This window comes from Buteo buteo, chromosome 19, assembly GCF_964188355.1.
Source record: "Buteo buteo chromosome 19, bButBut1.hap1.1, whole genome shotgun sequence".
NCBI classification, from domain to species: Eukaryota; Metazoa; Chordata; class Aves; order Accipitriformes; family Accipitridae; genus Buteo; species Buteo buteo.
The window spans coordinates 892,243-1,021,489 of record NC_134189.1 but is presented as its reverse complement, the minus strand read 5'-3'; the positions used below and the strand labels follow the sequence as shown (position 1 = coordinate 1,021,489).

The window sequence follows — 129,247 nt, the reverse complement described above, 5'->3', positions numbered from 1 at the left end:
GTGGAAGGAGGAATTGGACACATTTCTAAGCATCCTTGGGGGGAGGAAGCTGTGCAGGGGAGAAACGATGACCGTGTCAGTGCCATTTACCCATCCTATAAATGGAGGACGTGTCTGAAGTGTGGACCCAAAAATAAAATCAGCAGAAAATGACAGTTAAAACTGCAGAGAGTAATGTATCCTCCAAGCTGCCTGGCTTAGAGAAAAACAAATCACTGGTAGACCTGCTGTGGAGCAGAAGGCAATTTTGACATTTCTGATGCTTTCCACAAGTTTGTCAGTCGAGGCAAGCTGTGTTGCTGAGCAGGTCCTGCCAGGGAGCGCTCCGGGCTGGCCAAAATGACCAGACAGCCGACTCCTTCTCTTCCTTTCGGAAAGGAGGCAACGATCTCCAGGTGCTGTGCGGCGTCGGCCGTGCCTCATGTGCCAAGTCCCTCGCTGCTCTTGCATTAAAATGCCGGGATCCGGATGCTGTGGCGCTGAGACGGCACGTCGGGCTGTGTGGAAGCAGGAGGGGATGGACGGGAGTTTCCCCGTCAAAATTGCGCTACGGGCCGTACCTTAAAAAAAATGGCAGGCCATCAGGAGTCTGCTGGTTGAAAGGTGTCTGGGGTCCGAGAGAAACGGCTGAAGCCTCTGGCAGTTTGCCAGGCTTGCAGTGACACACACCGCGGAGTGAACGTCATGACTGTGTCCTCCTGCCTCAGTCGGGTAAGGCGGGGGTTTCTGTGGAGATGCGGATGTTTGGGTTGGAATGAGGAAGCTTTGCAGCTGCTTTGGGGGGACCCGTGCACGTACCCCTTGTTGGGAAGCCCCGGGAGCTCCCACCGCTGTGTGCCCAGGCGTGATGGTGGAACCCCACTGACACGTGGGAAAATTCACCTTCGGGAGGGGAGGCGGGAGTAGCCGTCGGCATCTGTGTGCAGGCAAGCCAAGGCGCCGGCATCAGTCAGCCCTCTCCCACTAGCTCCTAATGAAGAAGCTAATGGATCCCGAAGCGGTCTGGGGCCACAAAACGCTCGGCAAAGCTGACGCGAAGACCAGCCAAGCAGCGCCGGTGTTGCATGAGCTGGAGCAATGCTAGTGCAGGCGGAGAGCCGAGCTTCCCTGGAGGGGAGCGCCCACGCGGGGAGATCGGCGCTGTTTCGGGAAAATTCCCTCCTCCGAAGGCATCGGGGCAGAGATGGCAGCAACACCGCTTCCCTGACTGACACCACCGTGGGTTTCATCCCCTCGGCTAAAAAAGGGCAGCCAAGAAGAACGGGTGGGAAGACAACTGGAAGAAGAGATGGGCAGAGGCAGAGACCAAGACTAAGTCGCTGCCTGTGCTTGCCCAAGACGCTGCTCCCATCAGCAGGCAGGTGAGGAGATGTCCCGGCGGGAGCACAAGCTCTTCCCCTCGGCAGCGTGGGAGTGCTCCCGCGTTATTCTTGGGCAGCGGGAACGTGGTGCCGGCGTGGGACAGCAGAAAGGCTCTCGCAGGGCGTAGAGCTGACGCCCGTGAGCGGTGCTCGGCCAGCCGGCTGCTGGTTCTTTCCCCGGCATGGCATGGACTCCCGTGCTTCTGCCCTACGGCAGCTGCTTTACCGCCCAGCAAAGGGACGAGCCCCTCGGCGGTCAACGATGAGGCTTTGGGTGGGCTCAGTGGGCACCGGCACCCCGGGTTGCTCAGCCCAGCCCGCTGAAAGCCGCCACTGCCCGGAGACCCCCCAGGCCATGGCTGGAGGTGACACTGCTGAGGGTATTTTCCTACAGCAGGTTCCCCGGGGGGCTGGAGGGGAGGAGGAGGATGGGTGTGGAGAAGCATCCCTTGTCTCCCTGCTTTGCTCACGCTGTTCCTCTCCCCCCAAAACCTGCGGGAAGAGCGAGCTCTTCTTGCCTGCTTTTGCTTTTCCCCACAAGCTCGCTCTGCCAATATCGCTGCTGGCTTTAATCTGCTGTGAGAAAACACGCCGTTCCCCCACCACATGCTCTGTACATTGCTTTCTTTTCTTCCCCAATGCAGCAGGTTTTGCAGCAAGCCTGTTATCGCTCACCACGGGGCATCTCGGGCACACGGACCACGGCCCCCTCCCCGTTCCCGCTGCTCGCTCTGCTCTCCTCTCCTCTCTGCTCTCCTCTTTCCCTTTCCCCCTCTCTGATCCGGTTCCCATGGAGATCCCGAGGCATCGATGGTGCCATTCCGATGGTGCCATTCCTCCCCCCGCAGCCTGAGAGAGGGGGTCGGTGGGATGATTTTTGGCTTACCTGGGCTGAAGTTGCATCCAGTCCCAGAAGTCAAGCTGCAAGCTGCTGGAAGGTCCGTTCTGTTTCTCAGTCACTTGACTCCTTCACAAAAACAGGACATTGGCCTGTTGTCTCACTTTTTCCAGCTGCTTTGCAGCCTCTCCCCGTCAGACACAGAAGGGGATGCTGCCCAAAGCTCTGCCCAGTGGCAGTGCAGGTCACCGGGCCTTCACATCGTGCCATCGCCAGCAACGGTCCCTGCTGCAAAAGGGGGGGGGGGGGAAAGGCATTTGAGGTTGCACTTAAAAAGTCTGTTGAAAATTAGCACCAGCTGATTCTGGAAAGGCCAGATCTGGACATGGGGATGCACCACTGCCTGCTGCCGTGCTGAATTTACCTGCTGCACTGCAGCAGCCTGGAGTTTGCCTGTTTGCTGCCTTTTCTTTCCATATAACTGTGAGCGTGGCTTAATCACCTGATTTCTTGGTCCTTGCAGGAAAGGTGAGTCCTGGCCTCACTGCTCCAGCACATAAGCTAGGAGGAAGGCACGGCAGTTGCCTCCAGAAAGGTACCAGTGTGGTAGGTATCAAATCTCAAGGTGGGACTGCAAAGCAGTATGGCCCTGGCACATCAGGATTTTCTGTCCATGGGGCTTCAGGTGGGTATTGTCAGTTGATCTGCTGCCACGGGCAGATGATCCTGGATGGCAGCGCGCTGGCAGTGCCTTTGAGAACATGTCCTCCTCTTCTGGTTGTGCTGTTCTTCCTCAGTCACTCTCATCTCCTCTTCGTCTTCCTGTGCTGGGTCTCAAGTGGATGTTTATGTGCTGGGGAAGGGGATTAAGGGAGGTTTTTCTTCTCCTGAGACACAGCCTGCTTAGTATCCTTTTCATTGCCCTTCCTCTTCCATGTCCTAGAAGATACCAAGTGCAATGCAAATCAAAAAGGACATTCGTCTCCCATCCGCTCGCTGAGAGAGGTGGTGTGCTGTTGGAGCAGTCTCTTCATTCCGGTTGTATCGGATGCATTGAAATGATTCATTTTGACATTTTAGACATGAAATGTTATGATTTTTTAATGCAAAACATGGGCTTGGATGTTTTGTGTACTCGCCCCCCACACCCCGCCCCGAATGTCAGTACTGTGGATTTTCTGAAGGACATGTATTTGCCAAAATTCATCCCAGGGCTGCAGCCTTTTCTGTAAAACGTGAGTTCGGGTTTGTATGGTTTTGGTGTCTAAGTCATTATGCTTGTTACGAACCCCCTTCACTCATGTTTGGTTTTGGGGGTGAGAGCTGGCTCCAGGTGCCAAGGCTCTCGCATCCCGCTGCTCCACGCGGAGTGAGTGGCCATCCATCTCCCTGCTCAGCTAAGTGGAGACCGAACATTTAAAATACTCATAAATCACTGATCTCTGAACTGTTCAGAGATTAAATTCTATGAACAAAGACAACAGCTCTGTGAGGCTCGTCCCTAAGCTTCTGGTTTCTCCAGAAACATTCCAACAAGATAAACCACTCCCTAAAGGGATTGGTGTGAGGAACAACCCAGACTTGTCCTCCCAGGCAGATATTTTGGGTGCCTCTCGGTGCTGCTGTGTACCCTTCCTGCAGGGCGGTGAGATGGCGAAGAGGTGTTGCTCCCAGGTAGGAGGCAGAATGAGATACCCCATCCTTTTATCAGGCATTTTAGGACAGATTTCATTTTATCCATGCAGGATCTTTTGAGAGGGTTGAGGTAAATGTGAATCCCAATGGGTGTACTGGGCACCACTTCCAGCAGGGTAAAATTCAGAAAGGCCTGTGCTGGATTTGCTTCAGGAAATTCTTATCCATCTCCCAGACCTTGTCCCTGTCCCCCTCTGGTTTCACCCACGAGCGTCAGTCTCTTTTCAGTCATCAGCTGTTGATAAACCCAAACAACAGTCTCCTTTTTTCGATCCAGATGCTACCTGCCTTTAAAACCTGAGACTGGCACCCAGAGGTGCTCCTTCTGCTGGTGCAGAAACAGAGCCCATTCTTATTCCATTCCCATATTACATACGACATCTGTCAAAAATTACTTTTACTGTTTCTGCAACCACTGTGCTCATGCACCATTTATGTCCTGGGTTGCGACCCCCTCCGCCACCGCACCGACATGGCTTGTCCTGCTTACAGCTGGAGATCTCCGAGGGGGAGGATGGCATCCACGAGATGGACACAGCAAATCCTCAAAAACACAAGCAGCTGTAGCATTTGTGCTGAGAATCGATGTTAGAGCCCTGGCTGTTTCTCGTTTTGCAGCTGTTTCCTCAGCCTGATGCTGTAGGTTGCATTGGCAGAACGGAGCTATGGGTGATGACGGTGGCCTCTCTTATACCTGGGGCTGTGGCCGCTGTTGATGAACCGTCTATTGAAGCACCAAAAGCAGCTCCTGGAAGATGAGGCAGCCTCATTTCCTTTCTCCTTTCCCACTTGTCTCTTCTGGGGTCAATACTCCCTTTTTGGCTTATTCCCTCGGGCTCTTTGTCAAGCTCTTTGGGTTGTCTATAAATGTAGTGTCTTCATTAGCATTTAATCAGCAGGATGTGGGGCTGTCTCTGAGCAGCAGCCCACGAAGACGCCCTGCTTCAGACGGGAGGCACCTGTGGTCGGTCGTATCTGCTGGGGCGGCAAACGCTCATCGGAGCTTTGCACAGAGAGTGGATGTTCCTGGGGCGAAGATGATGACCTCAACCCAGCTCCTTTCTGCTGCCCATAAATCACATTAGAGTATATCAAAGCCCTGAACTGTCAGCGCTACCTAGATGTAAATACTGTAATTAGCCTAAGTAAAATTAACAGTTCGTCAGACTTCCTGTGTTGAATCTTTTTATTACAGGCTTTTTTTTTTTTCATCACAGATTTGATTTGCCGTAGACTTTATGTGACCCTGGATTATAAATCTCTGCCTTTCACACACTACCTGCCATCGTGAGCTGTTGCAGCAGCTAATTGGCAGCCGCTCAGAGGCTGATTTTGCTGAGGAGAAGGCGCTTTTCCTGGCCGCCCTGAAATCTGCTGGTCCCTTTCAAAAAAGGTTTGCCCGTGCAATGAGTGATGCTGGATCCATACCAAAGTCCTATGGGATCCAGGTGTGGAAGTGACCCTACACAGCTAAAGAAATGAGCCCGTGTCAAGGAGCGCATGGGGGGGAGAGGAAAGGGCTCGAGCCTTCCTCATCCCCAGCAAAGCCGAAGGCGGCAGTGTCAGGCAGCGATTGCAGAGATGATCTCTTCAGCCCACCATCCCCACCAGCGACTGCCATCACAGATGCCTCCACGTGAGGTGAGGCTGCTGATGGCAGCTGCCAAGGTAGGAGATTCAGAGAGGAGCCTGCACAAAGCTGTGCTGGCATCAGAAGTTAGTTATAACACAGTCAAAGCTTTCTAATGATCGCATCAGGCTGCAGAGTTCAAGTCATGTGAAATAATCCTTTTTTTTTTTCTTTTTCCCTATCAGAAAAGATGCCGTTGACCAAAATTACTCCAGTAATGGGGAAGCACTTGGCAAAGCCCAGCGCTGCGTTTTCCACTGCTCACCTCTCTGCAGCAAAAGCCAGCGGACAGTCTGCGCAGGCATTGCACCATGAGTTACAAGTGGCAGATTAAAAAAAACCAAAGGGGCTGTACTTTGAACACACAAAAAAATGAGCCTTTTCTCACACGTGTCTTTGCACAGAATTAGGAGACAAGCAATGTTATTGCTTTTGTCCCAGCGGAGCCTGGTACAGCGGGTTCGTCTCAGATGCTTTTCCTGCCTCTGCCTCTCAGCCTGTTCGGTGTGTTTCCACCAGCTCCACGCCTCCTGAAGGTGATTCAGAAAATGAAACGTGACAAAACAAAACTCATTTTAATAGCTTGTCTTGGCCTAGGCCAAGTAGGAATACAGCTGTGTTATTATCATGAGCTGGAATGCAAAGCTATTTACTTCATTAGCAGGAATGACAACAAAATAGCAGCCCATGGTGCTGGCAAGGGTAGAGCCAGAACTAAAATATTGCATACAAAATAGAAAAACTGGAATAAACTCCTTATTGTGGCTCTAAAATAATTTTTCTTGGACAAAATAGGCTCAGAAACTTCCAATGGCTTGTGACAGGCTCCTTGAAAAGCGGGTTTTTATCCAACGTCTGACTGTGCAAACCTCTGACAACCTGAGGAGATGCCTCCAGACGAGAGCCAGGGCTGAACACTGGCACTTCACTGACGAGTGAATGCTTAAAGGCTGGAGACTGAAGAAGGACAGAGCTAAAACTATTAACCAAAGAGGTTTTATACTGACTACAATTCTGGGACCAGCATTGAATTTGTGTTTCCATTCCCAGCCATTGACAAAGCAGACCTGAAGAGCTGCAGGGGGAGTAGAGTAAGAGTAGGCTGAATTCCTGATCACGGAACTAACATCACTAGGTTGGGTTTTGGTTTGTTTGGTTGGGTTTTTTTATTAAAAGGCTCTCCATACGATTTTGAGAAGTCTTTTCCCTGATTATGGATAACTTATTTCAAGGAGGAGATTCCATTCCCCAGCTGGACCTGGAGCAGCTCCCCCCAGCAACGTGGACGTGGAGGGCTCGCCTTGCCTTGAGAGAACAGTCCATCAGAAGTACAAAACATGAGGATAAAAAGCAGAAAGATCTGCAGTAAAACTGCTTATCTTTGAAAGAGGAACAGAGCGTCTATCTGGTTGTAACAATATGATGATGTCCTTCGGTCTGGTTCCAGATTTTCAGTCTATCTTGGACTATCTTTTGCTTCTTGAGCAGATCAAGCTGTCCCTAAATCCCCCATGAACATACCTGAAAGCAACATGTTGTGTACATCGACCATCTAAAATGTCGTCGTCTTCCTCCTCGGTCCACTGGAGAAATCTCTTAAAACAGCCCTTCCAACAGCCTTCCGAGCGCGTAACCCATCCCTTCACGGGATTTTGATTTTCTCTCCACGTGCTGGACACTCAGCCCACCCGCCCTGCTCCGCACCTCCCCGTTTCCCCAGCTCGCTTCCCACGCACTTGCAGACAGCGAGCACCCAAGATCTCCAACAGCTTCAGGGACCGGCACGGAGAGCATCCCAACGGGCACCGTGGTGTGCCAGGCTGTGCCACCAACCCTCCGGCACAGCGCGCCCGGGAAAATCGCTCGTTCTCGGGGCAGCAGGTCCTCCTGCCCCCATTCGAAACTGCTGTGAGCCAGGAACGTGGCTGCGCGTCCTTCCTCCAAGCCGCGTGTGTTCATGCCAACTTGAGGAGGAGATATAAAAGCTGCCAGAGCTGCCCTGGATTCCCTCTTTCCTCAAGTTATTTCCATCACCATTTTTCCCCACACCGCTGCTTCGGGTTCAGCTGCAGCATGAGCCCTGCACAGGTGTGAAGAAGGCAAGGTAATGTACGTCTCCTGGAAAGGACGAGCTTTGAGATATTTAGTTCATGGGCATGTTTGCATGCAGAATGGTGTTCAAAGGGACAGCAGGAAGAGAAATGCGGGCAACGAGCCCTGGGTCTGCCTTTTCGAAAAGGCTGCGTGCAGCAGGGAGAGCTGAAAACCTCAGCAACACCCGCGCGCTCTCGGTCTGACTCCGCAGCCTCTCCAGGGCGTCGGGCTCACCCTCTGCCTCCGCTTTCTCATCGGTGCGCCTGGGAAAGCAACGCGAACATCCATCGGTAACGCGGGGTTAGAAACGATTACTCAGAGTCTACAGCGCTCCGGATCGGAAAAGTGCAGCGCAAGCGCTTTTATTATTTAGGTGCTAAGCGTGCACAGTAATTATTCAGTGCTCACGTGTTTGGGTTGCTTTCTAAGTTTAGTTTTAAAAAAAAAAACACCACCACAAATGCGTTGTCGGTAACTATGTCTCGAAAAGACGAGCTAAAGTAGGGAAGTTTCTATAGTGAGTCATGGCGAGACCAGAATTAATTTATCGGTGACTTCCCATCCCCAGTTGTCTGTCCTGAGCAGCCGCTTCCCATCCCGCTGGATGCCCTCCGGGCAGCCGCCCACCACCCCTGGCAGCATCCAGCATCCCAGCGCACGGCCCCGGTCCTCACCTGCCTTCTGCGAGTCGCGGTGCGCAGGTCCCTCTGCACGCCTCTGCATGCGCATCTTTTTTCCTCCCCAAAAGTACTCCTTGAGGTATTTTTCACAGATTATCCAGAATGTGAGAGAGATTTACACTGGGGCTAAAATGTAAGCTCTTCCTTTAACAAGTCATACCGTTTGGATACAAGGAAAACCGAAAATCAATTTGCTTCCTCTCCTTCTGCTCACACACTGTTAGAAACACAGACTAAATTAATTGCAGGAACATTAGGCACCAGAGGGGTAGAGAAAAAAAAAACAACTCCAAATCCTTGTAGTACAACTATAACGGCGTTTCATGTTCTCTGGGGTTTTCACTTGCAGTGACGCTGAATCAAGGTTTTAGTCACACAGAATTTAATGCCAATTTTTATTCTGCTCATTTCATGCCAGGGACATGCGCTTGACCTCTGCAAAAAAACACTCTAAGGCCTCGAAGCATCAGTGCTCTTTGAGTCTCGGGTAGAAGCAGCGCCCCAAAATGATTTCTCTCTTTGGTTTGCTACAAAACAATGAGCTTTTTCTTTCTTCTCTCTGGCACTGGGTTAACAGATAGGCACTATCCATCTGTGCCAAGGTCCCAGCTCCTGGAGCGAGGTGATGAAATTGAAATCTCAGCTCCAGGAGCTGAGATTATTTCTTTTAATAAATTGGACTTGCAGCCTTTCATCGTACTGAGAGGAAATTTGAAAACATCACCCAGAAGTTGTCGGCTGGAGTCTGCAGAGATGCTGGAGCTCACACAAGCAGTGTGCTGTGCCGTGAGTCTCAACCGAGCCTTAACGACAAGGTTTACTTCTACAGGGGCTCCCTGGTTTATCGCTGGAGAAGAGCGTGGCAGGTCCGGCCTTTCACCAGCCCAAAAACCTGGCTGCCGGTGCGGGATTTTTGGCAGAGGTCGGTCTTACTGCCGGAGGTGCGGGAACCTCACGGCCCGACGCGGGGTTTGACATCGCCCTGGGGATGGTGGACTGCCCGCCGCCGACTTGCCAACGAGGGTGCTGGGGATCACCTCTGAGGGGGATTTGGAGGCCGCAGCAAATTGCGGAGCGTGGCGGGCTGCCGGCACGGGGGAGCGAGCCCCGAACGGGCCGCGCCGTGCTGGGGGGCTGATGCTGCAGCCTCTTTTGCAAGGGGCTGGTCACAGAATAGGGAGTCCTGTGTCGGAAGACCTGGCAATCTTCAAGAGCGCCTGCTTCGTGCCGCCCATCAGGAGCGCTACCGTCACTGCAACCTCTGCCTGTTCATTTCTGGGGGTGAATTTTTCAGGGTTGGTGACCACGATGGTGATGGGGGGAGCAAAACGCTCCGATAAAGCTCTCCAGGTGCCCGTGGGCAAAACGCCTGGCTCAGAAAATGAATCCACCAACATTTTAGGCAACCAAACATCTTAAAACACACAATGCCGAACGTTCTCAGTAGAAGATCTTCTCTATAGGATTATCTTCCTTTCGGAGCATGTCGGAGCCTGGACGTGTCAGTTCCCTGGGCCCCGTGGAGGTTTGCTGGGCAGAGCCGGCCTCAGGGCAGTCATTTTCTCAGCTCTGAGCGAGGAGCCTTGTCAGAAAAAAGCGCAGCAAGCAGTTAGCAAAGTCCTGATTACTTGTTTTGCCATCAGTATGTGCGCCTTCTTGCACAGAAAGATTTCCCAGCCATCGCTCAGGCATTGGCAACCCCCATACCATGCCAGTAAATGATTCAGGCTTTTCTATAATAAAGGAACTCACTTTAGATCCTGCTGCTTTAAACTATTCACTTCCTCTTGCTATCTTTCTTTTTTTTTTTCTTTCTATTTTTTTCCTTGAGCAAGTGAAAGTAATTTGCCCATTCTTGCAAGATCTGTTTTTCCTACTCCTTCCCCAGGACTGACACGCCACGCTGCTGGGACCGGGAGGTGACTAAGGGCTTTGCTACAGCACAAACACCAAGCAGAGAACTTTGCAAACTTGCGTGTCATATAGCGGGAAATGCTAAATATGATGAAACAAGTTTCAGGACTCGGCGTTTCAGCAGCCAATACCAATTACTCCCGGTCTGGGATGAATCACCCTGGAGCTGCTACAACCTCAGGCAGCTGCAGCGGAGCGGGCAGCTCTGCCGCCGCCAGAGCCCTCACACCACCTTCGCCGTGGCCTTTCCCATCTCCTGGTGAGGTTTTATCCAGCAGCAGCAGCGTGGGCACTCCAGAGCTGCAAGCGCTCTGCTCTCCCCGCAGCTCCAGCACGATGCTCAGAGCCTGTCTGGCATGGTGGGACATCGTCATGGACTTACTCGATGGCACCAGAAAAATAGGAGAGAGAATCTCTAGCTGGGAGTCTTACGGGGAGGGTCTCTGGACTAGCTCTGGGTCGCCCTGAGCTCGTGCAATTTTGTGACAGCAGTATCTGCCGCTGTTGGATACTACCGGTCTTGAAAGAGGCAGAGGGATTCAACAACCCTAAAAGCGATAAAATCCCAACTGGAGTAAAAAGGGCTGTGGTGTCAGCCTCACTCAGAAAAGCACCAAAACAAGGATCGCAGGGTAGGGGTGAGCTTGAGAGGCAGCTGAAAATGCCGTCGAGTTCTGCAACCTGTTCACATGCTGCCCACATCGCTGGCTGCCGGCCGGTGCTGGGGTTTAAAGTGTCCACGTGGTGTTTTGGAGGAGCTGAGCCTAGATATTTGCTCAGGGACTGGACTGCAGCATCCCAACTCATCCCCGCTTTGTCCTGATCGCATAAATGACCCCAAAACAACACACGTCTCCGGGCAGTAAGGGGCTGAACGCGCTCGTCGTTGAGGTCTCCCATCGGCAGCGTTCCGCAAATGATTTCCTTGCTTGGCACGTGCACTGCTAATCAGCGTGGATGGGAGATGTGTCCTCCACCGCTCTGCATGGCACCCTGTGGATCCCCAGGACTGTTCTGTGTCCCACCGTGCCGTGGAAGCTGGGATTTGTAACAGCCGCGGAGCCGGCCTCGTCCAGAGCCATTGCCGTCCACTCCTGGACATCCCGCTCACACCACTCCGGGACCTGCTTGTGGCTGCAGAAGCCAAACATCCGAGGGGCTGCTGCAGGGCGAGCTTGTGTCTCAGCCCAATTAAATGGCGGTTTGGGGTTGGGCCGGTAACAGTTTGAAACTGGGTCCTTCAGCAAATGTGGGCGACCAGAAGATGGTTCCGTTTATAGTTGGAGACAAGCTATTTATGAGAAGAAAGAAAAAAAACCTCAATGATGTGATTATTCATTGTTTTGTTCCGAATTCCATTGCTGCTCTTTCAACTCCCTAAGATGAAAATGGAGTAAAATAGGAATTTTTCAAACTGACTCCTTTTCTTTATAGTAGAGGATAAGGGCAATGCTGAGCCGAGATACTGAGCTCTGCCATGAGATCATGGGGGGGGTGTGGTAATTCCAGTATGGGATCCTGGACTGCAATAGTTCAACACTTTTCATAATTACAGTCCTCCAGATATCCCAAATCTCTGGGACCTCACAAAACGCCACACCCACTTATACCTTTTAAGTGCATATGTGTATATATATATATATATGGAAATGATGCTCTGACCTCGACTGATGGTGAGCAGGGGCTGGCTTTGGGGTGAGGTGACATCTAATCTGTATGCAGGCATTTTTCATGTGAAATGCTGTATTTAAGCTTATGCTTTTTCCCTGTTGTTTGTCCCTAAAGAGCCTTCAGACCCTTTGCTTAGGAGCAGGATGGTGTTGACCAAAAGCTAACCATGCAGCAATGGCCTGAGATGGTTTTTTTTTTCCTCTCTCGTTTTTTTTTTTTCCTTTCCTGGATGCTGAATAAAGCAGCTCTTTTGTGAACAGCAGTTGTTTACATTTTTCCTAACAAAAGTTGGGATTTCCTCTGATGTTAATAATCTTGTCACTAATGCGTACAGCCAGCCAGAGCGCTTGGAATAGCTTTTTAATAACGTCTGGGCCAACTTGAATGCCCTCGTCACTGGTAGGAACAGCCTCCCGAAACTCAACACAGTGCCACCAAAACAGGGAGGTGACTTTTCATCACCACCGTCTTCGGCGAGGGCAAACACCACGCATGGCTCCCTGCAAACCTCGGGCCAGGCCTGGACCACGTTTGCAGGTTTTCCAAGCACCCACCGTTACCCTTCGACTTGCTGACGCACGTCGGGGCCTCCGATGTTGGGGGGGTGATCGGCCGAAGCACCTCGGGCCAGTCCTAGTTATCCTGGGCATCCAGCCAGGTTTTCCACATTTGTATTTGTGCTGTCTAGTAAGTGAAGGCGACGTTTTCTCTCTGTTTGAGCATTTCTGTGCCATCTCAGTATTTCATTTCTTTTCTCCTTGAGGGGCAGCAATTGGACTTGGTCTCAAATCTGTGGCAAGGTAAGAAGACCGACAATTTTCCACGTTCCCATTTGCAGGTGGGGGTTATCCTGGGGAGGGGCACAGCCATCGTGGCCGGCTCCTGCCGGGTATTTGCTGGTGTAAATAGGGAAGAGACTTCCTTCAAGGAGCTGGTCTTGGCAGCCACCACCCCGCAGTAGAGCATCGTCCTATGGGATCGCAACTGGCGCTTGGAGGGTCGGCTGTGACCAAAAATGGTGAACAACAGAGACCCCTGTTTTTTGTCCCCAGCGTATCCTTCAGAAAAAGCTGCTTGGTAGTGTGACCTGCTGTGACTCCTTGCTCCCATCATGGCTCTGCCCCGTACCCAGGGAGGAGAGGAGCATCCCAGTGAGCAATCTGGCTCCCGGGGTGTTGGGTGCAAACCTGTCCCTCCATCCCTTGTCCCAGACCTCTTCCCACTGCTACACCGGGGGCTAGGTGAAAAAGAAAGGTTCTTTCCAGAGGGACTCAAGCAAACAGATTGCCAGTGGTTTGGTTCTGTCCATAAAACTGAAAGGTTTATCAAAACCTGCTGTTGAAGTACCTAGGAAGCCCTTTGCCATTTAAGCATCTTTATTTAAGAATGCCATTATGTTTTAGAAGACCAAATCCAAGAGCATCATGCCATGCTCTATAAGTAAAGATGTTAGGAACTCTAAAAAGAAAGTAGTTTGACTGTCCAGAATGAATGAGTGTTAGTAACCAAACTAAATGAAAACACAGCTAAAACCATAGTCCTTATTTTCTTTATTTGAAAGCATTCTGAGTAGAGTTCAGTTTTTCTCCCCAGTAATCTCTTGCTTTCACGTCTGTACATTTTCATTATTAGTCACCTGGTAGCTCTTATTAAACTACATGTTGAGAAATAAGATTTCCTTATTGATAATCTCAAACCTACAGAGCAAACCACAAGTTTCCAACCAAACAGCACCTGGATGTGAAAGCTTGAAATGCAACAAAGACAGAGATATTTCAATGCCTTTGAAAGCAAATGCCTCCCTAAAATATTACTATTAAATGCAGAAGTACGACCATTTGTCAAAGTTGAACACCTCTTTACCTCCTAAGACGTGCTGAAAAGAAGAAGGAGATGCTTTGGGGGGTGCCAGGGGACTGCTGCAGCCGGAGGGTCAGAGCAGCTGGAGGAACTCGCAGAAGGCAAGGAATAGAAGCTCTCTCTGCCAAAGAGAGGCAGAAACCCTGGTGAGGGACAAGCAGAGAAGGATGCAGATGCAAGTTGTGGTCCTTTGTTAAAAGTCATCGGATCAGAAGTGCTACAATCTGGCAGGCAAAAGCATTAACTCCTGAGCCGGGAGGAGCGAGTGCCGGGGTCTGAAGTGTCCCTCGGTGATGAACAAGCACCTGCAGGCGAGCAAAGGTGGGTGAAGTTACCACGTGCACGCTCTGAGGCTTCACCGTCATTGCTTCTCCTTTCTGCTTGTCCCCTAGCTGAGGTGGGAGCACCAAGAGGGGGATCCCCCCGGGCCGCCCGCAGGTCAATTGCCTTTCGGCTGCAGACCCTGAGGGGCTCCTGCCCGTCCCCCGAGAATCAGGGCAGGGGAGCTCCTGGGCAGCCCTGCCCCTCATCGTGAGCAATTTGGTGGGTTTTTGCATCCGAACCAGGGGGCGACGCAAAGATTTTTCTCTTTCTCTCTGATGTTCTCAGAGCACTGTGACAATGACAGAAAATGGATTTAAGATTGACAAAAAGCCTCGTTTAATCATTAAAAAATAAATGAATGCAACAGTGGACCACAAAGTTTTTCCTCGCAGTGTATCGCTTCCTTCTTGAATTCAAAACCACCTGCTAGCGATCTGAATTAAAATCACTGAAAATATAAAAGCTCCAGAAGCGTTTCTGATTGAAATAGGTGGACAACAAACAGATCATAAAGCTGCACACAGTCGCCATAGCGACAGGGCTTCCAAAAGGATGCAGGGGAGCCTCAGCCTCCGGGAGCATCACCAGCATCCACGCGAGCATCCCGAAACGGGGGTCAGGGTTGTCCTTCGCAGGGAGCCGTTCGGGGGGAACAGGCAGGAGGTTGTGCAAATGGGGTCCTCCCCGCCAGCCCCCTTGCCAAAAGAGTCAGTGGGGATTTTTGGATCTTGGGAAGGGACCTTCAGAAATGTGGCCTTAGGACAGCCACGGAGTTGTCTGGGCTTACCGCGGGCGCTGGGGATGGGAGGCGACCTCGGTCTCTTCGCCAGTCCAAATTTCTATTTGAGAGTGAGCCCTGAAGAACTTTAAAAAAAAAAAAAACATTAAAAACCCAACAGAGGCCAGAATGAGCCAGCTTGGCTCTACACAATCTTCCCTGTCATGCACTGATTAAAAAAAAAAGAGCATTGGACGTCCCTGACTCCAGCATGGGGCACAGTTCACAGAGGACTTCAGCTCATATCCTAGTAAGAAGATGAGTAAGGAAAAGTGTTGCTCTGCCACCCAATAAATAGAAAACACTATTGATAAATAATGTTAATAAAGTCAAAGTGCTTAATACTTTTATTATCAGTCTTCAGTGAATATATTGCTGCTGAGCAGGCAGCCAAGAAAGGGAATGAGATGCCAGCCTGGAAGAAAGAAGTGGTTAGAGAGCACCTGGATGAGGTAAATGTTTTCAATCCGATTGTGCAGGAGGAATTTCACCCAGCACTGACTGACATTACCTCAGAATAGTAGGTGGTTAATTTGGGCAATTTGTGACAGACACATCAGGGCACCCCAAGATTAAAAAAGGGCAAAGGAGTTCCTATCAACAGAAAAGGGGAGACGAGAGGAGCCAAGGGAATCACAGACCAGTCAGCTTAACTTTAACTGTCTGGAACAAATAGTCAATTTATTTGTAAACATCCCGGAGATGGCAATGAGATGAGAAGCAGCCAGCTTGGATTTGTCAAGAAGAAGCTGTACCAAACCAACCCACTTTCCTCCTAAAGCAGACTAGCAGCGGGCTTTGGGGCGAAAGAAGCTCCAGATGTGCCGCAGCTGGGATCCAGCCAGGTTTTGGCACGGTCTCACGCAACGTTCTCCTAAACCAGGCAGAGAAACTCACTGGGTGAAACTAGTAGAGGGCTAGTGGCAAAACCCTGCGCTATTCTGGTCTTTAGCAGTGATTCATTTTCAAAATGAAAGGCTGTACTGCGTGAGGGTGAGCCAGGATCCGGCCAGGGCACAGGCCCGTACACGGCTTTCATATAAATTATCTGCCTGAAAGAAGAAAGATTAGGTTTGTTAAACCTGCAGATGACCCAAAGCTGTGTCAGGCTGCAAGTAACACAGATAACTCTCCCTAAAAATAATATAAAAGAGGCTTTATGAAGTAAAATCAGACATTCAAATTTCGGGTATGCTTACTAATAGCATCTTGGAAAGACTGAATATACATATAGATGAGATCAGTCAAAATCCTTAGCTACATATCACCCTAAACCAGGAAATTGCTTTCTAGCAGAGCTCACCTCCTGATTTGTGCTGTCTCTGCAAAAGGGGAACCAGAGCATCTTTTATTTTACATTTTCATTTTTTATTTTTAAGGCCCCCATTTCGCCTCAGACGCGCTATAATTCACATCAGTGACAAAGAAATGTGAAAAGCCTTCACTGCGTTACCAGCAAGCCTGGAGCCTCCATGAATTGGGAATTCAAATACATTTTGACCCTTGCTGGGACTGGAGGTTGTGGGTTGAAAACAGGCCCAAATTAGAGTCGATCCTGTGAAAACTTTAATGGTCAAGCACTGATTAATATAACAGCATTTTGTAGTTTTAGATCAGAAGCCATGAGAGTAAGTAAAAAATTTACCCCAAGTTAGCTCCCCAATTCTTTTCCATTAAAAAGTTCACAGTATTTTAACAACTGCTGACAATACTGGAGGAGAAACTGGCACGAGGAAAATGTCCTCAGGAGAAAGCGTGCTGAGCAGGATACCAGGTATTTTTCTGGAAGTTGATTTCTGCTGACAGCATGTTATAGTCCCTTCACCTCCGCTGCAAGACTGGCATCTGCCTCACCGGCAAGGCTCCTCCCATACATGTCTGTATTTTATATTACCACTGAAGGCACGAGCAGGTAAAATGAAAAGTCACTTGCTGATGGGACTTTCCACCACAACTTGTGAGGGACCTGGGTGACAGATATGATCCAAAACACCAGGGTTCACCACTGGCCTGCCAGCCCTACAGCTTGAACCCGAGGCTGATTTAAGTGGAAATTATACGTACACAAATGATAACAATGTGGGAAACGTGGTTCTTTCGTATCGTCCGTTCCCCCAGAATAAACCACCGACATCACCTCTCTGCCTTGCACCAGGTGCCCCGTGCAGAGGAAGATGAGCTGGACTCGCGCGAAGGCTCTCACCAGGCTGCAGCCTGCGCTGGGACCGTGTCAGACTCCAGGCTGCGCGCCCGGAGGAAGCCTTCAGCGCTGTGCTCGGCACAACAAAGAAATACAGGCGTGAATTAAAACCCCCAAGGGAGGATGCAGATGAAATTACATTGTTTATTTTTACCTTTGTTTTAATGAACTGATTCTCTCACTTCTTGTTCTTCTGATTTTCTGTTGCTATGAATGGTTGAATGGGTGCGTTGGTGGGAAAAATACCCTTGGAGGACTACTAAAATTAAGTTGTAAAGGAATTAGGGTGGCAGTCTTCAGAGCTGAAAACAAGATTATTCAGAAGTAGCTGGGCTTACCCTAACCACCCCTTCTGCTTTAGCAGTGGAGAAAACTGGGCCATTTGTGAAATGGGGAACATACAGATAATAAATGTTTAAAAATAAGCTTAAGGTTTAAGGAAGATGTGTTAAAGGAAAGTTACTGCGGAGATGCCCATCAGGTTACTTCCCCAAACAGGGCTAAGAAAAGATTACTGCATGACCTGGGTCCTATGGCTTGGCAAATATCCAAAGACTGGACATCCCCCTTTGACGCAGGGGGCAATGTCTCCTTCAAAGGAGGATATATCCTTATATCCTTCGAAGACCTACGTTCTTCACCAGGGGGGTCACTGCATCTGCTGGAAAGTTCGCTCTGGTTTTAGCCTGAAATGACCGTGCCTCCTCCTTGAAATCTCCCTAGAAGAGATTCAATCTAAGTAATTCCTTCAGTGGCAACTTCACAAATCCCTTTGATAGATGGATATATAATCTGATGACCAACCATTTGAATCAATTTATTGATTTGATCTTAATCATGATCTTGGTGTGATCACTTCATTGGTCCGCCTTTAATTAGCTTAGTAAAAATAATGAATTAGTTTAGTGATATCCTTGCTCAGGTGTGCCTTCATCTGCTCACCCTTTTTAATCACCTCTGCAGGGAATATGCAAGGTAGGTCTACCCTATTGAATAGTCACTGAGGTCACAAACCTGAGGGCGGCAGTAAATTGGGGAGGGCATATGCAGGCAGCTCAGCTCTGCAGCTCTCCAGCCAACCCCTTGCGCACCCTGTGAATAAACTCATTTCCAAGCATGTTCGGACTCCAGCACCTCCCGAAGAGACCCTGTTGCACTGCTGAACGAGGGACGTGGAGGGCTTCATCTCAGGAGCAGTCAAACTTTTTGAGGACATCTTCCTCCATGCTGCACCACCAAGGAGGAGAGGACAGGGCATCCTGGGCCCCACGCTGGATGGTTCCTGCTCCCTTAGCCTTCACCTGCAAGCATGCGGAGCTCTAAGTCTTTTAAAGTCCTTACGGGAAGAGCTCCGACCGAAGTAAACTGAAAGAGAAGGTGAGGTTTTGAACTGTGAGGTTTTGAATAACACATTATTGGGATCAAAAGCATCCCATTCTGTTCTTTATTTTTTGCATTATCATAGTTCTTGGATACCAGGAGAGATCACGCCCCCCATGGGGTAGGTACCATACGAAGAGCAAGTCTCAGTGGACTCTTATGTGAGATGAATGGGTGGTGGAAGGAAAGCAGCAGCTCAAATCCCACAAAAAGGCTCTCTGTTGGGTATTTGCACCCAGGCAGTTAGAAATGCTGAGTGGAAGGGCTGAGACTTCATGCTTGGCACAGGATGGGAGTGAACAGAGAGAGCAGGAACTGGGCTGGCGCCCGTGGAGTAACCCACCTTCAAAGCACTTGCTCCCACTGCTCCCAACATCCAGGTTACTCTTCTTTCAGGACTGATGCTTTCAAATTCAGGTTAACTGCATACCCACAACAGAATCAGCAGCGAAAAAAGCACATATTACAGAGGCTGTCACACGGCGAGCAAGTAAGGGATGTGGCTTTCCTGACCACTCAGTTAGCTAATCTTGTTCTTTATGGATATTGCTATCTGCTAGCTTTGTGAGGAGGTCAGAATACATTGCCCGAACTGGCTTGAAAAATTATAAACAAGCACTTTTATTTTTTTATACTGGAGAAGCTGTTAGAGGCCTGGTTTGAAGCCAATTTAAGTCAATGGCAGGATTTAATTGGGCTTTGTTTCCAGGCTTGGCGGCAGCCTCTTTTAAAATCATTCCTCTGCTTATAATCAAGGCTTGTCCCCATCAGATTTTAATCACTTCTTCCTAGGTTAGACACCCGGACGGGTGGATGACGGTCACTGCAGCAGTCGCATACAGCTCGTGCGTTCCTGGTGTTCGAAGCCAGGCTGCTGCACTGTTTCCACTGCCAACTGTTTGCAAACGCAGGAGAGGAGCTGGGAACGAACAGAGCGATGCAGAGTCGGGGAGGGAGGGGTTTGGTGGCTGGGCTGGAGTTAGTCACCGCCGACTTCCATTTCCAGATCATGAGGAAGAACTCAAGCCATTTTAGGCATTTTCTTGGACTTCATCCTCGGCTTTTAATTGAAATACCCAGGAGGGACAGAGGAATTCCCGGGCCCCTTTTGCACCGATGTGGGATACTCGTGTGCAAGCACAGATGCACTTGCACTTTGTATTGTAGTGTAAGTCCACAGTCATTAGCCCTTGGCTTGGCTCCTCCGTGCGAGAACAGGGAATCTTCCACACGTGTCTCACCTTCAGGAAGCTGATGCACACCTCTGCAAATAGAGAGACGCTCAACTGCAGCGCAAATAATTTTTAAAGATTTTTTTTCTTGCAGGGGCTAAATATGCTGGGATGGCTTGAATATTCTAAACAAAACACATTTAATTTCTATACCCCCGGGTATAGAAATATACACAGTTATTTATACATATATATCTGCGGCAGTGCCACAGATAGGAAGACACGTGAACCAGCGAACTGCAAAATCGCAAGAGGCCTCGGGCACCTCCATTTCTTTTCAGCAGAAATTCAGATGCCTACATCTAGCAGAGCAAATGAGAAAAAAACACTCTGCACAGCTGCCAAGACAACCGGCACATCCAGCCACCAGACTTTTCACTACGCTACTCACTCCGGTGTTGGAAGTTTTGCATCTCCCCTTGTCCAGCAGCACTGTCCTTTTTGCCAGAGCGCTGTTTGGGATATCACCACCGAGATGTTCCAGGGGAGGCAGGCAGCAGGCACGCCGGGAGCTCGGCCGGGCAGAGTCCCCTCTCTCCGGTCCCAAACATGGGGCCGATGCTCACCACGCAGGGCGGCAGCAGCAGAAGCCGTGGGTTGTTGGTCTTGCAAGGATTTGTTGTGGGGTTGATGTTACGAGCCTTTTTTCTCCTGCTGAGACAACTGATTTTTCTCTGTCCAGGGGAGCTCAGTGCCTCGGCTGCCCACAGGAGCTTCTCCTGCAGCCTGGTGCTTGGTCCTGCAGCACGACCATGGCCAAGCCCCTTTGTACGGGATCCAAACGCCTGCACAAAACATTTACTCATCACATACACGACGGTGAAAGAACCAAGCTTTCTGTCATTTTGTGATGCCGATTGTGCAGCCCACAGTTTGCATTTTTCTTTCTTGAAGCCGGTTCTTAAATAGCAACAAATTTGCCGTCATAAATATTGACAAAAGAGGAGTAGCATCAACCTTGAAACTGTTGTTTTTCTGATCACCAAGAAAGTTCTCTCCATTCCCTCAAAAGTTACCTAAATGTTTCTCTAGCTCTAACAAAAGATAAACATGATATCATTGCTGCCAAAATACCATGCCAGCCACAACTTTCACTTCTCATTGCCGCCTGCTGGCATCTGGAAGTTTTTTAATGGCCGGTCCAGCCGTCTCAAAAGTTTTCAGCTTTACTTCCAGGTGGTTGCATCCTTATTGCGGTGCCTGGGCTGGACCAGGCAACCGGCCCTCCCCTGACATCCCACCAACAGGCTGTTTGTTCCACCTCCATGCATTTAGTCCGGGGTGCACCCTGGCATTCCTCTCCCATGCCTGGCCTGAGATCAAAGGGAAGGCGTCCGAGGTGGCAAAAGAGCTTGGAGTAAATACCACAAATCAGCTCATAAAGCAGCCCTGCTCTGCAGAAATGATCTTTCCAGGGCTTCAGGCAACGTGAGAGCACCAGGAGGGAAAGCGTGCTGCCGGGGACCACTACAGCTTCTGCCTTCTGGCTGCTCTCTTGGTGGCTTTTAATAGCGCAGCACCCGCAGGGGCTGATGCTCCCTCCTCGGAGGCTCGCGGGTCTCGTGTATGGGGTGGTCAGAGGATGCAAACAGAAAATCCAGGGCTGCCTGACGTTGGCGTCCCTTGCTAGAAGAGACCAAGAGAAAAACAAAAAAACTCACGGGCGTTGAAACGTGAGGGTTTGCAAGGGAACTTCTGGGAAGAGAAGTGATAAGCCCATATAAATTGGGAAAGTAAGGAACTGAGGATTAACCCTATTGTTCTACCCAGAGTCATCACGTTAGAATCAATTGGCTTTTGGTGTTTGTCATTAATGATTGACTTTTATCTGTGTGTAGAAGGAAAGTACTTGTGAAGGCATTGCCTTTTCTAGTATGGCAAAAAGCCAAGAAAGCACAAGATCTTTTTAGAGAAAAGCAGAAAATGAAAAAAAACAACCAGACCTATATTTCCTGTGAAAATTTTTTATTCCATGGCAACTGTAAAAACAGCTCAGATATTGTGTTGATTAAATATATTACCCCATGAACAACAGGGTCTCATTAACTCCGTCAGAAGGCCAACACCCTCTGTACTGAGAACTTCTCAATTCATTACATTTCTCTGCCACAGAGTAAATTCCTGCCTGACCCCATAGAAGTAATCACTTTAGATCTTGAAGCATGAAAACTCATACATCGGAAAAAAAACTGTTACTTTTTCCCTCTTTGCATTTTGATTGCAGACATCAAACAACACATTGCAGTTCAGCATATAGAAGAATGTTCTAGCACATAAAAAAATAATCTGAATTAAGGAACACTACGTGAAAAAACAGCAAAGGAAGGGGCGGTATAACAGAAATAATTGTATTTTGTTCTTTATAAGCATGTGTGGACAGTGGATTTGTATCTGTGGGACAATTCAGGAAAACAAATGAAAAGATAAGTTTTGGGTTTCAGCTCAGCAGATTTCAAAGCACGTTGTTTATAATTTCTGCAGTGCAATAAAGCTTATCAAGAACTTTCCCATTAGATACCAGAGTCAAAAGAAGTAAGAGGAATGTGAACAGTGTGCTTCCTCCGCGTCGGTACAATAACTAATTCTTTCAGCACAGATTTCCCGTGTTAGCTTGAGCTCTACCATACAGTGATCATTTTTAGCAAATCTTTGTAAATATAGTGCTGAGCTGATCGAGTTCAGAAATTTGCCATCCTTTCACCTTCCACAAGCTCAAAGCATGTGGCAAGTTCAAGGGCTCTTAATTAAAAATATTACGCTTTCACTCTAGAACCTCTTGCTTGTGTCCCCGTAATACTCTGGGATAAATCAACGGCTGATGTAAATGCATTAATTTCAGTGTAATTTTATTTAGAAGATACGAGTATTACATTTTTGTCTAATGATTCGGATGCACTTTCTGTAAGGGGGAGCAGCATCAACTCCCTGTTACAAAGGGGAGAGCTGAGCCTGGGAAGTGAAAGGCAGCGATGTGGCCAGCCCTCAGTAAAGCTGGGGGAGCGCGCAAGCCTCTCGCTCCTATTCCACATCTGTGCTTTCAACGTGAACCGGAATATGAAAACAATGCATGAAGATATATACATTTCAGAGCATGAGATTCAGCTCTAGATCACCAGACCTCAAAGTTGCAGTATTTCCTAGGCAGAGTGTACCTCTGCCCCTCTCTTAAACTGAGAGGTCAATTTTTGTCGTCTTTTTTCTATTTCGTTCTTGCAGAGGGAGACTGCATGGCATGTTTGTTAGGACTATAATGTTGCATTCGCTAATGAAATAAAGTGGGTTTTTTTGGAGAACTTCTTTTAAGCAAAACCATGTGTTCCAGGGAGGAAACATTCTTCTGGTAAACAGCTGAGCCCTTAACATTTAGCAACATAACTCTGTGTTTGCAGCTATTGAAAACTGTGTGACCGAGGAAGCCTGCGTTTCTGGGGCCGAGGACTGAAAACATTTTGCTTGCTGTCAGAAAGCCAGCCCTTTCTTTTATGTATACGCTAGATGCAAGAACCAGCTATTGGATGGTTATTTCTTATGGTTTTAATAAAATTTGTCTCGTATCAAAAAGCTGCTGGGTTTTAATGTTGACGCTGCACTGAGCAATGTTCTCTGCTCCGGCACAGCTGGCTCTTGCTTTCCAGAAATATAGCTGTGCCCTGGCATTACTTGCAAAAATTGCAGCCTTAAATCATTTCCTCACCCCTCTGACCTGTGCCAGGAAGGACCCTCCACACGCAGATCTCCCCGCTGGCATGGAGAAGGGGGTCATTCCTCCTTCCCTCCCCAGGAGCAGAGAGCCGCAGCGGCGGGAGGTGGCTGGGGAACAGCAGAAATTACCTGCCAGACACAAGCAGCAGCCCTGGAAAGCTCAGGAAAAGAGATAACACAACTGGAAACTGCAGCAGAAACAGGACTGAGAAGATGGGATGCCCTGTCCCCGGCTCCTGCCCCCCGTCCCACGAGCTCCCCTCTTTCGGAGACGCTTGTGTGGCCGCGGGGCTGCGGGGCAAGTCCTGCCGAAGGGGAGTGGGGAAGTTTTATTTCGTATAAGTGATTTCCCGAGCAGCGTTAGGGAGGGGAGGAGGTCGGTCGGGTGACTTTGAGATCACGCACCACTTCTCCGTCCAGCAGCTGGAAGGGGAAGGCCACGGCCACGGCTCCCCCCCATCCGAGGGAGACGATTATTCCTCTGCCTGCTCCTCTCGCTGAAGCTGGGATTCTGGGCATCACGTTGACCCTGGCAGTACAAGGGGATCTTATCTTGTTCCCTGTAGCCCTCAAAGCAGCTGGGCATGCTTACAAATTTCGGTAACTACCAGCTAAGGCCAAACGAGATCCCATGATAAAAGTTCAAGGCCCTGCATTCCTCTTCTTATTGCTTTCCTGAGCGGATTCTCATTTTAATCAGACTTATGGTACTTTCATCCAGTTATCTCCAAGTACATAATGACTGCTGTAATTACTGGCAATAATGAGCTAATTAATTCTTCTAGGTATTATTTTCAAGGGGTAAATACTACTATCCTTGCTGTAAGAATGGGGAAACTGAGGCAAGGAGGAGCAGTTGTTGGGAAAATAGGTTTGTTTTACTTTGAATAGTATAATCTTTTCCTGGTTTTATTTGTATAGGTTTATGTACTTTCTTCTTAGTATGCTTTGCGTTCTATTATTGCTTTCCAGTAACTTTGTATGGTATTGTTTTGGGAGACAGCATTTAGCAATAGTTGGTTGTGTTTATGCACTAAGGTTCATTTAAGAAAGCTCCAGTGTTTTTAGAAAAATTAACAGATGCTGAAGGGTTTTGTTTGTGTTGTTTATATATACTTTGGATTTATCTTAACCCTATTTTCCTGGATTTTCCTTTTTTTCCTCCTTCTCTGGTTTTAGATGATCTTCTTTTTCAGAAAAAAAAACCAGAAGTAGCATTCTTTTCTATTTATTTTCCATATATTTCAGCTTGCATTTAAGTCTTTAATATGGAAAGCTAACAATATAACTTTCTAATATGTAAACAACTAAGATATTTTACTGGTTTACTGGTTATGAAGCTTGTATGGTTTTACTAACAGATCGGTTAATTACTTATATCTGTAATTCATATTCAGAAGATGTTTCCCACAGTTCAGGTACGCTTCCCTGAACTCATTTGAGGGGTAGATAAACAGGTAGCCAGGGGAAGCTGCACCAAAAAAAAAGGACTTTGTTTGTTAGATTTTCCTGGTACTTAACAAAACTAACCGATCCATACAATACTCTCTGGAGTAGCAAATAACTACCCAGTTCTTTAACTTTTATCTCTCAGGCTGTGCTCCAGCAAGCACACATGTGCTCAGTTTTACTATGGCGAGTAGTACAGCACGATTTCAGTGGAACTATGTGCTATATAAAACTAAGCACACATGCAACTATTGGTAGGATCAAGTCTCTAGATAGGAACTAGTGTCATGAAACTCTTATTTGAAACATCTGCTTTGCTCCAAACTTGTTGTTTAGTAAGGGCCTGACTTTTAAAAGCATTTAGGTGTTTATGTGCACCTTGGTGTCTTTATAAAGCTGGCACTAATTCCTTATTGAACTATGGATTAAGGGCCTCTAGAGAGTCTGAAAACCTTATATAGACTTATTTCAGTCAACTTTTAATTCTAAGGAGACTTAAAAAAAAAAGAAGTTAAAATTAGTCTCAGCTGTGTTAAAAAAGCGCTTCACAAGCAAGGGAAACAGTCAATCTGACAAAATAAATAAATTGAGGTAATACAAGACTTCTACAACTGGAATATTTTGTGGAATGTAGTAGCAATAAGAGGCAAAAAACCTGTGAGAAGCATAACATTGTTTCTAAGGTGATGCTGTTAGGTTTGACGCTGTTAACCCCAACAGCTTTAGTTCTGAGACTTTCTGCTCTCCCAACTATTTTCCTATCGCTCATTTGTCCTTGCAAGGCTCCCTCCACCCTTCTTTTAAAACATACAGATTTGTGCGCTGCCTATGGCTCCAAGACTTTTCTGGAAGGCTAATACATGTACAGTCTTTAAGCACTTTTTGGAGCAGTTTGAGTGTAACCCTATTTGCATTTTCCCTTTTGTGCCAGGGGAGACAACAACCATCTCGCTGGAAATAAAGCCCAAACAAGGGAAGCTGAAGTGTGGGAGTATATGAGGGAGCCGGCAGATAACTGTTACAGGGCTGTGAATCTCCGCTCATGCCTCCTCTCATGGTTTGTGGTGTTTGTTCTGGTGTTTAGGCTAGGCTCTTCCCAAATACCTGCTTCGGTTCTTACACGCAGGATGGCAGAGAGCTCAGCCCTGAAGGTGGGTGGCGAGAGAAGACCTTGCAAATGTCCTGCTCGGCTTGAAAGAAACTGCTTTTTCCATTAAAAACATATGCAGGCCCGTGCTTCCCTTCCACCCCTATCCCATAACGGTGGACGTCCCAAAAGAGCCCAGAGACACCAGAGGGAAAAGCCGTGATGGGGTATTTCCTTGCTAATAAAGAGAGCTGACGAGCCCTTAAAGATTTGAGGAGAACCCTTGGCGGTGGGTCGGCGATCCTAAGCTCCGAAACGTCTCGGGGGCCATGGAGGCTGACGAAGGACGAGATGGAGGCGATCCATCCCTGCCCGGAGCCAGCCGTGCCCAGCCTCACCCAGCGGAGCGGGCGCGTGGCCGGCAGGCTGCCGTGCCTCCTTCCCCAGCACACTTGGGGTTTTGGGGTTATTTTTGGCATAAAGCGTGTGTTTTCTGGGTGCGTTTACTCTTCGGCATGGAGCGGGTTTTGGGGTTGTGTGGGGTTTTTTTGGTGGGCTTTATTATTTTTTGGAAAGCGGCCGCAGCTCTCGCCTCCCCCGGCCAAGCGGCCTGTCCCCCTCCATCTCCGACGCCCGCCGGGCCCCGGGATGCCGCTCCCCAGCCCCGCTTACTCCCAGCCCGGGCGCCGCGCCGCCCCGGGCTGCCATGTCTGTGGCGCAGCAAGGCCCGGGACCGGCGGGAGGAGCCCGGGGAACCGACAGCCGTGTGAGGGAGGGCGGCGGGGGGAGAGACCCGCGCGGCCCCCTCAGCCCACTGGGGCGGGCAGCGGGTACCGGGGAGCGCGGCGGGGCGGCGCGGCCGCCTCCCTTGGCCGCCCTGGGCCGCCGCCGGGCACTTTTCGGCCGACGGAAAAGACCGTGAGGGGAGGAGGAAGAAGGAGCAGCTTTTTTTTTTTTTTTTTTTTTTTTTTTAACAAAACCCCTTCGCCTTTAAGGGGCGGAGCCAGGGGAGTTTGCGGAAGAGCCCGGCGACAGGCGGGCGCTGATTGGGCGGGCGCCGTTCTCGTGACGGCGGCTGGGCGGTTCCGCTCGCCGTCCGGCAGCACGCCAGCCCCCCGCGTTCCATTGTGTGCGCCACCGCTGCCGGGTCCCCGCCCCCGGCCCCGGCCCCGCCCCCTTTTTTTTTCTCTTGGCTCATTTCCGGCCGCCGCCGCCGCCGCTCGCTTCCCTCCGAGGGACTCGGGAGAGTGAAGAAACAACAGCCGCCATTTTGTTTGTGTGTGAGCGACTGAGGGAGGGAGCGAGAGGCCGAGCCGGACGGGGCGAGCCAGGGGGAGGGCAGCGCAGAGAGACCCAGGGGCCCGGCCAGGGGACGGGGAGAGAAGCGAGGAGCCGAGACGCCCCCCCCCAACCCCCTCCCCCGCGCCAGCCTGCCCGTCCCCTCTCTCTCTCTCCTTTTCTCTCTTCTCCTTTCCCCCGACTTCTTTCTCTCCCCCGCTCCCCTCCGCCCCCGCTTCTGCCCGCTCCGCCACACACGCCCCAGCAGCGGCCGCAGCCGGGCCGCCGCCGAAGCGCCAGGCAGGGGCAGTAGGGAGCCTGCGCTCGGCCCCCGCGCTGCCTGCGCCGTCCCACCCCCCCACCCCCCCCCGCCGGGGAGCGCCGAGGACCCCCCCTCCCCCTCCCGGCCATTTAACCCACCCCGGGGCGAGTCCCCCGCCCTCCCCCGGCGCAATCTTCCTTCTGTTTTATTTTAAATTTTAAACACCCCCCCTCCCCTCCCCTCCTCCTCTTCTCGGAGGGGTCGCTGAGCGGCCTCCCCCTCCCCTCCCGACTACCAACCTCTTCGCTTCCTTCCCCACCCTCGCAGAGGCGAAGAGGGAGTCCCCGCCGCGCCCCAGCAGCGGCCGAGGGTTTTTTGTTTTTTTGTTTTTTTTTTTTTCCCTTCCTCGCTTTCCGTGCCCCGCGTAGCCCGTGGGTCCGCGGGAGCGGAGACGGGCAGCCCCCCCTCCCTGCCCGGCGCCAGCGCTCGCAACCATCCTCGGCCGCCCGGGAGGGGGGAAGGTAGGCAGAGAGGGGGGGAGGGGCCGGCTTCTTCCTCCTCCTCCTCCTCCTCCTGCCGCTGCTGTGGGATCGGCCCCTCTGCCTGCGCCGGAGAGGAGGGGGGGGGCAGCCCGCTACTGAGAGCGAGAGAAAGAGGAAGGGGAAAGAAGAGAAGAAGGCGGGGGGGGGAGCAGAGAGGGTGTTGAAACCCGCCCCCCCCACCTTCCCATCCCGCGATCGGTGCTGCCTCCATCAGGACAACAACCCCTCCTTCTTCCCTGCACAACAAGATGTGAAGCGGAGACTCCTGGGACTTATCCTCACCCTCCTCATCCTTACAGCTCCCCTTTCTGCAGCCATTAGCGACGGGCGAGGAAGAAGCGAGTGGAGCTGGGGACCCCGCGCACGCCTTGCCTCTCTCCCCGCCGCCTCCCCCCCAGCCCCGTCGCTGGCGGTGGGTATTTTTTTGCAGGGTGGTGTTGGAGGGGGAAGGAGCCGCTGCTAGAGGACGGTGATCTTTTTTTCTTTTTTCCTCCTCCTCTCCCCTCCTTCGCCCGCCTCCTTGTGGCGATGAGGAGGAGGAGGACGGCGCCGAGGAGGAAGAGGCTGATGGCGGCGGTGAGGAGGCAGCAGGAGGAGGAGACCCCCCGAAGGATGAAGATGATGATGGTGGCGGCGGCGAGGAAGCACCAGCAGCACAACAGCCGGGATTAATTTTACTAAAAAAAAAAAACCAACCAACCTTACCAGCCTCTTTTTTTTTTTTCCAATTTTTTTTTTTTTTTTTTTTTGGCGGGGGCTTTACCTGCTCTTCCCATCTTCGCCGAGCCCTTTCGCCTGGGGGAAGAGGCCTCTTCCCCCCCCCCCCCCCTCCCCAGCTCCCACCTTCTCCCTCCTTCTCCGCTGCCGCCCTCCCGGAGCCCGAGGGGCAGAAAAAGGGGAACTTGGCCCCCCTTCTCCGCCGGATCCTCCTCGCTCCCTCTCGGCGTTATTGTTGTTCTTCAGCTGACTCGGGGCCCGAAAAGAAGGTGAAGGTTTTGGGGTTCACCCGCGACCGTCTCTCTGCTCTGAGTGATTGTCTAAAAAAGAATTAAAAATGGCCGAGAATGTGGTGGAGCCGGGCCCGCCTTCAGCCAAGCGGCCTAAACTCTCCTCACCGGCGCTCTCCGTGTCCGCCAGCGACGGCACAGGTCAGTCCCGGGGGCCCGGGCCCTCCCCACCTCTCGGTGCCGCAATTACTGCCCTTTTCTCCCCTCTTCTGCCTAAATCTCCTCCTCCCTTTTGCTGCTGTTAACTCATGCCTGCCTTCGTCCTTTCTGTTTGCCTGTTTCTCCCATTTGCGCTCCGTTTGAACCTATTGGCGTTAATGGCTTAGGGAGGGTGTTTGGATGTTTCTACCCTCCTATTTTTTTGGAAGTGATGGAAAGCAAAGCTGTTCAGTTTATTGTGCTCTTGATCAGCTGCAGATAAGACTTAACAGTTTGTCATTTTCGTGTCTTTCACAATAGTAGTTATTACTGAGCTCCTTGCTAAACATGTACCTTTAATGCCAGTTGCAGACATACGAAATAGTGCTAAAGATGATGCTTTTGTACACTTTATTGTTGAATTACGTGTGTACGTCCACACACAACTGCGTCTTGTTTCTTATTTTATTTTGCATCTACAAGGGTTTTTTTACAGCTCGTTTAGAAACAAGATTTATTTCTCTGCTGTTTTTTTTTTCTTCTTGTGTGCAGTCTGCTTATTTGGTTTACTTTTTACAATCCTTCTTACTCTTCCTTGCAGAAGGATATCTAAAACCTGCTTTTCTGATTCACATAGACCATCGACTTTAGGAAAAAACCAGCTAAAACCAAACTTCAGATCCCAAGCTTTGGGTGTAAGGTTTATCGAGATTCTTATCTTCTTAAAAATGGAATGTTATTTCACCTTATTTGTGTTAAGAATCAATATGGAGTGTAGCTCATCTTGCATCTCCCATTTCTTTGCTGCGAGAGCAAAATGTCTGAATTTCCCCTGTAGAGTTAAGAGCTGCGAAGATAAAGGGGCTTCTCCGCAGTCCTGCCAAGGTCTTCGGTGATGCTGCGTAGGCAAGCTAGAGGTTGGAAATCTTAGGTGTCCCAATCCCTGGCAAATACGAACTGGTTGTACTGGGAGGGGGAGGGAGTAACAAAGGGCTGTTCAGCTTTTTAATGCTTCTTGTGAAGCAGATGAGTATTTGGTGTCATTTTGCTATGAAGAGTACTTGGTTACCTGTCCCACAGGAGTTTGTTTGAACTCTCTTCAGATCTTCTTAGCCTATGGGATATGGAGGAGGCTTCCTCCTGCCAGAGTCTGGTGAGTGGTGGCATTTCTGAAGGCACTGGTGGTCTTGTTCAATGCAGTTAACAGCTGGCAAGAAAGAGGAAGAGTTGGTTGCGTTTTTGTGGCTTTTTTTTTTTAAAAAAAGCTCCTCGTTTGACAGTAAACAGAAGGTTTTAGTAGCTGGTTTTTGGTTGAGCAGTGGATGTGATTCTACCTGGAATCATCTTCAAAATTTCGATTTTTGCCTTCTCTATTCTTGGTGAATGACATACTAGTTTTGAAAAGTTTGTAACTTTCCGAGCATATTAGATACAGGCAGTATTATGTTTTAAGTGGAGGACATGACTGTTCGTTCCTAATATCAACAGGTCTCTAGTAAGAGTAGAAGAGCATTGGAGAAGCTGCTCTTTAGCTAGAGCTAGTTGTTGGGGGGGTTTTGTGCTAGGCTTGGAAACCAGTACTTAATTCAGTAGTAACCATTTTTAATTTTTCTTGACAGTGGTTATCTTGCTTTGTTTAGAGACATGAAATAAAAATGTATTTTGTGAGAGAAGTCCTGATACTTGAAAAATATGAAAGTTAAAGACGTGATTCAGATGAATGCACATATCTAAGTCAAGCCATTTGTGATCAAATAAGGTTTGGATAATTTGTGAATGTATTTCAGTTTAACAGGTGCAGATTTTCACAGAATACTTAACCTATTTTAATTGTTAGCTTACTGGACAGCTTAATGAACTTTTTTACAGTTCTGGTGAAACACTAGGGATTGTTGGACAGTTTCAGTAGTGCACGAATGGGATAATTTTTCTCAAAGTGATTGAGATTGTCATCACCTGATAGTTATGCAGAGGTTTATAGTGGTGTGAACACTTTATGTATGCTACATGAAAACTACTAAAGGATTCTTCTGGATTTTTTTTTTTTGTTGACAACTTATTAGCTGGATTTGGGACATTTCCACTTTCTGTGGTTTTTAACATGATATCTGTTTCTCTAATTAAATAAAATTAAGCCTCTTAACCAATAAGTGTGTTTTGGGGGTTAAATTTTTTTCATTTGCTGCTTGAGAAACTGCGATTTTTTTGGTCCCACTTTCGCTGTTGTGGGAAACTGCTTTGAAGTTTACATTTTTTAACCTATCTGCTCCTTAAATTTGCTTTGAAATAGTGCAAGCAGCTTTCATTAAGTAACTTCCACTTATAGAATCTGTTGTACTGTCCCCACTCCTTAGTTAATTATAGAAAATAAATAACATGGTGCTTATGTACTTACCCAAGCACTCTTTTTAAAACTGTTAGATTCACAGCGTCATTAGAGAGAGGGAAGGAGAAAGGTGAGAAACTTGCACTGTTGATGAAACTTTTTCCAGCACATGTGCATAGTGGATCTTTCAGTGTGTTTCTTTTGCTGTTAACTTTTGGACTTATTTCTTACTCTGAAATACTGTTTTGGCTTGTTAGGTACCTAAAAACAATGACTCACCCTATTAACTAACTTGTTAACTTATTCCCAAACTTACAGATGTTAAGTGTATTTATATTGAAGACTTAAGTTGAGTCTCTAATTCATTCATGTTTCCACTGTAGACCTGGATGATACCGATGGAATGTACTAAACTTGAATGTTGGTGGCTTTCTTCTAAGAAGTTGGCAAAGATTGTCCTAGTATGCTTGCTTTATTGGCAGCAGCCAAATACAGCTGCATTTCCCACTGTTGCTGCAGTGCTGCATCTTCTGTCTTAAACGGTTTGTGTGTTCCCTGCTCAGAATTTGCTTTGCCATAGAACTTGCTGTATTAGTGGAGTTTTGAGTTGCTCTATTAATGCCAGTTCCTTCTTGAGGAGGTAAAAATGACATAGACTTACAGGGAAGCTGAAATGTTTGTAGCATGTTTTGTAATAGACGTTTTGAAGTAATTTAGGTGGTCTTGGTATTGTCAGTGTTGTGTAGTATATTAGAATTTTTGAATGGTCTCAGTTTTTTCTTGAATGTTGTATAGTTCTAGAGTAGTGTCAGGAGCAGGAATGTAACTGCCAGGGGTTTTTCTACAACCTTTTTTCTATTTAAATGTTACATTTGTTGCAAAGAAGAATGCTAGTTATATGCATCTCTTGTCCAGACATTAAGTTTTCTGAGGGCCAATACAACTCTACAGTGGGGTCACCTTTTGTTGGTACAGTATCCTCAGTATGGGATGCAATTGTGTGACACTGGATGCTAGCGCAGGTCCTCTGTACTAGCATGGTTACATTGACATAAGTACTTTGCCAGTGTAGCTGGTTTTGCTTACCTTTCCTTACTGGTAGAAACACTGTTTTGGTATGTTGCACCTAGTCTGACAAGACTTTCTTAAACATTGTATTAGTGAACTGGTGCACACTGGTCTATTTCCCCCCCTTCCCCACTATAACAGAATAATTTGAGTGTATCCTGAAGAGTTAGCTCCTTGAGTAAATGAGTGGAAGTCTTTAATTTTTAACTGGATGCCTTAAACCAGTGATTTTCTTTTTTGGGGGCGGGGGGGGGTGGCTTTTTATTTGTGAACTCACTTTTTCCTGCAGTAATGCAGGTGCATTGAAATTGCCACGTACAGATTTCTGTGTGGTATATTCAGGAAGGGAGAGTTTAATCATGTTTCACAACCCCTCCTTAGAAAGAACCTGTTCTCTGTGAACTAGGAAAGCTTTTTGGGCTCTGGGTTCCGAAATGCTGTTTTTCACCAAGGAATAAAAATGGAGTTTGCTCTCTGCTACAGCGTGGTTGTACGGTATCATGTCTTTGGGTTGCTAGATCCAAAAACAGGATTTTAAGTGCTTAGTGTTTCTGGCTTGCTGTAACATTGGAAGTCAGTTTTCTACAATTAGCTGACATGTGTATTATATCAGAGATCAGTGTACATGTTTGTGGTATGTGACTTAACATCCTTCAGTTTACTATATCCAAAAGTAGCATTTTTTTTCTGAGTAATAGCACATCTTCAATCTCCCTTTCAGTACCTATCTTTTGTAAAGTTTGTATGTTCCTTTTTTTTTAGGAACTGCTTCTGACCTTTAAAACTTTACTCTCCCTTACATCAAAGGTCTAAGACTTGTAATGAAACTTCTCGCCTGGACTACTGCAATTTTGACTGATACTCATCTTTCATTTGTTCAAAATGTATCAGGATGTTTCTTTGCTCGAAATGAATCATATTAATCTTGTCTCACTGCCTTTTCCAGAGGTATATGCAGGGTTTTCAATTCTGGTTACAGCCAGCGATGGTTTTTTTTCCTTGTGTTTGTATATACTCCTTTTAAAATTAAACACTTTTCACAAATCTGTTTTCTGGCTAATGTTTAAGACCGAGTTATTACATTTACCTTACAGCCATCAGTTAAATATTACCCCTTCTTGTTAGAGCCACATTTTTTTATTGCTGGTTTTTTTCCAAGTATTAGTTATGAGATGAGAGGCCTTAAAATATGGTTTGATGGGTGGCATATACTGTAAATCAAGTATTGCAGTGATGGATGCTTGTGTGGCAAAAATGGGCATCTTTGCCTTGTAGCTAAGTAGGTTCTTGAAGTAATTGCATTAGGAATAAAATTAAATTAAGAGAATTTAAGTCTGCAAGATTTTCTTTAAAAGTAAACAGATCATTCATATGGTGCTTAGTAACTTTTTAAGGAAAATCTTGTGGACTTTTGAACCTCCTAGAGTTCCAAACTGCTATGTCTCTGCTTTTTTTTTTTTGCCCCTTTCACCAAGTGGATTGTGTGTGTGTGTCTGATATAGGTATGTACTTTTTCTGAGCAGTGTTAGAAAGGTACCTAATTTTTAAAAAAAAGGAAGTAGCCACTACAACACAAGGACCGTACGTATAGTGATGTAAAACTGAATCTTGAGCACTGACAAATAAAAAAACCTTTGAGACTAGAAAACCAATCTAAAAATACAGATTCAGAAGTTTGATATTGCAGGGAAAACCTTTGTTGCTGAACTTGGGAATTTAAATTCTAAATTTAAAAGAAACTACTAATTTTTTGTATCTTGTCCCTCATGGTCCTAGAGCAGGGTTTGGATTTAGTCGAGAGGGTCCCTAGTTCAGGTTATTGGTCAGTTGTGTATTTGCAGAAAACCAAAGTTTATCTGGGAAAGGTCTAGTGGACTCTAGGGTTTAGTGTGTGTTTTTAGGGGATGTGGATTTCATATGGTACTAGGGATAAATGCTGAACTTCTACTGTAGGAATTGTGGTTTCTTGTACATTTTCAACTTTGAGAAAGTGACTTTATTTTTAGATTATAATTTTGTATGATTTAGTGTGTATTTCTTGCATCTTCTCTCTAGGTTGCTTGATTATCTCCAGTGTGTCACCTCAGTGTCTTGTTTAGCTGCTTTAGCAGGAGCAGCCTTTCAGTGCTTGTTCCAACAGAGTAATGATACTACTTTAACCTTTCTCATCACCCGAACTAGTGCCCCTTCTGAGAGGGCTTGGCCAGAAGTCATTTAGATTTATTGTTTGACAAATGGAGTAATTTTGCTTTTAGATTTCGGTGACAGATAAACAATGCACACCTGTCTCCAAGGATTTGGCTTTTCTGTCTTTACTTAAACTGTAGCAGCAGGCTGAAGTAAAATACATCTGTCTCTGCATATGGTTGTATGCACTGACAAAAAACTTCTGTGGTTGCATTGAATTTGTAGAACTTTAATTAGAACTTGAACTAGGGCAATTCACAGAAATTCTCCTCCTGAGCAGTCAGTGTCATACCTGACAACATGACTTTGTTCTCTTCCTAAATAGCAACAAGTTTCCTTAAAAAGGACTGGCATATGAATGTATTTAAAGTTCTCTTAAAAACTTGACGTGCTATATTCTTCTTCAAGCATGCATTTCTTCCAGAACTTTTTTAAGAAAATTGGAAAAAGGAGCATTGAATTCTGATTAACTCAAATCGTAGTAACTTGTGGTTTAGTTGACAGTCAGGTGTGTTTACAGGAACAGCAATGAGATGAAATCCAAACTAGGATTTTCATTAAAAAGTGCAAAGTAGGTACAGGACCTTCAAAAACATTGCTGGTTATTTTCTATTATGGGTGGTTGTGAGATTTTTTTTGTGAGAGAGATTTTTGTGTTTTTCCATTTGATGGTGCAAAACACCTCTGTACTGCATCTTTTGTTGCAGCTCCGTAAGAGATGTAAGTAGTTTTGAACCATATCTGTTTGCTTGCAGAATCATGTTTTACTATTTCTTGCTCTGTTGAACTCCCAAATAGAAGTGAATAGATAATGTCTTATACAACGTACTCTCACTGTATTAATGAACTCAAATAATCTCATTCTCAACTTTTTTTTTTAGAATTCTAATAAAAAATAAAACTCTGCCAAAATGCTGCTGTATGGCTTGCTCAGTACAAATTCTGCTGAAACTAAACTGCCTTTTACGTATTCCTGAATATAATTTCAGGAGCTATGGGGAATTAATTACTGGTTCAAGATAAAGAAGTCTGATCTGCTGACTTCTGGTTTTTGTTTACTTGTGTATTTTTTTGTACATAAATTCAGCATTGCTTTTTGGTTTTACTAAGGAGGAATGTTGAATGAACTCAAGTCAGTAATACTCAGAAAACTGATTTTTTGGTAATTGTATATGCAGATTGCATCATTTCAAAGTCGTGGTTGACAATGAAGTGAACTTTACTCTTTTATTGAAACTGATTTGTAATCAATTCTGAAATGAAACTGATTCAGTGTGCTTGTGCACATACGGGTGTTCTCTTCCTACCTGCATGTACCCATTTTTTGCCCACTGGTATAGCAGACCAGTAAGGCATCTCTAACTTTCCGGACTTGTGTGTGCAGTGGTCTGCAATTATCAGACTCGCAGCTGAAGTGCTATTCTTACTATTTAATGATGCCACAGACCAACAATAGCTAACTTAAGGTGGTCTTACAGGAATTTCAGTGGCATACACAGGCTAGACTTGGGAATAAGAATACTAATTTAGAGACTTTTCACTGAAGTTAAAGGTAGCCCAGTGAAATTTATGCAAATAGCAACATGTTCACAAGGAAATTATTAATTGTGTGACTTCAGCATTTTGGAATTAAAATGTCAAAATTTCATCTTATTTTGGTCATCAGTGATGGCAAGACTAGTACCTCTGTACTGTGTTAAGTAACAGCGTGAATAGGCAGGTACACAAACAATAGTGTGTCTGAAATTCCCCCTTAAGTAATGTTAAAATATTAAACATACCTTATCTTGATTCTTGCACCCAGTCTTTTCCATATTACATCACTTCTGTTTCCCTAGGACAGCTATAGTTCCACATTCCAGAATCATAACCATTGAATTTTCACTATGGTTTTCAGTGGTAAACACCTGCTATCATCTGTATATCTAAATACTGGGTTTTGAAGAACTTTGAATATGATAATGAAAATGAAAACAGTTTGTTATAAATACTGTTTTATTCTAAAGTTGCAAAAAACATGCATCAGAGTCTACTAAAATTGGCATTTCTGTTGATACTAGTTTGGGACAAATATGACTTAAATTTGCAGATTATTGAGACTCTTTTCCTTAAGCAAGAGTTGATGTGTTTGATGCCAGTGTTTGAATAGGAATTACTGTAGCTTAAAAAAAAAATGGATAGAGTGAGGTCCAAGTTTTAGGACACCAGTAGATGTTGAACAATAAGAAGTTGTTGCTTCTTTAGAATGACTTTTTTGTTTACACTTGTGAAATACTTACATTTATAGCCGGTTATTACAACTAATAATGAAATCATGTGCATTCTAGATGGTGAATTGGACTTTGACCAACAAATATTTGTTTTTTAAAAAAAAAAAGCTGTGCCTGAAGTTGTGTGCTACCATGACATGCTAACATGCTTTGTGCCTTTGTGTTTGTTGTCTTCCAGGGTTTTTAATATGTCCTTTTTAGATGTGTTTTCTGCTTGTATTTTTTGCAGTCTCACTTCAAATTATCAAGTTTCTTGATGTAGTGAACAAATTTTGGGTCTTGTCTGGATTAGCAGGGAAGGAAGGAGGCAGAGCTTCCCCAGTTTCTTGCAGGGAACAGAATTAACACAGAAATTAATGCTGAAGACTTTGTTACTCAAATAGTGTAATACAGAATAAGAATTCTTAGTTGCTGTTGCATAAGCAATAGTGAAGACCTCTGCGTCATGCTTCTGCGTTGGGGCTGAATGACGATGAGGTTTATATAGGGATTGATGTTCTAGGATTTTGGAAGCAGTAGTTGCAATGATGAATCTAGACTTTGATATTTTAGGCTGATGTTGAATTTTTGTCCCTTTGTTTTGCATCAAATTGGTAGATTAATTTAAATTAACTCTACAGTTTAAGTTAGGAAAAAGAATTTGGCAGAGTTTGTATTACCATTGGGTAACTGTGGCTTCACAGAGGATCTACATGAAAAGCCTTCTCCTTAGTGGGCTTCAATGGTCAGAATAAATCTGATCTCCAAAATGCTGTATAGCAAAGTACTCACACCCACCTGGTAGGAATCTTTGAGTTCTTGCCTCTTTCTTAGATGTTGCACCCCCCCCCCCCCCAATAAAGCTGAACATGTCTACCTTAATTTTCTGCCATTGCACAGAGGCCTTGGGAATTGATGACTTTATTTATTAGCACTTTGTTTCAAGTCTGTGCTTCACCTTTGTTTCTGTGTTTTTGTGGATACCTGAGAATCATCTTGTGAGAATGTCTCTTTATCTTGTTCTGCCTTTTTTTTAATTTTTGTTTTGAGTTCTGGCTTTTTTTTAAGGGCATTTCAGACAATACATTTTAGGACCTGTAATGCTGGTGCTTGACTGCAAGTTTGAATGGCTGGTTTCTCTGGAATATTGGCTGCATCCTCTGGGCACTTTCTCTGTTACGTCTAGGCCCTGTTCAATTCCTGGATAGCTTTCATGTTGCTGTGCGGGGAAGATACTGACCTCAGCAGCTTATTGTTATTCTTTGTCTGAAAGCGCAGCAAAGGTATCATGTTTTCTGTGTAGTCCAACATCATCTGTGGCTCCTGTCAACCCTGTCACATGCATGCTTTGTATTCAGTGTCCTGTATTAAGCCTTGTCCACTTGTTTCATTGTGACCCTAATGACTGTGATATAATTTGATCTACTGATAGGTTTCTGGAGCCCAGAAACATTTGTGCAGAAAGGTGACTGTTCAGCAGCTTTCTAATTTGATATGTCTGTGTTCAGAATATAATATAATAAATGGGAGGCAGGGACAGGAACTATAAAGTCTCTTCCTTCCGTAAGATCAGCAACGAGGTAAGCATGGAGTAAGTTGTTGTCTTACGTGTCTGGCATGCGGGGTTCTTCACATGTCACTGTTGACACATGATGCGGTTTCTTCAGATGTATCAACTCTTGTTTGAGATGGAATGCTTGAATGTCTTGAGTCTGAGGGTACAGTACACATGAGAGTAAAGTGGTTTTGCTATTTTGTAGTGTGTGGGCAAGTTCTTGGAAAACTAGTATTATTCATTGCAGCCTATTTGCTAGAACCAGATAATCTCCATATTGATAAAAATGCCTGGTTTATTCTGAAAGGTGAATAGAGGTCTGTTGTCTTAATCCAGAAATGAGAAAATGACTGAATTGTGACTGTAGGCTAGAAGGCATGCAAGAGAAGCTAGCATGTACTGCTTGAACCCACATGTTGATTTTTTTTCTAAGTAGTTGGTATGGATATATTTTCCTTGCATTGTAAACATTGTCAGAAATCTCTACCTTGCCTGGCATGCTTTGAGAGCTGTTACATCACTGGTGCTGCCAGGTGCTCTTGCAGTAAAACTAGCTCGAAATAAATACTTTAACTCATTTGAAAATTGATTACTTGATAAGGCACCCATGTCTTACTGACGTAAGGATTTTGATTGCACACTCTGAATCTGTACTAGTTTAAAGTCCATTTTGGTGCCAGGTGGGTTTCGGACCAAGGCTGGCAGTTTCCTTGCATCTTGCAGATCGGACACTGTCAAAGACAGACTTCTTAGAAGTAGGGTCCAAAACTAAGAAAATAATCCATAGTATGCAACACAAGTTAGCACACTGATTTTTTTTTAAGTTGCTTTCTCACAGTTCAGGGTGCAGTTCATATTACTTAATACAGCCTAACTGGACTGCCATTGAAAGAAATGGACCTGCTCAATCTGTCTTTTCTGACCCACTTTCTCACTACAGATCTAATGTAGCCAGGGCAAGTCAGGCCAGTTTCTTGACTCTACAAAAAAAGACATGCTTAAGTGTTCAGTAGTGGTACAGTTCCTAAAAGGAATTATTATATGCCTTTGCATGTTGAGACTACCTCAGGTGAAGACTTTCTGATTACCTACTTAGATGTTGTTTTGTGGAGGTACTTTATTTCTCTTTCCTTTGAATCTTAGGTGGCAGTAGCAATCTATTCTATATCTTCTTGTTACCTTTGGAAAGAAATACACTAATAATGCCATAAATAACATAATGTGGAATCACTCTGTGCCACTCTGTTGAGATCAAGATTTAGCCCTACCACTTACTGCCTGCATATTACTGGATGGTTTTGAGCTTTTAGGCCAGATAGTGTCTGTTCTGTTACATCCTAATTTTTTTGTGTCTGATTATATTCTAAGATCTCTAGGGTTTATAAGTCACGTAGACAAACCTTGGCAGGACTGATCTGCCTCCTTCGCCTTCTCACAAGCTTTATTTTGTTAGTAAGAAATCTTTGTGTGTATCCTTAATGAAACAGATTGCAAGGTGAGCAGTGGACCCAGTGTACTGGAAAGTCAGTCAGTTCTCTGGCTGTTTATCATCATTGTCTTAAGCTATGCCTTTGGCTCTTGTGTGAATGCATGTGCCGTTATTTTCATGTGGTCTATGAGCTGTCTGGCCCAGCCTTGTCAGTTTTTGGATTGGTCATAGGTAGAACTCTCTACAGTGGGCTGTAAGATGCGTATTATACGTAAAAGACTGAAACGGATTGCAACTGTTGATGTACATGAAGTCTTAATGATCTTTATGGTCTTTTGAGACTGTTCGTGTTTCAGTCCTGTATCTGAAAACTTCTACCTCCTGGCAGTTGACTAAACATGTGATTTTCATAGTTGACCAGACAACTGAAAGTTTTTCTAGTTTTGTTGTTTATCTACAGGCTGAAGAAGAATGAAGTTTTGTTTTTGGAAAAGACTTACAAAAAGAGAAAACTCACACCAGAATATTGCATTGTTGTCATTTACTACTTCGGATTTTGGCTTGTAGCTGATAGTATTCTTTTATGATGAATCTTCTGTTCTGTATTCTCTTGGATTAAAAATCCTAACAAGTTAGTTTTATATGGAAAAAACAGTTTACATTTTTTTGGTGTAAAGAATTAATCTGATTGGGATTATCTCACAAGCATTTAGTGTTGTGGGTGTTGTTTGTTGTTTGGGTTTTTTTTAATGTAGCTGTTGATTTGTTGTGTCTTGAGACATTAATAGAAAGAATTAAAAACACTTTTGAGTTTTTAAGACATTTTTTTCTTCCTGTTCATGGGTGGCAGAGGACAGCCAAGGAGTTCAGATAGCTTGTACCTGGATACTCAGTTGGATATGAGTGAATAAACCTTTAAGCTGGAATTATCTTCTCACCTATGAGGAGGGGGAATTCAAAAAAGAAAGAGGTCTTCGGAGAAGCAGATTAACATATTCTTGTGGAGAAAGATGATCAAATCTTTGTCTCAGAACAAGAATTGCACTGCCTCTTTGCAGTGTTGTATCTGAAATCATCTAAATGGGTCTTTCTGAGAAAATATTCTGTGGTGGTTTCAAAAATGAATTAGTGCTTCATATTTAGACACATACTGATCACTTTCCAGGTGGTTTTGTGAAAGGCTTAACATACAATGGTATGATCTCAAGAAAGGTGAAGAGGGGATTTTTGTTTTGGGACTCACCCTGTCCTGGAAGCTGTGTATGTTCAAGAGCAGAAGTTCTTTCCCCAGCTACAGTTGGTCACAAAACTGGCCTTTGAGCTGTGTGGGCATCTTTGCCTCAACAGCTGTTTCCCAGTTTGCAGATGGGAGGTTGCTGTGGGCTGCCGTTATGGTTGTGCTGTAGGTACAGGGTTTGTGCTGTCTCATGTTCTTCCCAGACACTTAACTTTTGTTTTCGGTTTTGTTTGCTCATCATTAAGGAGAATTGTTTTTTCTGGACAGCAGACTACCTTGTGAATTACTGATCGTATGTTTTTTTACTCCTTCCTCACTCATGGGCTGTTTGTCAGGTTATTAGCCAGAGTGTTTTCTGGATGTAGTGTTTCAACATTCGCCTGTTAAAGGCATCCTAACAGGCATCTTAAGATGTCTGTTGAAGCTGTTTTAAACTGTCATGTATTTTTTTGATTGCTTTTTCTATTTCTTTGATCTCCCCTCTAATCTGAGGGTCTCTTCTACTGTAACTCTTCCCATGTTCATCAATATTTAATTTGTAAGCTAACCACTGAGCATTGTAAATTGGGGGTTTTTTTTGGGGGGGGGAAGTTGTGTTTTGAGAGAAGTCTACTGACACAAAACTCTGAATTCATCATTTTGAATAGAGGAAAACTTGGACAAAGCTTTATTCTTCTGATTCTTCCTTCACTTCAGAATCTTCAAAAATACCAGTCATGGTGAAGAATAACTGTTGCAAAGGAAAGATCAGTCCTTAGTATGTGTTGTAAAGCATAACTTTTAGAATGAGATTTACATTAATGAAGAATGGGCTAACTGATTTTAATAGTTAAAACAGTTCTTCAGTGGAAATTTTCATTCTGTCTCTGGTGCTTTGCAGTAAGGAAGAATATATAAATGGAGTTATAAAATCTCCTCTGTTGTGGTATACCTGCATTCTTGCCAACCTCATACCGTATTTTCAGAATTCTTAAGTCATGATCTTATCTGTGATAACAGTTGCAAAGCTGTAGAAACTCTGTTAGTACTGGAGTTTGGCAGTTTGGGTATGGTATTGCGTGAAACATTTTGAACAGGTTTCTAATGCTGATGAGCTTTTCTAACTTATGTGCTGTTTAACTGTAGTCTTTTTCCATTAATATTTGGACCAAGTCATCTTGCCAGCCCTTCTAGAATTCAGTGTAATTGACATTTCCTTTTTAAATGTAGTTGCAGTTGCTGAGATAATGAGTAGTATTTTAGGTCATTGTCTAGATCTGAAGTATTTGAAAATGCAGTGCAATACCTTCTACAGAGCATCCATGAAATAACCTTTCTGGCAGAAGGGGTGCTGAAATGTTCCAATAGTTAAATTTTAAAAACCCCTTCTTTACTAGGTATTCTCAGATTCCAAATATTAAGCTTTACAGCCTAGTTGTGCATAGCTGCGACACAGTGGCTCAGCTTTTAGCCATAAACTTTCTAGGTTATTTTGGTTTTAACTACCATAGATTAAATATACAGAACAAGGTGCATGCTGCTTCTGCAGACTTAAGAACTTCTTGTTTTCTTGAGTGAATTGATTCTGGGTGCTGTGTAATGTTCTCGTATCTGTATATCCCAAATAGTAATCTTTTTCCACTTGGTTATCTTGGGTGTTGCTTTGCATGGGCTCTTGAGATGTGAATTTGATTTTTCATCCTAGTGTTTTTTTCACAGCTTTGTGGCCAGGAGGGTTACTTTGATTGTTTTCTGCCAGTGCTCATTGTGGGAAGATACCGGCTGTCCAGTGTAGTTCAATGGAATTTTGCAATTCTGTGCTGGGAATCATTGAATGTGGAAGATTAAAAAAAAACAACAAACAAACAAAAAACCAACCCATCAAAAAATACCCAACAACAAACAAAAATACCCCACCACCAAACCCCACAACCAAACCTATTTATTATTTTATAAATAGTAAACATTTTTTCAGAAATTATATTACTATATTAGTTAGGTCTGTTCCAAAAGTGACAGAGTTCAGTGAAAGTTAAAAATTAAAGACAGTGCTTTCCCATCAACCTTTTAATTCTTTGTAATAATTGTTGTCTTAGTTCCATCGGCTAACACTGTGGGATTTTTTTAATACAGGGTTTTTTTTCTCTCCTGTCAAATTTCTCAAGTTGAGAAGCTAGATCATAGTCTGAGATACCAAGTGATCCTTCAACACAGACTGTTGTAGGAGAGTGAAGTAGAATGGTCTTCTCCAGTTCAGACTCTGTAAAGTTTAGAAATTACTTTTATCATGACAAATTGGATAGTTTTCAGTAATGACTGATATGGGAATTTTGCTGGAACATCGAAAGTGAAGTTCTGCTAGTTACTTGAAATACAAAAAGTCGAAACTAATGAACAAGACTTTTCTTCAAGACACTACTGATTGCTCTGACCTCATATAAAATTTGTTTTGTTTTTCAGATTTTGGATCACTCTTTGATCTGGAACATGACTTGCCAGATGAACTGATCAGCTCCACGGAACTGGGACTCAGCAATGGTGGTGACATTAATCAGCTGCAGACCAGCCTTGGCCTGGCACAAGATGCTGCCTCTAAACACAAGCAGCTGTCTGAACTTTTACGGGCTGGTAGCTCCCCCAATCTCAATATGGGGGTTGGTGGCCCTGGCCAGGGCATGGCCAGTCAAACCCAACAAAATAGTCCTGGAATGGGAATGTTAAACAGCATGGTGAAAAGCCCCATGGCACAGGCTGGGTTGACTTCTCCCAATATGGCAATGGGTGCAAGTGGACCAAACCAGGGTCCTTCAGCCCAATCCGCAGCAGGAATGATGCCAACAGTAAACAGTCCAGTTAACCAGCCTGGCATGGGAATGAACACAGGGATGAATGCTGGCATGAATCCTGGGATGTTGGCAGCAGGCAACGGACAGGGGATGATGCAGGGGCAAGTCATGAATGGTTCAATTGGAGCAGGCAGAGGGCGACCTAACATGCCGTACCCAAACCCAGGAATGGGTACTGCTGGTAACTTGTTGGCTGAGACACTGCAACAAGGCTCTCCGCAGATGGGAGGACAGGCTGGACTGAGAGGGCCGCAGCCTGGAGCCATGAACAAGGTAAGACAAGCTAAACTTGACTTTATTCCCTTCCTTCTTATCGTTGACTTTGTTTTGTAAGAGTTATTCCTCTGCTGTATGGGTTCTATAGAATGGGATTTTTTTTCTTTTAAGAGTCCTGGATCATGTGGTAAATAGTTTATATGTTGCTAAGGTGGAATTTGTGGCAGTCATGGGAGTCAAAAATTGAGTCTTGCACAACAAGCAAGACTATTGCTAGATTAAAAAGCCTATTTTAGAAATCTTGTGGCAGTGTAGATTATCAACAGCACTAAAAAGTACTTGATTGTGTTTTATTCTGTTTTATGCTTTGTCCACAAATATATTTTCCCATCTAATGTGATACTGGTATTGTGAGTGTGATAGGAATTCATCAGGACTCTTTCTATGTTGTGGTGCCTTTTTCTGTGTGACACTTAATCAGAGTATTTGTTGTCTGAGATCAGCTGAGTGTTTATGCTGTAGCAGATGCTAAGAGGCACATACAGGTTTGAATGGACTGATACACTGTATGTGCTAAGACATACATTGGCCTTGTTAAGGAATAGGTATTTGAGTTAATGGTGGAGAAGGAATGCTTGTGTAAACACCTGAAGACAATTGTTGGTTTCTTAAAAGACTGTTAATCCAACTCAGTTCTAGTTTTAAAATTTACAAAGACTTTGTCTACAGCAGAGTAAACCAGAAAGCTGAAAAAAAAAAATATCTTTTTTTATACCAGAGAAGGAAATAGATTTGCTTTTGTGATTTAGGAGATTGGAAGAAAGTTGTTGACGTGAGTCACTGAAAAGACGAGAGAAGACCTAGTGGTTTAAGTGACAAGGAGATGTCTAAATTTATTTTTTGTCATGCACAATTAGCTTTTTTTAGAGTAGGGAGCCACTTGAGTATTTCTTCTCAAGTTTCTAGTGTTTTGATCAAAAGCCTAGAAAATACTTAAATGTTTCAGTTCACTTTAGGTGGGTATTTTGTGTTTCTTGGCTAATGAGGGGAAGGTTTTTTCAAGGTGCTTTGCAATACCTGAGTAGATCTACCTTGGCATGCCTAAAGTCAGTCTGCTTAGAGGACTTGGAATGATAAGTAACATAGTCTATAAATGTATTTGAAACATAAATGAAAATTATGCTGTGTATTAATGATTTTGCTATGCTTTAATGTAGTAAGTAAAATGATTTTAGTGTCTCGTGAATGTTATTAATTATGAAGTTCTTTGATCTTAGCTGTTTGCTTAAGCTCAGTGTGCTGCTAACAATGGTTCTGATATATATGTCTAGTAATGAGTTGATTTTGTGGTCTGGTCATTTCAGATATTTTTGTGTGAGAGGACAGTTGTTGCAAAGCTTGATTGCTACAGTAGAAAATTTGTATAGAGTTTACAGTGGAAAGAAGTATGTAACTACTTAGAAGTATTCTTGTATTGGAATTATATAATGTCTCATTCATTATTCCTTGGCTATAAAAAAAAATACTTTGATCTTTAGAAAGCTGTATTCAGAGGTCAAAAATTGATGTATTGGATATTTGGGTGAAATGCAACTTCTTAATCCTTACTTATCAGAGCTAAAGTAAGGTTATGCATGATAATAAACTCATTTATCTAGGAGAAGTAAAAGAAAGGACATGAAAATCAAGCTTTTGGCTGATGTAGTCCAAAATTAAATTGTCTTTCTCGCTTGCTTAAATTCTGAAATGTGCTGTACATCTAAAGTAAGAACATCTTGTGCTTTTGGGAATATTCAGACCAAATACATGATAACTTCTGGTTTTTAGTTCATAGTCCCAGACTAGTTAAAAATACTTAAGAGTTTTTTAATTGCTGATAAAAAAAACCTTGAGACTTTTAGTGTAAGTATGGTGGGTATAGACCTCATAAAGCAGTTGAAACTGCCGGATGAGAAGGAGCAGTCTGAAATGGAGGCTGAAATTCCAGAATGTCTTCAATTGGTTTGGTTGTTGGCAGGGAGCCTGTGTTTCACTTCATGCAGTGGAGTTAGCAAAATCTGACAACAGTAATGTCTGACCGTTTTATCTCTCCACCCATCTGCTTTTGTTTTTTTTTCCCACCTACAAATCTTCAAAAAGTAAATGAAAACAGAGGACCCTAAGCAGTTGTTTTTAAAAGCTGTGGTTTTTTTAACTGGTAAATTTAGTACTGTGTTGCTGTTAATGTGGGAGTTTGTGTAATAACTTCTGTAGGTTTCCTTCATTGCTGCAAAAAATGTGCATTATTCAGGAGCTGTCCTTCAGTAGGAGAAAAAAAATAGACTGGACACATGGGTGGTCCAACTTCTTCATGTTAGCTTGCCAAAGTCAGGTGCTTTAGGTGATGGGAGGGTTGCCTCTCAGTTCTTTCTCAGCAAAAGAGGTGTGTGGTCTGCAATGGTTTGTACGGAGGAATAGCTTAGGTTTCCTGTGATGTTAACTAATTGAGAGGGAGTATGTTACACTCTTCTAACAGTAAGATGAGGTCCGAGTGGCTAGTCAATTTGAAAAGCAAAATTGGTTATGTTTCTGCTTTGTTCTGTTGTCCTGTGGAGTTACCAAAGCATTTTCTTCCTCTCCTCCCAAAACATTGGCTAGCAGTAGAGTGGAACACTTGTTTTACAAATTAGCCATGTGCTTCCCAACTTTTCTAGTTGTGCGTGTTACTTTTTAGGACTCGAAATCCCAAATATCAATGTAAGTGATTGATTTGGGGTCACCTGGTATGCATAAACTTGTACTGTCATAATCTGCCGCTTACATCTTGTGGTTTAATGCTGTAGTTTTATGTATGATGTAAGCAGTCCCTGACAAACAAAGAAGCAATTCTGTCTGCGTGCCATCTCTGTGCCAGTTGCATGACAGGCAGTGTTGAGGAAGTAATCCAGGCTTGAAACTCACATGATCATTTTTAAAAAGTTTTAATTTGAATTGGTTTTTGGGTCCAATTTATACTCATCAGTTGGAAAGCTAGTGCAGCTATTAGGGAGGGGACATATTAAAGGAGTTGGTATTGCCAGTCAGAGGAGGGTGTGGACCCTGCTTTGGTGACAGTACCAGCTTAAAAATGCCTGTGAAAGTCTAGCCTGAAAGAAACTGTTAGAAGTTTGGAGGGGAAAAGAATTGCAACAAGTTTTGCTTTCTTGAATAGCTTTTGTTTTCTATGTGCTTGGTTGTGTGCAAGTTAGAAGGATGACAGACATGACTATTACTCTGTATTGGGTTTGCATGGCAAGGTTTTGGTAGCGGGGGAGCTACAGGGGTGGCTTCTGTGAGAAGCTGCTGGAAGCTTCCCCTGTGTCCGATGGAGCCAATGCCAGCCAGCTCCAAGACGGACCTGCTGCCAGCCAAGGCCGAGCCAGTCAGCGACAGTGGTGGTGCCTCTGGGATAACAGATTTAAGAAGGGGGAAAAAAGAGTTGCTGTGGCACAGAAACTGTAGCTGGAGAGAGAAGTGAGAACATGTAAGAGAAACAACCCTGCAGACGCCAAGGTCAGTGAAGGAGGGGAAGGAGGTGCCCCAGGCACCGAAGCAGAGATTCCCCTCCAGCTCCCGGTGAAGACCATGGTGAGGCAGGCTGTCCCCCTGCAGCCTGGGGAGGACCCCATGCCGGAGCAGGGGGATTTCCCAAAGGAGGCTGTGACCCTGTGGAAAGCCCATGCTGGAGCAGGCTCCTGGTGGGGCCTGTGGACCCATGGGGGACCCATGCTGGAGCAGGTTTGCTGGCAGGACTTGTGACCCCACAGGGGACCCATGCTGGAGCAGTGTGCTCCTGAAGGACTGCATGCTGTGGACCCATGCTGGAGCAGTTTGTGAAGAACTGCAGCCTGTGGGAAGTACTCACATTGGAGAAGTTCGTGGAGGGCTGTCTCCCATGCTGGAGCAGGGGAAGAGTGTGATGAGTCCTGCCCCTGAAGAGGATGAAGCGGCAGAGACGTGTGATGAAATGACCCCAACCCCCATTCCCTGTCCCCTTGCATCGCTGGGGGGGGAGGGCGGGCACGTAGGTAGAGAATTTGGGACTGAAACTGTGCCTGGGAAGAAGGGAGGGATGGGGGGAAGGTGTTTTAAGATTTGATTTTCTTTCTCATTCCCTGACTCTGGTTTGATTGGCAATAAATTAAGTTAATTTTCCCTAAGTCAAGTCTGTTTTGCCCATGATGGTAATTGATTGAGTGATCTCTCACTGTCCTTATCTTGACCCACAAGCCCTTTGTTAAGTTTTCTCTCCCGTGTCCAGCTGAGGAGGGGGAGTGATAGTGCAGCTTTGGTGGGCACCTGGCATCCAGCCAGGGTCAACCCACCACATATTCTTAAAATAGAGTTTTGGAAATTGTCTGTAATGCTTTGATTCTTTCAGTGTTTAAGCATTTTTCGGACTTTTTGTTTCACTAGATAGTTTTACAGCTTTGATTAATTTAAAAGTGAACAGCAAATTCAAGCTCTATAATGTTTAGGACAAATTCACATTTCCTGCTTTGAACTATTCTTCATTTGGAACTGTATCTAGTTAAAACCTTCAGTTTGTTGTTCCACTGGGTTCTGTCAAGAGTGCCAGTTACAGTCTTACTGTCCAGCCTCTTATTAGGGGAGGAGGGTATTTTGTGTGTAAGTTGGTGTGTCCGTTTCTGCGATAACAGTGCTAGATCACAAAGCGACTCAGTTCACCTGGCCTTCAGGTGATTCAAGAAATGTTCTGTTACCCAAGTAATGAAATGGATGTGAAGGCAGTTCAGATTAGTAAGGGAATTACTACTGCCTCTGCTATGTGAGTATTCCACTCACATGTGAAATTACTTGAAAGAGAGAGAACTAGAGTTCCAGTAGTAATTCTTTGTCATTTGGCTTACTGTTTGAGTATATAGAGGGTTCTCTCCTATTATAATGGATACACTTGGTTTTATCAGTTTAACCTCTGTTAAGAGGACTCAAAGGCAATATTTTACAAAGACAAAGGTAATTCTTCAGAATCTCCATTACTTCCTTTAAGTAAAACATAAGAAATTTCAGAATAATAAAGTTCTGTTCAGAGTTGCAGGGAGATTGAAGATGGTGTCACCCTCAAATTATAAAATTAGATAAAGAAAATAAAAGCACCTTATGGACCTTAGTGTTAGCATATTCAGTGTCACATTTTAGGTAGAAGATCAGTGTTCTTGGTTGCCTTATTTTTGTTAGCTGTTTGATGCGATAGGTAAATGTATCCATACTGTTTAGACTCTGTGACCAAGTATACCATACGATCAAGTGCAGTAATCCATTAAAAGTGTAGTTGTCTGTTCTGGTCCTTTGCTTTTTCTTTTTTTGTGAACCAAGGTGAAAAAATGGGTAATCGCTGACTTTGTCCCAGTGCAAGGGAGGAATGTTTGTTTATGAGGGAGAAACGAGCAGTAAAGACTTGTCTTTGAGTCATAAGTTTCTGGGGTGGATAGGGGACTGCCTTGCACAGATGGCAGTGAAATAATGCTGGCATCTTGCAATAGGTATCTTAAAACATTACACAGTCAAGTGCAAAGAAGAATGATCAATAACAGTCCTTGGAAAGAATGCAGCGGATACCACTGGCAAAATTTTGTTGTTAGGTTATGCCTGGGTCCAGTACTGCTCTACCAGTCAGTAGAATGGCACTAGAAAGTGATATACAATAAATTCTTTTTAAAGAGTCAGCTGGAATTTTCTGAAACTAACTTTTCTGTTTCGGTGAAGTTAATTAACTTCCACTTGTGAACATGTGGATATGGAAAGATGCTAGATGCCATCAGTACGGCCTTAAACTAGGACATGCACTGCAGTTACCCAGATAGAGGTGCATAGTTGGTACTGCAAATGTTGGATTATTTGGAAGTATGTTAGTAAAACTTAATTCTATTTCTTTACTTCTTCATGCTTACATTTATATTTGCAAATCTTAAAACTGGTCATTGTTCAATACTATTGCTGATATCTAGTTGGCTTTCAAATATTAGACTGTCAGTGAAGCGGTTGCTTTTATAGAGAAATAGTAGAATATCGGTAATGTTTATGTGCATATCTGTAACAGGTATTCCTTCTCAATTTGTACTCTGTGGTATCGACAGTAAAAGTGGAAGCAGAGTTAGTTACTTGACCACCTTCTGAACTGAAGATGCATGTGTTTCATGGCATTAGAACAAAATTTTGGTGAATTTCCTCTGCTTCTGTAGTTGCTCTTCTCAGATGCGGGGAGTGGCTGAACAGCTCTACCTGATGCTGCTTGTGCTTGTGAACTAGGATGTTTCCTGAACTCCTATCGTCCATACCCTTTACATGGTGAGAGGTGCATATCTTCCACTGTTCTGGTAATGACAGCCCCTGCTTCCACTGGAGGTGGGAAAGTCAAGTAGTTTTTCACTGTGTGTGTAGAAGGTATAACCACTTGAAGATTACCTTTGCTGTCTATTAGCCATGCATCATCATCTTTGCTGTTTTCCTTGTTTCTTCCTCCTCCTCATTTACTGTGATGTGGATTTCTGTCTGCGCTTCCTTGTGTGCAAGTCCTTGCATATGGGATGAAAGTAAGTTGAGGCGGTAAGGTGAGGAGAGGAAGAAAAACGACAGATGGGATGGATAAGAAGAGAAATGGGAAGAGCAGTGGAAGGAAGTGATGGCCAGGAAGGAGTGAGTAGAAGTTGTACTTGCTGACTTACAGCTGTGATTCAGCCATGTATGTTTTTGCATGGTATTGCAGATGAAGCCTTGTGCTTGTCTCATGCAGTGGTACTAACACCACCTTTCTTTGGCTGGTTCTTCTGCACTCAATTGTTTATCTACCCCTCACTCCCAATAGATCATTAATATGATGATGAACTATGTCAGTCTTTCTGGTTGTTTCCTACTGATAAAATTATACAGGATTATTTTTATCTTCCTTCTGTGGCCATGAAGTCATCCATTTCTTCCTGTTTGTTTTGTTTTGTTCATGTTTCTCAACATGTCACAGCAAATGACATGAGCGTACTCCTGGTTCTTGTGCCAGGGTCACAAGGCTACCTTGTTCCAGGTGAAGAATCTCCGAAATGACCCTTGTCTCGACTCAGTGTAGAGTTGAATGCAGGTTGTTGGTGTCAGGTTAGTGGGTCTGTGACGGCAGGACCAGGGGGCATTGCTGTGAGGTTTAGCTGTGGATCTGGCAGGTGTCAGTTTCACCACACCAAATGATGGCTACTGATTTGTTCCAGGAGACCTTGAGGCATTTGTTTTTTAGCATCCTTCTTAGGTGTTGCTTGAGTGCGTGGCTTTCAGAGTCAGTTTGGCATGCTTGCCCTCCAGCCTGGCCTGTGCTTCTCTGGTCTTTGTCTTTCCTGTAGGCTGAGATGGGGAACTGAGGATTACCCCGGTTGGGAGCAGCTGGGCTGAGCTGGGCATGTAGTCTTCTGCTGCCAGGTCCCTGTGTACAGCTGGGTGGAGGAAGTCCCCTTGGTGGAGTGGATGATGGGTCTCAGCCCTAGGGAGAGCGGAGCCCTGTGTTTCGGCCATGGAGACAGCCTTGTTTGAAGGGGCTGGTTTTGCACCCTAAACAGTGCCAATGGCTCATGCTTGAGAAAACGGAGATCTCTGTGCTGGGCCAGCTTGTTTAGTACATTTGAAAAAGCCAGATGCTTCACATAAAGTTTGTGTCCAGCTGTCTTGCAGATACAAAGGTTGACTGGTGTGGTCAAACCTCAACCCTGAGTTTCATTAGAAAGTTTCTGGGTTTTTAAGTCTAGGTTTGGGTTTCTCCCCCTGTAGTCAACACAGAGCTGGCTCATCAATCCTTTGCTATCAATGTGTGAAGTCCCCAGTTGTCCAAGTTGGGCATCTTGATTTTTCCCTGTGACACCAGGGTGTGAAAATGTGCCTTCAGCCTTCAATTCTGAATTTTTTTGCTTAGGCTTTTTAAGGCCAATAGCAGTGTAAGTTGCAGAAGTCGTATGGGGGCAGTGTTGGTGATGGCCACCACAGCCTGTGCTTTAGCATACTCTCAGGTGTCAGCTAACTTTGGGAGCTATGATTGATGAACTTGAAAACTTTGCTTAGAAATTTCTGGGTTTCAGGAAGTACCTTCTTTCAAAACCCTTTCTGGAGCCAAAGGGATCAGGCTATCTTACAGGAAGACATACCTTGTTTTCTTAAGGAAGTAATCCCCACTGTCAGTCTTTCACTGTCTTGAATCTCTTGGTCAATTTAAGGCAGCAGTGATGATGGGGAGGAGTCCTGAAAGTGTGTTTGCTGACTCCTTATGTTTTACTTCTCCTTTTCCCTTCTGCTTAACTTGCACATAAGATCTTACGAGTCTTCTGAGGGAGAGGCAGGAAGAATTTGAGTCTTACCTGTTCTGTTTTGGCAGCAGCTGCCTCATCAGTCACCATATGTGTATTCATTGCAGTTGAGACATGGCAGGGGTGGTGCCAAAGGAGACAGGGAAGGAAGTTTTTTTTAATTCTGCCTGATCATGGCATAGTTTGTTTATCTGCCATGTGTGGAGATTCTTTTCATTGCTCTCTAATGAATTACTGCTGTGTGATTACAGTTACTGCTTGTGTGTGGAGGAGGGGGGCTGTCCTCAAGGGAATTCACTTGTACGTATCAGATGTCTAAAGTGGCAGGTTCTTTAGTGAATTTTGTGTTCCTTTTCCTGTAGCTTGGGTTTGAGCCTGCTTTATTTTGTAAATGCAAACTGAAGGCTATTATAATGAAATTGGTAGATATTACAACCTGAAAATTGAAGCGTTTGACTAATCGCAGGTGATCTCTGGGCATATAGGTTACTTCTCTGTGCAGGTTGGAGAAGCTTGATAAAGAGCAGAAAGAAGGTGTTTCTACTAGGGGAGGATGCTTTGAGAATAAATGCAGGAGTGGTTGGAAACAAACCTACCATAGGGGCCTGCATGCACTTTTTTGGATGCAGGAAGATGCCCTGACTTGAACCAGAAGCATCAGGGAGACTGAACATTGTCTAGTCAAATGCTAATGTGAGTTGAAACAATACAGCTCTTTAAAGTCTTTTTGTGCCTTTATTATTATTATTAGTTATGGCTCCTCAAGGATTCTGCCTGAGTAATGGTGAGAACTTGGTAATCTTAACAAAGATCTCCAGTTTCCCTGGTCCTCTCTGGCTACTTGTTTTGGTCCTAGAAGGCCAAATTTCCCATGAAAAATAGATGGGAATGCAAGGAATGGAAAAAAAAAAGTCAAGAGGCCAAACAACTTTTTTGGCAGGATTGCTCCTAACTGTTCTTTAGGTTCTGGGGCATTCCAAAGCAACAAATGGTATATTCTGGTATACTAAAACTGTTGAATATGTATATAGTTTGTATGAAATACAAATCTACTTCCTCTGCAGATGAATGGTTCAATAGGTTTGTTTTGTTTGCAGAGTTCCTTCCTACCATGTCCTTTGACCTCTAGTACGGCTCACTGCAAATGAGTTACTGTGACTCTGTGTGGTGTTACCTATGCCTATGGTGTTTTCTTAAATGGAAACCAGTTGTGTACTGCAAATGCAGACGTGCATTGTTAATGGCTGTCTGGAAAGGAGCTGTGAGAGTGCTGACAGTTGGGTAGGAGGTTTTGGGGATAAACCCTGCTGGTATGAATGAAGGTGGTATTTGTCTCTGTTTGGAGTCTGCACAGATGCAGGGAGCAGAAGAATTTTTCCAGACTTGTGAGTTACATAGTCCATGGTACAAATTTGTGATTGGGAAGGCTGAAATGAGAAATCTGCTCAACAAAATTTTTTGTAAAGAAATAATCAGGCCAATTCTGACCAGACTGACCTCAAAGGTTGGTAAGTTGGCTTTGCTGTGTTTATAGGAACTGTCTGGTTGAGGAGTTAATGTTGTGTGGTGGGTAAATACATGCACGTAAAGGAGCAGGGGAAGCCTGTGGATCACTATTGCATTGCAGCTGGTTCATGGCTGTGATCACTTTTGCTTCTCTGAAGTATTCATTTGCATTTTACATTGTGAACTTAAGCTATCGCACTTGAACATCTTACCGTTTTAATTCCTAGATGGGAATGATGAGCAATCCCAGCCCTTACGGACAGCCATATAGTCAGAATACCGGGCAGCAAATTGGAGCCAGCGGACTTGGGCCTCAGATGCAGAATAAAGCTGGACTGCAGAATAGCTTACCACAGTTTCCAATGGATAAGAAGCCAGTTCCTGGGGCAGGAATGCCTAACATGGTAAGTAGAATGAAAGGTGTCTCCAGATGTTGTAGTAGGCCAAAGTGGAGCAATGTGCACTGTTGTTGGCATGTTGTAAGTTTTTTGCAGCAGTCGTACCCGGTGTGAATGCATGCTCTGAATCCACACGTAATGTGCTTGCTTCAGCTCCTAAAAAGTCTGGTAGGAAGAAGAGGGCTGGATTGTGCTTTCCCTGTTGATAAGCTGCATCTCCACTCTTCACCCTTCAAACCCTGTTAGCAGAGAAAATGAAATGGAGCTCCTTAACTGAAGTGAGCTTTGCCACCTGTTTGGACACCTCTGCCCTACTCTCCCATCCCTTCTACTGTGATTGGTATATTGGGCCCCTTCTCAGTGTAGCTTTGTCTCAAGGATTGTTTTCCTACTTGTACTCACTGATGCTTTTGGGAGAAAGAAGTATCCCTTCTCAAACAAGTATTGCCTGTGATAAGGCTTAGAAGCCCCAGTCGTGTGTTTGTTTCTGTTCTGAATTAACATGATGACACACAACAGTCCTGATGCTGGAGCTTCCCTGGCAGTTGTTGCTGTAGTAGCCCTGTTGCCTCCCCCTTTCCCCTCCACACTGTTACTGCCGCAGGACTTAAGGAAAGGGGAAGCAAGAATGGTGGGAAAAGTGGATGGCCAAAAAGTGGACGGCCCAAGCTTATAAATTATAGGCCTTAATGTTAGGTTCCCTAGCTTGAGCTTAACACTGGTGGCTGAATGTGTTTGCCTTAGTATTTTAGAAACTTAAATGGGTTGGGGGTATAACACGCAATGTGTCCTGCCTTTTTTCCCCCCCTTACATATATTTTTTAATTTGGGAAACAAATTCACATTTCTGAATATAGCTTGTGTTTCTCCCCGCTTCAAAGTCCACCCCTCTGCCCACTGCCTGGGAGGGTCAGTCTCTTGATCTTAGTAACTGTTGCTGAAAAACTGTTTCCAGGTAACATTTGTACCTTTGAATTAGAGAGCTCAATCCTGTGAGTTTTATTTAATGTTTTTTAAGTTAAGCATGAAACATTAGAAGTCTAGCAAACCAGTTGGTTGTATGAACCAATAAAGAAGCAGCCAAAACTTGCTGCTCAGAACCCCAGCTGTCAAGCTTGTGTATATTGAAGTTGAACTTCTACCCAGCTGAATGAAGGAATGAAAAGTTGCTGCTATCTCAGTTGTTGTTTAGAATGATAGGCTGCAAACAAGGCAGTTATGGTCATGTTAAAACATATACAAACTCTAAGGGGACTAAGTAATTAGTAAAGTCTCTTCGTAAAATGAAAGGTAATACTAGTATTGAAGAGCTGTGGGAGAACCGGGGTTTAGAAATGCAGGTAGCTGAGCTCTGAAGATCTGGAGATTTCCGCAAACATCCTCTAAAACCCTCTGTGAAGAGTCTGTTAGAAACTGAAGGCTGTTGCACTGAAGTGATAAAGCAACATAGAGTCCCTGAGCCTCTGTTCTTCGCTGAGTACTCCTCAAATGTCACCTGGAAGAAATACAAAGAAGTCTGAAGAAATAGAGAAGTACAGAAGAATTACTAGATGTTGCCATACTTGACATTAGTTCTGTGGCATGTATTATCCTGAAGTTGCACTTCATCTCTAGCAGAGAGGGGGAGATGCTTGTTTTGAATGCCTACGTCCAAGTCTCCTGATGAAAAAAGGTTCCCAGAACTTCCACTTCATTCTCCTTTTCTAGGAACAGTCAAAATTGAGGCACCTTATACTGAAATAGAGGGAAAACTCTATTCATTCTAAGAGGTGCTTTCTTCCATTAATGCAAGAATTGTGGATGCAACTTTCTAGCCTCCAAAATGAGGAGGAGTTTTGAGGTCTAAGTGCTATTAATATTTTCTGTTTGGTCTAGCACCGCAGATTAACCTGTGAGCATGTGCAAAGTTCTGATGGTCTTGGATAAAGCAAGAGCTAGGACTAGGAGAGTGATATGGGGAAGAAATTGTGGCTGGCAAGAGAATTATTGCCAGGACTGTTGCTAAGGGGTATATTTAATATGAGTCATCCAGAACTACAGGTAGATGGGCTATTCCCTTAATCACAGAATGTAGTAGTTGTTTCTCTTCTTCGATTTTTTTGTTGGTGTTGTTTACTTGCTAAATGGATTATTCTCAAAAACAGATGTATTTCTGGGAATTTCCTTTCCACCTTCTCCAGGGCCAGCAGCAGGCTCCCCAAGTTCAGCAAGCTGGGATGGGGCCAGCAGCTTCTCAAGGAATGGGGTCTGGAGCACCGACAGCAGATCCAGAAAAACGCAAACTCATTCAGCAGCAACTAGTTCTCCTCTTACACGCTCACAAGTGTCAGCGGCGAGAACAGGCCAACGGGGAGGTCCGACAGTGCAACCTCCCTCATTGCCGAACCATGAAGAATGTCCTGAACCACATGACACATTGTCAGGCTGGCAAATCTTGCCAGGGTAAGTGGAGAAGTTGTTATATAGATGTGGTCAACATTTCCAGGACAAGAAGGGCTCCTAGAAAGAGATGGAGAACTAGTGGTGGGTGGCTTGGGAAGTAGAATTTTTTTAACCTATCTGTCCCCTTAAGAATGGAAATCATAAACTTTTTCTGAGCCTTTAAAATTTAGGCAACTTAGAGGGGACAAGGTAGCACAAAGATGCATGAAGATGTTTTGCTTAACTTTGTAACTCACTGTAAGATCTTTTGGATGCTGCCTTCTGATAAGGGTAGACACAAGGCAGGAATCTGCAAGTAGGAGTCTACCTGTCTCCCTTAACTGGAAGAAACAAATCTCAAGCAATAGCTAGCCAGGAATTAAGCTGCGACTGGCACTGGTGAACTCTTAGTCTGTCCTAGTAGCCAAGGAAAATGTATACTACATTTCTGGTAGCCTGGGCTTGTCCAGGTTGTGCCAATTGCTGGCATCTCAGTTGCTTGGTACAGTCTGCCTGATGCCTGATGTATATGGTGTTATCCTTCAAGCCAGGGAGACATAGGCTTGGATGTATAACTTAGAGCTTTCAAGTAAGCTTTAGTTGAGCCAATAGTAGTTGAAGAAATCTGGCTCCATTTTCAGAGCTAGTTAGTGCTGAACTATTTGAAGTAATACTTTACTGACCCATGTTGATATAGATGTGTACCCTGAGAGAAACAGTTGCTCCCTACCTGGTTTGTGTTGACCATGTGGAGATACTGGCAGTAGTCTGTAACAGTTTTTCATTCCCCTCCCTTTCTCAGTGGCACATTGCGCATCTTCCCGACAAATCATCTCGCACTGGAAGAATTGTACGAGACATGACTGTCCTGTATGTTTGCCTCTCAAAAATGCTGGGGACAAAAGAAACCAACAATGTAAGTCTACTGGGGAATTCTGAGTATTGGAAAAACTGTAAAAGGCATGTTGGGAGCTAAACTTTCTTGTACCCAGGTGATAGTGGTGATGCTCTTGAACCTGGGAACATGTAAAATGACTTTCCTCTTCTTGCTTTAGAGTTGCAGAGTATTTTTCTGTCTCTGATAACTTGTGTTTATGGAAGCTTTTTAACTTTATTGGATTTTCCTAGCAGGTGAGTGGTAAGGGTGAACAAGTCATAGCTCTCAACCAAATGATTGGCTTTTCACTGCCACCTCTTCTAGCTGGCCAGGTTCTGGAGACGTGTACACACACAGAGGGTTGTGTCGTTTCAGCCCTGATGATATTCGGTTCTGTCTTCATCCTTTGTTTTGCATCATATGTCTCTTCCCCCTTCTCTTTTTGTCCCTTTGGTCTTCATGCCAAAATCTTTGGCAAGGTTTTTGTCACTGTGTTACTTGTATGTTGTTTCTTTCTCCTTTCTTGTTACTTTGGGCTCTTCTCATGACTAATGTAAGCTAAGCTATTTCTTATTTTAAGAAAATTATATATATATAAAAAAAGGCATTACAATGGCTGCTGAAGAGCTTGTATGTACCTTTCTGCCTTCAGCCTCTGTGACATGATGTGCCTGTTTTCAGTTTGAAGCAAACAGATGTGTCCTAAATACTTAGAGTGGGATTTCCTCTCAGCAGCTCAAAGGGAAAACAGCATATTGTTGGAATGGCTGGTTGGGTCAAAACTTGTCTCCCTGTTTCATGACAGGTTTTCCAGACCCAGCCTCTTCTCTGCATGCTCCTAGAAGGAGATGTTTTAGTTCTGAACAGCCAGTGGACTCTTTATGATCTTTCCCTGTTTTCATGGAGCTCTTTGGCTACCTGCTGCTGTCCTTATTAACTTGGTATGTCTCTTCCAGCGCTGCTGGGCGGAGCTGCAGTAGGACTTGCAAATACTGGGTCCGTGGGCGTGGGGCAGCAGACAACGCCCAGCATAAACACTACCAGTCAGATAGACCCCAGCTCCATCGAGAGAGCCTACGCAGCCCTTGGACTGACCTATCAAGGGAACCAGATGCAGACACAGCCCCAGGCTCAAGTGAAGAATCAGCAACAAGGACAGTCACCCCAGGGTCTGCGCCCTATGAATCCTATGAGTAAGTTTATCTGTTAATGTTAAAATGCAAACTACAGGCAACTTTCCCATGCTATATCTAATGCAAATTTTGTTAACCTACTAGCTTAATACTGCTAGTTAATTTGCAAGAGGTATGGCTTTGCAATATTTTAGACTTTAGATAGCAAACTACTCAGTGGAACAGGAACATTAGAGGGCCCAGATGCACTCTCTTGGTAAACAAGTTCTCTGGGAAAAGTATTTTCTTTGGAAAGACGATATTTTTTTTTTTTAATTTGAGAACCAATTTTCCAAAGCATTTTATTTAATGTTGTTTTGTAGCTTTATAATTGTACTGTAATGCAAGTTAGGGGCTTTTTAGGAGTTTTTAATTGGAAATGCATGCATTGGAATGCCTGTATTCAAGTGTACTTCCTTGTCACTCAGACTGCAGCATTTTACAGTTGTATCTCAGACATGTTTGTTTTTAAAAATGGAAAGTAGTAAATAACAGACTTTCTCTGTGAATCCTGTCATGTGGACTCAGGTAACTGTAAATTGTGTGGGTGGCTTATTGCAAAAATCACAAAAGACTATGTAAGACTTTTAATTTGAAGTGCAATTAATGCTAACCTGGCTATCACTAGTGTCAAATGAAGTATTTAACCATCAAATCGTAATTTTGATACTTTGAGATTACATCACAGGAATTTCTCTCACCCCCAGCTCTTTGCTTGAGTTGCTTAAGTAGAGGTGTGGTTTTTTAATGGAAAGGAGGAAAAATCAGCTGGTAGAGATTTATCACAAGCTTGTATGGGATTGTAGTGATCCTATCTATATGCCCCATGTCAAGCTTGCATACGGAATGAGTGCTGGGTATGCACAGGAATTCCATGGGGAAGGACCTGAGAGATTGCAGAGGAAAGTAGCAGTTGGTTGCAGGCTGCAGTTCAGTGTGCTGTTTCTGCACCAAAGAACATGCTACTTCTCAGTTACTCAAGAAAAGGTTGTTGGGTAGAGTAAACTTGTTAACGAGATGACTGGTCCTCATAGGTTGCATGTGACTTGTATACTGCTAAAAATTTGCCTTCTAGTGTGTGAAGCTTTTTTTTTTTTAAAGGTGGGCTGGGGGTGGTTCTGAGAGCTTAGTCTTAATTAGATTAAAATAATACGGTTTTCTACTGTACATTAGAGTGTTTTACAAATAGGTGAATTTCTAGAAGCTCCAAAATGTTATAGCAAGGGGGTTGAAAGGAATGTGTCATCCATTTTTCTGAAGCAAAATGGTTCTCTGGGGGTTTTTTTTTTATTTGTTTTCGTTTGTTTTTTTTTTTTAATAGGCACAGAGTTTGGCCTGTGTGTTCTTATTGGGTATTCCTTGTAGCACTGATAAGAAAATCCAATGAGATGGGGTTGAAAAGCTCTTGGAGAGTGAAGAACTGAAGCTTAATGTAGAAAGAAGAAGCATGCGGAGTGTAGACTTTTGGCTGTTGTTTCATTATTAGGAATGGGTGGCTAAGGAGGGAATAACAACAGGTGGGATAGGAATTACCAGGTCATGGCCTAGTTTAGGAGAAACAGCAGGATTTGGTGAGGACTGAGATGTGAAAAGATACAGTCCTAAGTAGATCAAACAAATGGTTGGTTTTGGCAGTTGAAAAGGGAGAGTTAAGGCAAAGGTTGACAGTTGTCTTCTACACCAGCTTGCAAAGTGAATTTGGGAAGGAGAAGAAAGTGACTAAGGGAAGGGAGGTGGGAGGCAGCTTTATGAAAAGACTGTTAAACACTTGGTTGTGATATTAGAGGTATATGTTAGGCTTGATATACTTAATTTCAGTGGATTTCTCTTGTATACAATGTCTAATTTGGCTTGAAATACAGATTCTGTAGGATTTGGATGTCTTAAATACATGTGAGGCTTGGTAATGGCTTTCATGCTACTCTCAACTTCAGAAAGTGTTCTGTTCAGAAGTGCCAGACAGAAATGTGCTGCATTTTTCTTCACTATTTGAGTCTTAACTGTAGTCTGTGAGGAAAATAGGCTATTTTTTATGTTGATTGAGGTCTGCTGTGATTCGGAAAAGCAGATTTTGCTATGTAACAAATTACTAGAGGTTTTTCCTGCAAAGGATTGTCAGATTTTCTTTCCTAGTACAAACATTGGAGTTAGTTGTAGGATCCTTAAGTATGGAGTGGGTGAGAGGGGACCTTGTCAGATGTAGGTGGTAGCTGATGTTTTAAGTTTTTGAAGCCTTTGTGAATATATATCCTAAACACCTGAATGACAAAAAAAACCCCAACCGCTTCTAAACAAAAAAAACAGAAGTAGCTGGTAATGTTGAATCTTTAGTTAGGGAATCACAGAAAAGGACTCTAGTACATAATGTTTGCAGCAAATTGAAATTGCTTGTTTGAGAAGTTCAGGAAGGTGTGCTGAGGAGTAATGTGGTGTGGTGCTTCACTTGGAGGTCACCAAGTGTTGTGCCTCAGACTTTTTCTAAGTTTGTAGAAGGAAGAGGGTAAAGAGAGTACTCCCTTCACAAAAGTCGAAGTACTTGTAAGCCTAGACTGTTGTTATTGGTGAGCAATTACTGATTTTGCACAGTAAATGGCCTGTTCATTTAAGAATACTTATTCTTCTGTTTTCCAGGTGCAAATCCAATGGGAGTGAACGGAGGAGTAGGGGTTCAGACCCCTAATCTGCTGCCTGACTCAATGTTACATTCAACCATGAATTCTCAAAAGTAAGTTGAATTATTCTTTGCACCCCAGTGATTTTGTTTTGATCTCATGGCACTTCTTACATAAACAGTGGGGTAAATGCCATTGATGGCTATCTCTCCCTTTGGATTTTGTAGCTTTTGTTGCAGTTTTCCAAATCCTTGGGTAGGACAGCATGTACTCTTTCATGGCGTTGTTTTGGTGTCTGTGCAGCTATTTCTGCAGAGTTTGTCCATTGATTAGGGAATGGCTGAACTAGCACTTTGTCCTAACATTATTCTAAAAGAGGCTATGACTGTAAGATGACTAAGCTTGGGCTAGACTTTTGCCCTCAATTCTTGCTCTGTTTTTGAAGCCCCATGATGAGTGAAAGCACCAACGTTGCCAGTTTGGGAGCCATGCCAACAGCACAACCATCCAATACCGGAATTCGAAAGCAGTGGCATGAAGACATTACTCAGGATCTCCGAAACCACCTTGTTCATAAATTGTGAGTAGCTAGTAACAAAACAATCTGCTGTTGGGTGAGCTGCTGCCTCTGAGGTGGGGGGAGCAGGAGGAAGCCTGGCTTCCAAAACCAGAGGGCCAGGGAGTGAGTTTTGTCAGGGCCCGTGAGAAGGGAAAGCAGAAGCCTGAAAGATGGATGGAGCTGCATCTGCTGTTTTGGGGCTGTTGTAGTGGAAGTGTCCCGCTCTGTACTCGAGCCGTGGACATGGGGGCAGCGTCCCCCAGGAACAGTAGCTGTGCCCCAGTCTGTCAGAAGACTTGCTTGCTGCTTTGTGTTTGGATCAGATCACTGGGGTTAGTGCTGATGTCCCCGCCTGGGGACATCCTAATCACTTGCGTGCTTTTTTTTTTTTGTTTTCCCTCCCCCAGAGTCCAAGCCATATTTCCTACTCCTGACCCTGCAGCACTGAAGGATCGGCGTATGGAGAATCTGGTGGCATATGCTCGGAAAGTGGAAGGGGATATGTATGAATCGGCAAACAGCAGGGTGAGATGTCATCCTCGGTCATCTAATTGTGTGTCTCTCCCCCAACCACGTAGTGACTGGGGAGGAAGAGGAGTGAAAGCACAGATGAGAGTCCCAGGCTGAGGAAGCGTGTGTTCAGGGGCTGCTGGATGGGGCCTAGGAACCAGCCAGCTGCAGGCTTCTGCCTGGGTGTGCTGGGAGTCAGGGGGGGTTCCCGCTGGTCTGTGCTGTGCCTGAGACTTCTTGGGGTTCTCTGAAGGCAGCATGAAGCTCTTCACTGTGATTCTCCCAAAGAAGCATTGGACACAAGAAGAGAAACGTCTGGTGTTGGTCTAATGGTTGCCAGCAATGCCCTGAGCAGTGCTCTGGTTTTGCCCTCCTGTCTGTCCGGGACCCCCTGTAAAGGGAGAGCCACCCCCACCCAAGCTGAAACGCGTGTGTGGAAGGCTGTTTTCCGAGCTTGGCTCACCGTGACCTGTTGCCTTTGCTTAATGTGTGTCCCCCCTCCTTTCCTGACTTGTATTGCTCCCCAACAGGCAGAGTACTATCACTTGCTGGCGGAGAAGATCTATAAGATTCAGAAGGAGCTGGAAGAGAAACGAAGAACCAGGCTGCAGAAGCAAAACATGATCCCAAATGCTCCGGGCATGCCACAGGCTCCCATGAATCAAGGGCCCAATATGGGACAGCCCCAGCCAGGGATGTCTGCAAGTAAGAACAGTTGGGTTACTGAATACCTGGTGCAGGGGAATCCTCTGCTGTCATTTTGGTAGGCTGGTCACCATTTTGCCCTTCTTGTTTCACAGGTACCTGGCTTGCTCAAAGTTAAACAGAATTTTCTCCTCTGTTCAGAAGTACTTGCAAAGTCTTTGCTTTGCTTATGTGTTAATTAATGACCATAGATTATCTAAAAGCATTTAGTCTTCTGAACAAATTGAAATATTGTAAACATTTACACTTACTTTCAGGGTGGAGGGAATGGAGATTAAGTTGCATCCTTAATGTAGAACTTCAGTCTTGTTAGATTCACCTTTAGAAGTGATTTAGAGATAACTTCAGTTACAATAAGAGAAATATCTTCTCATAATATTTAGTTGTGTGGTGTTTAAAATGATCATTACTACTACTGTTGTTGCTAAGTAGAGAGTATGATGAAGTGCTTAGGTGTTCATGCCTTTGAAAGTTTAGGTAGAGCTTGTTCTGTGCCACGTATGTTTTTTCGGACAAATGGCCTTTCCAGCATGCAATGCAAACCAGATTTCACTTCTTTCCTTATGCAGCTGTCTTCTATTTCACAGTAGTTCTGGTACTTGAATTGACCTTCCTAATGCTAAACAGATTATGACTAGATTCCCTGCTAACTATGCAGTTGTATATTAGAATAAAATTGACTTTGGAGAGGAGTTAATGATCAAAACTATCATGCTGCTAAAGAGTGTAAAGTCTCTTCACAAACATTAGGAAGGGACAAGGTACTGTAAGCTGTCAGGTATGTAGTATATTTTTATTTGGGTAACAGTTAAGAACAGGTAAAAAATTATTGTGGGTGATATTTCTAGTTAAAAAGTGGAGAGAGGCATCTGCTGACATTGTAATCTTGTATTTCCAGTTAAGTCCTGTAAATAATCGAAATACAGGATTTGAAACTGTACATTTCTAAACAAAATTGCATTCAATACTCTGATTTAACTGTAAAAGAACTAATATTTTAACTATTTGAGCCACAGTCTGCTTTAAGATTACTATTTTTTTTTCCCTCTGTGATTCTGAACTGACAGCTCTGGAGACTGAAGCCGTCTTGCTTAAAACTACGTGCAACAGTTCTGCAAACATACTTTGTAGAGCACTCCCCTCCCTCCCGCCCCCCTGTCCCAACTCTGTCGCAAGAGCTTTCTTCTCAAAAGAAGAGGATTTTTATCCTCGATCCTTTCAGTCTTGCATGTTCTTAGATACTTTACAGTGAAGAATGGAGTTCTTAAGATACTTCATGGAAACAGATACATAGGTGTCAGTGACACTGTATTGAGTTGTCTGAGAACATAGGGTCAAAATTTGAGTTACTCAACTGAGGAGACAAACTTCCTGGTTTTTTCCTAACACTGCATAAAGATCCAGTAGCTCCAGGCACATGCTACAAGAATCTTCATCTGAGTTCTTTTTCTCCTGCTTAAATCTGAATGTATCTTGGTAAATCCAGTTCTGGGTCTTTTTATGCTTGAAGTCGGAACAGGATTTACCAAGATGCATTACCAAGATCTAAGAAAGATCATTAAAAGTTGATACTGTGACTTTGTTTGCTGTAAATTCCGTAGAAAGTTGATCTTCAGCAGTATATGTGACACTTCCGGTTATCTGTCATGTACTCCAGTAGTTCTCAAACTTCAGAGCTTTGGTAAATACTCTGTCGAACCATATAGTTTTCATAGTGTTTTAAATATAGAGGTGCAGTAACTGTGTAGAGTGGTCTGTAGAAGTTCTTGTGGTTTGGAATGTTTGTGAGCTACTGAGTTTGTAGTTGTACCTCGATAGCATACTTCAAATTTGTCTTCAGTTTCTGAAAGCTGACTCTTAAGTCGGAGGATATTTCTGTCAATGGGACATGCTTATATTTTCAAGGAAGTTTTTGGTTTTGCTTCACACTTTAAGGACTCTTCAAGAGTGTTTAGAGTTACTGAACTGTGTCTGTACTTTTTTTAAAATTCTTTTTGCTTTACACACTAAAACCCATGTGTAAAATTCTCACTAAAATGTTCAGTCTTCTAAATGCCATAATCTTATTCCAGTATCTTTTTTTCCAGATGGTCCTCTTCCCGACCCAACCCTGATACGTGCCAACGTGCCAAACCAGATGATGAATCGCATGCAGGCACAGCCAGGTAAGTATTTGAAGAAAATTCACTACTGTGATTTTGAAGGAATGTTGGAATTGGGCAGCTCTTGCTGAACTGTCATAGCCCTTTTTTTCACCTGCAGTTTCCCCATTTGATTAAGAAAATAGCTATCTATATTGTGTAATACTTACATAGGTGTATATATATTATATATTTTAAAAACTACATATATCTCTAATAGCATTTCATGATCTTATGAATTTAAGAGCTGCATATTAGCTACTTGCTCTCTTAAATAAAGAACCTGATGCTTTTGGAACTTCTGATCATATGAACATAGGATGGTGGGGTCAGTCAAACATGGTAGGCCTAACCACCTTAGATGAGGACATGTTGGTGGCAGAGGGAAGATGGTGAGTATTACTGCTCAGAAGGAAGGGGCCAAACCTTTGTTACATATTCAAGAAGTATTGTAGCCAACATACGAAGTGCTTAAGGAAGTGAAGATACAGTTTGGCATTAAATAAGTGAATTTCTAATGTGTAATTAAGATAATGCAACTTTCTGTGGAAAGTTGATCTTCAGCAGTAGATGTGACACTTGCTTTTTTATCATGTATTCCAGCAGTTCTCAAACTTCAGAGCTTTGATATCAGTTAGTGCAAACAAGTCTTTGGGGGGGAAAAAAACTAGCCTGTATTCTGAAGTAGTATGGTAGTTTGAACGCTTTATATTTAAAATTATTCTGTGTAACTGGTTGATGGAAGGAAATATTTCCTTTATAGTATTGCATGCATGAAAACTGGTTGCTAGAGAACAAAATTAGGAAGAGACTGACAGCATTTCTTCTCCTAATGTTGAATGGTGCCCAAAGGAGAATTCAGGCCTTTGTTTATAAGTGTTTTCTTGGCACAAACTCACAGGAATGAATCAGTTTGGCCAGATGAACATGCAGCTGTCACCGATGGGACCCCGGCAAACCCCTCCTCTTCAGCACCCTGGACAGCTAAGCCAGGCTGGGGCCATGAACCAGGTCAGTGGGTGTTTGGTCCAGGGTGTTGAGCATGCAGCTTTGCTTCTGTTGGCTGTCGTTTCCTTTAAATAAATAAATAAAAGAAATTTTAAAAATCAAGCATTATTTCTTCATTCTCTTGACCCTTTGGTTCCTCTCTTGCATCTCCACTGAAAGATTTGTCTGATCTATGTCCTGGTTTCAGCTGGGCTAGAGTTAATTTTCTTCTTAGTAGCTGGTACAGTGTGTTTTCAATTTAGTGTGAGAATAATGTTGATAATTCACTGATGTTTTAGTTGTTGCTCAGTAGTACTTATCCTAAGTTAAGGATTTTTCAGTTTCCTGTGCTCTGCCAGCAAGCAGGTGCACAAACAAGAAGCTGGGAGGGAGCGTGGCCAGGACAGCTGACCCAAACTAGCCAAAGGGTTATTCTGTACCATAGAAGGTCACGCTTAGCATATAAACTGGGGGGAGTTGGCTTGGGGGAGGCGGATTGCTGCTGGGGCATCGGTCAGTGGCTGGTGAGCAATTGCATTGTGCATCGCTTGTCTTTTCTTGGGTTTTTTTTTGTTTTGGTGGTTTTGGTTTTGTTTTGTTGTGTGTTTTTTTTAATTCCTTTTCATTACAATTATTATATTTTATTATTGTTAGTACTGCATTTTATTTTACTTTAATTATTAAATCATTCTTATCTCAACCCATGAGTTTTAATTTTTTTTCCTGTTTCTCCTCCCCATCCCACTGGGAGGGGAGGAGTGAGTGAGCAGCTGTGTGGTGCCTAGTTGCTGGCTGGGCTTAAACCATCACAGTCTATGGTAAGGTTTTAGATCTTGGTGTGAAAAATTGCCTAAAAATTAAGTGGCTTTTTGTCGTGGTGCATCCTTAATACAAGGAACAAAAATAAATCTTAAGTCACAGTCCCAATCTGAAATCAATATCCTTTTCCTTGGCTTACAAGGGAAATCATCATAATTTCTGTTTTTTGAGAGGAGCTATAAGCAGGTTTTCCATATTTTATCCTACAGATAACCAGCAAACATCAATTTCTGCAACAAGATAAATAGGTTTTTTTTGTAAAATGTTATGGAGGTGTATGCACATTGTGTGAAATGAGTTCCTTTCTCTTCCAACAGATGGGATTTCCTTCACGTATGCAGCAACCAGGTGTTGGCCAGCCTTCTGGTCAGAATCAGTTTCTACAACAGACCCAGTTCCCTGCTTCTTCCCCAGGAATGAACACAGCGAGCATGCCTATGACTCAGCCTGGCAATCAGACACCAGTTTCTCAAGTAAGTTTCTGGTTTCTGTAAGCAGTGTCAGTGGGCTTTGTCATTTACTGGTTTCCTTGTTCAGTTCGTAGTAATGGAGAAAACTTGTTTTCTCAAGATGCTTTTGGAATTATAATAAACTGAATTCATTTATTGCAACCCTGCGTTTTGCTGATGTAGCACTGGGTATGGCAAGGGTGAAACATTGTTGGCTTGTTCTCAGGCTTAAGTTTAAGTGTGACAGAGGAGTGAGTTTGTTTTCGTGAAGCAAAGAAGAAATTGTTACTCGGCATGCAGTAGTTAAGAATTTCTTGCTGCACAATGAAGTAGCAGAGCCTGAGAAATTAAGAGATGGTGGAATAAGTCATAAAAAGGCATGTCTATACAGGATCAATGTGTGTTGCTGGCTTTGGGGCATAGGAGGGTTATCACTACTAAAGATCTGAACTTAGTCTAGCAGTTTCCTTTCTGTCCTCTCCCTCTCCCTTTTCAGCAAGAACCTTTCAGGCCAGGAAGAAGTAGGGAACGTCAGTTTGCTTCTCGTTGATGCTTCTTCCTAGTTTGCAGGCAAGATTACTGTGGAGTGACAGCTTTTTTCATTGATGAATACAATTTTTTGTAATCTCATAATGGTACAGTTACAGCTGTACTTATTTCTGATGATAAATTCAGTTTCTAGTTTTGCGGGTGGGGGCATGGGCACACTAAGTGTATTTGAATGCAATTTTTCACCGTGGTGTGTTGTCCCATATTCAGGATGTAACAAATCTGCAGTTTTAGAAAGAAATGTTTTGCAGACTGGGAGTGTAGTTGTGCGGTTCTTTAAATATATTGACAAGTGTAAGTTATTCTATTGAAACTCTCCTTTAGAGCTGAATAAATTATAAAACAGCTTTATGTTCTTGTGGAGCAAAATAAATGGAATACACCATTTCTCCTTTTGAAATAAAAGTTTTAAAAAATAAAACAGACAATTTGTCACATTTTTAAAAGTATGCCAGTAACTGTGGGAAAGCAGCCATTTGACAGTAATTTCTCTCGCTTTTTTCTATTTCAAGTCATAGCAATTGTGTACTTGTTTTCCCACAGGCACAAATGACCAGCGCTTCCTGTCCTGTGAATTCTCCTGCGATGGCTCCAGGTTCTCAAGGGAGCCATATTCACTGCCCACCTCTTCCACAGCCTCCCATGCACCGAAATTCTCCTTCTCCAGTACCTAGCCGAACCCCAACACCTCACCATACACCCCCAGGCTTGGGATCACAGCAACAGCAAGCAGCAGCAGCTGCCACTTCTGCCCCCACACCTACGCCTCAGGCAATGCCACCTGGACCACAGTCGCAAACTATGCACCCCCCTCAAAGGCAGACTCCAACGCCTCCGCAGGCACAGCTGCCTCCACAAGTCCAGCCTCCGGTTCCAGTTACCCCTTCTGCAGAGCAACAGCAGCAACCCTTGTCACAGCAGAGCACGACTGCATCAGTTCCCACACCAACAGCACCACTGCAGCCTCAGCACCCCACAACACCTGTAAGCAAATACTTAATTGTGCTTTCCCTGCAAATGTTTAAGTGTAAGGTTTAATTTTCAATTGGTCTCTTATTTTTGTGCGAGCCTGTGATAATGGAGGTAGCTTCTGGCATGTTTAATATCAAAATAGGTTTTTCTGCATTTGGGAAGTAACCTTTTTTGCATCAAGACAAGTCTACAGACCATCTCATGTTTCCAGAGAGGGAGTGTTTTTCAGAATTGTAGTGCATGTTTTGAAATTCACTGTGAAACATGGATGAGGTCTCCAGTTATGTCTACATGTGCATGGCGGTGGCGTACAATAGGGAAACAGTATGTAATTTTCTCTATACTAGGCCTTCTAGTACATGTTTCTGTTGCATGTTTTTCTATAATTGGAGTTGTACAGCAGTATGTTCTTCAGGTGAAGCAAGTAGAAGGACTAGAGTGCATTTAAACTTGGGGGAAATGCAGTATAGGTAAAGGTAATTAAAGAAAGAAAAATAAGTTCATTAGAAGCCTGTTTGTAATGTGTGTTTTTTCCCTCAGCTTTCACAGCCAGCTGTAAGCATTGATGGGCAGGTATCCAACCCCCCATCCACCAGCAGCACGGAGGTGAACTCTCAGCAGACTGTTCCAGAGCAGCAGCAGCCACCCTTGCAGGAAGTGAAAATGGATATTAAAACAGATGAAGGGGAACCAGAACAAACAGAGCTGCAAATGGAGGAGAAATCTGAGGTGAGATTGTCGGCCAATTGTTGGGTAGAGTATCTTTATCTAGTGCTGCTAGATGCTTTCTGCTTCCATCCAAGCCATTCCTTCCAGAGTTCAATGAGAGCTGTAGGTGTTGCCTCCTGCTGCTACTTTGATTGTTGTCTTCCTTTACTTCTTCCTAAAGAAGGGTCTCTGTTTTCTGGTGAGATGGTGGTAGAAGCCAGTGGCCCCAGAGAGGACCGTGATAATGTGTGCAGCTGTGAGTTTTTTGGTAAATGCCAATGTAAGAGGGCACTCAGGTCAGTCCTTCAGATGTAATTGCCAGCTGTTAAATGTTAAAACAGCAGATATTGGGATGAGAGAAAATGGCCTCAAGTTGTGCCAGGGGAGGTTTAGATTGGATATGAGGAAAAATTTCTTCACTGGAAGGGTTATCAAGCATTGGAACAGGCTGCCCAGGGAAGCGGTGGAGTCACCATCCCTGGAGGTATTTAAAAGTCATGTAGATGTGGTGCTTAGGGACATGGTTTAGTGGTGGACTTGGCAGTGTTAGGTTTACGGTTGGACTCGATCTTAAAGGTCTTTTCCAACCTAAATGATTTTGCGATTCTATGTACATGATGGGCTGCTTTACTGGGCTCTGACAACTTGTCACTGAGGAGAGCTATGAGTGTGGCTGCCAGTAGTGTTATTCTAACAGCCCCAGTATATGAGAGACTGTCAGACCTGCCTGAAGAGCTTCGATAAGTACCTGTGTGTCTACTTGCAGCTCAGAATGGTTAGCAGCTCATCATTGCTACTACTGTAGTGTTTAAAGATGCATTCTAGCACATCTGCTCAAGTTTTAGGCAACTTTTGACTACAAAGTAGATAACCTTAATCCTAGGAAAGAGTGGTGATCAGGATGGCAGACAGGTTTAAAGGACAGAAACGTGGATGGGTGACTTCACAGGACACTAAGTGACAGGCTCCAAACTACTTTCCAGGTTAAAGTAGAACCAGTTGTGGAGGAATGTAAACCAGACCCAATGGAGCAAGAAGAGAAGAAATCTGAAGTGAAGACTGAAGTACCAGAGGGGGAAGAAAGACCTACTACTCCAGCTACTCAGTCTTCTCCAGCAGCTGGGCAGTCTAAGAAAAAAAGTAAGCAGGAACACTGTTTTGACTGAAATTCACTGAATCTCCCTTTAGAAATCTTTGTGGGGAAAAAAACCAAGCTGTCTTCACTGATACTCAGTAGGTTTATATGGATTCTTCTTTGTGGCTTTTGGACAAAAATATCTAGTAATACATGTGCTTGTAACTGGCTCTGGGCAAGTTCTTTAAGACTTTAGTATTAGACATTAAGCCTTAGTAAAATTGTCAATACAGTAGAGATTTGAAATACACTTCAGTTACAGATTTTCTAGACAAGTTTTTTTTCTTGGGACCTCAGAGAGGGGCTGTATCTGGAATGTAAACTGGCTCTATTAAATTTAGCAGTGTCTTCCTATGATAAAAACAAATTTCTCTTTAATATTTTGGCCATCTCCTTGTGTCCAGGTGATCATTTTAATATTCTCCACAGAATTCAGTGTTGCAGAGGGTAAAGAAGCCATGCCAAGTACCTTAAACCCATTGTCTGTAGTCTTTTCCACAGACCTCACATTTTCCAGTAGGTTTCTTCCTTACAGTTGGTTCTGCTGTCTTTCTAATGTTGATTGTTTTTCAAAGTTTTCAAGCCAGAAGAGTTGCGGCAAGCGCTTATGCCAACACTGGAGGCACTTTACCGTCAGGATCCAGAGTCTCTTCCATTTCGACAGCCTGTGGATCCCCAGCTTCTAGGAATTCCTGTGAGTGTCTTAGCGAGATACTTTCCTGGCTTCAAAAACTACTGTATTATGACACACCTGTTTGAGAACAGCTTAAGTCTATCTTGTTAACATTTTTATATTGATGCATTAGGCAGTGGAGCATACAATGTCTGACTTAAGAAAGTTTGGGTTTTTTTCAAAAGTTTGTTCAGTTCTGCGTTCCTTTTGATAAGTAAGCGGGTGTCCCATACACTGAAGTGATTACCAACAGATCCCCAGTGCTGTGTGGGCTTTTTGTGGATGTTGCTTCATGTTGTGATGCTTCTATTGCTGAATTCCATAGGTGTTCCTCATCATATATAAAACTTGGCTGAATATGTGGGAAAATAAGCAGATCAAGGCCACTTTAATAATCATTGATGGATTTTTTTTTTTTTTTTTTTTAATCTGTTACAAGCAAGGAAGAGACTAGTCAAGTTACAGTTTTTGCTTAGGTCAAATTTTCTGCTTGTTTTAGAATTGTCTTCAGAAGACATTACTATCCTTCAAGGATCTGTGTTTTAAACTCTCTGGACTACCCCCACAAGTTTACTATTTATACACAAATATGTAGACATAAAAGTCCTACTTGGGTGCTTTGGGCAACATTTTTTGCCTGAAAGTTTTTTTTGTTTGGTTTTGGCGTGGGGTTTTTCAGGATAGATACTACAAAAATTCAAGGCCTGCTGTATTGTAAGCAGGCATAAATATTGTTAATATGCTTTAACAAGCTCTCAATTGGCTGTCATATTCTCCACTTTTTTAGGAGAAGTGGTCCCATAACTGATGGGGGGTGGGTGGGTGGAAAAAGTATTCTTTAGAGGAGACATGGTATCTTTTATCATCTAGTAAAGTTATTTCTTTTTGTTTATTAGGTTGTGTGGTCTACTAAAAACAGTTGCTTTCTATTAATGCTCTTGTGTATATCCTCAGATTGCAGTGGCTGCAAAACCATTGCCGTTTCCTACTTTCTGTAATAATTGTTTTGCTGACTAAAATTAGAGTAGCTTCATTTCATCAGGAGCGGAAGAGCAATAGAGCCTGAGAAATAAAGGAATGGTGAAAAGAAAGCACTGGGGAGTGATATGGTATTGCCTGGAGATTTCATTGTATGTGACAAGCGGTTTGACAATGAAGTCAGAGGAACCTGTTTTTCTTGATGTACTGCAGAAGAATTTCTATGCTGAGAATGCACATGCTGTCATGTCACAACATAGTTCTGTAGTAGTGTTTTGATACACTGTGTATTCTTGCAGGATTATTTTGACATAGTGAAGAACCCCATGGACCTTTCTACTATCAAGAGGAAGCTAGACACAGGACAGTATCAGGAACCGTGGCAATATGTAGATGACATCTGGCTCATGTTCAATAATGCCTGGCTGTATAACCGCAAAACGTCTCGGGTATATAAGTACTGTTCCAAACTGGCAGAGGTGTTTGAGCAAGAAATTGACCCAGTTATGCAAAGTCTTGGTTATTGCTGTGGTAGAAAGGTAAGAAAATAAGTATTTCTAGTCCACTGCTTGCTTTCTGGTATTGAAGGGGGGAAAAATACAACAGTTGCAGTTGTTAGCAGTTACAGTGTGTCAGAAAGTTTGGAAGTTTACCAGGATTTAGCAACCCTGAGTAATCTGATTTTGAGATTTTTATGGATCTTCTAATTCTATCTAGTGCTTAAATCATCTATTTGTATATAAGCCATTGGGGAGAAGTCAGTAACTGAAGGCTTATTTTGATTAGGGCAAACCCATTTGCTATTGCAAATTAAACAGATGTGGTTTTGTTACTGCAGAAGAAGTGCTCGCTATTTCACTGTATATTGAGACTGTGTATTTCATTTCCATTGTCTTGTTTTGATATGCTTTCCATCTTTGGAGAAGAGCTAACTTGAGAATAACAGTCCACTGAACATTTTTTATGACTAACACTTTGTACATTTGCTGTACTGTGTGATCTGTGCACAGAATAAGGTGGAAATGATCATTGTCTGGGTCACGCTTGCTTCCCATGGAGAGCAAGTGAAAACATGTATGAGTACTAAGACAACCCATTCCTCTTTGCAGTTGGAGTTCTCACCACAGACTTTGTGTTGCTATGGCAAACAGCTGTGCACAATCCCTCGAGATGCCACTTACTACAGTTACCAGAACAGGTAAGGAAAACTCACTTGGTGCACTTTTGTGCATGCTGCAATCAATCTGTTAAAGGCATGCATGCATTTACATATACACCCTCTTTATATGTGTACTCCTTTGTGTTTTAAGATAAAAATTTGCTGGAAGTGCCCTTGAATAGTTTACCTTGTGTGTTAATGATTTCTTTCTGCAAAAGTTCACTGCAGCCTTTGCTCTTCCTCTCTTGTTTGCAGAAATGTGATGTTTTACTAAATTTTTATCCTGCAGTTAATTAAATCTTCAGTTATCTACAAATCATATATACAAGTCTGTTGTCTTTGCTTCCTACTATACAGCAGTATTTTTCATGCAGAACACTGAGTAAACCATGCAGCAAGTATATTAATGCTCATAATACATATTATACTCGTCAAGTCTTTGTTTTTCTCATGATGTTAACACTGAAGAGCAAACTTTTGTGATGCAAATCTTCATTGGAAGATCTGTATATTGACATATTCAGTAGATTAATGCTTGCTTTTTCTCCCAAAGTTTCCTTAAGGGAGTTGTCTTACAGTAGCTGTCAGCAGCTCTGTAAAGTATTGTCACTTCTACAGCTCTTTTGAATAGTTTTTTTTTACTTGGGGTTTATTAAAGGATTTAAACGTATTTGAATTCTGATGGAAGGTTTCTTGCTAGGCATCTCTTTGGAAGTGAGGCAGGAAGAAGCAGGGACATAGGTGCTTGAACACTCCCATATGCCCTCGCCTGTCACCAGAATGCACCTGTTGGAGCAGAGGGCTGGTTATCTCCAAACTATGTCATCTCCATCAATTTAGTTCCTGCGCTCCATTCTTTCCAATGCCTTAAACAAACAAAATAAAAAAACTGGGAACAACAAAAACATTAAAGCTTTTACCTGAAAGCCAGGAAGATTTTCTAAGAATTGCATTTTTCTTAAGCACCTGGTCAGGTGAAAACAACCAAAGAGCTACAGGAGTCATATCTTGACCTTCTTAGGCTTCATAAGGGTTTATAGCAATGAATAGAGGTTTTTAGGAGTGAAGAAGTAGAAAATAAGCTTATAGTATCCCATAAATACTGTAGTTTTAGACTTGTATAGTGTTAGAGCTTTTCATATCATGTCAGTATCTTCTGCTTACGTTTATCTATGTGCAAGTGCTAAATGGACCAAAAGACTACTATTCAAAAAATCTGACATGCTTTACATGTTTTCAAACATTAGAAGGGAATGTTTGCACTATTAACAGGTGCATAGGTGTGACTTGTAAATTATTTACACATATACATATATATCTATAGACTGAAATGTACAATTCCATAAGCACTGTTCTCTGTATTATCTCAGATGAAGACTGGGAAAGAGGGTTAAGAGACCTGTCTTTTTAGTGTAGCAACTGCTATAGTGTTGGTTTGTGTGGCTTTATTATAAACTTGTTTGAATTTTCTTTTATTTATTTTTAGATGTCTTGTGCACTCAATTAACATGCCTTAGTAATGGAGAGGCCACAGTTCTAGAACATTTTTGAGGGCTGGGGTAGAATCTTGAATTAATCACTATTTTATTCAAGTATAAATGAAATCTTTCTCTGTAATCCTTGCTGTATTTGATGCCTGGACTGTTGTACGCTCAAACTGGGCTATGGCAGAATTATATCAATGTACAGCATTATGTGTGTAGTTAATGTTAGGTATTTAGTTAACATACAGTTGACAGTTCTATAATTAATGTCTGTAAGATTTTTGAGGACAGATTTTATTGTTCTTGAAGCTTCTGATGTTTAGCTTTCCCTTTCAACTGGGAGAGAATCCTGTGGCCTTTCAGCATTTATACATTTAAGATGGAAGACTATCCCTCTTCCATTGATCTCCTGCAGATCCTCCTGCCAACAGAACTGCTGTGCTGATGTACAAGTCAGAGTAGCAGTTCTTCCTTCCTGCTGTTCTTTCCCCTTTCTCATTTTAATTCTTTGCTGTACGTGGCATGGATTATTAAAATGAAGAGGGTATGGGTATGCTAAAATGGAATACTCTTGTTTAATTTGCTTTAATCATTTGCTGCTTGTGAACCCATTTGAGAGATTTAATGCTAATCTGTGCTTTGCCTTGGCTTTCTGCTTTGTGTTGTCTTGTCCTGCTTCTATGTTTTTGGTTTTGTCCTGCAAACCCCCATTTCTTTGTTTGTTCATGTGTGTGTTATTTTTTTATTTCTCCTTTGTGCTTGTCATTGTCTGCACTTGGCTTTGATTGCGCAAAAAAAAAAAAAAAACAAAACCAAAACCAAACCAAAAAAACAAACCAACCAAACACAATGTGGGGCCCATAAATCTGCATCATTGAATATCCTTGTCGCCGTTGATGACCTGCTCTCTGCTCCTGTCCCTTCCTTGGCCTGCTGTGATTGGTGGCTCCGTTGCTTGACTTGGGCTGTGTTGTGTGGACGGAGCAGTTCACCCAAATATGGCCTTCTTGCTGACAGGTATCATTTCTGTGAGAAGTGCTTCAATGAAATCCAAGGGGAGAGCGTTTCTCTGGGAGATGACCCATCACAACCTCAAACGTGAGTTATTTGTGTTTGCTTGGGCTGTGCATTCATAAGCTGTATTATGGTCTATAGAGTTTTCTCAAAGAGAAGGAGTTTAGTTTTAGGTTACCCTTGCTGTTTGTAGGCCAGTGGAAAGTGGACCAGATACTCTTCAAAAAGCCCGGACTTGTGCTGTAGATTTTTTTTTTTCTTTAAAATCTGCAGTGACTGAACTATAGTGTAAAATAAGCACTTAGTGCTTAAAATTGTAACTATACCAATAGAGGGGAGAGAAGAGAATTGCTTTTTTGGGGGGCGGGAGGGGGAATGTGAAAGTATTCTACTGCAGAAAAATAACGATGCATGCCTGCAGGCAGGTAGGTGACAAACATAATTTGAAATAGTCAAATGTACCATTCTGTTTATAGACTGGCTATGCTATTAAACTTGTATTCAACTTCAGATTGTTTTTCATCCAAATCAGAAGCAGGGAACTTCCTTTTGCCATACAAATATTTTGCTGTTGGAGTGCCATCTGCTTATGTGTGCAGTTGTTGAGGAGATCACAGTAAAAGGCAGTGCGTGAATTTAGTTGCCTTTTCCATGCTGGTGGCAAACTGTTGCGACAGTCTTTCGTTCTGCTGTACCCTTCTCACACCTTCCCCCAAAAAATCTTGAACCAGAATTTTGGGAGACTAAGGAAGCCCTTGAGGGACAAATGAGTGCCAAGCAGTTACTTTTTGAGCTGCTGAAGAAAGCTCTTTGGGGGAGGGCATTGCAGGAACACTGCGGATAGAAGCAAGTGAGGAACTTGGGAAAGTCTGAAGCCAGGGGGAGAGTTGTCAAAGTTGGTCATGGGACAAACTGAGTTAACTTTCACTGGAAGTAGAAGTTGTCTTTAGTGCATGTTAGCAATTCCTGGTTGCACTGATGGATGTATCTAGAACAGTAGTGAAACAATCCATTGGGGCTTGGGAAGATGTAAGAGTACCTCTGCCTTTCTGGAAGGAAAAAGGAAGAAATTATGTTCGTATGTTGGTCAGTACAATGGGTCATGTCCCTGAGGATAGTATGGTTTACTACTCTACTGTAAGCAAAAACCCAAAGTTTAATCAATATTGTCCAGTTTTCTTAACAGAAGATGTGGCATATGAAGTACTTACGTATGAGAGAAGCAAGTATCTATATACGTGTAAATCTGTGTATAAATAAACATCAAATAAATTCATGTTTATATATAAATTTTTGTTTAGCTGCTACGAGAGTACAATCTTTCTCATACGTGTAAGTTGGAATGGTTTGCTACAAACCTGTGAGTCAGGGTAGAAGGCAGCATAGAGTGCTTTTGATTTTTACACTAGATTTGGAAACACAGATGCTGGGTACAATTTTTTTTTTTTTCCAATAATGAAAACAATCAAAAGCGCTTTGAACACAAGCGATGGTAAGAAGGTACTTTCTCTCCTCCTCAGAGAGGCATGTACTGATCTTCTCGTGTTATACAGCACCCTCTTCGGGGTAAATTCTCAGAGATCTAGGTATTGTATGATTGTTCTGTACTATTTTGAACCAGATTGGTGTAAAAGATACCTGGGACCTCACTGTCAAAAAGATGGAATTTCTAGCCTTGCAAATGCTGTGGAGAAGCTAAAGATAGTGCAGAGTAATGGCTGGGCTGGGGTTGCAGGGTTTGGAAGCTGAAATTTATCCTTTGACATTAATCTAGGAGGAGGGCTAGGGGAATCTGATATAAGATAACCTACCTTTCTCAGTAATCAAAGATAATTGGAATTCTCTGCCTTCAGACTATCAAGAGAGGTGTATCCAGTAGTCCTTTCACTGTGAAATACTGATCAGACTGGCCCAGAACTTGATTGTCAGCAAGTTTTATGATTTATCCTGTAGTAAAACTGAATAAGGGAGCAACGTGGTTCTCTGCAAGCTATTGTACCATAGAAAAGAATGTTTTCCATGGGCAGAGTTAAGGGTGGCATGTACTTTATTTGTCTGTCACTTTTGTGAAATGCAACTCCTTTCCCTGCAGTGCCAGTGAATGTTTAAAAAAATCTGCTTGCAAGTTTTGTCTTGATGGATGGATGTGTGTGGTATGGCATGAATGTATGTTGTCCTGTGTTAAAACTGAGTTCTATTGCCTGTTTCTCCGTAGCACGATAAACAAAGAGCAGTTTTCAAAAAGGAAAAATGATACACTGGACCCTGAACTGTAAGTAATGCTGTCACACTTTGAATGTTCCTCATTTCATTGTAATTATTTTGTAAAAGATATGTCATTCATTCACCATCAGCTTTGTTTTTCAATGTTTTCCAAATTTCGTGTAGCTCTGTTAACTGGCAGGGGCTGCTTAGTAAGCAGTATATCTGGCATTCTGTGCTGAGAACCCAAACCACCACAGCTGTACTTGAGAAATACATAATGTTGAATGTGTGGGCCGAAATTATTGCATTTTGTTGTCTTGAATGTGGATTCAACAGAAAGATGAATGCAGATAACTCTGCTTTGAAACCCTGTTGTGGCAAATGCTCAAGTCTCAGGACTGATTTGAGTCATTTGGCAGTAGCTCTTTTGGTGCTGTTGGCTTTTCTAGTTGTCGTATTTTACCGGCAGCTGTAGTAGAAGGAAAAGTTGTTAAATTTCAACCGGCCAGTTCTTCTGCGCTGCTCTGGAAGCAGAATTGTAGACATTCAATAGAGTTATGATGGTGACTCAGCTGCTTTTCTTCATGTTCCTAAGGGGTTTTTTGAAGCCACTTCACATGGTCCTGGCATTATACACCTATGCTGCTACTCTGCAAACATTGTCTTCATTCTCGAATGAGCAAAAAGGATTTGTATTCTTCCTACACCATCCTTCTAAGGGCATAAGGGTCAGCCAGTTGTTCTTTTGTTTTACGAGAGCTGTGGGAAGGAGAGAATAGTAACTTGATTCATAACTTCTTTCCCTCTGTTACAGTGAAGATACAGCCTAGTGCTAGAATACAAGCCTAACTCAACAGTATGATACCATATGCTCTACATAAATGACAGCTATTCATTCAAAGTCTCAGACTCTTATGAATAGGCATGTTCAAAAGGAGTCAGGTTGTCCTGATACATGAAGCAACCTTAGGTATTTTGGAGAATTATATTCACCAATATGTGTGAAGTAGATCACATCACTTACCTCAGTTGTCCTTAAACCTCTGCTAGTCTTCTGAAAGTGACTTTCATACTGCTTGTATTTTCTTCCTTCTCACCTTTCTGCAGTATATTTGCAATGTACCCCAGGCTTCAAGCATAGTGGGGCAACTAACAGCCAACTGTTTCTCCTGGTTCTTCACTTCTGACACCTGTGAATCCATTTTCTTCTCTTCATTATAGCAACAAGCAGTTTACAGATTTTACTGTTAGAAGGGCTTCACTTTAAAAAATGAGTGAAGTGGATGGCAGTAAGGCAAGGAAACGGTAATAATAAAGTGTCCCTGACTTGAGCTGACAGGTTCTTAATTGATTCTGGATGCTGTTCTCAGCATAGATGTGCCCTCTATGTTAAATAGGCTCAAGAGCCTAAGTGCTAGAACTCCTCTAATAAAATATTACAAAATATACAAGCAAGTAATGATACTACTAACCTTGCTTCCCTTACCCCTTTTTTTCCTTCTACAGATTTGTTGAATGTATAGAGTGTGGAAGAAAAATGCACCAGATTTGTGTTCTTCATAATGAGATAATCTGGCCTTCTGGGTGAGGAATTTCTCCTTCTTAAGTAGGGGGTATATGATAGATTTACTAGAGTTAATGCATAAACTTCCTTATACTGGTTATATTTAACAGAGTGTCTAATGGCAGAATTTGCACTCCCACCTGAAAATTTTACAGAATCTATAGGGTAACATTGAATTTAGACATCATATCTTACTGTGTTATGTGTGAAGTTGTTTCTAATCTAAATTGTTTCTAACATTCTTTTCAGCCTTATGTTTCAGCCTTTTATGTTTAAAGATACTAGTCCTTCGTAAGAAGATGTTTTTAGTTCTGGTAACAATTTCATACTGATCTATTTTCTGTACAAGTCATATTGCTTTGTCAACTTCAAAAAAATTTTGTAACTGCAGAATTAAACAGGTGAAGTCAGTTTTTTGACCTCGGTTATCAGATTAAATCTGAAAAACAATCTTAGCTTTCTCTAGATACTCCATAGTTCTTGATCAACATACTGGTTTTCTTCTGATTGCTTTAAAAGCTTTTTAAAGAAGCTGATAAATTATATGCAGATAAAGCTCTGTAAGAGCTTAAATGTTCCCTTTCTTGACAAGATAGCTATGACTTACCATTCTGTTGTCCCATCCACATTGCTGCAGAATAGGGTAGATGTCCTGTAACTGAGGAATAATCTGCCCATCATTTCATGCTACAGTGTACTTGGGCGTTTAGAAAAAAATCAGCCTTTTGCTATGTGTTGCGGTATCTCATCTTCATCAGAGACAGCAGTTTGAGACTATTTGTTCCAAGAATACTTTAAGCCAAAATTGTTAGACCGGCAAGTGGAGACCCTGTTTCCTGGGTTTGCAGGTGGTGACGTGGGTGACTGACAGGAGGTGCACCCCCTGGAGCTTAGATCCTTCTCTGCAACTCTGAAACAGTTGGGGCGTTTCTGCTGGCACTGTTCTTTGTGCTGTCTTTTATTTCAAATTTCAGCTAAGGTATTTTCCAGACCAGATAAGATCTGGTGAAAGATTTTGCTTCTAATGGTGTGATGCTAAGGAACTTTATGGTCTGACTTGGGGTGGTTTTTCACGTTCTCCTATTTTTGCTTCAGCTTTGTCTGTGATGGCTGCCTAAAGAAAACAGGACGAACCAGGAAAGAGAACAAATTCTCTGCTAAAAGTAAGATTCTGACACTTGCACCAATAAATCTTAAATAATTAAAGAATGGGGAAGGGGTCAGTTTTATGCTCGTTTTGCACTTATTTCAGTTTTTTTGAGTTAAAGGAGGATACTTTTGCTCAGTTCTGCACATCAGTTCTGTGATGTTCAGAATGTTTGCATTCACAGGTGTTGTTGGTTAATAGTCTGTTGTAGAGATTTAATGTACTGTTTTAGAGCACTGCTAATGCAAGACACACATCCTTTTATCTCAATGGCAGTATTAATAGCATTGGGAAATAGTTGCTGTGTGACTGCAGTCTAACTTAAACTTACGATAAAATGTTCAAGTCACCGTGACTACTGCTGCTCTTAAAAGCTTTGATGGAGGTAAAGGTTGCATCACCTGGTGACAAAACTCTCTATAGACATTTCCTTTTGATCAAGGCAGTTGATTTGAAGGCAGTTTAGGAGGAAATCTGTGCGGTCATTGTCCATCTGTTCTAAAGACAAAATAAGTTCCTCAGAAGCTTCTTAGGTTGGTGTACATCTTACAGATAGTGAGTATTTACATTTCTGCTAAAAAACAAAACCAAAAAACTCAGCCAGCCGATAGCATCAAGATTCAGCAAACCATTCAATGACTGGTTTCAACATCTGAATGTTTTTCCAAAATCAAAACTCCCTAGATTCACCAAGAATGCAGGAAGAACACAAGGGTTCTTTCACAGTTTTTATCTGTTTTTGTTTCTAGCAACCTGTATGTATTGCATACTTAATGTAGTATAGTGATGCTTTACTGAAAGGTGTCAAATTGGAAAAATTAAAAGCTGATTGGCAGATATGTAACTCTACCAGAAGTAATGCACAGCAGTGAGGCAAGCCCTGTTACACCAGAAGCCTTAAACTCCTCTTCAGCTCTAGGTTTTTGTCAGCTAATGTTACGCTTGTACATCTTTTGTATGAAGATTGTTTGAAAATGAGAAATTTCTAAACTACATTACTTGCAGATACAGTTGTATTTACTTGTTCTTTCCATTATTGAAATACATTCTTCTGGTAAGTGGAGAGACTACCTTGGCTAATGTGGCTATACTTCCAAATGCAATGTCTGCTCTTGGAGCTATGTCTGAGAGCAGTGTTTTGTAATCCAGTTTAAGTAATTAATAGCTTCTAGTCAGGAGGAGCCTTAATTGTGATTGACTTTTAAGACAGATAGAAATTGGGCTGAAATACATATTTTCTTCATTTAAATAATGTATAAATCACAAACGTGCCTGCAGGTGAAAAGCAGCTCACCCCATCTAGAAGTGTTAGTGTTTAAAGATAAAGCTTTAATTTATGATAACATCCTGCATGCATTAAAAGTCACTTTTCATTTAACATGTGAATAATCACATTTGAACAGTTCAGTTTTTTTATGTATTTAGAGCTGTATTTTTCTCTTGCAGGGTTACCCGCTACAAGACTTGGTACCTTCTTGGAGAACAGAGTCAATGATTTCCTAAGACGACAGAATCACCCTGAGGCAGGAGAGGTTACAGTTAGGGTGGTACACGCATCTGACAAAACTGTCGAAGTAAAACCAGGAATGAAAGCAAGGTATGTTCTTTCCATTTCTAATTTTTCTTTCTTTTGGGCGAGGTGGAAGCTATTTGAATTTACTTGTATGCTGCTGTTTCGAAAAAACAGACTGTTGTATTCAAAACCTCACCACTGACCATTTCTTGACAAACAGATGTTACAGCAGCATATTAATTAGTTGTGATGAGCATCATCTTTTTCATAGTAAAAAGTGGATGCCTTGTATTTGAGTAGTCTGTAAGCATTTAGCTTTAAAATGCCACTAAAATTACACTTAGAGCAGCCTTCATTATTGTGGCCTTTACCTAGTGACATGTATTCTCCAACATGTGAATATATTTGGTATTCCTCTTTACCCTCTGTAACCTGCAGGTTTGTAGACAGTGGAGAGATGGCTGAGTCTTTCCCTTACCGAACAAAAGCGCTTTTTGCCTTTGAGGAGATTGATGGTGTAGACTTGTGCTTCTTTGGGATGCATGTACAGGAGTATGGCTCAGACTGCCCTCCACCCAATCAAAGGTGAGGACCTGCATGAAAGTTTATTTTATTTTGGTACCGTCTCAGCTGAGTGAACCTTCCAAAGTGCTGTATAGAGCTTCAGTGTTGTACATGTGAAGACTCAGTGCTGTTAGCTTCTAGAAACAAAGTTGCTTCTGTAGAGCCTATGTCAGGTAGAGTTGCTTCTTACTGGGGATGCTGGCTGGCAGACAGTGTTGCTGCAAGGATCAGTTGTCAGTATTCTCAAGGAAGGGATTGGATAGTTTTAGAGAGATGAGGCTAGGATCAAAAGAAAGCTGCGTTTCTAGAGGTAAATTAGCATCAGAGGCTTTGAAGATTGCTGTTGTATTGGATGCTTCAAATGTATAAAACAATGTGAATAAACTAGTAGAACTACTTTGAAATCTCTGCTTCTCATCATGCCTTTTTTGGTTTTTTTAGGCGAGTGTATATATCTTACCTTGATAGTGTTCATTTCTTCCGGCCTAAATGCTTGAGGACTGCTGTCTATCACGAAATACTAATTGGATATCTAGAATATGTCAAGAAACTAGGGTAAGTCTGTTTTAATATTTTCTTCTGTGCAGCATTTGTGCTAGGTAGTTCTTATTGCAAATGAAATTACTACATCCTGTTGTTCAGAATATCGTGCCTAAATATCAACTGGTGATAGAATAACTTGGCAACAACTGTGCATAGTTGGAAAGGAGAAAAGACAAAAAGGGCTTGCAGGCTTTTCAGGAGAGGCTTATGCTTCAGATATTTTTAGGTTTCCAAGCTTACGTAAAACTTCCTTAAGTCTAAGTAGAAAAAGTGAGCCTTTTTATCTGGACCATAAAAATTTTGCTGGCCTTGTTGTTAGTGCCATCCTTGTGTAATGCCACTACTTTAATCGGGTCATTCCTTTAGGCAGGCAAGTAAGTTCTTACCCATGTTTGAAGGAGAAAGGTAAGTGTATTCTGTCTGTACTGATTAACTCTAACAGCTGTGTAAGGCCATGAAGAATTCTCTTGCAGAATGAGTGGTTGAAATTGTGAGAAACTGAAAAGTTAGAGAAAGAGGAGAGTACTTGGGACAGCACAAAAGAGAACACAGAACAACTGAAGAAATGAGAAGGGTGGAAATTAAATGACCATGATTGCTGAAGTAGAAGAGGCAGTGAAATAAACATCAAATCTATTGTCAAAGTACCTGCTGTAGCTTGGCAGAGTTATTCATGAAGAAATTGTTGGGGACTATGTTTAGAGCAGTTGCATGGAGAAAAATTAGGGGAGGTGGGTGGTACTGTCTTCAGTACCTCAGTGAGATGATACATTCCTTAGTACTTCAAAGGCATATGTTAGGCTTCTTTCTGCCTTTGTTGTGTATTTTCTAGCCTGTGAGTCTGTAAAATTGCTGCATAGTGCTCAGGCCTCAGTTTCACTTAATGCTGTTTTCTGTGCTAATGGATAACATCAGGTTCTCATTTGGGGAAAACAATATTGGTCACGCAGTATCATCTCTCCCTTCTCAGGCAGAAGGAATGACAACTGGCTGCAGTTCCCAGGGTTTGGGTAGGGTTCTGCAAAGCTGTTTCTCAACACGGCAAGGATGGTTATTTTTCTCTAACTTGAGATCTGATTATTCCTCCTACTGGAGTTCTTTTCAAAAACTAATAGAGAAGAACTGAGGATGAAGAAGTGATCTTTGCGGTATTATATTCTCTGCAGCTGCTACTATTTGGATGTCATCTGTCTTCATAGTACTTGGATTGTACAGCCAATAGCACAGGTTGACAGTGACTGTTTATTCCCAGATAGAATTGTGAAACCTTTTAAAATGGATCCTCAAAGTTAAAAAACAGAGGATTTACAGTAGAAAAGTGAATTGTGTGTTTAAGTAAATCTGTTTTTAAAATGTTGTGAGATAAGGAATGACTGCACTGACTCAAGGAGAAAGAATTCTGGCTTTTACTGCTGAAATACCTAGTCTCCATCTTTCTCTTATTAGTTAATTGGGAGGTGGCAATTGTAGGTCTATATCAGGCTTTGATTTTTGTCTAGACTGGAAAATGTGCACACTTCATATAAACTACTCCACATATAGCACTGAATTTTTAAAAAAAATAGTGAAAAGATGGTAATGCTATCACATGAATGAAGCCGGAATGAGCACTAGAATTAAAATCTTGGAGAGCTATAATTATGGTCCATCTGGTAACACCAGCCAACTTTGTGGTGGCTCCATCTCGTGGCAGAGAGGAGGTCAAGCTCGATTGTTAATTGTCAGAGCCCACATGTACTTTTTTTTTCTCTAATGATGCTAGGTATACTACTGGGCACATCTGGGCGTGCCCCCCTAGTGAAGGAGATGACTACATCTTCCATTGCCATCCTCCTGACCAGAAGATACCCAAACCCAAACGACTGCAAGAGTGGTACAAAAAGATGCTGGACAAATCTGTGTCAGAGCGCATTGTCCATGATTACAAGGTTTGTTAAGTGTATGTTTGTATGGGGGGGGGCGGGGGGCGGTGACGAATCTTGTCTTGGTTTCTTCCTTGCCTTATGCATTGTGCCTGATTCTTGGAGTTTACTGTATTAGTTTTAAGTGAATTGAGCACTAAAAATCTAGAGTTAAAATACATCCTCTTCAAAGCCTGTAGCTTCTGAAATCGTTCTAGCAAGAGATTTGAAATTATTCCTGTGCTGGTTTTGGCTGGGATAGAGTTAATTTCCTTCACAGTAGCTGGTGTCGGGCTATGTTTTGGATTTGTGCTGAAGACAGTGTTGATAACACAGGCATGTTTTCCTTATTGCTGAGCAGTGCTTACACAGAGTCAAGGCCTTTTCTGCTTCTCCCACCACCCTACCAGCAAGCAGGCTGGGGGTGCACAAGGAGTTGGGAGGGGACACAGCCAGGACCACTGTCCCAAACTGGCCAAAGGGATAACTGATGCAGTGTTAAATCTGCACTTAGAATGTGCTCTCATAAAATGCATTGAAATATTAAGCTTTCCTTTGTTTGATTTGCTGGTGCCTTTTTTTATCGCTTACTGAAAAGGTTGTCTTTACTTACGTGACTTGTAACCAAGTGTTTTGCTCTTTTTCAGGATATATTTAAGCAGGCAACGGAAGATCGTCTAACAAGTGCAAAAGAGCTACCTTACTTTGAAGGGGATTTCTGGCCTAATGTCCTAGAGGAGAGCATTAAGGAACTAGAGCAAGAAGAAGAAGAACGGAAGAGAGAAGAAAACACTAGTAATGAAAGCACAGATGTAAGAATGCTTCTGCTATTTCATAATCTAATGTAAAAGTTGTGATTACGTATGGCTAAAAAAAGAAGGGGATGCCTAGGCACTTTGGTTAACTGGCTTTTTCACTTTTATAGCCTCACTCTAATATCAGTTTCAATTTTACATTTTATAAATTAGAGCTGTTAAAATACCACTAAGCTACATTCATATGAGCAGTGGCTGTTCATACAGCTATAAACCTAACTAATTATCGAAGTCAATTAGATTGAACCAGCTGCTAGTTGAATATTTTGCTGCTGAAATCCAATTATTATCAATGTTCATGCTGCAATCTCAGCCTGACTTGGAAGCTTTTTCCTTAAGCTTTAGCTTTTGAATAGTGGCTAAGTCTTCTCTTTCTAACTTAGGTGTTATAATACCAATCATGTTCTGAGGAAGTAACAAGAGCGCTGTGATTTAGTAGTTTAGCCTGTGTAGGGTTTTTTTAGTAGAAAGCTTTAAGGCATTGAGGATCTGAAGTACAAAGTGCTGAACTGTTGTTGGGCTGCTTAAACTTGCTGGTATCCTGTGCAATTTTTTTGGACAACATGCAACAACTGTGCTTTCACGTTCCACAAAGAACAAAAAAAGGTATGCCTCTGAATTCAACAATAAATTTGAAAATGAACAGATGCAGAAATCATGCATCTGTCTATCCTTGGATCTTCAGAGCTTTTATGGAAGAGGTCGTGAATCTAGGATAAGGTTAGTAGTTTTGCTCACACAGTAGTACTTGTTAGTTAACTCTGTTTAAACACTGCTGCTTCATCACCTTATTAGATACTAGATTTTTGTTGGGGTTTAGGATTAATCTTTCTTCTAGAAGACCTTTGGATCAAAAAAGTTAGGTTTAACATTACAGCTAGAATTTGTGGATCTCCTATGCTGCTCTTTGCAATACCTCTTTTCAAGGACTTCAAATAAACCAAGTGCAAGAGTAACCTGAGAATTAGGCAACTTGATGTCAAATTTGCATTAATTAATGTCTTACTTAGGAAGGTATTATTTAAAGTTTGTTTTCCACTTGGCATAGCTGTTAAGTTCCTATCTCTCTAATGCACCAGAAACTAGTCATGAGGAGTCACCTAGCTCTGTGCGTGAGTTTGGTCAACACTTAGTTGATCCTTCACAGCAGTTTGGCCTTAAAACCCTGTGGTGGGGGAAGCTTGCAGCATATTGCTATTTAACCTTTATTATTAAAGATAGTTTTAACTCTTCATTGACCCCATGTTTCACTTCTTGAAAATGAGGCAATAATAAACTGTACTCTCAAATGAAGTGATAGCCATTCATGTTCACTGGAAATTTCCATCCTGACAAAGTTATTTTAAGCTTAGGAAAAATGCTTATTTGGATAAGAATTGCTTTGATCCTTGATCATCATATGCTGTAGTGTTTTGAGGGGCCCTCTGAGAAGCACAGAGAGGAATAAACTGTTCTTTGCTAATTGATTATAATTGAAATTAAGCTGACTCGTTTTGTTCAACTGTTGCAGGATATGACACAGGAGGAAGGTGCATACTAGAAATTACACTGCTAATGCCTTTTGGACTCAGAAGAACAGTTTCATACCAAAATTGGTTTAATGCAGTCTATTAAAAAATAAAAATCAGTCAGAGAGCTGTAACAAACTAAATCTAGGTGGATTAAGTCTTTCTTGCCTCTGGTTAGTGCAATATCAGTTGTACTTTTCAGTTATTTTTAGTTTTGAATTGCATTGGGAAGCCACCTGCTGAACCATTTTGTGATTATGCAAGAGGTTCTTCAGTGTTCAACTATAGCAAACAGGTTTCAGTAAATAACATTTCCCTTGCACCTCCTGAGCATTTATGCTTTTAATATTTTTAGAACTATGTATTGCTGATCTTGTTATCTTCTAGAGTGATTCTAATGGAATTAATGTTTCAGGGGACCCTTGTTAAGTGTCTTTGGAGTAAATTATTGTGAAGTGTGTGTTGTCCTGCAGTTATAGAAGATGTGCGAGTAATAAAATGTGTTGTGACTTAGATACCTGACATAAAATGCCTTTAAAAATTAATAGGTGAGCAAGGGAGACAGCAAAAATGCCAAAAAGAAGAACAATAAGAAGACAAGTAAGAACAAGAGCAGCTTGAGCCGTGGCAATAAGAAAAAGCCTGGCATGCCCAATGTGTCCAATGACCTCTCCCAAAAGCTGTATGCCACTATGGAGAAGCACAAGGAGGTAAGACTTGATAGAATGAGAAATATGTATATTACTCAAGTAGAGAGGTGTACAAAGCTTTGATACTTCAGAGTTGTGCCCTGTAAATTATACAGCTTTGTCTGAAGAATTGAGTGAAACACCAGACAAGTACCAGTAAGTCTGGGCACTCTTTGCTGCGAGGGCATCGGGGATAAATACAACTGTGCTCGTACAGAACTTCCTAACAGTCTAGATGGTCACAACAGTTTTACTGTTACTGTTCAGTGCAGTGCTCCTTACCTAATGCTTCTGAAGAAAGTGAACCTGTGGGGCAGCCAGAGGTTTGAAATTTCCCAGTCCTGTAAGGACTGCACACTGCCCTGGCAGCACAGCATTCAAGTGTTAGTTGGTCCTGGAATTGTACGTTCTGTGTAGTGAAGTTTGGCGACCAAAACATCTTGATAAGTGCCGGCATATTAAGTCCTTCTACTTTGCAGGTTTTCTTTGTCATCCGTCTCATTGCTGGCCCTGCAGCCAACTCCCTGCCCCCCATTGTTGAGCCTGACCCACTCATTCCGTGTGACCTGATGGACGGGCGTGATGCTTTCCTAACCCTTGCTAGAGACAAGCACCTGGAGTTCTCCTCACTACGAAGGGCTCAGTGGTCAACCATGTGCATGCTGGTGGAACTGCATACCCAGAGCCAAGACCGCTTTGTTTACACCTGCAATGAGTGCAAGCATCATGTGGAGACCAGATGGCACTGCACTGTTTGTGAGGTATGCTTGGTGAAGTTTTCCCTACTTGTGTCCCTGTATCTTTGTGCCCAGAGTGCTCTTTACCTGAACTAATTTCTCAGCATTAACTGATGGAAAAAGATCTGTACAGCTCATCCTCTGGCAGTTCAGAAAGAAAGGAGAGGACACGTTTTCTGTAACAAGCCATTCTACTAGTCTACTACTTGGTGTGATTTTTGTCTTTGTCCTGGTTTCAGCTGGGATAGAGTTAACTGTCTTCCTAGTAGCTGGTACAGTGCTATGTTTTGAGTTCAGTATGTGAAGAATGTTGATAACACTGATGTTTTCAGTTGTTGCTCAGTAGTGTTTAGTCTAAAGTCAAGGATTTTTCAGCTTCTCCTGCCCAGCCAGCGAGAAAGCTGGAGGGGCACAAGAAGGTGGGAGGGGACACAGCCAGGGCACCTGACCCAAACTGGCCAACAGGGTATTCCATACCATGGGACGTCACATCTAGTACAGGAACTGGGAAGTGGGGGTGGGGAATCGCTGCTCGGGGACTAGCTGGGTGTCGATCGGCGGGTGGTAAGCAATTGCACTGCGCATCATTTGTACATTCCAATCTTTTTATTACTACTGTTCTCATTTTATTAGTATTATCATTATTAGTTTCTCCTTTTCTGTTCTATTAAACCGTTCTTATCTCAACCCACGAGTTTTACTTCTTTTTCCCGATTTTCTCCCCCATCCCACTGGATGGCGGGGGAGTAAGTGAGCGGCTGCATGGTTCTTAGTTGCTGGCTGGGGTTAAACCACGACAGTCTTCTACTTTCAAGCTATAGAGAACTGCAGTAGAAATGTATTTCTTGTAGTTCATTTAAGGTGCTGCTGCTTAAGCAATTGGGAACTGTAGCAACTGCTTGAGCTGTAACGATAGGATCAGCTGATTTTTCTGAAGAGCGCTGAATGCTGTCTTCCTCCAGAGCCAGAAGTGTTGTGCTGCAGTATTTCTGTAAATAGGGCTCTCCATTGGTTTACTGGCATAGAGGTTTTGCTATGCTAAAGTCATATTCCTGTACTTGGGTGATTCTTCCACTACCCTGTTGTCTCTCTGTAGAATGCTGCAAACAGCATTTTTGTCTTCAGAAGTGCTTGCAATATCAGCGTGTTCGAAGATTGAGTCCAGTGGCCTGGGTCAATGCTGTGGCCTCCAGAAGCTGGACTAACCTTGATTCTGGCTTGTAACTTAATTTTTTTAACCTGCTGGAAGTAAATGACTCTCAGATGCAGTTCTGAAAAGCTCTGATTAAAGTTGATGCTCCCATTTCCTTGTATATACCAGAAAATAAATTCTAAATTTCCTATGGATTAGTGAATCCTGATGAGTCAGGTCTTTTTCTTGAAGATCAATTATTGAGCCCAAACTCGTGCTGTTGCTTTCACAGAATGTAAATGCTGTTCTGTTCTGTCAGCACACTCTGCTGTTTAATTTGCCTGAAAACTGAAAATGCAGATTTTGTTCTCCTTTCTTCTTTGAAAATTGGTACCTCTCCTGCCACTCTTGCCCTCTTCTTTTGAAGCAGCAGCAGATGGGCAGCTGTTTGTTCCTTGCCTTTTTCTTCTCCTTTCCTATCAGGAAAGAAAGGGATTTTTCTGGCCCAGCTGAATGATGTGCGACTTAGTAGCTCAGAGCAAACTTGTTTTTCAAGCTACTACATGTATTTGTATAGATTTCAGACACCCTTAACACCCACGTATTTTCCCTGGCTATAATTTGGATTTATTCCTTCTCTAGTACCTCAACATGGCATGAAAGATTGACTTTTTCCCTAGAACAACAATTTCCCTGGAACAGACTGGGAGTAATTTGTTGACGTGGCATGACATCATTTATTTATGGTCTGGAGTTTCAGGAACACCGATAACTTTCCTTTGTTGTCTTTTCAGGATTATGACCTGTGCATCACCTGCTATAACACTAAAAACCATGACCACAAGATGGAAAAATTAGGCCTCGGTCTAGATGATGAGAGCAACAACCAGCAGACTGCAACTACCCAGAGCCCCGGTGATTCCCGCCGCCTGAGCATTCAGCGCTGTATCCAGTCTCTGGTCCATGCCTGCCAGTGTCGTAATGCCAACTGCTCGTTGCCGTCCTGTCAGAAGATGAAACGGGTTGTCCAACACACCAAAGGCTGCAAACGCAAAACCAACGGAGGGTGCCCCATCTGCAAGCAACTCATTGCTCTCTGCTGCTACCATGCGAAGCACTGCCAGGAGAACAAGTGCCCAGTGCCCTTCTGCCTCAACATTAAACACAAGCTCCGTCAGCAACAGCTTCAGCACCGCCTGCAACAGGCACAGATGCTCCGAAGGAGGATGGCGAGTATGCAGCGGACCGGTGTGGTGGGCCAGCAGCAAGGATTACCCTCGCCCACGCCGGCCACGCCAACGACTCCGACAGGCCAGCAGCCCCCAACGCCACAAACCCCACAACCCCAGCCTCCGCCCCAGCCCGCCTCGCAGCCTCAACCGGCACCTCCCAACAGTATGCCGCCCTACACCATGCCAAGAACTCAGCCCCCCAGCGCTGTGTCCCAGGGCAAGGCAGGTGGCCAGGTGACTCCTCCAACTCCACCCCAGCCACCTCAACCACCAGTTCAGGGCCCTCCTCCAGCAGCGGTGGAAATGGCCATGCAGATCCAGCGGGCGGCGGAGACCCAGCGTCAGATGGCACAGGTTCAGATCTTCCAAAGGCCGATTCAGCACCAGATGCCCCAGATGCCACCTATGGGAATGAACCCTCCGCAGATAGGCAGAGGTCCCAGCGGTCACATAGATCAAGGAATGGGGCCGGCGGGAATCCAGCAGCAGCCACCGTGGGTGCAGGGGGGCCTACCCCAAGCTCAGCTGCAGCCAGGAATGCAGAGGCCATCCATGATGTCAGTAGCCCAGCCGGGTCAGCCGATGAATATGGCACCTCAGCCAGGGATGGGTCAGGTACCTGGCGCCGCTCAGCCCAAACAACCCCCTCTGCCCCAGGCGGCCTTACAAAACCTACTGCGGACTCTCAGGTCTCCCAGCTCACCCATGCAGCAGCAGCAGGTGCTTAACATCCTTCACTCCAATCCTCAGCTGCTGGCTGCGTTCATCAAGCAGCGGGCCGCCAAGTACGCGGGGTCGCAGAACCCCCAGGGGATGACGGGTCAGCCCGGCATCCCTCAGGGTCAGCCGGGCCTCCAGCCGCAGCAGGCCATGCAAGGGCAGCAAGGAGGGGTGCACCCCAACCCAGCCATGCAGAACATGAACCCCATGCAAGCCGGAGTGCAGAGGCCCAGCATGCCCCAGCAGCAGCCGCAGCAGCAGCCGCAGCAGGCCATGGCTGGGATGAATCCTCAGGCGCAGCAGATGAATATGAATCACTCGGGGATGGCTCCCCAGTTCCGAGACCTCCTGATGAGACGGCACCAGATGATCGAGCAGCAGCGCCACCAGCAGCAGCAGCAGCAGGGAGCAGGACCAGCGCTGGGGCCAGGGATGGCCAACCACAACCAGTTCCAGCAGCCCCAGGGCGTTGGGTATCCCCAACAGCAGCAGCAGCAGCAACAGCAGCAGCGAATGCAGCATCACATGCAGCAGATGCAGCAAGGAAACATGGGACAAATAAGCCAGCTTCCGCAGGCGATGAGTGCGGAGACGGGAGCCAGTCTGCAGCAGGCTTTCCAGCAGAGGCTACTTCAGCAGCAGATGGGCTCCCCAGCTCAGCCCAATCCTATGAGCCCCCAACAGCACATGCTCCCCAATCAGGCCCAGTCCCCGCACCTCCAGGGCCAGCAGCTCCCTTCATCGCTCAGCAATCAAGTGCGTTCTCCGCAGCCTGTACCCTCACCGCGGCCCCAGTCCCAGCCCCCCCATTCCAGCCCGTCCCCTCGGATGCAGCCGCAGCCTTCTCCGCACCACGTCTCCCCGCAGACCAGCTCCCCACATCCAGGACTGGTAGCCGCCCAGGCCAACCCCATGGATCAAGGGCACTTTGCCAGCCCGGACCAGAGTGCAATGCTTTCCCAGCTTGCTAGCAATCCCGGCATGGCAGGCCTCCATGGTACAAGCGCCACGGAACTGGGGCTCAGCTCCGAGAACTCGGACTTGAATTCAAACCTTTCACAGAGTACACTAGACATACACTAGACACACTGTAGCATTTTGGGAGCAAAAAAAAAAATAAAAAAAAAAGAAAAGAAAAAACTTATTTTCTCAAGACTTTTTGTACTGAAGACAAATTTTTTTGAATCTTTCTTAGCTAAAACAACATTTTTCCCTGGGACACATCTGAACTCTGCAGCAGTAGTTTGTGGTTTTAAAAACAAACCAACAACGAACCTGAGGGACAGTAGAGTACAAAGAATATATTTTTGTTATGGCTGGAATCATAACCAGTCCTTTTTCTTGGTTTTTTTTTTCCTCGTGTGCGTTGGGGAGGTCAGGGGAAGAGGGTGGTCTTTTGGCTGTTCACCAAAGGATGCCCTCCTCATGCCTCCAATAGGTTTTATTTTTTTTTAAATTAATGAAAATATGTAATATTGATAGTTATTATTTACTGAGGCAGATGGTAAACATTTTCCCTATTCTGGTTTTTCTTCATGTCACTGCAAAAAAACACAACAAATACAGAACAAAAAAAAACCACAGGAGAACCTTTTCCGAAAACCGGAGGACAAAAGGGGTTAATGTTGCTTTAAAAATACATTACATATATAAATATATATATATAAAAATAAATACCAATCTTTTCCTCTTTGGTTGGAAATATGTCAATTCTTTGAAAAATGTAAAAATATTAAATAACTCAGTCCCCTCCTGAAGTCTACTTTTGTCCTCCAAGAATTTTCTATACAAGAGTCTGAGCTTAAAAAAACTTCAAGTATTAAAATAATTTGTACATGTAGAGAGAAGACAACATTTTTGCAAATACACAGGGGCAGCTGCCAAATGGATGTAGTATATATATTGTGGTTTCTGTTTTCTTGAAAGAATTTTTTTCGTTATTTTTACATCTAACAAAGGAAAAAAAAATAAAAAAGAGGGTAAGAAACAGTTCCAACGGGATGATTTTAACCTGAGAAAAAGTCCCTGGGGTTTCTTCTGTATGCTTGCTTTCTCTCTCCCATGCCCCTTTCCCACCCTCTTCCACTTTCTGTAAAACTTGAAAATAGAAAGCAAAAAACCCTCAAATGTTGTAAATCATGCAATTAAAGTTGATTACTTATAAATATGAACTTTCGATCACTGTATAGACTGTTAAAAATTGATTTCTTATTACCTATTGTTAAATAAACTGTGTGAGACAGACAGCCTGTTTTTAATGTTTCCCTTCTCTCCCACATGTGTTGCTTGTTCTTAAAATGGTGGGGGTAGCAGAATATATGCTACTTTAAATGTTGGCTATTTAGACGTCGGAGAGCTATTTAATGTATATGACTGTTTTGAAATGCAAATCTCTAATAAGGGACGTGGAGTAATAATTAGTCTTCTAAATGGACACTTTTGGTACAACTCGGCATTCGCGTTTGTTCCTGGCATGTATCTTACCAAAGAAAAGAGGTCTGACCTCAACAGTTGTGCCAGTCATCTGTACCCCACCCTGCTCACACAGCCTGGGAGCAGCTGATCTTCAAAGGACCTATTTTGCATTTTGAAATGAGAACTATTGTTTGGATATGTGATATTAAAAGATCCTATTTCACTTGGAATATATTGTACACCTTTTGGCACTGCCGTGTGAGCATGAGGTAAGCTTGTGTGCATGTCCCACAGACACTGCAGCGAGACGGCGCCTGGGTGCCCCATCGCCCCGTGTTAAATCTGGTTGATCTGCCAGCCGTAGGGCACGTGATTGGTTACTGTATATTATATATATCGGGGGGATTTCCTGAACAGAAATGCTTCAGCTGTGGAGCGTGGGTAAGAAAACTCAGTTGCGTGCTGCCCATAGCTGTGCGTACATGGAGTTAAATCCTATCATGCAAGAACATGTTGGATGTTGCGCGCTGGCTGGGCACCCACCAGGTATGCGCCTGGTCCGTTGAGGGCTTCCCAGAATCCAGCCTTATTCTGTGCGTGTATATATAGTGCTGGTGCCTAGGGAATAACTTGTATCAGGCATTATGCACCTGGAAGACCCAGATGTGACCAGAGCACACCATCTGCGTAACACCAGCTGCGTTGTGAGCATCACTGCACCCACAAATCCCAGACAAATAACAACGTAAGCTGCCCTCAGGAGACTGCTGGTGGAAGATGATGGATTTGGGAGCCCGGATGGATTTGGGAGCCCCAGACCAGTGCCAAACAAAAGCAATGGTGTATTGCAATGTGAACAGCTATTAGAGGCTGTTAGAAAATGGGAGTGAAATGCTTGATACTTGGATATAAACACAAGCAGGACCATGAACCTTGTATTATAAAAAGGGTTTTGGTAGCAAGCCATCAGCAAGATGGTGGAAAGTTTTGGGAGGCTTAAGGAAAGCAGCCCTGTGCTTTGGTATTCTCCCTTAGGTAATCCTCATACCCATCACCCCTGGGGGGTGGAGACCAGGTCTGCACCAAGCCCACAATTCTCTCATCTGCTTTGGGCGGGAGTGCTGTTGACCTGCTCTAAAGGGGAGCAGAAAACAAAAAAACACATGCTGAATGCCAGGGCAGCAGCCTAGGATGGTTAGATTTGTTCTCCATGCCAGTTGTGGCAAGCTTTCCTCTTCCTTCCCCCCACTCGAGCAAAGCCTAGTTTTACTTTCAGTCCTGGGGAGCTTCTCAGGACGGAGTATAAATAAAATTCCTTCTGACCACATGCTGGCAAGTGAAGTGTAAAGTGTGCCCAGCTTTCTGACTTGCATGCTTTTCGTGCATCCCAACTCGGCACGCAGCTTTCATTTGTGCCTGTACGTTAGCACACAAAGCCTTGAATTTGTCCCGGCCTGCAGGGGAGCGTCTGACCCATGCTGAAGCGGGGAAGCCTCGAGACCTTGCAGAGCAGCTTGGACTCAGAGAGCTACAGGTCTTCTGACTTTGAGTGCCAACCTAGTGACTTGCTTAAAAGATGCCACGAGGCATTTTAAGTCATAGCACAGCTGCTTTGTCCCTCTTTGTAGATGCTGCCTCTGAGCCAAGTCCAAACGTTTTATTGACGTGGTGCGGATGATCAATGGTCTTGAATTCACACGGGGTTCCTTTCTCCTGCATCCCTCCACCTCTGCTTTCCCTGATTCTACTGAAGAACCAGAACCCACCAGTTGGGGAAATAGTGTGGCTGACTGCGGAACTGGTAGGACTTCAGGACAACAAAATTAGGATGTTATCTGTATCGCTGCTGTGTGCTCTTGCCAACCAGTTGCGTCCAAGTTAGAGTAGGTTGTTTCACTTCCCACCTATTTGTTAGACTCTTGGACCAGCAAAAAGAACTCACACCCAAAGTTTTAGCAATCCAATCAAAGATTTATTGTCCAGTTACAATGACACTAATGCTTACAGTCAAATAATAACGCAGTTCCGTGATGTAAACTTTCTAATGTCTACCCCTTCCAATGCCCCTTCGGGTCCTAGGGTCAATGACTGACGTTGCAGGTGGGGAGGGCTTACAGTGAGTTTGTCAGGGTGAGGAGTATAATATTTATGGTTTCTCCCTCAGTCTTGGGGTCATCTGTTTGTAAATAATACTGTACGCCTCCCTGGTTCATTGTTCCACACTATATACAAATTTACTGCTTATGGATTGCTTTCCATATGTTGCATACTTGTTCTTTGTCACCCCTAAAACTGGTTTTACCCAGCTCCTGGTTACTCTGATGACTTGGCCACTGGTGAATTTCTTATAGCCGTGGACCTGCAGTACTGTCCTGTGACTGTATGTGTCTATACTGCTTTTTTTTTTTTTTTTTAATTTAGATACCCTATTTTTTACCCTATTTTAATCATAGATACCCTATTCTACACAGAGCCACTCATTATTACAGAAGCACGGAATGGCTGAGGTGGGCAGGCGCCTCTGGAGATCACCCAGTCCGCCTCCCTGCTCAAAGTAGGGTCACCTTGAAGCAGGTTGCATGGGCCCATGTCTGGGTGAATATCTCCAGGATGGAGGTGCCACAGCCTCTCTGCGTAGTCCCCCCACCAGGTATCTATACACACTGATAAGATCCCCCTGAGCCTTCTCCAGGCTGAACAGTTCCACCCCTCTCAGCCTTTGCTCATCTGACAGATGCTCCAGTCCCCTCATCATCTTCCTGGCCCTTTGCTAGACTTACTCCACTGCGTCCATGTCTCTCGTACTGGGGAGCCCAGACCTGAACGCAGCACTCCAGGTGTGTCTCACCAGTGCTGAGAGGAAGGATCACCTCCCTCCACCTCCTGGCAAGACTCTTCCTAATGCAGCCGAGGAGGCCGTTGGCTCCCTTTGGCGCACAGGCATGTTTGTTGTTGGCATGTTGTTCAACTTGCCACCAGGACCCCCAGGCCCTTTTCTTCCAAGCTGCCTTCCAGCATGTGCTGGTGCATGGGGTTGTTCCTCCCAGGGGCAAGACTTTATGTTTCCCTTTATTGAACTTCATGACGTTCCCATCAGCCCATTCCTTTAGCCTGTGGAGGTCCCCCTGGATGGCAGCACAGCTCTGGTGTATCAGCCACTCCTCCCAGTTTTGTACCATCTGTGAACTTCCTGAGGATGTACCCTGCCCCATCATTCAGGTCACTAATGAAGATGATGTGAAACAGTATTGTCCCCAGTACCAACCCCTGGGATATGTCACTAGTGTCTTGCCTCCATTGGACTTTGTGCCAGTGATCCCAACCTTTCAACCCACCTTGCTGTCTATCTAGCCCATACGTCCTCAGTTTGTGAGGAAGTGCTCAGAGACGATGTCAAAAGTCTTAAGTAAATTCAAGTTAAACAATGTTCACTGCTCTCCTCTCATTCGCCAAGCCAGTCATCTCATCACATAAGGCTGTCAGGTTGCTTAAGCATGATTTCCCCTTCATAAATCCATGGTGACTACTCCTGTTCACCTTCTTGTCCTTAGTGTGTTTGGAAATGGTTTCCCGGAATGTTTGCTCTGTCGCCTTCCCAAGGATTTAGGTGAGGATAACTGGCCCGTAGTTCCCCAGGTTCTCCTCTTTTGAGACAGGAGTCTCATTCTTCCACTCCCCAGGAACTTCCCCCAATCACCATGACCTTTCAGAGATAATAGAGAGTGGCCTTGCAACGACATCAGCCAGCTCCCTCAGCACTTGGGTGTGCAACTGTCAAGTCCCATGGACTTGAGCATGCCTAGTTTGTTTAAATGTTCTCTAATCTGATTCTACTTCACTGAGAGTGTCTCCTCTGCTCCAGACATTCCCACTGGTCTCGGGGAGCTGGGATTGCTGAAAACAGGGAACTTCAGAGAGGCACACAGATGTGCTGACTTCCCAGAAAAGTTATGAGAGCTTTCCCCAGGATGCTGTCCTCCCAGCACGTCCTTGTTTTCATGCATGCACGTGGGCTGGGCCCCCGTCTGCCAGGTTTCAACATCTTTCCTGTCCGCATCACACTGTAACCTTTGCTTGCCAAGCTAGTCCATCACTTCCTCACTTGATTGTCAGTTCTCCTGTCCCTCACCTGTTGTCCCTAGTTTAAAGCTCTTCTCCACAGGTTGGGCACCCTTTGTCTGCTTAGCAAAGACGGTTTTGCCTCCTTGGTCAGGTGGATCCCATCTCTTCATAGCAGTCCTTGATCCTTGAAGAGAGTCCCATGGTGATAAAAGCTGGATCCCTATTGACACCAGCTGCACAACCAGTTATTGCCCTGCAGGCTGCATCTGTTCCCCCTCAAGTACTTTCCCCTCCCCAGCAGAAGACCACTCAGCCCCCACACTCGTGGCCATTGCATCCAGAGCCATGACGCCACACTTGATACGCTCTGGGTCTCCCCTGGCAGTATCATCGATGCCCACACGGAAGAGCAGCGGGGCAGAGGGAACCGTGAGGACTGGACAAGCCTTGGCAGCCTCTCCATATCATCCCAGATCTGAGACCCCGACCCGCAGCCGATCTCCGTAGGCAGGTTGGTCGACGGTGACCTCCGTCCCCTGCAGCAGAGAGTCTCTCACTACCAGCACCCACCGCTTCCACGAGGTGCTGCTGCACGGCTCAGGCCCAGGCTCAGGCAGTTCAGACATTTCACTGGACACAGCTCCCAGCCTCACATCTGCTGTGAGGGCAGTGAACCGATTCTGTTGTTGTCCCGTACACGTCCAGGTGGAGCAGGAGACATCCTCCTGGTGCCACAAGTCACAAGCTTCCAGCCTTCATCATCATGGGAGTCACCGATTCCCAGCCCGATGAGCACAGACTCTGCCGTCAGTACACATGGGGGGTTCGGGCTTTTGAAACTGCAGCGTCTCCGAGAAGATCCTGTTCTGCCCCAGCCTCAGCCAAAGCGAGAAGCCTCAAACACTCCCTGGACCACAAGACTTGCCAAGCCATATCCTCCCACAGAAGAGCTCAGCCTGGGTGGAGGCTCTGACGTTACGGGGAGAGCTGTTCCAGTGTCTGTGGGAGGACATGCCACGGGGCACATCACCACCATTGCTGAGCGCGGGGACCCTGACCCCCTCTGTGCACCCCACTGTGCAAACCCCCACGTCTGTTAGCTGCTTTGTGGGAGCTGTGCCTTAGGCCAAGCAGTTACGTAGGCTTCTCCCTAGTACCTGCTATCTATTAGTTACAACAATATAGATGTAGTAAGTGTCACACCAGGTAATTGTACAAAAACTGAAATAATGTTGGTAACAGTCAGCTGGTCGTTAGACAATTGTAACAGCAAAACAAGCTACAACGCAGCTCCTGGCAGGCCAAGAAAAGTCCAGACAAAGCCTGACAGGGCCCAAGTTACTCACCTAACGCAGAGCCTGTGGCCTCTTAGAAGCGGTGGCAGCGCCACAACAAGGCTGAGGTACACGATGTGACAGTGACAGCCATTCCAGCTGCTACTTGCTTTTCCAGTGCTTCTTCCAGTGTTTGATGCACACTTTGTTCCTCTGCAAGAAACTCCACCTCCTGTTTCCAAGATGGTCTTTTCATGCACACCATGTCCTTGATTGTGCTGCTGCCAGTTCCAGCCAAACTCAAGGACTCTGGCCCAGCCTCTCTGGAGAGTCTGGAGCGGGTCCTGTATTGAAAGACAGCAGTGGTCAGAAGCATCTGCTCCTAATGACTGGTTCTGCCTAAGCATGTGAAGAGGCCTCCCACACTTGAAATGAGCTTTTCTTCGAAGAACAGCCATACGTTGCCCTGGCTGTGGAATGTTTGGTTTTACAAACCCTCTTAGCAGCTGCCTTCATACAACACAACCCTTGGGTGACTGTCAGTTTGCACAAGGAGCCATTTCCTCCCTTGGCTTGTCAAAACAGATCACGTGCTATAGATCCCGGCCCGAGACAGCCTAGCCCAGCCCTGGCAGTGTGAGAGCACATCGGGCTCCATCTGCAGTGGTTTCAGCAGCATCTGTGCCTGCATCGCAGTCGAAAAGCCACTAAGCTGCTCCGTCAGCCTTGCAGGCATGTTGTATGCATTGGCATTTGCATACCCAGCTTCGATCTGGCACTTTGTTTAGAAAAACGGGGGGTTGCTGATTTGCTTGAGTTGCCTTAGTTGCAATCCCTTAGAACAGGGACTTGGTCGTAACTCCCCAGCAGGGATCCTGCACACGGTGGATCTTTGAAAGGGAAACCTGTTCTGTAACCGGTGCTGTGGGTAGCCGATGGGCAATCAGCCATGGCTCCAGTCCACGCTCCCTATTGTAGGCAGTGTGGTGGATTTAGGGAGGGTGGAGGAATTACTATTGGCACCATCTCCCATAGCCATCTTGGAAGCCCTTCATAACTCCTGGTGAAGTTGGCACGGCTCAGACTGTTGTTTTCCCCAGGTGTGCTGGGTGGCGGCAGGCTCTGGCATACCTTGGGAGCACAGAGCCATGGGGTGCAACCACGAGCTCTGTCAGCATGTGTTTTGCTTCTCGCCATGCCCCTGCAGTCCCCAGGGCAATAGCAGGAACTGGAAGGCAGTGACGTTGGCACTACAAGAAGAAAGCTCTTTGCCAGCCCCACTCCTCTGGCTGAAAGGGCATAGCTTCTGCTGCCCAGCAAAGCGAGGAGTCCTTCACTTAGGTTTGTTTCCCTCTTCACTTCTGCTTTTCATTGTCTTTGTTGCCCCACACTGCTGCCGAGGCCTTTCTAAAATGGGAAAAAAAAATGCAAGTATGGCTGCATACCCGGTGGAGGAGGGGTCGCAGCAGCATGCGACTCTGGGGCTGGTGAAGCAAGGGCTCAGATGTATGGGCATCCCTGGGCTGATATAGAAAGGATCTGCAAGGGCTGGAAGGCAGGACCTGGGTGTTAAATTTTCGCTGAGAAATAAGGCCTAGTAAGCCAGGGCCCACCCCTCTGCACTACTGCCAGGGCTACTGGCCACAGGGGTAGGGGCTGACCCCAGGCAGGAGTGGGGTCTGCAAACACAGCACTGGAAGCCAGGGCCCCATTTTCTGCTCATAGCAACCCCAACTCCCTAAGCTGAAGATCCTTCGGGCATTCCCTTTTCCTATGCTTTCTTGAGATCGCAGCGAGAGCAACTGCAGCGGTCTGGGAATCCCGTGTTCCTCCTGTGCAAAGGTGTTCTGCTGTTCTGGAAGCAGGTCAGTAACTTCGAGTTTCTCTAAAGAAAACCCTTGGGGCAGGTATTTTGGACATTTTTTTTTTCAGTCCACCTACTGTAACCCATGCTGTTCCTCTCCTGGACTGTGGACCATGTGCCGTGGTCTTGCCTGAAAGGGGCACGTGGGGGAACATGGGGGAGGAAGAGGATGCCCATCCCTACACAACTCATGCACCCTGCTTGGTTCATGGAGCAGCACGTTTTCTTTTCTGTTGTAAGAAGATCTAAAAGGTTTCTCTGGGGAAAGGAGAGCCGACAACAGGGCATAGCAGAGGCACTAGCTACTCACTGTGGTGCTAGATCGGTACTGTGCTGAAGCAAAGAATTTCATTTGCTTTGATCACAGCTGGGGCTGAGATTACATCTCTGGCCAGCCAAAGATCGGGACTTGCTTTTTAAGTTGGTATCCCAAACAGCTTCCAGTCTGTGGACCACGCCGAGTCATGCAAACCTACGGCCAAGACAAGTCTCTGTCCTTGCTTAGGATTGCCACTGAAACCCACAGCACACACTGCCCAGCCCAGCTGGTGTTCCGCAACCTGCAAGACAAGTTGAGCTAACTCACTTGTGCTCATCTGGGGTCACTAGGAGCCACCCTGCAGCTTCAACTGCCTGGTACAAGGTGGAAGACAGTGATTAAAGCAGCAGATGAGACTGGTAGGAATGTCCTGCGGGATCAGCGGTGGTCTGCAGATGGTGACGTTGGTGTAGGAGACAGGAGCCCCAAAGTAGCGCACCCAGAGATGCCACTTCTCAAAATGACTGGGGTGGGGGTGGAATGGATGCTGGGTGCGAGGAAGGGAAGTGAAGCTGAATTTAAATAGCCCCCCAGTGACTCAAAGCGGGTACCTATGGCACCCTTGTTCTCTTGTGTCTGTTTTGAAGGGGAATTCAGGAATCTGGTCCCTACATCCATCCTGTGATGATCAGCTGTGCAATAGAACAAGTGCCTTGTTTTAAAGCTGGATTCTTCCTTGGATCATGCGTTGCTCTGCCATGATGGAGGCTTCTAGGCTGCTCTCTGGTACTTGTGATGCTTCTTGTCAGGCACCTATATAGCCTTACGGGGGTTTTTAATGTGTTTGTACCGCTGGGACGTGGTGGGTGGGGTGGCAGGAAAGTGAGACTAGTGCATTTTCCTTCCCTGTTAGACTCCGCCAGTTTCAGTTACAGAAGCTCATAGCTGTTTCTCCCACAATTCATCGGGCTCCAAGGAATCAAGGGGAGAACAAGATTTATTTATTATTTCAGAGCAAATCTTTGTCCAGCAATGTGAGTGGGTGGGGAGTTAAAATCAGAAGGCTTATTTCCAGGATGATTTTGTGGGTCTTTCCCTCCTCCTTTTTCCATCAATAAGGTGTGAAGATTGGAGTGTGGCACTGAAATGAGCTCCCAGTACAGTGTCTCCCTGGTGCACAGAGGTTTGGGAGCTTGTCATGGTTTAACCTCAGCCAGCAACTAGGCACCATGCAGCTGCTCACTCACTCCTCTCCTCCCAGTGGGATGGGGAGGAGAATTAAAAAAAAAAGTAAAACTTGTGGGTTGAGATAAGAATGATTTAATAACTAAAGTAAAATAAAATGCAATACTAACAATAATAATAAAAAAATATAATAATAATTGTAATGAAAATGAATATATGAAATAAAATAAAATTTAAAAAAAACCAAGAAAAAGACAAGTGATGCACAATGTAATTGCTCACCACCCACTGACCAATGCCCAAGCAGCGATTCGCCCCTCGCAGCCAACTCCCCCCAGTTTATATACTGAGCATGACGTTCTATGGTATGGAATATCCCTTTGGCTAGTTTGGGTCAGCTGTCCTGGCCACACTCCCTCGCAGCTTCTTGAGCACCTGCCTGCTGGCAGAGCACGGGAAACTGAAAAGTCCTTAACTTGGGGTAAGCACAACTGAGCAACAACTAAAACATCAGCGTGCTATCAACATTATTCTCACGCTAAATCCAAAACACACCGTACCAGCTACTAAGAAGAAAACTAACTCTATCCCAGCTGAAACCAGGACAGAGCCAGACAGCAGATATCTTACCAGGCCTGTCGACTGACAGCCGGGGCAGACCAAGGCTTGAGGTGTGACCTGGGTCCAACAGCACCCGTGCTGCCAGGGCTTGTAACCACATTCACTGGCTGGGTTAGAGCTGCCAGAAGTTAGAACCCCAAAATCATGAGTTTGAAAATAAAGACCTCAGGTGCTCTTCTGTTTGCTTGCCATTTTCTCAGTCTGAGCTTGTACTGAAGGATTTCAGGTCTTTTTTCTGCCACCTGGACCCAGTTCCCTAGTGTCACCACAAACGGTGAGAGAGGGCCCTTAACAGTGGCTTGGGAAAGCGTATGTGAAGGGGTTTCCACCTTGGTGAACTGCATATTATGTGCCAGGCCGTGTGGATGTTGTAATGTCTCCTCTTCGGCTATTAGCTGGGCTTACTGGTCCTCCAGGCTGCCCCTTCTGCTGGGGAAGGTGACCTGGCAGGACATGGTGGTACCCTGCTTCTTCCCAGGCTGGTGGAGGAATCAAACAGGCAGCACAGCTCAGCACTCAAAAGGCAGATTTCCTGGGGGACTGGGATGGGGTAAGTACTCAAAACTGAGTTTTATCTCCCAGACGGTTAACTCTTCTCTCCCCTTTTCAGGACAGCCTTGGAACTGGGCATAGTGTGAAATCTGGACACAATTTTTGTTTTATTTTTTTATAGTATTTGTACGTAGAGCTGCGTTGACATGTACTGGCAGACCTAGCGTGGTAGTAAAATAGCAAGGAAGGACAGGCTAACTTAGCGTCTGTGCCCTTAACTGGGATGCTGGTTGGGTCCGGGGTTGGGCAATTTGTTCACCACATGAACTGTTTAGTGGCTACGTCTACTGCACAGTGTGATTTAATGACAAGGTGCTGTAAATACCTGAGAACATCAGTGTAACACTAAGGATGGTCTGACAAGGGTTTTCTGGAAGCTCCACGACAGACAACTGGAAAGCACCAACGGCCTGCACTCCCACCTCCCAGCACGCTGTTACCGTCCTCACACAGCCCAGGACCTGCCCTTGCCTGAGGAAACACGACCCGCACGCTGGCTGCCTTGCACTTGCGAGGTAAGATGCTGCCCGAGGATCCCGAGGGGGATATTTTTAAAAGGAGAAAAAAAAAAAAAACACACACACACAAAAAAAAAAAAAACAACCCCAAAAAGAGAAGGCTGGCACACCGTCAGGACGCTCCCGCCTGAGGCGGTGCCGGCCGTTGGGCGGCCCCGCGCACGCGCCTTGGCCGTTGGCGCCTGAGGGCGGCGCCTCTTCCGCTCGCGCCCCCGCTCTTCCCGCCCGCGCCCCCCCGAAGGATTTTTCTCGGTTTTGTGGGTGAGGGCTGTGGGGCCGGTGCTTCCCGGGGAGATGCAGCAGCGTAAGGTCGGCCTGAGCCCCGAGGTACTCGGGCTGGGGTCAGGAGGCTCCGTCCTGTCAGGGGGCAGGCAGAAGCAATGGCGTGGAGAAGTCACTCAGGATCTCCGAAACCACCTTGTTCAGAAATTGTGAGTAGCTAGTATCAAAACAATCCGAAACCGTCTTGTTCATCAATTGGAGTAGCTAGTAACAAAACAATCCGAAACCGCCTTGTTCATAAATTGTGAGTAGCTAGTAACAAAACAATCTGCTGTTGGGTGAGCTGCTGCCTCTGAGGTGGGGGGAGCAGGAGGAAGCCTGGCTTCCAAAACCAGAGGGCCAGGGAGTGAGTTTTGTCAGGGCCCGTGAGAAGGGAAAGCAGAAGCCTGAAAGATGGATGGAGCTGCATCTGCTGTTTTGGGGCTGTTGTAGTGGAAGTGTCCCGCTCTGTACTCGAGCCGTGGACATGGGGGCAGCGTCCCCCAGGAACAGTAGCTGTGCCCCAGTCTGTCAGAAGACTTGCTTGCTGCTTTGTGTTTGGATCGGATCACTGGGGTTAGTGCTGATGTCCCTGCCTGGGGACATCCTAATCACTTGCGTGCTTTTTTTTTTTTTGTTTTCCCTCCCCCAGAGTCCAAGCCATATTTCCTACTCCTGACCCTGCAGCACTGAAGGATCGGCGTATGGAGAATCTGGTGGCATATGCTTGGAAAGTGGAAGGGGATATGTATGAATCGGCAAACAGCAGGGTGAGATGTCATCCTCGGTCATCTAATTGTGTGTCTCTCCCCCAACCACGTAGTGACTGGGGAGGAAGAGGAGTGAAAGCACAGATGAGAGTCCCAGGCTGAGGAAGCGTGTGTTCAGGGGCTGCTGGATGGGGTCTAGGAACCAGCCAGCTGCAGGCTTCTGCCTGGGTGTGCTGGGAGTCAGGGGGGGTGCCCGCTGGTCTGTGCTGTGCCTGAGACTTCTTGGGGTTCTCTGAAGGCAGCATGAAGCTCTTCACTGTGATTCTCCCAAAGAAGCATTGGACACAAGAAGAGAAACGTCTGGTGTTGGTCTAATGGTTGCCAGCAATGCCCTGAGCAGTGCTCTGGTTTTGCCCTCCTGTCTGTCCGGGACCCCCTGTAAAGGGAGAGCCACCCCCACCCAAGCTGAAACGCGTGTGTGGAAGGCTGTTTTCTGAGCTTGGCTCACCGTGACCTGTTGCCTTTGCTTAATGTGTGTCCCCCCTCCTTTCCTGACTTGTATTGCTCCCCAACAGGCAGAGTACTATCACTTGCTGGCGGAGAAGATCTATAAGATTCAGAAGGAGCTGGAAGAGAAATGAAGAACCAGGCTGCAGAAGCAAAACATGATCCCAAATGCTCCAGGCATGCCACAGGCTCCCATGAATCAAGGGCCCAATATGGGACAGCCCCAGCCAGGGATGTCTGCAAGTAAGAACGATTGGGTTACTGAATACCTGGTGCAGGGGAATCCTCTACTGTCGTGGTCACCATGGTCAGGCTGGTCACCATTTCCCTCTTTTCATTTCACAATTACCTTTGTAAAGTGTTTACTAATTTGTAAAATTAGTCTGCTATAAGTTAAGCAGAATACTTCTCTTTTTTTATTTATTTCTTCTGTTTGCTTGTTGGTTTTCCGAGCTTTTCTACCTTACTTTCCATTTTCAAAGACAGTATTGTGAACGTATGACCAAGGGCTACAAGTCATAAGCATTTTTTCTTCAAAATGGCTGCCAGTGCTGATGACAAAAATGAAACCCTTGCAATGTTTTTTGTTTTCTTACGGTGTCGGCATAGGAAGTGAGAGCAAAAGCATTACTAAAGCTCTGTGTGACTTCCCACCCTGCTGAAGAATTTGGAAGCTGGCCCTGTAAGGAGAATGGCTGCCACTTGGTGCTGAAGTGAAACTAAGCCCACGGACTGCCAGGATTCTCATGAGCTCTTTGAAGTGACAGAGTAGAAGACTAAAAAAGGAGGCTCTGGAGGAGCAGCGGATGAATTTATGAAGCCTGGGGACCTGGAGCATGAGCTCCCCACCCCAGAGCATGGGTGAGGGGACAGTCCCAGTAGATGAGCACAAAGAGCCAGTGTGCCAAGATTCCTAAAGGAAATTGTGGTGATAAGGGATAGAGCTGCTGCTGAAGTACAAAAAGCTTCTCCAGCTGCACAGCTTGGAGCTGAGCACCTGTGTCCAGCTCTGAGAAAGCAGCCTGGCCTCTGTCCTGCAGGAATAATCCCCCCATTGCATCATGGACTCTGGTGCTTTCACCTGACAGCAGCCTTTTTATAATGATCTTTCTAAAATTTTTACTTCAGATGGCAATCAAAAACAGAGACCAGCAGGGAAGGAGATAGGAAAAGTGAAATCTAATCTTAGGTTTGGGGTTTTGGTTTCTTGAGATTGTCAGTGCTGTTATATCCCTGAAGAAAGGAGCTGGCTTTACAAAGACATTACGATTAATGTTACATAGTGAACTTTTTATTATTAAAGAGAATATAAGTATTCCTTAACCAATTTGAATTTGATTCAAATTAAAATGAAATTATTTAAATACTGTTATTTATTGAAAAGGTTTATTTAGAACTGCAATGACAAATGAACAGCCACAGGATGGGGACTGCCTTTAAACCTGTTCTGTGTCAAGGCAGAACTCATTTTTGCTTAAGCTTTCACGAAGCCTTGAGCCAGCCAGTCCGTGACGTAAGGAAGCAGTGCTGCTTGTTGCGCTCTGGGAAGGAAGTGGGGGATGTGCACCAGCAATAGCTTATAATGCGTTACATGAATGATTACTGCAGCAGAAAGATTTAATGAACCTTTAATTTTGTATCTGTGTCTTTTCTGGAAACAGCTTTGTTGTCTGTCATGCAATGCACTGTCTGGCAGTATTTACACAAGGGAGTAACAGCCTTTATAATTTATTATCAACTACATTATTTAAATACTTTAAAAGCAATTTTCTGTTTCTTAACAGCACTGTGGGATTGTTTTCAGAACCTTAACCTGGAGGACCCCTGACGCTACAGAAATTTGCTGATGGAGTTGCACGCAGCAGGCTTTGCAAGCTCGCAGCCACTGTCCCTCTATAATTAGGCTGTGACCCCAGTCGCTGCCCAGGGTTCTAAGCATGGTTCACACAGATAGTGACGCTCCTTTGCGTTTAGATCGACAGGCTGTAGCCTCGTGTTAGTGCCTTTGGATTGTCTGGAAGAGCAATCCATGCATATCTGTAACACAGGTAAGCCTCTGAAGTGAACCTTCTCCATGCTGCCTTACTTTCGCCTGCAACTAAGGCCGTACTGTCCGCACATGAGAGGAACTGTGCGTGTGCCTCATGCATTACTTGTTTAGCTCCTCGCTACAAGGTCTGTACAGAGTAGGAACATTCAATACAGGTAGGGTTTTTTTTTTCTTTTTTCTTTGTCAACACAATGAAGGTGATAACAAAATAAAAGCGGTAGAATGGGAAATAGAACTAACTGCAGGCGATGTACCTTTTGAGTAAGAGAGAATCAATGCCAGAGACATACAGTGAAACACTTGCTTCTTGGCTGTTCTTGACAGCGAGCTGGGGTGAGGAATGTTGCTACCAGTACCACTAAGACCACACTACTTTTCCATGGAGAAAAAAAAGCCAAAAGGGAGAGGAACAGTCGTACTACGACAAAGCTATGCTATAAATGCATAAAAATTTTAAAACCAATTGCATAGCACAGTAAGCACTTTAAGGCCTCTTTTGTATAGGTAATACTTTCTTTGCCAAATAAAACATCTATTTTTGCCTGAGATCTCTGAGACTGATGATTTGAGGAGGTAGGGAGCAGCACCATTAACTTGTGTGGGTTATTCCCTGGATGATTCTCGGACTCGGCGGGGCAGGGTGGGCGTGAAGGAGTGAGTTCTCTGTCCTCTGCACCCTGCTTGCCTGGCAGCCTTTACCAGCACCCGCTGAGGGTCGCCCGGCCTGGGTGACACACTGGTTACGTCAGCGGCGCGGGACAGGGACAAAGGCGTTACTAGTGTGACATTAGGCGCTGCCATGCTGAAGGCATTCCTCCCATCTGAAACCACATCCTTACCAGGGCTTCGAGGCATCCTCTGTTAACGTTTAGGACGCACAACCCCAGCTGTGCATCTCCGTGGGGCTCACGTTGTTTCAGGGATGCTACGTTTGCACCCGCACGCTGATGGTTACTGGGCGCCAAAGCTGTCCGTGGGGCCGAAGTTTGGGGGTTTCTTGGGTTTGGGGTTTTTGTTTGTTTGTTTTCTTGTTTACAGAAACTTCTGGAAGTGAGAGTGCTAATCCAGAACTATGAGAACGGATGGGCTGCGCCCTCTGGCACCCCCCGGCGCCGTGCCCGGGGAGCCGCCAGCAGGGCCCGAGCTCTCCTCCGCCACGGGCCGGGACCGCCGTGAGGCGCCATGGCCCCTCCTCGCCGCCATGGCCCCTCCTCGCCGCCATCGCCCCTCCTCGCCGCCGCCGTGGCGGGAAGAGAACTACGGCTCCCGTCGTGCCCCGCGGGGAGAGAGACAGAGGCGAGAACAAACTCTTCGCTGATTGGTTTTCTCTGCCCGCCTCCCGCCAATCAGGTACGCCGCTGGGGGGACAGGGGACGTGCTCCACGCGGGTGAGGCGGGCTAGCGGCGTCCTGGGAGCCATGGAGCAGGACGGGGGCGAGGTAAGCGGCGACGGGCCGGGCCGGGGGCTCCTCCGGGGCCGGGGGTGCGGAGCCGTCCGCTCCTACAGCCGCGGAGCTGCCCGCAGGGTGCTGGGGAAAGCTTTGGGGTAGCGGGCTGGGCCGCCCGGTGCCCTGAGGGAGGACGCGAGGCCCCGGCTGGGTTAGCGGGGTAGCGGCTGCCGGCGGCCGGGAGGGGACGGGGAGCGCCGGGTCGCCTCCTCCTGGCCGTCGTGGTGTTCTGTCCGCCGCGGCCGTTCGCGCCGCCGGGGGCCGGGCTGGTGCCGGAGGGGATGATGGGTCAGACCCGGGCGGGACGGGCCTCTGCGTCCCCCTCGCCCCCCTGAGGGGGTTGCGGGCGTTGCTGTCCTTGCTTGTCAGCCCTGGGAACTTGTAACGTGCCCGCGAGTTTCATTCGCGTTTGGTGGAAAAGGAGCGATCCAAAGATCCTCCCTTCCTACGAGCTGAAGGAAGGTGCACCCACAGACAGGGGCGAGAGAGAGATGAATGTGCTTTTTTCGGAGGAGTTCAGGCCTTTCAGACGCCAGGAATGCTGTCTGAGGATGTGGATCTGCAGGAGAGCAACTCCGTCCTCAGGGAACCACTTGGGTACCTTGCGTCTGTTTTGTGTGAAAGTCAGGGAGGATGTGGGGAGGCGGCACTGAGCAAAGTCTCATCTTCCGTTCGTGTGTATATAGTAATACCCAGGAGCCAGGGATCGGAGGGAGTTTAGCACTGGAAGGTGATGGACTTGCCACTGATCTTTTGTTGTTGCCCGCTTGGATGAACAACTGTATCCTTATGCCTCGTGTGGCTGTTCCAATCTACCTTTCTGTTCCATCACTCCCTGTGCTGATGCTGCCTTCTTGCTGCTTTTTCACGAGTTGCTAACACCTTCTCCCAGCTTCTTTTGTGCTTATTTGGAGCCCAGTTCAAGATTCTTCTGGTCTGAGAAACAGTCACTGGATTTCTGTGCTCTTTCTTCAGTCGCTGCCTCTCTGCTCTCTCGCTGTTACATTACAGCAAGTACAAAGAGCTAGTGAAGACGTTTAGTTGTGGAGACATCTGGCTGTAGGCAAAAACATTTAACGAACGTTCTGTCGTCCTGCTGATGCAGCTTCTGAACTGAGGTCAGCTATGGACTATGCAGTTTCCAAAGAACATGAGCTTTTTCCAGAGTCAAGTTTGTCCTGCTGACATCTAGGCTGTACTGGTCTTGTGAGCTATGGTGGCCAGAGTGTTCAGCTTTGTGCTCTGCGCTGGAAGTTTGCAGTGACTTTAATGTTGATGGTGTCTGTGCTGCTGTGCTGTGCAACTGTGTTGGGAGAGACAGTGCCTGGAAGGATGCAGTCTCCTGTCTTTGTCAGCATAGCAGTGTAGTTCCCTGTATTCTTTCCATGTTCTTCTAACTTTTTTCTATGTAGCTGCAGCTCTGTGGCTGTTTGTTTCCTTTTGGGAAGCAGAATGCAGCCTGTGAAATAGCTGTAAAGGGACCTGTTGCGGGGGTAGTAGCTTCCCTGCTAGGGATTCAGAATCCTGCCTTGGGGTTGTTACATGGACTCATTGCTCACCCCGAGGCCTCTCCCCAGTCTAAGAGGGCCCCCTCCGGCAATGAAGGCAGATTTATTGTGGGGTGTGGTGTAAAACCTCTATTTTAAAGCAGACTGGCTCTTTTTTCAGTTGGTGTCTACCTTCTGCCACAAAACTTCATCTTTGGAGCGGATGGAGGAGGAAGGCAATGATGACGAGGAGGATGATGAATTGGACATCTTTGGGGGTTATGACAGCTTCCGGGGCTACAACAGCAGCATGGGCAGTGACAGCAGCTCCTGTCTGGATGAGTCTAGTGACGATGAGGTGGCAGACTGGGAAGCTGGAGAGCTTCCAACCTCTCCTGTGCACCAGCCGTCCGTAGGCCGGCTCACAGAGGACAGCGGCTCCGAGCCAGGTACGGCACTGCCTGCCTGTTCTACCTAAGGGACGTGCGTGATGGAATGAACAAGGGCTGGAGGAGCGGAAGGGTGTATGACTGCACCTTGAATATGCTTTGGGAGCAGCACTGGATTGAGACTGCATTTTCTGGGCTATGTGGGGGAGCTGCTATGTGCCATGAGGGTTAGCTGGACTCAGCTCTGTCCTTGTAGTGCCTCGACCCTGCTAACTGCTCACGTTTTTGTGCCTTCCTTCTCTCAGCTGTGTGCGAGATGTGTGGGATTGTGGGCACCAGGGAAGCTTTCTTCTCCAAAACCAAACGTTTCTGCAGCGTCTCCTGCTCTAGAAGCTACTCCTCAAACTCCAAGAAGGCCAGCATCCTGGCCAGACTGCAGGTGAGTCAAACCCCTGCCTTCTTCCCTGGGGATGGAGCAGGACATGCCTGTACACAGGGGTGGGTGGTTTCTCTCTAAAGATCAGACTGCCATTACCATGGCTTGTTCTTTCTGCCTGAAGTCCCCACAGAGTACATGCCAGATGAACAGTGATGCTTCCTAGAAGCTGGGGAAGGACACAGTTATATTTTACCTGCTGTTTCTTCTTATTCCTGTGAGCGTTAGTGAAAATGCTGAAACCTGAAAATCACCCCAAAGAAGAGATGCATGTCCTGCTGGCCAGTTGCAGGGCCTGGCTTCCTCTCCTCTCCTGTGTTATTGATGTTCCTAATGTTGCTTCTTTTGTAGGGGAAGCCACCAACGAAGAAAGCTAAAGTTCTGCACAAGGCAGCCTGGTCGGCCAAGATTGGGGCCTTCCTCCATTCACAGGGCACAGGGCAGCTGGCAGATGGGACACTGACAGGCCAGGACGGTGAGTGTAGTTGAGGTGTGAGGTACAGCTGCTGGAGCCACAGAAATGGGGACATCTGGAGGGCTATAAGCTCTGCAGTCCACTTCCTCATCTCTGGTACACTGCCCTGTACTGAAACAATGTGCGTGGATCGCTCCAACACAAGCTGGCAGGACACAGGGCACTTCTATCTCCCTCTCCCTGCCGGTGCTAACAGAGCCCTGGTGGGTTCCTGTCCATCCACTATTGCAGCCTCATCCTTGCTCCTGGTGCAACTTGGGCTGAAGCATAAGCTCTCTAGTCCCAGTCTTGAGAGCTACGGGCAAAGCTGACTTAAAGGTGCCCTGCTGCTCCCAGCCATTTGCTGCCCCACTGCCTGTGGGGAGTTATATTTAAGCAGAGCTATTCACTGATCAACTTGAGCAGCCAGTCACTGCAGCTGAAGGAGTAGCAAGCTGCTCTGTTGGGGTAAAACTGAGCCCCAGGGGGTGGCAGTAGGGATTGATCCCTGAGCATGCTGCTGCTGGAGCAGAGCTGTAGCCTTGGATCAGAAGTGACTGGGTTGAATATCCCAGTGCTTCACTCTGATTTTCCCAGCATCCTCTGGGGAAGCAAGCACTGCTGCTATGACCCTGCAGTGTTGTTGCTGAGAGGCAAAGCTGCTAAGTGGTTTCGCGCTGAAAGGATGCAGTCTCTGCTCTTCCCTGAGTGCTTGAGCCCTGGGCTGGATTTGACCCCTTTTCTTGCTCCTCCTGTCCCCCCTTTCCCAAAAGCAAGTGACAGCAAGGATTGATTAAAAATATATTGTGCCTTTTGCGGGGGCTGGTCCCTGTGTGCTTGTAGGATCTAGTTCTCCACCAGGGAAGATGCACTGGAATGGAGAGTCCCTGTGTGCTGGGGCAGAGGGCTTTGTCCCAGGCCAGGCTGCAACGTGGCTGCAAACTGTAGTCTACAGGTAACTGAGCGCTCTGTGCCTCTTCTGTAATCTCACCTGATTTTCTGCTCTCATGTCTGCTTATAGCACTCGTCCTGGGCTTTGACTGGGGAAAGTACCTGCAGGAGCACGGCTTCAAGGCAGCTCCTGTCAGCTGCTTCAAACACGTGAGTTGTTCTTCACTGTGCCTCACAGTATGCATGGGGCCTGTCATATGCATGGGGCTCCCCTGTACTCCTGTGACAAGTGGTGGGGAGAGGCCTGAGGAACTGGTTATTGAGCCTCAGCTGATGCCAGGAAAGAAGTTGGGATTTCTCACAGCTAAGAATGGGAGTCCCACAGGGGGACCTGGACTTTCGGGGGGAGGAAGCAGAGGGGGACTTGATAGAAGCACTGCTGGTGGTGATGGCCCAGTGCTGGCTGGGGACAGAATTAGTTCTGACTCGGGGGCACAGCAGAAAGCTCCTAGTTGCCTTTGCAGTTTGCGTGGGTGAGCACAGCACAGGGTGATGTGCTGGGCAGAACTCTGTTTATGTGGGCCTGGCAGTAGCTGCGCCTCCAGCATGTCTGGTTCCTATCATACTGATTTGCAGTCCTTATGGGCCAAGTAGCTGAGACAGATATGTGGAAGAATGGCAGTTCTTGGGTATTATAGCAGCTCTAGCCTCTCTGTGTATTAAGACTCACTTCTTATGTTCCTTTTGAATTGTGATCTGTGATAATACTAACAAAATTTCTTTCTTCTTGAGGATAGGTCAGGAAGGCATGGCAGTTCGATTGATGGTTAGAGATTTTGATACCCTAGAGGAATGGCAGCAGCTACTTTGGGATACTAGGACAGCTGGCAGTAGTTAAGTGTTGCTATACAATGTTCTGCCTTTTGGGATCCTCAGTGAACACCCCAGTGTTGGGACAGTTAGGTTGCATTTCTGCCTGTTGGCAGATTTAGAAAGGGTAACACATGCAAGCCTGTGCCTAAGGTGAAAGTGTAGCTGCCTAAAACATGTCTCTGAAAGCTAGAACGAGGGCCTGAGCCCTGCTCTTAACTGTCAATGTCCTTCTCCCAACTTGGCTGCCTCAATCCTTCAGGTGCCGCTCTTCGATCAGTGGGATGATGTGGTGAAAGGGATGAAAGTGGAAGTGCTGAACAGTGATGCCGTGCTCCCCAGCCGTGTGTACTGGATTGCGTCCGTCATTCAGACTGTAGGTATGTGCCCAATGTAATTTCTGACAACTGGGGATGGCTAACCTCTGAGAGAAGCTTTAGAGAGCCAAGTGTAGCTGGTCAAGCAAAACATCAGCTCTTTGGAGCTCTGCAACGGCTGAGAGATTTTGGATGGTTCTGCCTCCAGAATGGCTGGAGAAGCTCTGATAACCTATGCAGAGCTCTGCAGGCTGTGCTTTAGGGACTAAGCCTGTGGTGCCCAACAGGGAGAGGAGAAATGCCTGACCTCTAAAGCCTTTCTCTGGTTGTCTGCTCTGTCCTGGCAGGGTACAGGGCCCTTCTGCGATATGAGGGCTTTGAGAATGATGCCAGCCACGACTTCTGGTGCAATTTGGGCACAGTGGATATTCACCCCATTGGCTGGTGTGCCATCAACAGCAAAATCCTGGTACCACCACAAAGTGAGTTTGGGGCGAGAGGGGTCAGCACGTGCCTGGGTGTGGAGGAGCCTTGGTATATGCCTAGTGCAGTGAGCCAGGTGCTCCCACTGTATGTGGGACCACAGCTCCATTTGTGCTCTGAGTTACAAGGAACAGTTAGTTCTTTGGGAAGCTGGAGACTGCTTGGATTGCTCCCTCCTCATCTCGCTGTGGTTGACCTGGGGGTGTGGTATGCAAAGCTGGTGGGGTGTGGGATGCAAAGCTTGTGTCAGACCTATGGACAAAGGCTTATGCCTCTGAACAGGTGGCTGTTCCTCCTGACTTTAACCTTTGGGGGAGCTTTTTGGTCCTACATCCTGGACAGTCTCTGGGGAGCGCAGTGGATCGATTCCCTGCTCCGCTGGCAGTTAGGAGGATGCCAGTTTAGCAGAATTCTGGCAAGCTGAGCTTTGCTTGGTGTGACTTATGTGTTTTTGCTCTAATACCACTTCCACATCTAGACCAGTGGAGCTTGATGTCTGCTTGGCCCAGTCTGTTCTGTTAATGGTGATCCCTTGCAGCCAGTTGTGAGGGCAAGCTTGCAGAACAGGGTCTGCCTGAGAGCAGGTACAGGATCTGAATGTGAAGAAGGCCTTTTAATGCAAACGGACTCTCAGAGAGGAAGAAAGGTGTAATGTGGTGCTCTAATTCCTTTGGTCATAAAGATGTGCTTTTTCCCTGTTCATATGTAGCTATCCATGCTAAGTACACTGACTGGAGAAGTTACCTCATGAAAAAACTGGTGGGAGCCAGGACCATCCCAGTGGATTTCCACATCAAGGTAAATGTGGGAGGCTGTCATTTTATGTATGGAAATGAAGCCGAAGCCAAGAGATGTTGTGTGTGTAACATGCCTCTTCTGGTTCTGATCTGTGCAACTCCTATGCATCCCCTTGAAACCTGGGCAGGACGGGGCAGTGAGACACCTGTCATGATGCTGTGGGTAATGGCACAGCCCCTATGCCCTGTCAGCACAACTGTTTCTCCTTTGGGTCGCAGATGGGCTTTAAAAGCTGTTGTCATGTCAACTTGTGCTGGAAAATACTGGGGATGAGTTTGCTTTTTTTGCTGAAGGGAGAGGCCAATGCAGCTCCAGCCTGGCCTTTCCCTGTCCTGTTTCAGTGCTGGGGAATGGCTCTGAGTCAAAAACCTTTGCCTTCAATGTTGGTAGCACAGCAGCTTGTGGGGAGTGAGAGGAGTGCAGGCTTCCTCAAAGTGCATGGAAGCAGCTGCGCCGTGGCCTTGCCAGCTTTATGGCGCTTGTGGTTGTTTTGTGTAGCCGGCGCTGAGGTTAGGTCTTGTGGGAGAGAAGAGACTCTTTTGTCACCGGCAACTTTGTAAACCACAGGTAGGGAAGATGGTCCCAGAGACAGCAGGCAAGAAGGCAGGTGATGGGTTTTCCTGTGTGCAAGGTAATTGGTGACACTGAGCTGGAGACCTTGATGTACTTGGTGTTTCCCTTGTTGCTCCTCAGAAAGTTGAGAGGATGTTTGTAAATGCTTGTTCCTGGGCTGCAGCCTGTAGCTCAAAGCTCACGCCATGGAAGGGAAGTTGTAGAGGGAGACAGATGTTGTCAATATCGTTCTCCCCCCAGCATCCCCACTCCCACCTAATGAACATGAGGTGGAAGGGGGAGACCTTCCCTTAAAAATTCTTCTGGTATCAGGTGTAGGCTGGTTTGGATGTCCGAGTCCATTTTGATCTCTTGTTTGTAGTTGCTGCACGGCATTCTGGGATCCTCAGTGCCGAAATGTCAGGTGTTCTTTAAACACCCTTGGGTGTTTGTGGATGGGCTAGGCTGTATCAGCAAACTGAAGGTCTCAAAAAAAAAAAAATTAGTTAGAAGGCAGCCAGTGACTCTTTTCGTGTGCCTGCACCTTTGAGTCAGTCTGCAGAGTAACTGGCATTGGAGGTGGAATTGGCAGATAGACCATCATGTTGCTCTACCTCTGATCACAGTAAAAAAGTGAAAATAAGGGCCTGACTTCCTTTAAAGTCAACTGAAAATCCTGTTGCCCTTTGGGTAGCTATGCCTCTAACTTCCAGCCTTGAAACCTTATGGTCTCATGACTGAAAAAGGCACGCAATTCCTCACTGGGTTCCTGCTGAACAGAAGGGACATCTGTTTCTCATGCTCAGAACATTCACACAAGGTACTGGCTGAGCACGGCTGCTGGGCCATTGTGGGGGTGGCTGTTATAAGGCTACAGCACAGGGGGCACTTAGGGTGCATGTGCCCAACCGTGCTGTCGTGTGGGGGGTTGGCAGCTCCCCATCCCCCTGATGAACCCACTCCCATGCATCCCTTCCCAGAGGTGTTTCCCAGTCAGCTTTGGGCAGCACAGGAGGTTGGCTAAGATGTCTGTGGGGAAAGGTGTTCTCTGAAGTGTTTGGGGAAGGAAAACACCAAGTGCAATTGATACCTCCTCTGTTGGTTGTTGCTAGATGGCGGAGAGCATGAAGTACCCGTTCCGGCAGGGCATGCGGGTGGAGGTGGTGGATAAAAGCCATGTGTCCCGGACGCGCATGGCAGTGGTGGACACAGTGATCGGGGGCAGACTGAGACTCCTCTATGAGGATGGCGACAGCGATGATGACTTCTGGTGCCACATGTGGAGTCCCCTCATCCATCCTGTGGGCTGGTCACGGAGAGTGGGCCACAGCATGAAGAAGACAGGTAGGGATCAGGCCACCACAAGCATCTTCTGATTTGCTATGAACTGCCTGGACCCTGCCATTGACACCAGTCTTGACACGCTGGCAGCCAGGCAGTTGCCTCAGGACCCGACAGATAAAGTCTACGTAGTCATGTGTCTGCTGCTTTTCCCCCTGGATAGATAAAAGCCCAGTGATCCGCTGCCATAGGTCGGGACAGGGGGACTGTAGGGTTTCTTACCTGAAGCAGATAGTCTATGCCTACAGTGTGAGAATGCAGAGTTTGCAACATCACAGATGTTTATAGTCTTTTTGAGGAAATTCATGCTGGCTTCTGTAAGACTGGATGCCGTCAGGTTGGTTGTTTTTCTGGACTTTACAGAGAGGAATTGTTGATAAGCTTAGACTGGTAGAAAAGACCAAGACTCAAGCCCTGCTGATCCTTTGGGTTGTGTCTCCCTTCCTTGCTGCCTCTCTCTGGTGATTACAGCTGCATGTATAGGTGTCATCACTAGTGCTCAGGAAGCTCAGCCATCTGCTTTTGACAAAGCCCTGCATCACAGCCTATGTTATGAGAAGGTGTAGAGGGACTGACCTGTTCTTTTTATTACTCTTCTCATGGTCTCTGATCTAGGTCTTTTATAGCAGCTGAGCTCTCACCAGAGAATTAATAACCAGTGTGTTTTCTTACTGCAGTTGCTGCAGGTTTCTTAGCTCTCTTTGTTTCTTCCATTCCTCACAGAAGAAAAACGCAGTGACATGGCAAACCATCCCACCTTCCGGAAGATTTACTGTGATGCTGTCCCTTATCTGTTTAAGAAGGTAGGACAAGTTTGCCTTTCTGTGTTGGCCACAGCAGAGGAGGCCATGATACCACTTCCTTCTTTGAGTCTATATATATATATTGCTGTGTGGATTGTTGAGGATGGCTCATTTGTCTCTCTTACAGCTAAAGGGCAGTAAGGTGTTTGGGGCGTCAAGGCTGTGGTTGGGCAGGGGCAGGTTAAAATAGAAAGATGGAAGAACTAAAAGACAACAACAGATTGAGGGACTTGATTGAAAGGCAAGCAGTTGCTTGGAGCTTTGAGTTGGAGAGGGAAGATGATTGCATGGGAGAGACCAGTTCTGACAAGGAGCTGGATCATATTGATAAGGACTGAGGTGAAAAGGATGCTTGCTTTGCTGTGGAGCAGTAGCTGAGTGCTGGGCCCAGTTCTCTGACTGACCAGAGCCTTGCAGGAGGTTGCTGACACAAACAGAGCGTTGGTTCGGCTGCCTCTTTGTATTTCTTGTAATCCTTCTTCTTTCCCTTCCCAACTTGGGTTGAGCCAAGTAAAGAAGCTCTAATCCTGTTTGCACTTGGCGCGCTTGGTGTCAGGATGGAACTGTCCCATACCCCTGACAGCGCATGGTCTCCCTTAGGTACGGGCTGTCTATGCTGAAGGTGGATGGTTTGAGGAAGGCATGAAACTGGAGGCCATTGATCCCCTGAATCTGGGCAACATTTGCGTGGCCACTGTTTGCAAGGTAAGCTCAGTGGGTGGAAGGGGGTCTACTGTGTTTACCTGAGATAACCCAGCCTCTCCTCAGGTCTTTGCAAATGAGTAAGACCGGGTAGGATTCTGCATGAGGGAGAAGAGAGGGCGGTCAAGAAAGGTAGGCAGGCGGTGTGTGGAGGGAATTGGGGCATTACCTCAGAGGTCTGAGAGGCTGATGAGACCAGCAGTTGCCCATGTGTGCCTAAGTGGATAGCATGAAGATGAGCATGCTTGGTCTGCAAGCTAACTGTCCAGTGTGTGTGACTGGCAGCCACCCTTCCTTCACCCTTGGGCATGCAGTAGGGAAGATTTGTTCTCCAGCTCTTGGCATGCATAAAGAGAGGCCTCTGTAGTGCTGCCTTGAGGAGAGAAAGGAGAGGGGAAGAGCTGTGGGATGACCTATGTGTAGGGAATGGGATGTATCTGTATGGGCAGCATTCACTGGTGCAGGAAGCTGAGGATGGATGTGTCTCCTGCAGTCTCTCTTGATGAGGTGGTAATGAGCTCTACTCCTGTGCTAGTGTTGGGAAGTAAATTGCTTGGCCAGGTTTCCTCAGTGAGGTGTGTTGCATGTCCTGAAGTATAACATCAACTTGGGCTTTTCCTTCTCCCTCAAGAAGCAGTTTGCCATTGTAGAACCTGAGCAGAGGACTTTGACACTTGGGGTTTGGCAGGGGGATGCTAGGAAAGCTCTTTGTGTCTGTAAAACATTTTCTTCAGCCATTGCTTGGAAATGTGAAGAGGTTGGGGCAGACATGCCTATCACATTTGGTAGGCACCAGTTACCATTGAGTGACAAGATGGGACAAGTCTTGTTGCTGTAGGAAGTGGCAAGTCTGAAGGTGGTGCTCTTCCCTTCTGCCCAGTAACAAATTCATGACCTGGCTGGTGTAGGTCTCTGGGCTGCCAATAAAGTCCATTTCTGAGGGAGAATGGAGCTCCTGATTGTTTATGGCTGAGTCCTTTTCACAAGGTTATTAGTGTTGGTCCCAATCCTGCAGAAATTGCTGCTTTGGGGATCAGCTTGTGTTGACTAACATATCAGGAGAAGCTACTGCGTGCCCTGGAGCATATAACATTGCATTTTACTCTCTAGTGGCAATTGTGATCCATCTGGGGGGGTCCTTTGAGAGGAGAGGCTTTAGAGCAAGTGAAGCTCTACACTCATGCCCTTCACTCCCATCTCAGGTCCTCTTGGATGGGTATCTCATGATCAGCATTGATGGAGCCACATCTGCTGATGGCTCTGACTGGTTCTGCTATCATGCCTCCTCGCATGCCATCTTCCCCGTCAACTTCTGTCAGAAGAACAGCATCGAACTGACCCCTCCAAAAGGTGAGATTTGGACTCTGCCCTGTGGTACAAACCTGCATGCAGAATCTGCTGGGCTGTGCTTTTCTGAGAGGTGTCAGGTTCAGATGAATCAAAACCACATGGTCCCAGTCTGCCTGCTTTTGGGGAAGATAGGGCTGGTTCAGAGAGCCAGTCCATCTGAGCTCTGCCCATATACCAAGTCTTGGTACTTTATGGAAGGAAGTAACATCTCCAAAGGGCATTAATGGCATGGTGGTTAGCTCCTGGCAGATCAGTGGGAGAGGTGTACGATCCCCAAACTGAACAGAATCAAAAGCTTAAAGGACAAGGAGGGTGGGAAGGGATAAGTAAAGCCATTGCCGCTTGACTCAGTACTTAAAAGTGGCAGGAATCACCTCTGTTCCTCTTGTATGAATAAATCCGAGACCAGGCCTGAGCGGAGTCCCTAGGAGTGTTTTTACTACCTCATCTGGCCATACCCCAAAAAGGCCTGCTCTGAATTTCTGTATTGCAACACTTTTGTGCAGTGCTATGCTATCTTCCTTTGATGTTCCTGCTGGTGGGAGAAAGATTGGTCTTGGTGGTGTGTTCTGAACATACTTCTTCCTGCCTGCTGCTTCTCCTCACCTTTCTCGGTGGTCTAGATACATTCAGAGTTGCAGCTTGCGCTTTTCTGTATTTGCCTGTTGGAGGGGGGTGCTGGAATGCCATGGAATCTGTGCACTAGATTTATGTCCAAGATCAGGCTGTACGTGCTGGTTCATGAAACTGCTTTGCAACCAGTTGCTATGCCTCCTTCCTGCCTATTCTGCCTTTTCCCCCAGCTGGTCTACCCAGTGACTGCCTTTTTACCTCTTACCATTTCTTCCTGCTGCAGGGCAAGACGCAAAGACCTTCAACTGGGAGAGTTACCTGGAAAAGACTAAATCAAGACCTGTTCCAGCACGGCTCTTCAACACAGTGAGTGCTGCCAGGAAGAGGACATGTGTAGGGATGCTTGCAGTCAGCAAGAAGGAGCGCAGGAGCTCTGGCTGTCACAGAATGGTTGAGGTGGAAGGGATCTCTGGAGGTCATTTCCAACCCCCTGCTCAGTCAGGGTCACCTATAGCAGGTTGTCCAGGACCATGTCCAGGCAACTTCTGAATATCTCCAAGGATGGAGGCTCCGCAACCTCCCTGGGCAACCTGTGCCAGTGCTCAGTCTCCCTCACAGTAAACAGTGTTTCCCGATGTTCAGAGGGAACCAACCTCCTGTGTTTCAGCCTGTGCCCGTTGCCTCTGGTCCTGTCCATGGGCACCACTGAGAAGAGCCTGGCTCCATCTTCTTTGTACCCTCCCTTCAGGCATTTATACACACTGATAAGATCCCCCTGAGCCTTCTCTTCTCCAGGCTGAACAGTCCCAGCTCTCTCAGCCTTTCTTCGTAGGAGAGGTGCTCCAGTCCCTTCATCATCTTCATGGCCCTTTGCTGGACTCTCTCCAGTATGTCCATGTCTCTCCTGTACTGGGGAGCCCAGAACTGGACACAGCATGCTAGGTGTGGCCTCACCAGTGCTGAGTAGAGGGGAAGGATCTCTTGATCTGCTGGGAACACTCCTCCTAATGCAGCCCAGGTTACCATTAGCCTTCTTTGTGCCAAGGGCACGTTGCTGGCTCCTGTTCAACTTGGTGTCCACCAGGATCCCCAGGCCCTTTTCTGCCAAGCTGCTTTCCAGCCACTCGGCCCCCAACATGTCCTAGTGCCTGGGGTTGTTCCTCCCCAGGTGCAGGACTTTACATTTCCTTTTGTTGAACTGCGTGAGGTTCCTGTCAGACCATTTCTCCAGCTTGTCAAGGTCCCTCTGGATGGCAGCACAACCCTCTAGTGTATCAGTCTCTCCACCCAGTTTTGTATCACCAGCAAACTTGCTGAGTTTGATGTGACACTCTGTCATGTCATCAAGATAATTAATGAAGATGTTGAACAGGATTGGATCCAGTCTTGACCCCTCGAGTACACCGCTAATTACTGGCCTCCAGCTAGGCTTCATGCCACTAATTACCATCCTCTGGGCCTAGCCACTCAGCCAGTTTTCAGTCCACCTCACTGTCTCCTCATCCAGCCTATACTTTCATCGGCTTCTCTGTGAGGATCTTATGGGAGACAGTGTCAAAAGCCCTCCTGAAATCAGGATAGACAATATCCAGTGTCTCTACTGGGCTGCTCTGTGCTGCCACTCAGCAATTCTAAGGAGAGCCCAAGGCACAGGAGTATGTACTCTCCAAGTAAAAGCCCTGTTTGGCTGGTCGGGACAAGCAGTGTCATGCCTTTGTGGATGTAATAATATCTTGGTCCCTCTGAGTGTGACCTGCGATTCTCTAGTGTTTCCAGGAGCTGTAGGCTCCTTGTGGGTTCTGCGCTGCTTATTGCCTGTGGACATGTGGCTGGCATGTGGGTGGAGGGGGTCTGCATCAGCAAAACTGCTGCAGCACCTGGGCCTGTGCTGGTCTTTCTGATTTCCCAGGGATATCTCAGCTTAATGGTTTGATCGGGTGTCCCTTAACTGCTGCCCGCTGCTCCCCCTAGGTCAGGATCTTGTTTCTAAAGGCTAGGCTGAGATTCACTAAGGACACAGCTGGCCTTGGATCTTTCCATGTGTGCCCCCTTCTGTTACGCGACTGGTTCATTCTGTTGCGTGACTGTGGGCTTGTTCTCTCTCTGCTGGCTTTAAGCTGGAGGCAAGCCTGTTCTAGGGTGCTGGCGGCCAGAGGTGGGTTTGGACTGGGTGCAATGGCCTTGGGTTTCCTTTTTTCATTTTTTCTGCACTCAGGACTGCCCAAACCACGGCTTCAAGGCAGGCATGAAGGTGGAAGCAGTGGACCTGATGGAGCCCCGGCTCATCTGTGTGGCCACGGTGAAGCGTGTAGTCCACCGTCTCCTTAGCATCCATTTTGATGGCTGGGACAACGAGTATGACCAGTGGGTTGACTGCGAGTCTCCAGACATTTATCCTGTGGGGTGGTGTGAGCTGACAGGCTACCAGCTTCAACCACCTGTTGTTCCAGGTGAGTGAAAATTTTACTGTGGTTTCTAAAGCTAGAGGCAGATTTCCTCCTGCTCTGTGAGTGGCTCCTTCTTTTTCTGGGCCTTGTAGGGAGGAGAAAATTGCCTCCTTGATTTGCGCTGGCTACCATAAATCTTCCTCTGCTGCCACACATGCTAGCAGCTGGCAGCGGGAGGAGTCTGTGGTGGGGAGAAAACAGCCTGAGATTTGAGGTTGGCTCTGTTTTCCCTCTGTACCCCCACCTGCATACCAACAGAGAATTGCTCCCAATGAAGCTGGGTAGAGTTCTAGGTGGTCCTGTCCCTGTACAGCTCCCTTTTACTAAGAGTACCTACAACCTGAGCCAGGTAGCAGGGGGAGCTTGGCCCCTGCTCCCTTTTCTCATCAATTCTATGACTCTGTCTGTAAAAGGTAAGAGCATCCCTCTCAAGTGTTGATTCCTTCCCTTGTCACAGGGAGGCCACTGCCTCACCCTTGCAGATGTCTTCCTTCTTGTCCCAAGCTACGAATCTTGTTTCTTTACTGCCCCTGCCAAATCTCTACTGGGCCTCTCTCCCCTACACTGCCCCAGCCTGCCGCCCTGGGCCCTCGCCTGGAAGCACAGACAGCAACTGCACTAGAGCCTTGCTTTCCCCTCAGCTGGTTGTCTTGGGAAGAGGGCATTGGCTCGGGGGGACGGGTATATCTTGTTTCTCGGTTATGTCACTTCATCCCAGTTACCTACTGGTTATGGGACTTGGCTTTCGTTTCCCTCTCATCTCCATGACAGAGCCCACAACTCCAGTGAAGGCCAAGGAGGTGCCCAAGAAGAAGAAGAAACCCTATGGAAAGAAGAGTGAGTGATGTTTGATTAGTGCCCTCCCGCTCGCTCGCAGGCTGGGCCCAGTTAGAGGAACCCTGTCCATGTCCCGTCAGAGCAGGAGAGAGAGGCCTTGTGTTGCTGTGGATGCCCTCAGTCAGCCGTGGGTCTGACAACACAGCTTCATCCTCCGTCACTGCCCTATTACCTAAAAGAGCAGAGCTGTGTGTGTGGGAAGGATCTGTTCTGCAGTCTGTTTTCTGTTGGCCGAGGTATAGATGGCGCTTGCTTCCAGGCGTGAGGTTGTGCTGCTTTCCCTACTGTGTCCGTGGTCGGAGGGAGACTGTTTGCTGCAGCTGGAGGGTAGCTGGAGAGCAACCCTGCCTGCTTTGTGCTGAGGGAAAGAAGGCCTTAAGGTGGCTGAAGAGGCCAGTAGTGGGGCTGGACCATGTTATTGTTTCATCTTGTCGTTGTCGTCATTGTTGCAGTAGCTGTGGCAAATCATGTGTAGACAGGCAAGAAATTCCTTCCTGGGGGGTGGAGAGGAAAGGACATCTAAAGAATATAAAGACGTTCAACTTAAATAAAAACGTCAGCTAAAAATGAAAAATTTAATGCTACAGTGTCCATGCCTTGCAGCCAACATGCCTGTTGCCTAGGACTAGACCCAGACAGGTAAGCAAAGCTGACTCCAGACCAATTCCAACAGGACCTGCTCCTTGGAAGTTAAGCACATGCTGAAGTGCCTTGCCTTTAATGAAGGAGAACACGGAGGAGCATATTTTGAGGTGTTGACTATAGAGTTTTTCTCCAGTAGGCCATTTCTGTCGAGTAACCAGTTGGCAGCTAATGACCGTGTAGCTTGCTGGTCAGTGGTGCTGGTGCCTGGCCTGTGGTTTCTCAGTGGAGCAGGGTTGCTGATTTTCCAGGGGAGAAGAAACACACTTTTCCCCATGCTCTGTTATCTCTTTGTTAAGGAAAAAAGTTACCTGCCAAAAGCCGCAACATCAAGCAGACTGTCAAGAAGCCTTCCACCCTGAAGATAAAACGAGAAGCAAAAGCTGCCAGCAAGGCTTTGCCAGAGCCAGCACCTGATGAGAGTAAGGGAATGAGTTAAACTACCCAGCAGCCACATGCAACTGTCTCGCGTACACCCTGCGTGCCCCCAGCCCTCCCGAGGCCTGTGCTGCCTCTTGGCCATTAAGTCATGGGTGCCCCCAGGCAGGGAAAGGCAGCACCGTGAAAATGTCCTTCCCCACTCCTCCAGAGACAGAGAGAGTGGAAGAAAGCCTTTGCCTGCTTTCCCTGGGAAGGTTTGCCTCCTGAGAAGGTTTGGTGGCACCAGTACAGCTAGATACCATGATACTGCTGATGCCTGCTGAGGGCCTGACTGCCCTACCGAGCAGCCTGGTTGTGTGAGGTCAGTTAGGGAGGAGAGACAAGGTGGACGTGTCAAAAGTGTGCTGTCACATCCCAGTCCCCATAAGGGCTGTCACAGCATGTGAACGCACCCCATCATGCTGAGCATCAAGAAATGTGGTGACCAGAAGAGCATCTGGCAGCTGGGTCACCTGCCAACCCTAACGGGTGCTGGGGAAGAGGGTGGATGAGGTGCTTTGTGCACATGGGGATGGAGCCTCATGAAGGTCCCGTTGCTCACAGAGGTTTAATTTCCCCTGTGCAGACCCAGGCAGGTAGAGAATGGACCACACTGGCTGTTCCTCCCTCTGCCCTAGGAGAAGTTGTTCTTGGGAGCGGGCAGCTGAACACTGCCAGGGTTTAGCCCCATCCTGATTGCTGCTGTGACCATGGAGAGATCTGTGCTAGCAAGACAGGGCTGCCTGTGGTAGGGGACCCTCAAGGAGTGGGCTGGAAACCTGGGGCATTTTGAGTATCTGCGTGAACAGAGCTGGTTCTGGGGTGCTGCAGGTAGAGCAAGGTAGCATGGGTTGATTTTACTTACTTATTTTTCCCTCTCTTTTTCTGTCTCTTGCCAGTCATTGCTGTGCAGGTGAAAGAAGAAACCATCGACCCCTCGATAGCAGAGTTTGGAGCCACAGAGCTTCCCATTCCCATCAGCAGTATAAAGCAGGAGGTCACAGACTGATCCTGGAGTATACCCAGCTGCCCACAGCAGACTGCGCTTCACCTTGTGGCTCTTTGGGGAATGTCCTGGCAAAGGGAAGCGGAAGACTAACAGGGCCTTCCCTGTTTGAAGCAAACCACCCTGCAATATCATAACTCTGCTTTCCTGGTGTGCAAGAAAGTTTCCCCCAGACTTGTAATTTTAGGCCCTGGGAAACAGACTCCAGAAAGGCTGCAGGCACGCTGAGGAGCCTGACCAGGGTGGCTGCTGGGGTTGTGTGTGCCTGGCTTTAAAGGCACCTTTCCTAGCAGGAGCTTCCACTGGGGAAAGAGGCTGCCAGAGCACGAAGGGGCAGTTTGGATTCTTGGCTGTGGCTGGAAGTGGTGAGCTGCAGTCTGAGATGATATGTGCAGGTCACATGCATCAGGAATTCCGCTGCCCTCGTAGGACGTTGGTGCTGTGCTCCCTAGTCTAGGCCCTGCAACCCTTGAGAAAGTCAGAACAGGAAGAGTGGAAAGAAGTGGGGGAAAAAAAAAAAAAAGGGATGGTGATGCCTCTTGAGGGAGCAAGAAACCTTTCTGAGTGTCATCATTTCTTGCTTTTTGAACCCAGAACTGCAGAGGACATGGTGGACTGTTTGAATTTTTAATTTTTTAGCAGTCCTACTGTAAATTTGATCTACGATCTGTACCCTAAAGCCCTGCAAATTAAACTTGAGAAAGAGGCCAAAGGCCTTTGTATTGTTTTACAGGTCACCAAAATACCGGGGTTAGCCAAAGTGGGGAGAAGAGGGCTGCGGGTGGGTTGGTATAAGTAAACAGTGTTTTGGGACTTTTGGGGGCATGCAGTAGGGTTTTCATGTCCACTGACTCCTCTCTACTTGCCAGTTCTGCTTAAGGGCTGAATATCGCAAGAGCACATTAGATAACTTCAGGCAGGGGATGCTGTTTCGCATTTTAGAGCAAAGCTGTAGCATTTCTCTCTTTCCCCAGACTGACCATCGAAGTTCAGGGCAGAAATCAGAAAGGTCATTATGGCAACAAGGATGAAAAACAGTTTTAAATCTCCTGCAGCAGGTTCCTGTGAATTTTCTGCAGGTGAGGAAGAGCTCGGCCTGTCAGTGCTGCTGCGGGGCCTGGCCGGCTGTAGGGCAAGTGCCTTCTCAAACCCCACAGGGAAATGGTGGCTGCCCTGGCCACGGAATGGCTGCCTTGGCCACGTTCCCCTCAAGCTTCCAGGTGAGAACTTGTGATGCCAAAATAGCTCCCGCTTTGCACAGTGGTTCATGATGGAAAAAAAAAATAATGTTGGCAAGCTAACTGTCTAGAAAACACAGGGTAGAGACCGGGAGTAATTAATGCAGTCTTCCTCTTTTCCCGTCTGAAGAGGCAAACAGAGCCTTTAACTGGAGAGGGAAGAAAGGGCCGTGGGGGAGCAAGGAGACATAAGTGGAAAAAGCACAGAGGGTCTCTGTGTCAAACGGGGCGGGAGAGCTGTGCCATCTCAGCCCACCCCTAACTGACCCCCCGGCAGGACCCTGGGGAAACCGTGATGGGGTGAGTGTGAGGCAGGGGTGGGATTTTTATCGAAGGCACCTAATGGGGCTTCTCTACCCGCCTGCCTGGGGCTGCTTGCAATAGATGTCTTAATGCGGGAGGATCTCATTTCATGGCAAAGCCATTGCGTTTCTCTCTTCCCCTCCCTCCTGGGCTGCCACCTTTCCCCAGCCTTGTCAAACAGCTGGGCTTGTAGGGCTGCCTGTCTTTATAGGATGGTAATTTCCAAACACCTTTGGCTTTCTTCCTCCTGTTTTTTACTGTAACAGTTCCATACCCCACACGGTTGTTTAATGGCTAGAAGTGTTTATCTTTTAAAGCCGCCTCAATTTGAACAAACTTCTGACTTTAAAATGGGGCTGAGCAGGGGGGTCCCCAACCCAGGCTGCCATGGGGAATAGGTTGGGTGCATCACTTATGATGGGATCGCTTATGGGATCAGTGATCTCATTCCACCGATGGGACCACTGATCAAATTTTGCAGGAAATAGAAAGGTTTCGATCTGCTTATGTTTTAATTCTGAGGAGCTGCTGGGAATTCAGGCAATGTTTTCACTG

General features: G+C 45.5%; 2 protein-coding genes across 8 annotated transcripts; both read left to right on the top strand.

Annotated features, from left to right (window-relative positions):
• Positions 1–27,103: 27,103 nt before the first annotated feature.
• Positions 27,104–94,871, top strand: EP300 (EP300 lysine acetyltransferase). 2 transcript variants are annotated; one of them, XM_075051297.1, is made up of 33 exons: positions 27,159–27,173; positions 28,277–28,389; positions 28,511–29,125; positions 43,613–44,271; positions 54,263–54,439; positions 56,614–56,875; positions 57,657–57,770; positions 58,688–58,924; positions 61,535–61,628; positions 61,961–62,095; positions 62,482–62,599; positions 63,115–63,289; positions 65,377–65,454; positions 66,332–66,441; positions 67,554–67,709; positions 68,778–69,218; positions 69,747–69,935; positions 70,898–71,054; positions 71,625–71,743; positions 73,000–73,239; positions 73,810–73,898; positions 76,361–76,441; positions 78,573–78,629; positions 80,069–80,146; positions 81,222–81,289; positions 82,720–82,870; positions 83,225–83,371; positions 83,792–83,905; positions 85,656–85,821; positions 86,442–86,606; positions 88,666–88,827; positions 89,286–89,567; positions 91,470–94,871. In XM_075051297.1, exons 3-33 carry the CDS (start codon positions 29,032–29,034, stop codon positions 93,708–93,710), a joined length of 7,356 nt encoding a protein of 2,451 aa, XP_074907398.1. In that variant the 5' UTR covers positions 27,159–27,173; positions 28,277–28,389; positions 28,511–29,031; the 3' UTR covers positions 93,711–94,871. The 2 variants fall into 2 exon arrangements, with proteins under 2 accessions (XP_074907397.1, XP_074907398.1); XM_075051296.1 differs by having other exon boundaries at positions 27,104–27,175; positions 28,277–29,125.
• A 10,052-nt stretch (positions 94,872–104,923) lies between these two features.
• L3MBTL2 (L3MBTL histone methyl-lysine binding protein 2) lies at positions 104,924–127,888 on the top strand. 6 transcript variants are annotated; one of them, XM_075050796.1, is made up of 20 exons: positions 104,924–105,808; positions 106,291–106,408; positions 106,924–107,098; positions 107,465–110,344; positions 112,022–112,289; positions 112,535–112,668; positions 113,017–113,140; positions 114,141–114,220; positions 115,143–115,260; positions 115,545–115,679; positions 116,390–116,478; positions 118,143–118,374; positions 119,095–119,174; positions 119,775–119,879; positions 121,079–121,226; positions 122,083–122,165; positions 124,015–124,249; positions 125,018–125,083; positions 126,025–126,147; positions 127,045–127,888. In XM_075050796.1, exons 4-20 carry the CDS (start codon positions 109,988–109,990, stop codon positions 127,152–127,154), a joined length of 2,487 nt encoding a protein of 828 aa, XP_074906897.1. In that variant the 5' UTR covers positions 104,924–105,808; positions 106,291–106,408; positions 106,924–107,098; positions 107,465–109,987; the 3' UTR covers positions 127,155–127,888. The 6 variants fall into 6 exon arrangements, with proteins under 6 accessions (XP_074906897.1, XP_074906899.1, XP_074906900.1 ...); XM_075050799.1 differs by having other exon boundaries at positions 104,945–105,808; positions 108,640–110,255; XM_075050795.1 differs by having other exon boundaries at positions 104,945–105,808; positions 108,640–110,344.
• Positions 127,889–129,247: the final 1,359 nt, after the last annotated feature.

Bases quoted from the DNA above. Each gene is read 5' to 3' on its own strand.
- EP300 (XM_075051296.1), top strand. From the start codon at position 29,032: ATGGCCGAGAATGTGGTGGAGCCGGGCCCGCCTTCAGCCAAGCGGCCT. The intron at 66,442-67,553 runs GTCAGTGGGTGT...CTCTTCCAACAG, and splicing joins AGGCTGGGGCCATGAACCAG to ATGGGATTTCCTTCACGTAT. The intron at 83,372-83,791 runs GTGAGGACCTGC...TGGTTTTTTTAG, and splicing joins TGCCCTCCACCCAATCAAAG to GCGAGTGTATATATCTTACC.
- L3MBTL2 (XM_075050796.1), top strand. From the start codon at position 109,988: ATGGGCTGCGCCCTCTGGCACCCCCCGGCGCCGTGCCCGGGGAGCCGC. The intron at 119,880-121,078 runs GTAAGCTCAGTG...CTCCCATCTCAG, and splicing joins GCGTGGCCACTGTTTGCAAG to GTCCTCTTGGATGGGTATCT. The intron at 121,227-122,082 runs GTGAGATTTGGA...TTCCTGCTGCAG, and splicing joins CGAACTGACCCCTCCAAAAG to GGCAAGACGCAAAGACCTTC.